A 127,209-nucleotide genomic window follows, 5' to 3' on the forward strand; every position below is an offset into this window, starting at 1 on the left:
GTTCGTCTCTGTGTGCCCTGCGATTGGCTGGCAACTGATTCAGGGTGTCCCCCGCCTACTGCCCGGAGATGGCTGGGATAGGCTCCAGCACCCCCCGCGACCCTAGTGAGGATCAAGCGGTTCGGAAAATGGATGGATGGATGGATATGCTTACTGATCTTAAAGTCTACGGTCGCTCATGTTTCTCGATGGTTTGTTTGACATTTGAAGCGTAGTCTTTGGGGTCCATGATCAATCAGTCATGGAAAGCGTGACTATCGCTGCATTGAGTGTACCCGCAGCCCCTGCTAATGTATAAAGTTTCCGTTAATTTGCCCTCGAGGGTATCTCACCGTCATGTCATTGTCGCGCATGCGCATGGATCATCTGCGCAGAGATTTTGAGACTGAATGTATCTGCCGGACTGAGGATGGCATTTGCTGCTCATTTCATTACACAATCCAGATGGACTGACGGCCATACTGCTGGGCAATAAGGGGGCCATGATGAAAAGATGACAAGGGGCTGATTTGGTACTGCGTGATTCAATCATGTGACGACGTTCCTCCTTCTGGCGTGTGTGTCTGTGTTTCGTCCTTTGTGTGTCTCTTCCCGGTAACTTTGTTCTCCAGCGGCGGTAATGCAATATAGTCTTTTATTATGTCCTGATGACAGAGATGGATAATTCTCTCATATCATAGCTTATTGACTCTCACAGTTTTCCCATCGACGCATCAATCAAGGAAGTGGTCCGGTGTTGTCTGGCCTCAGCTCATAATATTAGACCGCAACACCGTGAGCTGGGAGTGTAAAGATCACTGTTGTCCCATTTATTATCCCTTCACAAAGATGATACAGCATGTGTGTGTGTGTGTATGTGATTTTCACAAATTCATTGGCTGTTTCATTGTTCATTGTCAATTTACAACGTGGGTTGTCAATTTAGACACAAATAATCAAATATTGCTCCTTGCCTATCAAGGGCTTGTCCGAGTATGACGTGTCCTGGAGTCACAAATGTGCCAGTGTCCTAATAGAACGTGACTGCATAGTAGACATCCACGTCACTTGGGTGAGTGGATGAACAGCCCCGGAGCAAGACTGACGGTACCTGCTCAAGCCTCAGTTCACGTCACTGAGCACTGTCAAGACCGTTGGTACACTCGCTCCTCCACCCCCCCCAGGGGGATGTCAACCCTCTCAGACCAGCTACCCACCCACCGGGGGGCTGAGGGTCATGTGGCCCTTTGGCATTTTTGTACCTCAACGTACTTTTGAAGGGGATGGATGGATGAAGACGGACGGACGGATGAATGAATGAGTGACAGTGGCGAGAGACAGAGAGTGACAGGGACGGAAATCAAAAAGTAAGATGATGAAAAATCTGAAAACTGAAGGGGAGGTTATGGAGGGGGTAGATGAATCGGGAGTTGTTACTGTCCTCTCTAAGTTTGTGATGAAGGCAAGCCGTTTGCCCGCAATGCCAAAAAGTTGAAATCCCCTTAAATTGTCCATGCCAGGAATGCAGCAAGTGCACAGTTGCGTCTCTTTTGCCTCCATCATAAACTCTTCCTGAACCCTGCGTCTACATCTTCTGTCCTTTGATGTATTTCAACTCATTCACACTGTCCCAAAAGTGTGACTTCTTTTCTCGCATTCTTTCTAAGCTTGAACTGTTATTTGTAGCCCCTAATCATTCTCGGGAGAACGGGGGGGATACTCCCAGTTAAAATTAACTTTTACATGCATCCTACATTTATCTTCTTCCCGTAAAAACACTTCACACACATTTACAGGATATAATCAAATCTCAGCTCCTAACCATTTCCCAACTATGGAAAATGCAAGATTTTGGGCACAACATATCACCCACTAATTCCACAAAGTCTCTAGAAAGTTGTGTGTGTGTTAATCACCTGTGTATTTAGGTTCCCTGTAAATTTTCGCCATGAGATGTTTCTTGCTGTTTCTAAAAATGCTTTCTTTCCTTCCAAGTGAATACTGTACTGCCTGTATGCCCCACAGATGATGAGATCTCTGTTGCCCTCATTGACAGTTCCGTTCATCTCAATTACTGGGCTCCATCCGTTGTGACACTAGATAATATGATGTGAGATGGAAAGGTGAGAGAGGGCTGAAAAAAAAACAAGATCTTTTTTCAAACCTATCAGTGTGCATTAAAACCAACTTATGGTGCTTGTTCATAGTAAAACTGGCCTATTTGACTAATAGTGGCAGGATGGACGGAAGACACAATGTGATTTTTTTTTCCTGCACTAATTCACGGAAATAGTGTCATATCTATGAGTGTTTGTATGCAAGAAGATGGTGATGGTATCCCCAGGTGAAAACTTGAAAGTCTAACAAGACAAGGGGGAACGAATCAGGACGTTAATACACGATTAGTCGCGATAAGGCCACAACCGTAGAGCTGGCTGGCACAGATTATCTCACTTGTCTGCCGTCTACTTGTGTGTGTTTTGGGGTGCAGATATGTTGTTGGATGTGTGACAATAGTTTCAGGTCTGTGCATACTGATGTGTAAGATAATTTATGTAAATGCAGCCATAATGCACCTAAAGCTGTGGAGGGGGGGGGATAAAAATCAGTGAACAATTAAAGAACACCCTGTATAATTCAATAAATATTCCATTAATGGAAGATTTCAGGGTTGGTGTTCAAAATAGGGCTTCGAGTAATCGTTAGGTTTCAAAGTAGGGTTTTAAAATAGTGTTTCTAAAAAAGGATTTGTGTTCCAAATTAAGTCTTCATGGGTTTGTAGTTTGGGTTTCAAATAATGGTTTCAAGCCATGCAGGGTGCAGGTACAACGCGCGGCGCAATGTGCATTTAAACAAAGAAACAAAAAACAGTAGCGGGCGCATTTATGCGTGTCAGTGACTTCCGGGGAACAAAAATAGTGACGGACCAATATGGCGGCGGCCCTTAACAGAACTTTGTGTACAGTCTTCGATAAAACTACTTTCGTGTGATAATGTTTAATGTGGAGGGTCACCACAATTTCCCGTGTCAGTGATTGCACATCAACAAGCTTACATTAATTTTGGGCCGCTGCAACGTACGCTTGAGCAATGTGGGGTGAAATTACCGAACCTCGGGTCAAAATACAATACACGCCGTCCGATAAATGTATAAAGGAGGACCAATGCACAGTACCGCAGGACCTCGTGATACTGCCCCGTGTTCCCCATATAGATCATCCAGAACCACCGCAAGATTCCCAGGTGAGCCAAAAGCATTAGCTTTGTACAGAGATGGCAAACGTATTCACACTCGGTACTTTTAGTCGGAGTACAGGCAGGTCAAATAATTGAAGTACTAATTGTTGTCTTTTTTAGTACATGTGAACAAAAATATGGATAGACTAAAATGTACTGAAGTACAAGAACTCGGTTGTATACAATACCCATTTTGGTCACTTGGCACGGTGAAAATAGAATACCACTCAAAATTGTGGAATTGGTTTATTTCTGAGAACTACGTATAACACTGTCAAAAGCCTACATAGGCTAGAGTAGTAGATTAATCGACAAATAATTGATTAGCTAAGTAGTTATTTTTGAGAATCAATTAGTTATTGGATACCTTATTTTAATTTTTAATTGTCTAAATGTGCCAAATTACAAGTTACGGATTTTGTTGCCGCTCTATACTCAAGGAAATTATCTGAAAAATCCGCTATAGTATAGTTAAAAGAAATGGTACTTTGACTTCCACTACTACCTTTGTAAAATGAGCACTCTACCGCATTCAATTGACTTTAAATGTGACCTCAAGGTGTTCCAAGATGTCCCCGCTGAAGTCAACGCCTTGTTGGAGGCTGTAGTTGCAAGTGGAAGCCAAGTGAAGAGTCAGCAGATAGGAGATGCTGAGCTGACAACCGAGGAACGTACAAAGGAGCTACTGCATCAGTACAGGAGCAAACCACTGGTCTTCTTGGAGCGCTACCACGTATGTGCGCCATTCTCCATCTGTCCTTCTGTCGACATAATCAATCCATATCAGCGGAGGTGGCAAAAGTGCTCACGTCCTGTACTTATGTTGAAGTTGGCTACAGACGCCTGTGTCGTCAAAAAGACGCTGGTAAAAGTAGAAGTACTGTTTCAACTCTTACGCCTGACAGGAAAAAGAAATACAAAACATTAAAACTTTTTTTTTTGGAACTCTCGTGTTCACTTGTTATTTGCAACGCTTTGTTTCAACCTCACCTCATTCATTGCCCACGTTTCCAGAAATGCTTGAAGCCCGAGCATCTGTCGGCTTTTTCCCATGTCAGCGCTGACCCACGGGCCCGGTACTACAGCGAAGTGATCCAGAGGCAAGCAGCAGGAAGCACCCACAAGACGAGAGTTCGAAACCAGCGCTACGCTGCACTCAGGGCCCTTCAGAAAGGTAGCGCCTTTTTTTTTTTTCTTTTCTAAAACTGGATATAAAAAAAATGCTTGCACACTTTTTGTGAGATTGTTTTGCTGTTCACCCAGTTAACCAGATGATGTTGATTTCCTTTTTCACGCTTTCCTCAGAGGGCCTCTATTTCAGTGAAGGACAAATGCGAACGAGGGAGCCACTGCTGTATGAACAATATATAGGACAGTACCTAACTGATGATGAGGTAACAACATACTTGATTTAATCATTGTTTATTTTCATTGTTTTGATATCTTCTGTTCTAACTTAACCCCCCCCCCCAGGAATAAAATCAAACTGTACACTCTCACTGACATTGTTGTTGACAGTATGGTCTAATGACATATTTCCTGTTAGATAATTGAGCCCCTCACCAAAATGGCAATAGTTTCCTGACAATACGAATGAATTTGTAACTAACAATTTAGGTGATAGAGCGCTCCCAAGAGTCCATGCTGGGTGATGCACAGCAAGGAGGGGCGGCACCAGAGGGAGCTGCCGGAGGGCTGTCGCACCTCCTCCTCAACTCCTACCAGGAGCGGCTTATCCAGTGTCGTCTGCAGGAGGAACAGGATAGAGAGGAGGGTACACGGGAGGAGGAGGAGGAAGATGAAGGCAAGAGACGCTCGTTGAGCTTTTGTTAGAAGACGAGAAACGCATAGTGGAAACAATGCTTACAGTTTGATATTACTGAGGTGATTGTTTTTTTTTCCCTCATTACCAATGAAGAAGACGCAGTCCAGGAGAATACTTGGGAGCCAACCTCTGAGGAGAAAGCGCTTCTTCGGGAGGAGTTCATCAGTCAGATGCACCAACGCTTCCTTGATGGCAAAGACACGGACTTCAACTACAGGTCCGTGTGCATGTTATTTTCAAGCAGCAGACATCAAGCATTTTTTAAAATTCGTATTTATTTGCTTTTTTGTAGTATACTGCATCTTTGAATTTTCTTCGAGTAGAATTATTTCTCAGTTGAGAATACGCTTAGAATATTGCAAATTCTCCCTTTTCCCTTAAAGAAATGTATCAATGATGTGCTTTTGTGTCCCCGTTCTAGTGAGGTGGACGAGAACCCAGACTATGACAACCTTGACATCGTCAACAGAGATGCAGAGGAAAAGTACTTTGATGAAGACGATGAGGAAGAAGATGACGAAATTATGACAGAATAGTCACCACAGGGGACAATCAATCTTTAAAGTGACGTGGTGTAATTGTGATCTGTGGCGCACGATGCTGATACTTTGTAATAAATACCGTTTCTTGAATATATCTATTATTGTGCTGGCATGGGAAACATAAACCCTTTTTGATACTTGATTAGGTACATATCAACAATCTAATGAGCTTCAATCCAAGATCCTTTCACCCCTTTTTAAATGCCAGGTTTTTGTGACACTATTAAAAAAAAAAGACAAAAATTATTTTGAGAGGGGAAGTTAAAAAAAAAATTATAATTTAAAAATGTGGTTGCACAAGTGTGCACACCCCTCTTGTAACTGCAACATGTGTTCACAAACAGTGGGGAGTCAACACACACGTCCCAGCACTTAAAGTAGTGAATTCAATTTCAGTTCTTCCTGACTTTTATTTTGGCCTTCTAGCAGAAGCCTGAAGGTTTTGTGCAAACTGTTCAGCAACAGGCCCGAAGCAGAATGCTGCCGCCACCTTGTTTCATTGGAAGATGACAAAATCTCCCAAACAAACATTGGAAAATGTGTGTGCATAGTATATGTTCAGTACATATTAACGAAATGACACAATGCAACGTGGATTGACGTGTGGCGAACCCTTCCTGCCGCATCCGTTAACATGAGCTCTTTTTTTTCTTCACTTTCTATCAGCCAGCCTCTGTAGCAGGGCAATGACAGTGTCTTGTTTGGAGGAGAGCAGCTCCAGGGCCGTAGCAATCCTGCACAGGGACCTCCCCATTCGCATCTCCCTCCTCTCGCGCCGCCTTTCCCTGGCTTCCATCCGGACGCGAGCCACGCCATCCAGGTCAGTCTGCGCCTCCCTTTGCTTTAATATCTCCTGGTCGTAGAAGGGGCCGCTTTGCGCCTCATTTCCCTTGTGGCCTTCAGGTCCTGAAACGGCCGAGGTGGAAACGGAGGCTGAAAGTGAGGAGTAGGTGGAAGAGAAATTGGAAGCAAAGTTGTGGTTGTTGCCACGATGGAAGCATGCGACGTCTGCCGGGAAGGGCGCTGCTTTACGGGATGCGTTTGGGTCTGTGTTGACGCTGGACACGAGAGAAGGGGAGGCGGCTTGTGTGAAACAAGGTGAGGAGATAAAAGTTTGGGTTGGATCAGTGGAGGCCAGATGAAGGTTGGCTGTGACAATATCACTGTTAAGGACGATCAGCGGTTTGAGGTCCGGACTTTCTGTTTGGCGAAGAGCCGACTTTGATGCAATAGCAGCAGCGCTGCTACTGCAGGCATCGGCCAGACACTTGACCCCTGATTCCACTTGAACAGTTGTGGGGAAGTTCCCATTGGGGCGGACGATTGGCGGCGGGACGTGCGGTCGAGGTGCGACCTTGGCTGAGGCTTGTGTGACGATGGCTCCTCCTCCTCCTCCTCCTTTGCCGCGTTTGTTGCTACTGATGTAAGAACCCACAGTGTCACAGAGCGTCGCGTCCATCAGCTGCAACACAGGCACAAGCATTGGATTGCATATAACTTGCGTTTATTTATAAGATGCTCGAACTGCGTGAACATTCCCGGTTTTGAAAACCACTCATTCTCAGTTTTGATTAGACTTTTTTTTTTGGTGCGTGTGTGTACAAAAAACTGATTAATTTGGAATATGTTTCCTTAACATTTGCCAAAACTTAAAAAAAAAAAGTTTTTAGGACCACAATGCTCACGTCAAAGAACTCCCAGGATGTCTTGGCATGTCCTGTCTCTCGACTGCGATCTTTGACCCTTTTGTACGTGACGATCAGGTTGTTCCACTTGCGGCGGATCCTTTCAACAGGAAGGAAGTGCCCCTTGGCGGCCAACTCCTCCTGGACGCTCTGGAAGAGCTGCGAACGCTCCCGGGTCTCATACAGGCCCCAGCGGCGGCCGACCGCGTCAATCAGACACAAAACAGCCTTGGAGGAGAAATCGGAACTGGGGGGAGGAGCGGATGGCATGGCTGATGCTGGGGGAAAAAAATAGAAAGGAAACTTGCTAAGGATTTGAATTACATACCAAAGACACAAGTTATAGCGCCCAAAGAGAATTGCGCAAAGTACTAAAGTGCCCGACAACCTGTTTATATTCAGAGCCCAGTGAGCTCCCTGGCCAGTGCTCGTTAATGCACATATTGATTAGCAATCAAATGGAAGCAACTCACTGCATTAAGGCATGAACACACGCCTGTCAAGTTGATCTGCTGAAGTTCCAAGTGAGCAATCAGAATGGAGAAGAAATGGATTTCAGTGACATTGAGGATGGCGTACCTGGACTAGTACTCCAGAAACTGCTCCTCGACACTTAACCATTTCATTTTATTTTTTTTCACCAAATGTTTTCTCAACATACACTGAGCGATAGTATTCACAAGAGGGTGTTGCAATTGCATGGCTTATTTCAAACGTAATTTGTTGTTAAAATAATAACAATGAAATGCAGGGGTGAATGTGTGTATGTAATAATATGCTTCGGTTATTTAGTCAAATGATTTTCAGTCAAAACATCCCTCGGAGGGAAATCATAATTCGCCACCCCTTCTTTTGCAAGGGCCAAATACGCCCACGGGGCTTCTCTAAATGCAGAACAGGGGCGATGGAAATGACTGTAAAACAAACACATTAGGGCATGGCCAGTCTAAGTATGCAGCTCAATAAAATGTATTTTTCGAAAACGCTCACAACCAACTGACAGTACACGACAACACAGCACAGTACATGTGCTCTTCTTGGACGATATAAAGAGAAACAGCGCCATCTGGTGGCCCTCCTGTCTCCAATTCTCACTTGAATGCGCGATTAAAAATAGATACAGTAAAATCAATCAATCAAAGAATAACACAGTAAAACAAAAGGGCTTAGGTGAGCACTCACACAGATGAACATCAGAAGTAGTGGTGGCAGCTGCGCGGAGCGCCGACGATGCGGCGTCATCCAGCCCGCCTCTTCCTCCTCCGTATGCAGGATCGCTGCAAGGCGCAGGCGAGCCCTGGCTGCCCAAAACTAGCGCAGATTGCTTTTCATCTCCCTCCTCCCTTTTGACGTGCACCGTTGCTGCGTCGCAGCTGCTTCGTTGTGGACCGATGGGCTCCATTGCGGACACACGCGCACAAAGAATCGCACTAACCTAGAGAGAGGGGGTGGCTGCGCAGGCGTTCAATTCGGAGAAAGTTTAGAGATGACGGATTTCAGACGAATCCAGATGCGTTGCAGCAGCGCTTGTTCCTCCACGTTGCACGCGTGGTGATGGACAGGTACACACACTACCTCGATGTGTATGTGTAAAAGAGAGAGCGCGAGCGAGAGAGACACGCGCAGGGAGAAAGAGAGAGAATGTGTGTTAAGAGGGGCACAGAAATGGCTGCGCTCCGGCTGCCCGTAGCCTGACGAATGCGCAGAGCGGCTGCGCAGTCAGCCCGGCCGCGCTGCGAACTGTGACGTCACTAAAAGGCACTCCAGGGCTTTCGAGGCCTGCTCTGCTGGCCCAAACACCGTCAGCAGCACGTACCTACATTTACAGCTGAGATCAAATGGCTCCGATTTTTTTTCCCACCAACAGTCTATTGTGTTCATTCCACAGCAAGGATTTCGGGAGATTCCTGAACGGCCAGGCCATTCCCGGCCAAAAGTGCCATGCATCGGGGCTCGCCCAACCACACCCCGTCAACGAAAATGACCCCTGTCGGCCACAACACAAAGTAAAGGTAACTGTTTTCTTGCTCGAGTAATCATGGTTGTCATCCTCAAATACGAGAAACGCCTCCGTTAGCTCCATAATGCCACAGATACCTAAATACACTGTTGAGCGTTTTTGTATATTATTTATTGATGTGATGGTGTTATTAACAGGTGGATTAGGTCACTTAAATACCCAGTGAAGGCCCAAGTCCACAGATCGCTGCCTGTTACTAGTGTAATACACATTTCACGAGGCATATCATCAAATTAAACAGTGCAACATCAGAAGTTAAAATAATATACTTTATTATTTTTGCTGCAGGCTATGCAATTTCTCTTCCGAATTAGCAGGTTTGATATTTGTACCAACATCAGCCAACGCAGGTTTAAAATGAAATGTATACACACTGCGGTAAAATACAAGAAATGAATTTGCAATGAATAATAATAATAATAATACATTTCATTTATAAGCGCCTTTCAGAACCCCCGCTAGTTGCAGGGGATCACGACCAAGCCCCACCGTAAATGAGAAAATCTGCGAGTAATTAATGTAATAACAGTGGTTTATAATTTTCGACAAATGGCATAAGTTGATGTTCAAGCACTTTTTGACAAAACTGAATTCAAATCACCATAGTTCCTTGGCACAAAGATACCAGCAAAGTAATTATCTTTAAGACAGCGACTAGGTGTGTTTTTCAGTGATTCGTTATATGTTCTCTCTCTCTCTCTCTCTCTCTCTCTATATATATATATATATATATATATATACACACATACACACACACACACACACACACACACAAAAGAACAATCACGTTCTATCAGTCAATTATTTTCATCTCAATTCACTTTAAACTATAGCCACACAATTTAAAAAAAAAACAAAAAAAACGTCACATCTTTGGAAACATTTTACATTTTAGATTGCACAGGTACACTCAAGTTTGTGGCCAGTGTACGTAAACAGCCGACAGGGGGATACACGGAAAAATGTCCTTGAAAGTTTAGAAGGCATTCTTAAGTTCTTCATCAAATAACGTTTTCAGTCCGGATCCCATGCTGAGGAAATGAGGGTTAGTCTGCAAAAGATAACAACATGGTGCTTTACAAGTCAAAGCGAATCAACAGTTTTTGTCTCAGCGGTGTTTCTCACCTTGTAATACAAAGCGCAGTTCGAGAAAATGAGCTGGATGTCAGATACAAATTCAGCAACGTAGCGGTAGTGGTTCTTCTCGAGCTTTTCGGCAATTTTGTGTAGCCACATAGGGGTCTGGACCACAGCGGCGTAGTCTTTCAGCTGTGAGTGTCGAGCACAAACACGTGACCTGTTTTTTTTTTGGATAACTATTCTGACACCGCGTTTGCGCGTGACAAAAAACAGAAAGCAGGGTCTTACGGAGCCACGTGGATTTGTTGCAAAAAATTGTTCATCATCAGCACTAAGCAGAAAGAGGAGGAGGTACTGGCACTCCTAAAAGGGAAGACGGGGGAATGTTATCGATAAAACAGGAGCGAGTGAGCGACGCCGCGGCAGTTGTGCTCACCAGCAAGTGTTTGGATATTTGCTTGGACAGGAATGAATCGCTTTTCAACTCGTCAGTGTAGCGCCACTCTCGAGCCGCCGAGAAGACACAGAAGGTACACATCCACTTTCTGTTGTTGCTGTGTAAACACATCCACATCACCTTTTTATACCCCCCAAAAAATGTGAACATTACTTTTTCTAAGAGTTCTACATTCAGCCTTTTTGGATGATGAACCTATCAGGCTACCATGAGCCATGATGTGATGGCCTTGCCAGAAAAGGATCTGGCTCTGGATATTCATGGTATGATATAACACATTTGAATAATAAGTTCATGTTTAGTGGCTTTACAGTTTATTTTTTACAGCGGGCCACTTTTAAATTAGAGCCACGGTTTGACAGGGAGAAACTCTTCAGCCGACCCGTCCTATTTTGTGATTTCAAGACCACAATATGAAGGGATCATTAACTGCACGAGTAAAAAGAAATGAATAAATAATGCATTTGGTGACACGAAAAACAAATGTGAGTGAACTCAGCAGAATCTGGATCAGGTGTGCAAATACAATGAATTGCGATCACCTCAAAATGTTGCCGTCGATGTAAGGCAGGTGACACGCTGCATGGAAGGAACGCGGGCAGCGGTCGCAGACGACTAGGTTTCCCCCACTCTTACACACAAAACACTCGTCGTCGTTTTTCTGCTCCCCCTGTACAGTACAAGATACGATTACGGTATATCTTTGCCACAACACTGGGGGGGGGAAAAAAAAAGGAAATTGGGTTTTAATGAGAAGAGGCTTACCAGATCGCTATCACTCGGTTTGCACAGTTTGCACTGACACAGCAGTGGGTGGATCCTCAAGAGGTTTTCCTGAAATAGACCATAATAATTAGCATTGCTTTTTCCTTATGCATGTCGTTATCACCGCGGCAACAATAAAAACCGCAACCGTCGTCAATCACTGATATGCTCTCGTTGCCATAAAGGACAATTAGCGTCACGCCGGAAAGGAAACAATGATCAAATACAGCAAAAGCAATTTTGGGAGAAAAAGAAAGTCGGGAAGGAACAATTTAATTTCAAAATAACGTGAAATTTCAAATAAGTGTGGATTAAACGTGTTTGATTTCTGGGGGTGTGCTCTTTATTCTGTCAAATCTCGCATTCTGAGTCTGGACCAGTCCAAGCCTATTTCCTATTTGCACTGCCATTTTTTTCTGGACATTGTTTGTTTGTTTGTTTATTGAACATAAAACATATATACAGTAATAATTTGACAGAAAATAAGGTAGATAAAAAAAGTAAAAAGAAAGAAATCAATCTTCATTCAACACAGTTATTATGTTCAAGGGAGTAGGAAGAAGTAAAAAACTTATCTAGTCCTACCCCGTTATGTGATTGTATCTAATAAATCATTTTTATATCAATCAGAAAAGAAAAAAGTAAGAAGAAAGAAGTCTCCATTAAGGCTCATACTTTACCCTTAACCGTGATATTTTTACAACTTTTGGTTTGTATCGGGATTATATACTTCCACACCCTGACACTCTTGTGTCAATTTTCTCTTGTATTCATAATGGATATTTATATACCTTTCTCATTTGCATTGTATGCAAGAGAATAACTTGCAATAACATCGACTGTAATGTAATCTATCCTAATATTGTATTTTATGAGTAGACAAAGTCGATTTTTACCTGAGTAACAACACCGAGCGGCTGGCCTTCCCACAGGATGTCTTTCTTCCAGGAGGCATTCTGACTGCCCAGTGCCTCCTTCGCAAAGTCCGCCGGGGTCCTCCAGCAGGCGTCGGTGCGAATGCTCAGACCACACGTCCCTGACGATGAGACAAAGTGTCTGCAGGTAAATCTCCTCCGACCTTAAATGAGCTTGAAGGAAGCATACGCTCAGGTTCCCTGGATTGCTTACCTGACGCAAATCGTCGTCTGTATAATTTGCCTGCGACTGCTCCACACGTCACGTCGAACACCGACTCGTCCCGGTTTGTGGCCTGGCTGCTGCTGGGCATCTCCTTCGGATCCACTTCACTGTCTTCGTCTGCTTCATAATCGTGGTTCGAATCTAACGGATGTTAAGTACTCTGTGATCTATTTTCTTTCTTGTTAGTACTAATCGTCAAGGGTGCAATTTAAAAACATCTCAGATGTTTCACACTCAAATAACAAACCTGTATTACTGCTATCATCGCTTGTGAGGAGTAATTTCTTGGCCCAGGAAGATAAAGTAGACATGAATTTAAAAATAATCACAAATATCATCTTTTTTTTTTTTTATGTGAAGTGGGTTCTTACCTTTTGAGCCCTCCGTCTGAAGCTGTCACATTGCAAATGTCCTCTCTGGAATTGATTCCACAGACATCAACCAAAATGTCATTTTCGATGCAACTAAACAGGACATATGGACCCTGTGCAAGAGCTTCATTAAGAACTCTGCTTTCACAAAAACAATCATGCTCCATTTAGCGACGTAAGTGGAGAAAGGTAATGCCGTGAAGCATTAGCATTAGTACTCTCTAAAACGGTGCCACTCAGTAATTGTAGGTTTGATGCGTAGCTCAAGTAATTCAATAGACACCAACTCTTCAAACAAATTGTTCATTCTTGCGGCGTTGCAATATTGGCACTGTCGGACAGAAATGACCAAATTTTATATTTTTTCGCCAATTGATAGTATTGCTCAGTCCCCACATTGGATTTGTGACTTTTACTAATTAAACTTCAGGTGTTGAGCCTGGCTTGTAAGAATAATCGCTCAACAAAACACAATGTTTGGATGCTACGTCTGCATGGTGTCCACAGTTGCGCAGTTCAGTCAAGACAGCAAACTGTTATAAACGTCCCGTGTTCCTTTTTTTTTTTGTTGTTTGTTTGTTTTTGTATTCGATCTCGTAAGATTATGCACATGACAGTAAAAGTTGTCAATCAAATCCTCAAACCTTCAAAAGATTTTCAAGGGGCTTGTCCATACATCGGATGCTTCTCTTCCAATTCCTGTTACTGCTCTTCCCCCCGAGACGTTCAAATTCATGGGGAGTAAGCCACTCTGTGTTGACCCAAATACATGGCTGCCCTTAAATTGTAAAAGATTCAGAAAGACTATTCAGCGGGTGACTTTACAGGAGGATTCATGCAATCAAGTTTGCCTGTTAACCTTTTCTAAATCTCTTTCGGTTCAGTGTCCCCTTCGAGTTTCCGCAAGTCACAGGAAGGTCGGACTTATAGAAGGGCCATGTCCAGATCTCGTTCTTAGCCCCCTTAACAGGAGAGGCTGGAAAAAATATATATAATTAGCTAAAAAAAATAAAAAATCAACAGCAATGGCACTATGGATTGATAATAAAGATTCCATGTCCAAATATAAAGCATCATGTGGCAGTTTGTCAGCATTTACGGTACTCACAGAACGATATTTTCTTTTTCTTTGGCGCGGAAGTCGATTGCGAGGGCTCCTTCTCCCCGCTGCACTGATTGTTGATTTTCCGTTTCTTCTTTTGCTTTGGCACCGGCATCTCTTGCCTGCTGACTATGTTCTCATCTTCTGATGGCTCCTTCCTTTCCCCGACGTCGGTCTCCTCCTGTCTGTTGCCGTGAAATGGACTTTTCTTTGGTGATGGAGACGATTGTGAGGGCTCTTCCTCGTCACTGCACAAGCGGTTGTTTTTGTTTTTCTTCTTCTTTGACACTGGGATTTCTTGCCTCCTCTCTACATTCTCATTTTCAGGCGGCTCCTTCCTTTTACTGACAGGGCTCTCCTCCTGCGGCTTGCAGTTAAACAGGTGTGCATCCAACTGAAAGGAACCTGGTGGCGTCAACAGACAAGATTCAATATCCAATATCAATCAGGGACTATGAGTCCGACTCTAGTTGGACAAAAACTTTCTGGAGATTACACCAATGAGGGCGAAAAATGACCCCTCCACTCCACTTTTAGATCTGAACACGGAGTGGCACGACATTCCGTCTGCGGTCAGCCGAAGGAGTTTAGATTAACCCCTGTTTAATAGCAATCTATTTTCAACCATTTAACCTTTTCTGTGTCGCCTGAGCCTATCAAAGCGTACGTGACGCTCGAGGCCTCGCTACCAGTGAGGCAGATGTGCATAAGTACATGCAATACGGTACCCCCGGAACTACAACCTGAGACATTTTAGTCCGACAACAATGGAAATGAGTCATACCATCTTGGAGACTGTTGCGCAACGCTTGCAGGGTGGGGTATTGGTTGACGATGGTCTCCTTGAAGACACACCTCCAAAACATCTTGATGGACCGTGGTCGCTCTCGCTCCAACCAGTCCAGAATCTCATAGAGGCCTTTCTTCAAGGCCTCTTTGCTCTTTGTCCGGTTCACTTTCTGCACACACACAAATACAGAAATGTTCAAAACAAAGATTCATCGTCATGAGTATTGTAGTTTAGTCCCCGGTATGGGAAGGCAGTTCCTGAGTTTTAGTGGTATGCGCTCATTCACTCGATCACTCTCTCCTTGTCTATGCAAATATTTCAATGTGTCTTAATATCTTTATCTCATCTAATATGTACAGATCCCCTAAGTGGGACATGGAGGGGGCAGGGGACGGTGGACGTATCATGCCGATCGCATTTGTCGAGGAATGACTCCCTGGACACACTGAAGTTTTGTACAAACTTTTTGAGCGTGTACTCCGGCACAATTGTGTCCCACCAGAAGAGCGATCGGGGATTTGCTCAGATGACACGCGATCTCCGGCTCGCAGCCAGCCGCGTGGTCATCTACAATGATTAAGAACGATATAAGCGTATCACGATTGCATGTCCCTGATTTTTAGATACTGTACTGTACTTCATACAAGTATAATCCGTGATGTGCTAAATTGCCTAGCAGATGCTCACAGCGCATTATTATTATTGTAGTTTTAATAATACTAATAATAATTATTATTATTAATTAATAATAATAGTGCAGGCGCTCTTGGGTGAACGCCGACGTAGGCAGTGACGTTTTTTTTTTATCTTTATTGAACAATCAGGATGCAATTCTCAGTAAAGAGAAAACAAAACGAACATGTTATTCATACATACACATATTACAAACGTTTAAACAAAAAAGAAGCCAGGGGATTTTTAGACAAAAATTTCAAATAAGGAGCATATAGCCAGAGTCTTAACAGCTTTCTTGTTTTTGGAATCCACAATAGAACTCGGGTACTGATTTGTTTCTGCTTCAAAAATTAAGAAAAGAGGTTTTGAATTACTCCATCTGGATTTGTGGATATGGAACTTAACAAGAATGATTATTAAATTTATAATGAAGGTTTGTTTAGTGTTTTTTTCCTTACTTTTGTAGAACCCAAATAGTACATTTTTCCAGTATAGCATAAAGTCAGAGCCAATATCTTCAATAATAAATCTGGATACAACTTTCCAAAATGTCTTGGTATACGGGCTTTGCCAGAACAAGTGAACCATTGTTTCAGGGTACATTCCACAAAATGAGCAATCAACAGAGATGTCTTTCTTGAGTAGACAGTGACGTTCGAACGCTTTGCCGATACGTAATGACGTAACTTCTAATTGGCTCTTTTCCGGTCGAAAACAAAACACGTTCTTTGTAAGAACTTAAGCACCAACGAAGCACAGCACTGACCATGGCGCCGAACGAGCACAGTTCTTTTGGGATGGAAAGGATGAGGGCTAGCTAATAATCAAAGGGGGAATATGCAAAGAAAGAAAAAAAAAACAACAGCAAAAAAAAAAACATCAGTAGGGCGTCCTGAACTGGTTCCGGCGTCTTCCGCCTCACCTTGTAGCTTTGTTCCGGAATCAGATCGTAATCTCTGAGTTGGCGTACAAATGTGTGCGGGTTTTCCATGCACGACATTTCAGCCTTGGAGCAGTGGAAGAATCGCAGCAGTTCTTCATCTCCCGGAAAATCCATCAAACTGCAAAACGCCAACCAGCTTCTAATCGCCAAGATAGTTAATTATTCATGGCGGTCAAACACCGTTCTTGCTAGATGAGAGTAAATAAGAGAGGAAGTAGATCGATTTTTGAAAACATGTTGAAAGGCATGTCCTGGTGAGCTGAAGAAGCCACTGCCCACTGGACCACTGACGTTTCGAAAGTGAAAATGATTCCTCCCCTCGTAAAAAAAAAACAGTGATATAGTTACAATCTACAACTTTTGTGCTATTAAAAAAACGACCATCTCGCTCACGTGTTTGCGTGGCGTTTTGGTTAATCGATCTTTTCTTGACGCGAGGAATGCTAAACATTCACACTGGACATCAATTAATCACCGGTAGGGGGCAGCGTTGCACTTTTATCCAAAGCTAACGCGTCCAATACAACCAGTTGCTTCTGCATAATGTCGCCCAAAGTACTTTTGCACAAGCTGCATAAAATGAGGTTTTATTTTTCGATTCCTTTTGAATACATTGCGTGTCCTTGTCGCAATGCTTTTAGCTTGCACCTAATCCGAACCCCAGTCAGCAGTAGCAGTAAAAAAAAAAAAAAAATCAAAAACCAGCCAGGAAAGGTTTGCTAGAACAACTGAGCTTTATTTATGGTCCAACTGGGGCAATAGTGGCAGTTGTGTTCTGACTACCATGTAATAGTGCATTTAATATTGAAATGTGACTTCTGAACACAGTGTATCCAATTTATAGGATTATGGTTTATTTTTACTTCCCCTCTCAATATATATGCATGCTTCCACCTTCTTAAATGATCCTCATTTATTTTATTTAAATAAATTAGACCCGTTATTTTTGCCTTATTTTATTTGTTGCTCATATACTTTGTACTGTCCTAAGTCATTGAAAATGACATCAGTGTGCTGCTCTTCACAGGTCTCCACCACATGCAGGACAGTTGCTAGTCGTCGGTCCAAAGCAGCAAGGTGTGCCTCGGACAGGAGTGGAGCAACAGCTCCAAGAGAATCCTGGGCCAACGACTGTCGCATGACATCACTCAGACGGAAGTCTGGATCGGACAAGAGACGCAACCGAAGGAGGGTGGAGCGACGGATCCTGTACAGGTAGGAAGAAAGCAAATTGAAAATACTGTACAGTCAAAAGCCAGCATTTTGATAGCTCACATTGTCTTCACACTTTTTTCCTCATTGTAAAAAATATCATTAATAAAACAATAGATCAAATTAATTGATCAAACAACTCACTGGGGTGTGGTTACGAGTGTTGTTTTTATTTATTTTTTATAATTGTACACTTCCAACTTTGTGGTAAAATTGTATTTTCTGTTCCACCAAGTGAACAAGGCAAACTCCACTTTACCTGCAGCACTGTTGTAAGGGAGCTAAAATTGATCGCTCATCTTGAGAGTGTCGTCCAAACCTGCAAAATATTAGCAAAAATTATGGCATGGATACTTAGTTTTTTGCCAAGGATTGTTCAACCATACTGTTTTTGATGCAGGGACGTCTTTGCAAGATTCACTGACCGACCAATAATTGATGAAGCATTATTTGGATTGTCTTGGTTATGTGGTTAAATGTATCTCAAAGCAATGAGAGCAACTGTGGGTTCATTTCTTGCATGCTTAATTCGGTCAAAATGACAACAATGCAACATTAGCTCTGAAATTTGAGCGACTGGCGTGCACTTGGGGAATGCTTCGTCAGGTAGCATATTTTTGCACAATACAGCACTGAAAGAATTTAGACCATTTTCAGAAAATGACAATCCTCAACTAAATGTTGGGATCTGATTTTGAAAGTGGCGATTTTTGATCAGTGCTTATTGACTTTCGTCATTGTTAGCTGTTGGATATGATGGGACTGTACTCACGCTCGTCCATTATCCAGATGCAGCAGGAAAGTTTCATTGCCAAATTTCTCAAATGTCTCATAGTGATGTCTATCCATGTTGCCTGGAGAAAAAAAAAGCAATGCCCCTTTGACTTTGAAAGGTTTCATTCTATGTCAAATTTTGTCATTGTTCCAATTTTCAATGACACTTTTTTAATATTAGAAATGACAAAATGCTGTAATGTTTTCAGTGGGATTGGACTGAATTCGGAACGTCGAGACTGACTCATGAGGAAGTCCAAAATAGCCATGTCGATCACATCCACCAGTCTGGTGCCGTGGTTGTAGGGAGGCGTCTGTTTGACAGTGTCACAGTATGCAGGGTCTTTTTCCCATCTGGCACAACAGAATTTTCTATAAAATTGTTATAAATGCACCTCTGCTTACATTGTATCCTTGTCAACATGAAAGAAAAAAAAAGCAACATAAAAAGAAAGATACATCTGCTGGATATCTTTCACAATGTTCATACTCTGTGCACGTGCTGCCACCTACTGTAGTGGATGTGCAATTGCACTTAATTCCACTTAAAAAAATGTTCCCTGTTGTCGCACACATGTTCACAGTTGAATGAGTCTAAACAACGCAAGCGCGGCGACTGACATTTCTACCCATTTAACACAGGCGGAGAACTCACTGGGCCAGTTTGGTGCGGCTGTAGGATCGTCTCCATGGTGACCTCCAAGACCTGCGAGGAGCAAGGCTGAGGTCGGGGAGCATGGCTGCCAAGGATACTTCCAGTGAGTGCGGTTGCCCACACAGCGGGTGCTCTGTTGAGCAGTAGTATTCACACTGACCATAGAAACACACATTCCCCGCTAGGGAGAGTCAGAGAGACACGTTTTACTCATCGGACATTCAAGTGGCTTTGGTCTTGAGAATGTTACAGAATAACAAAATCCCACGGGGGGGGGGGGGGGGGCATACCGGGGGAAGTGAAGAAGGTGCGAAACAGTTTGCGGTCAGTGGTAATCTCTCTGATCTCACTGGTGACGTTGATGAGACGACCGACCACCGGGGGGATTCTGTTGAAGCCCAAGAGCCTGAGACGCAGAGCAATGCAGAGATCAGAAAGACAAATCAGACCTCTTTGGAGGAAATACACTTCTGTCCTGCAGGTGGCAGTTATGTCTGCTGTTTTTTTGTTTCGCGTCAACATTTGTGCCCATGGTCAAGCCGCGGCCTCTACTCAATGTTAGGAGGGGGGGGGGACTGGGGGATTCTTATGTGTGCAACAAAAAGCGTCTTGAATCGGAAACTCCCATTTTTATTTCAAAGATGTGAGTGCATCGTGACATCAACTAACGAATCAGACTCAATATAGCTTGAACCGGCCCAAAAAAAAAAAGATCATACTTTTGTTAATCCGTTTGATGATGCTGATGAATAGTTTGGAGAGCTTGGACAGGTTCCTGTCTGTTCATAAACACGACAAAAGCTACGAATGCACTTATTTGTCATGAGTAAATGACTCGAAGGAAATAGTGTTCCTTTGAGATTTTCTTTTCGCTTCACTCTACACAGAGAAATTCTTTCTTGGTACCTGTCAAGGTGAAAAGCTGAGATCTCCGCATTGTGTCTTTCAAAGTCAGAGAAGTAAAATAGGTTCACATCTGTCTCTGCGTCTCTGGATTGTCTAGATGAGAAAAACGCTCATGCTGAGTTGAAATTAGGGGATGACATGAACATGATGACACCGTGGTCTTACTTCTTCGGTTTGAGCAGAGCTTGTCCGTAGTTTGGGAAAGACATCAGCAGTTTGAGTTGAGTACCTCCTGACTTTTGAACTGAAAGATGAAGACAAATCAAGGTTGCTTTGGAAAATCTTTTGGACCTTTTTTCCTGGCTGATACCTTTGAACAGTCACATCCCTCTAATGCTCTGAACGCTCTTTGCGGACCATTGTGTGGTTAAATGTAACTGCAAAATGTCAGGAAAAGCCCACCAATACCCGAATTTCATTTGACGTCAGTCCGAGGCATTTCAAATGGTGGCAGATGAGTGTCGCCTGAGTTTGGATGTGATTGGTGAATTCCGCACCCACAGTTTAAATGGGGTGTGCATACATGTCTGACCACAAACCACTTTATCAGAGTTCCTCATTTATTTTACTGCTATTTATTGCCACCGTATTTGTGCAACCTAAAATAAAGAGATATTTAGCATGATTCTCTCTAGGTGTATCTCTTCGTGGATTTTGCATATAAAACAGAAAGGTACTGCAAAAATTCAGCCTGTATCTTCAATCTTCACTGCATAATGCACGTCCCAAATGTATAATTCAATGTACTCGGCACTGCGCTGAGATTGCGAGCGGGGTGTCTGATATCAACACAAAACAAACTTGGTTATGTATGAGTTCATGCAGAATGTACCGAATCACGGATATGTGCCTGAGACCCGTCTCTTTTTGCACATAGAGTAATGATATTCATAACGGTCTTTTTTTTCCCTCTGTATGGATTTGTGTAACGGACAAACGCCTCCACCTTATTCATGTCAATAATTCAACAGCATAAAGGGAGACATATTGTGCTTAGTGACATTGAACAAAGCAAATGTATTTTCAACTCGTGTGCGTTTGTCAAAAGGGTCAGCCTTGATTGTGCAACCGTGTGGGCGGGTGTGTGTGCGTATGTGTCTCTTTTCGAAAAAATCTCCAATGGGTTCCCTGCTCTGAATATAAACTTTGGCACAGTTTACTGTCTCCAATAAGTTGGATGAGAAAAAAAAAAAAAACGGAGTTGCCCGTCTTGCCTCGGGTTCTCTCGCAGCCTCCACTCTTTTCTATCAAGGCATATGAATGAGTAAAAATGAAACAAGAAGCATGCTGGGGACTTTGTTTTTCTGTTTAACTAAGGAGAAACCTGAATTATCATAATTAGATGAGAGCTAAGCACTACTGGGACCATCGTGGTTAACAGCTAGGTCAGCTTCTAAATTTATTCTTGCTTTGTTGAGCAATGCAGCTTGCTCAAGTCAAGTGGCGATTTATGTCTGTCTGAATTTCAACACAAAGTACAGTTTAGGGAATGACATCGCCGCACTTTCACCATGCCGCTTATTCTCGTTCTTTCCTCTCGCCGATTATCGCCGATCGTTTCTTTCCTCACCTGCTCCGAGGATACGTTGCGTTGCCAAGTAATGAGTTAGATTTGACACCGTGACATCCTTTCTGTTGTACAGCGCCCACCGAGTGATGCCCAAGTGGAATCGCAACCAGGGTGGGTGCGACTCGGCGTCGTTGGTCCATGAGACTTTGTCATAGCCATTCTCGTGACTTGCACTCTCCCTTTAAGGGAAACATTTTATATGAACATAAGTGCTGAAAACATGCGACTTAGAACAATGTCTTACTGATATGGTGTTAAACTGTGGGGGGGGTTATGTTAGTGTTTGATGTAAAAAAAAACAAAAAACATAGCGGCCATCAAATCCTCAGGCTGGTTACATAACAGCAAAGCTATCGTACTCTGTTTTACCCTCCGCCGATTTCTCATCCGATATCAGGCGGACATTTTCAAGATAGCACTCACCACTGGCTGTCACTATTGATGTCTTCCTCATCACCCGCGTCCTCGTTTTTCTTCACCCTCAGCAGCCAGTCATCCTCAAGCAGCCCCACTTCTGGCAGGTTGTACAGCGGGTGCTCGAAAAGCGCCCGCAGCTTCGAGGCCTCCTCGATGACTCGATTTACTTTTCCGGCGCCAATCGTTTTCTTCTCTGGCTCAATGGCAGCAGGCATTCCGGTCGCATTTGATTTGTAAGGCTTGTCATTCTGGGAACTGATTGATAGTTTATGTGTAGGGGAAGAGACTCGGTGATGCCTCTCGGTTTCTGTACTTGGATTGAAGGAGGAGGAAGACGGGTTGGGAAGGACGCAGGCTGTTTGGAGGACAGCGAGACAAAAGAATGCTAGAATGACGTGCAGAGCAACGGACAGACAGGCCAGGCAGAGATAGACGGAACGGGTGGATGGACCGAGGTTCCGTCTCACCATGCTGGAAAAGAGAGAAGGAAGAACAGAAGGAGGGACACTTAAAAACCAAATGGCCTGTTGAGTTGTGCCGAATTCAAGCCCATTCACCATGAAAGATTTTCTTTTTTTTTTCCTTAGTGTTTTTTTTCCCTCCAACTTTGTGTCTGATTGAACCGTTTTCTCTCGACGACTTTTTCATCTCTAAATTTGAAGCTCTGCGCAGAATTGATCTCTTCCGCAACCGCCGATTTCATTTCCACCCACAGGTCTTAAAGAAACATCACGCAATAGTATGACCTTAAACAGCTTCTACTTTTGAGAATGGTGTCTCTGTTGTTGCCATGGCAACCCACATCATGTATTTTGTGGTCGAGAGACTAATAATAGTGGACCAGCCCAGAAACCTACAATGTTGCTCAGACTTGTATGGGAAGATCTTATGTATAAATACGGAACGAAAGGGCGGGCGTTGGAGCAAAAAGCTTCCAAACTTAAATATAATAATCATGTATGGTCATTGTAAAATGCCTTTGTTTGTACTTCTGTCAATAGATTAAGATCACATCAATAATTACATAGTCGGAAGAATACGAATCACTTTGCATCCAGATATCAATTTTCATTTGCTACTTTGGACTGGCGCGATTAGAGTTGACGAGCAACTCAGGCATTAATTAAAAAAAAAAAAAAAAAAAAAAAAAAGCTAATCATTGACATCACGTACAGAAAAGCTCACTGAGGAAAAATCAATAAATTATCGAACTTGCTGCTCCCAAATTCCCCAGGGCGCAGCAGGCAGAAGGAATTACTTACATCCCGTTTCCTTCAAGAGCTTGATTTCTTCCCCCGCTTTCCGTTCCCCTACCTCCTTGGCTAATGAGACAGATATCTGATATTCCTGATCGGTCTACCAAAGAGCGCAGCCGTGTTTGTTTATTATGACACACGGGTTCAAACAGAAGAGAGGCATGTTGCTGTGACCGATGTCACTGTGACCTGTACGCAAATGACCTTTCGGCTTGTCCGTTAATGAGCGGGGGGGGGGGGGGGGGGGGGTGATCACTGAAAATGTAGCAGACTCCAAACATCTGCAAGAAGTTCAGTGCCGCGGCAGGTTGATATCTAGAAAGCGCTCGAATTGTAACGCGATATGCAACAGGTTCCCGGTTGTCTTTTCACTCTGATTTCCTATACAAAGTACGAGAAACCACCGCGCCTAGGAAAAAACAACCAATCAGAGACGGAATAGATCATTTGCTGTGCACTCGTGGGCACACTCATTGCAGGCACACCCGATGTAATGTAGATTTAAAAAATGGCTTCTGCTCCATTTTGTGACTTTCAGCACTTGCGGCTCCTACGGACTAAAAAGGGGTCAGTGTATTTAATGCCGCACCCGAACCACCTACGATGTGTTTCCGTTAATTAGCAAAGCGCTTTGGGTCTGAATGTATAATGAGTCTTGTCGCAGGTCTCAGATGAATAGACCGGTGCTCAAATCTGCAGCGAATTATCTGGTATTATACAGTTCATGTGTGCAGACATATGAATAAGTTATTTTTGTCAATATGTGCTGTGCAATGAGTGCACCGTTTCCCTCATTTATTTGTCACATTTGAGTGTTTACCTCTTTAAGATGATCAACTAACAACCGTCAATACCGGAAACCCAATATGGGGTTTTTTTTTCTCCATGAGGTGATGATATTAAACTATAATTCGTTAAGTCCTGTAGCTTTCATCAGCGCTGTACTATTAATAAATTCAACATCATTTTGAATTGGAGATATTAATTTCCATCTCAAACCTTCCACTTGAAATGTTGGCCTCGACAGAAAAGAGTCAAAGGTCCGGTGGCTTCCCCCTTCCACAGCTGTTGCAATTTCATGTTAGGTTGCTTGGAAACAACCCAGACTCTGACACCTAATTGGAGCGTGCACATGCGTTATCCACCAGGCAGGCAGGCAGACAACCAGAACAAAATGCAAGCCGAGGATAATAAGACAAGCTCGTTCCAGGATCACATCTGGCATGTCGGAGGGGAATGTGCGGCGGCAAAGGACCTTTTGAATCATCTCTCGGTTTAACTAGACGCCCAACGTGTGCTTTAATTGCATTCTGTCACTTGGCCCGTGTGTGCATGCTGCTAGGTACGGTATTTGATGGCAGCGTGTGTTCATACAAAGTCTTCATTTCGATACAGTCTGGCTTATGTGTGGAAAAATATCAACATAGACATTTGGATGTTGAGACAGATGGATGTTGAGCTTTGGGGTCAGGCGAGGCTCAGAATATTTCCCATTCTGAGCCAAGAACTTGTACTTAAACTCCTCGCAAAGGCGACCGACCGGTCTGCCTGTCTGTTCTGCGCCACGCATAATACATCATCTCCGCGTGTCACTTACAAGGGAAACCAGAACACTTTGGCCCATCAGGAATTCCCGGTCCTGGGAATTTTTGAAAATTAATTTGAGGTTTATTTTCAATGCTAATCAAACTGAAATGAAGATTTCACTGGAAATGGGGGTTACGTATGCATGTGAAGCGTTTGTCATTTAGCTCTTTTCTTTCATCACCTCCGCTCCTTCCCAGGGCCGAACATCCTCTCACCTTTCTCGCGTTTCCTCTCAAAGCTCAAATGCGCCGCACTGGCAGTATGGACGGCCATGAATATTTCATATGGATGGACGGAGTAAGGAGAGACGTGTGAGCTTCAGAGACAAAAGACAAAAAGACTGCAAAGTGGTCACGTAAAACAGGCTGGACCGAGAGGAGCAAGCGATGTAAAGTAAGCACAATGTGAATGGAGAAGAAGAGGAAGGGAAGAGTAGGGAAAAAGATGTCGGAGGTGTTAAGACAGAGAGTAACACAGAAACCGGCACGGAATACTAAGTAGCGTTCGGCCGCCATTGTCTTCGGCACGCCAGTTTATGCGTACCGCCTTTGTAAACATCCAACGCGTTGAACCAATTATAATCCAGCAGTCCCTTGTTTTCCCGCGTGAATTATTGTTGATTTTCGCATTACTTCCGCCCATCCCCTTTGCTCTTTATCATTCCGCAACTCATTATTTACAAGGCGACAGCCTGCAAAAACAATCTAATCTCGCCATCCGAGTGCCCCGTTGTGAGCTCAAAGTGAGTGTGGGTTTTTGTCGCAGTCATCTCATTTGTAGGGAGCAAAACATGAAAAGGCAGCGGGAATAAGAAGGTAGAGGATTTTTTTTTTTTAATCATCAAAGTCAGCAAAGGTAACAAAGTGAGGCTTTGCCAATGATCTTGTCTGGGATTTTTGTGCACAGCGGCCATCTTTGAAAGGCAAATGCGCATGATAGAATGGGATCCCATCCTTCCTGACGAATTCAATTGTTTCTTCGAACGAGGATCGTTTCGGACAATGTGGCAACTCAATATTTTCTTCCATGTCTTGTACGCTGTGTGTCATCATATTTTTGTCCGTGAAGCGTAAATGTGAAGTTTGGTCCCTCCGCATTTCTCACCCTCCTTCATTTTGCTGCGTGCAGACAGCCCACTCCTCCGCTCCCTCCCCCTTCCCATATTTGCACACTCATTTGTCTTCACACCTCATTGTTGTTTGATAATGTTCCCTTCGTTTGAAACGGCAAAAGAATTGAACGAAAATATCACGATTCCAAAGATGGCTGGAGAGTCTTGGTGGATTTTAAGCCATACAGATTCAAAAATGTTGTCAAAAGCCAAACCCTCGACACCTTCATGCCTGGAGGCTCCAGCAGCCTCCCGGTCACCCTGTTTGGGATAAGCGGTGTTGAAAACGAACACCAAGTATATCAAGAAAAGGCAGTTGATAATGTGTACTCATGTAGAGCTGAAATCAAGCCAGTGCTTCAAATTAAGACACGCAGTGTGAATTATTCATCATTGCTAAATGTCTTTCCTTTTAATGAAGGCATTAAAACAAAAATGTGTTGTCACCAGCATGTGAACAGGGACGTCACGCTGGCAGAGCTGCTTTAGAGCGCCTCGTTGTCACAGCGTGGGAGGGCGGGGGAGGGGGGGGATCCCAAAATGCCCCAGAAGGGATACAGTATATTCCAGCCACTGAAGGCTTTATGGAAATATACTTTATTTTTGTAGCTTAATCATGTCGTTATGCGTTAGATGAAAAACCTGCATCCATTTTTCTGGGTTGTAGCAGTGGTATTTGATTGACAAGTGAGCAGAGCAGAGAGAAAAGATTGATTTTCACAATTTTGAATCCTTTAATACTCAATTCACAATTTTCCCCTTTCTCATGGGCATTTACTTCATTCTAATTGATGAATCTATTACAAGGAATTTATCTGAACTCAAGAAAATATTTCTGCACGTCGTGAAATGCACTGCACCTCACAACACGGAATATAGTTCTCGCACATATTTTTTAGCCTGAATGTCAGACGTCCGTGGGCCTTTAATAATGGTGCACCGCCTTTGTTGTTACGTGATGGTCCACCGTGTTTGAATGAACGCTGAGTTAAAGCAGGGTGAGTGTGCGTGGGGAGGAGGATGAGAGCCAGCGTGGGTGACAAAGATGGGGGAAGATAAAGTGTTCCTGTCCAGATGGAGTCTCGGTGGGAATTTTGTACCGCGTGCGTGCGTGCGTGTGTGTGTTTGGTGGGCAGCCAGGTGGAAGCAGAGTACAGTCGGTGGATAAATTACAAAGAAAATGAGGTTTTAAATATAGGGATTTTGAAGGTATCATTATGATCATCACAGAGAAATTCCAAAACTCTTTCAGAATGTTTCAGGTCTCCTTTCTCTCCACCACAAGAAAATGTTCTTGTCAAGGATAAGGCCAGTCGATATTTACAAGGGCTTGAAATCTAAAATCCCCAGTTGAGTTTTACTTTAGTTTCTGACACTCCCCGGAGCTGCAGCATTTGACGGCCTCAAGGTTCAATTAGTACCTGTGAATTTAAAGCCCAGATGAGTCGTTAAGGGGAAAAAAATAGATCATGCGGAACAATCTTCTCATGCAAATATGAAAATCTGATTCGCCCCACGTACAAAGCGACAAAAGAACACTGAACGAAATGGATTTTTTTTTTAAATGCTGCATTAATCGTGTAGACCGAGGGACTATATTTGTCCTCGTTTTTATTTGATGCCAACCTGGGATGAACCAGTGTGGTTGTAGGAGTTCAATCATAACGTTGCAAACTGTTGGGCCATCCGTTGCCTGGATTATATGGGATTACGTACTGTCCATTCCTAGATGGAACATTATGGATTAGCTCTGGACTAGTAATCCGGCAGGGAATACCATCTTTTGGTTGTGGATATGTCCACCGTCAAGATGGTCAGCCTGTGAGTTTTTTTGTTTGTTTTTTTTTTTTTACTGGAAAAGTCACAGATTTAAATCGCTGAATTGGTTTGTATCCATCCAATTTTTCAATGCTCATACACGCAATGCCGCATTTCTGATGGCTTGGATTTTCGTAGTTCAGGCAGAGCCAGATCACAAAGTGTCACGCTTTGGGGAAAACGAGGGAAATAACGCAACACGCACTCAATTTGGTTCTTCCAACATTCATTCTGTTCGGTACCACTGAGGAATTAGAGAGAAGCGCCCGATGTAAAAATATCCACGGTGTGCCGAAAATTGCTTCTCCTTGCTGTTGAAGGCGCGATGTCAAGTGACGTGAATCGCGAGGGATACGTCCCTTCAAAACTGCGAATCACGCCTTTGCGTTTCTGCCGCGTGTGGACCGTGAAGCTTGTTAGGAGGTTCTCACACACAGCAGATTACACGTAAGGTTAATAGGGCTTTGAATCCGTTTCAATCTTATGTTGTGTGACTCTGGCCAGCTGACAGTAGGAGTCTGACACGAGCCCCTGACCTGCTGATGCACTTAAGTTCTCAGTACGTTCGTTAGAAAGAGGGATTGCATGAACTCATTGCAGCTACTCCAAGTGCTTTAACGCCCTCTCTTCCTTCCTACCAATGATGTCGCATCAGGGTTAAATCGATGTGGTAACTTGTCAGAGATTTAGGAGACACGCATTCTCCAGGTGAAAAGCGAGAATTTAATTGTAATAAATGACAATAAACGTCACAGTACAACAAGACAAATGCGAAGTACACTGCAAAGAAACGGCGGGTTGAATTGACTCCGTTTTATTTTGTCAAGTGGCTACGCACGGTAAAGTCATCTGGATTTACATCACATTTTTAAGAAGCTGTGTAATCTATTCAAAAAAAAAATGTATCTAAATCTAGGCGATCTTTTTTGTGTGTGCAACCACTTGACAAAATAAAGTTGAGTAAATTCAACCCACCCTTTTTTTCACCAGTGTATTTATGTTCATAACATATCAATGTATACCATTGTAAAAATCGAAAAAACAAAAACAACATCCCCAAAAAGACATAACAGTCTTATTTTTTTTCTTAGTATGTTCTTAGTATAATGACACGACACTTACATATTGTGCCAAAAAGCCGTGACGTACATTACACAAACTGAATAAACATCTTTTCAGCATCGCACAGACTGGAAAGCATACAAATAGACAACAAGAGGCACAACATGATTTGGCATGTTTGTTTCTATTTTCAAATTGTTGTTTCACATCAACATTCTGTGAGGTCAAAACACATCAACAAACTACATTGCAGTGTGGACTTGGCATCGGAATGATACAGAACGCGTTTTAACACCCGTGTAGCAAATGCGCAAAAAAATGTCTGCCACACCTTACGTGTGAGCGTGAGATTTCTGGTGATTTCTTGTGATTTTCAAGATATTGTGGATTCAACCAGGCCCAGAATAAACCGAGCCTGGAGCTCATGCATGGATTGGAGGAAGATGACAAGAACCGACGGATGGAAATATAAAAATGTCTGTTTGAATTGGCAACTACGAAAAATGTCCTCAGAATGCACCAAAAAGAACGAAGAAAATGAGTGTGCCTGACATAACCGTAAAGAGAGAGTAGAATGCTCATTTTTATCAAGTTCATCATCTCATTCATCAATCTAACCCACCAGAATCCACCCACAAGCTTGGATGATGCAATAGGCACTGTCCTTATTTGTGACGCTAAGGTGACCACGTTGCACCTGCGAGACATTTGAAGTATGAATATAACATGCAGGTCGAAAGGTTCCATATGACGCAGTAAGAGAGAGGGGAAAAAAACGATTTTGTACTTCTGGTTGCTTTTCTTTGTCTTTCATCACCTTGCTGCCCTCAGCCTCTTGATATTCCTCCCCATCCTTGTAACATTTTTGCAACATCTCACCGTGATTGACAATGTCTCTTGAGAACTTTTACCTCCTTTTGAACGGCTCAGTTGTGGGCTAACGTTAAAATATTACAAGTTGCATTCCGATTGCTGGTTTGCGTCAGGAAACCCTTTATGGAATAAAAAAAACGTCATTTCGCCAGCTATTACTGGAGTACAATGCACGGCGAAAAATATCCTTCTCGGGGGCTGTGATCTGTGACTCATTCCAGCTGGGGGGACAAACACCAGATGACACCTTGTGACTACAGTTCGAGAAAGCTTCACATACCTCTCATGGGACTTAACTGTTAATTAATGTCTTAATCAAGCAGAGGTTAGTCTGCGGTGGATATAAAAAGGCTACACGCCCCTGTTAAAAATGCAAAATTATTCAGAAACATCTTGTCCCTGTTCCAGCTGAAGAAATCAGGCCCCTCCCACGATGCTGCCAACACCGCACTTCGGTGTCAGCACGGTGTCAGCACGGTGTTCTTTTGGTGATGAGCAGAGTTGTGTTTGGGCCAAACATAGCTTTTGCAATTATCGCCTAAAAAGTTCAACTTTGATGTCATTGGACCGTCAAAATTTTTTGGGGGGAAAACATGATTGCAGTTGTTTATTTGTACGTCCCCTCTCGGAAGGACACAAATGAAAAAAAAAACAGCATTACAAGGGTCTTTTAATGGTCGAAGAAGTTTTGAAATGATTTATCTTGGTCTCGTTTCATATCATAAATGTCATTTGAACAGGGGTGTGTCGGCTTTTCTGATCCACTTTACTCCATTTAGTTTCCCCTTTACTGACACAAATTGGGGTACTTGGAAAAGCTTGAGGAAAGGGTCCTGTCATGGTCATTAAGGTTGAATTATGCGAATTGGGTTATAATTGCACCCCTAAAGACACATTCCAAAACCTTCCAAATCCCCCAGACTACACAAGTATTGTTGAAAGTGGAGAGCAACTTTGCAGGTTCTTTCATTTCCACTTCCTGTGAGCGGAATGGCTACAAAGATACTTGCTTTCCTAAACACTCATAATATCACTGCCACCGAGAGTTGTTTCAACAAGATTTTTAGTACCAATGCTAACGAGCGCAGATGGAATACTAACTTTTTTGTTTTTCAAAAGGCTGAAACTCCCCCACCCCCACTTTCCGCCCTCCTATTCCTCAAACGCTCCATCTGTCACTTGGAGCTCCGGCTATGTTTACTACAAGGCTCCCCAGGGTACTTGGTGGCTCCACCATAAACCTCCACTGCACGCTCAGTCCAAGGAGCCACGCCGCCCTGGGTCACCGTTCCACACCGAGCCAAGCTGGCCACCTGGTCGGCAGACAGGACTCGGTCCCAAAGACCCATCTGGGACAACTCTCCAACTAAAGCTTGAGTTGAATCAAAGCCTCCACCCAGGGAATCCTAAGGTGCAAAAAAAAGGAGTGCTTTTAGATGCACATTTCAGAGCCTTGCTGACCCCAAAAACACATTTACACTGACGAGCTCAGATCCCTCCTCTTGAATTCACCTTATTGAACACGCTTACAACCTATTCATTCGGTCCCAAGACAGTTACCTGTTCTTGACCAAGGACTAGCACTCCTCCAGGTCTAATTTCATGACCAGCCGCCAGGCCGTGGCCTCCTCCCCTCAACTTTCCGCCCTGGTAGGCCTGCCAGTCGCCTCCTTTCTGGTTCCAGCTCACACATATGTGTTGCCAGTTGCCTCGAGAAAGGTTCAGAGGTAGCCGGGCCACCTAGCAGGTAGCAAGCAGAAGCACATTTGAATTTAGATATATTTTCCATCCATCCATCCATCCATTTTCCGAACCGCTTGATCCTCACTAGGGTCGCGGGGGGTGCTGGAGCCTATCCCAGCCATCTCCGGGCAGTAGGCGGGGGACACCCTGAATCAGTTGCCAGCCAATCGCAGGGCACACAGAGACGAACAACCATCCACGCCCACACTCACACCTAGGGACAATTTAGAGCGTCCAATCAGCCTGACATGCATGTTTTTGGAATGTGGGAGGAAACCGGAGCACCCGGAGAAAACCCACCCAGGCCCGGGGAGAACATGCAAACTCCACACAGGGAGGCCGGAGCCGGAATCGAACCCGGTACCTCTGCACTGTGAAGCCGACGTGCTAACCACTGGACTACCGGGCCGCCCTAGATATATTTTCTTCCAATGGAATTGTATAGGTTACAGGTCGCATGAAAGAGGGCTCGAGTTTGAATAGATTTATTTCTGTCTCATTTTTACATCACAAAAATGTGGCATTTGAACAGGCGAGCCGTTTTTATTGAAAAACTAAACGATGCTTCTTGATTGATTCGGTACCTTGTCATTGATGAGCAGCTCAGTGGGCGTGCGCGGGCCTTGGAGCAGCACCAGTTCATTGGGTTGCTCGGAAACGGCGTAGGAGACGGGTGTTCCGATGCCTCCTTCCGTAGGCCGGAGCCAAAGGCAAAAGGTGAAGGCCCATAATTTTGGGATGGAGTGTTTCACCACCGCGTACATGTAGTTTGTACGCGATGGAAAAGACAGTCTGTAGCCCTCCGGAAAGTAATTAGCTAAAACAAACAAGAACAAAAAAAAAAAAAAAAAAAGTTAGAGATACAGTCATTATTGATAAGAATGAGAAATCTCAAAGACAGCATCTGCAAAAGTAGCAAAAAGAATCAAATTGTTCCTTTCTTTTTTCATACTAAACATCTAACCTGTTTTTCACTGAGATGACATTTGATAGTCTTCCTGATCTTTTTATGCGTGACATAATTTATTTCCAGCAAAGGATGTAAAAAGCTTGCTGAAAGTAACACGATAACTTCATCCGACATACGCATGCAAATGCGTTCTGTAAGAACTGCTTTCTATTGACCTCTCTGTTCATATTTACCTTCCTCCAGTCCTGAGAGTCGCTCATGTAGCTTGTTGATTCCCTGGTCCGTTTCCTGTCGGTGTCTTTCGGTTTCCAGCCTCAAGGCTTTTCTCTCTTTCTCCAACAGCTCCACCTTCCTTTCAAGCTCCCCTTCCAAGTCCTCCATCTTCCAGGGCCTTTCCGCACCCGCTTTGTGCCCAACCCAACTTTCTGGGCCAAAGGATTTCCCGCCGTCCTGCACAACTGCGGAGTTGTTGATGTCCGTCTGGCTGTGAGGAAACAGATTGATGTCGGCCTGCAGAGGAGGAAGACAAAGGTACGCTTTTGAATGAAAAAAAAAAATTTTTTTCATCCGGCTCGCATTGTCACATAAAGTGTGTCAGGTTAGCGTGAATAGCATGACACCATGTCGTGGAATACCAAAAAAAAATATGGCAGTACAGTTCATTTCGGTTTGCCACAACTTGGTTCAGTGAACCAAATTGCTCGCCTATTCATTTCCACATCGTTGTGTGTATGGCGCAACATGTAGAAAGGGATATCATGCGATTGGTACCCCAATGAAAGGGGGCTAAAAATGGTGACGTATTCCAACACTTTGCTAAACTAACAGTGCAAGATTTTGATTTTTGTTTTTTTGTGGCCTTTCACGCTCTAGCAATGCCCTTTTTAATGACACCCTAGGCATGGTGTTTGTAGTTTTCCTAGCCAGCGTACACTTTGCTTACTGTACATGCGTTGCATAAGATGATACGAATAAAGGTCGAGCTATAGAAACATTGATTCAGTTCCCAAAGGGACAAGCATTATGTAAGAAGCGGTGCCTCTGGAATTGATGCGAGTGAACACAGCATGCTCTGGTTTAAGAGGATGCACAATTCACACCAGTGGGTTTTTTTTTGTTCTGAGGATACTGACAAAATGTCACTGATTGATTTTGCAGCAAAAGCAGATACACAATTGTTATAAATCCCAATGTAATCTTTACTCATTATGCACCGCTGCGTGCCTCTCAATGAAGCCAGCAGTGTTTTCACCAGGAGAAAAAACACACACACACACACCCACACACATGAGTGTTTGAGTGACCAGGCCCGGGTGAAACCCACTTCTCGCCCAAAGTAAGCTAGGATAGGCTCCATGCAGCTCATCTGTCACCCTAATGAGGATAAGCAGTATAGAAAATAAACATGACTATTGCAGTGATGGACATTCTTATCACACGTCGTCTTATATGGGTCTTTGGATGCTTAAGAATCTGTTCTCCAATATTTCATTTCTATCACTTAGCCCGAGGTTGAGTTTGAGGCAGGTATTTGTTTACGCGTGGAGAGTTTTCTGGAGGGAAAAGAAATCATGATACTTACATCTTCACTTCTGAGACACAAATGCGTGAATGTGTTAAGCACTAAATGCTCTTCGGTGCGCGTATGGAGCGCAGATCATTACGGAGCCGCAGTTTCATAAATGCCCCCAACAAAATCTTGTGCATACTAAATCCAATTGTCCTGAAAAATAAGGACCGACTGCCTTAAAATATGTTTATGTGAAGTTTTGCTGGTTTTCGCATATCAGCGAAATAATCCATTCGGATCGTCCGTGTTACAAATTGACCGCGATCTACACGATCTGTCGTCGACGCCATTGCGCCGCTAGACCGAGCACCTACTGATGGAAACGTGACTAGGCTGTTGAGTGAAACATACAGGTGATGGCTCCGCAAGAAAACAATGCAGCATTATAACACATGACTCTGTAGCGTTTAAAAGAGGGAGAAAAAAAAATCACATGCAACCATTTTAGTTTAGCTCGACATAACATGGAACGATGGTTTGTAATCTGCTAAATAAAACGGAGCCTCTCGCGGGGACGGAATTGTATGAGGGGCTTGTACCCTACAACTAGGCAACTCATACGTTATGTATGATATTGCTTTGGCCAAAACAGAGGCTATACATCTTCAGAATCTGGTCAGATGAGAGGGACGTTTCATGTTACGCTGCTCATACCCCCCCCCCCCCGCCCCCCGCCTCCTCCTTTTCCTCTGGCTGATGGCGGTGTTCTCTTTTTTCCTCTTCTACCGCTTTATCAGCATCCCTCCTTCCATCCATCCACCTCACTCACCCACTTTTTTTTTCTCTCAGGCCTTCCTTTCATCCCTCTTATTTCAAAATTAAATTGCAATCTGCTTTCTTGGCATAGTAGCGTTACAGAAACACAGTTGCCAAACAGTCTGTTGCTGTCAAAAACATTAGGAAGGATTACTACAGTATGATTACACCTATCACTAAATATCTGTCAGCCTTTCTGTCCATTATGATTCCCATGAAATCTCCTAGTTGTGCTTGGAGATTTTTTATTTTATTTATTTTTTTACTTCTCTTTCAAATGAATGACTTGATTCTTGGGCTTCACAAAGAAAAAAAGAATGTTGCCAATATTCACCAAAGGCTCAATTGTCTCCAACTCACTCTGCATGCACCAGGAGAAAAATGCAGTCTTTGGAATGATCCCAGATGAGCATTTAAACGTTATCAAATATAAATTCTCAGGCAATTGTCTTTCTCAACAGTTTTGAGAGAGAAATCCCTCCCCTGTATTTAAAACCATGCCATGCAAGCGCTCCCGAATCAAAAGTGGGATTCATTACGCCTCTGCAGTGGAGTGTAGCTGTGTGGATAGGGAGTGATTTGTTTCCCCGCACATACCTCCAGTCTCTCTATGCGGTCTTTGAGCTGACTGATGGCCTGCTCCAGCTCATCCACTGCCCGTAGCGTGAGCACGTGGTCATGCGCAGACGCGGGGCTGTCCCGCACCATGACCCGCTCGGCTTGCGCCCCCTCTGCCGGGCTTTTGCCTCCCCATATGCCCACAGCACCTCCGCGTCTGTCGGCGACGCCACCCCGACCCTTGAGCGCCTTCTCGCACTCGGATAGTTTGCTTGTCAGCTCCCTGATGGTCCGCTGGTCCGTTTGTATTTGCTCCTTTTGCTGCAGGACGGTCTGCCGGAGCTCGTCCGCGGTGTTGCGGAGGTAGCCCCAGTCTTCTCCCGCGTATAGCGACGGGTCGTCCGCTTGTTGCTGAAAGTTTTTCGGGTTGCACTCCCCGGCGGGGATCGGCGTGCATATGAGGCGACTGACGGCTGGGTCGTGCCCGGTCAGTCCGGTGACCCCGTCCAGACCGTCGAGCCCGACGTGAAAGGTCGGTGCCTCGGATCCGGGCACTTCAGAACCGTGGAGAGCACCCAAGGTTCCAGCCCTGGCCGCCGAGCCTCTGGTAGCCGGGGGCTGCGTCGCGCCAGTCGCGTACAGCGAGCGGTTGTCGGCTGCCGGCTGCCGTCGAGCCGCCTTGGTGGTTCCGGTGTGGACGGCCGCGATGATGCAGATAACGGCGCCGATGAAGGCCACCATGCCGGCGGCCAAAATGATCACGATGAACTTCAGGGTGGCGGCGAAGACGATCGACAATTAAAAAAATCTAATCATAACATCCCCCCCCCCACCCACCCAGAAAAGAACGAGTACTTGAACGCAGCAGAAAGCATCGACTTGATGTGTTTTGATGTCGAGAACAAAGGAGCGAAAAAGAATTAGGGATACTTTTCTGGACCGGCGCAGATAACGAGGACTTGAGAGCGCCTCGATGGAGTTATCATGGAGTCCACAGAAAGCATCCGAGTATAGTGTGTTACTGTTACACCTCCTCCGTGCATGTGCGCAACGCGCATGTCCTCACCGTTCACACATCATCCAGCTTGGTGAGAACAATTAAGGCAAAGTGAGGGAAGCGTTTTAACTCTGTGCGACATTCTCACAGTATTCTTTAACTGATGTGCACTCGCAAAATTTGGTGTTTTATTTTTTAATTTTTATGATCACAATTAGAATAACGCAATTGTCCGATAGATGTTTTTTTTAATTATTCATAATCAAATCATAAAATTAGAAGAAAAAATAGAATTAGAAGAGAGATATTTGAAATCAACAAAGACGGAGTGTCCTCCTGCCTCGGCTCAGCCACTTGTTGCTAGGCAGAATTCACAGAACACATGTTACAGCTGCAGCTGTTGTCAAAGCGCTATAGAAATCAGGTTCTTTTCCCCTGCGCGATTTTCATGAGGAATTAGCATTGACGCTGCACTGTGTCCAACATAAAATGCATTTTCAAAGTTGAACACAGTGCCCTCTGATAAGGCAGCCCCAACCAGCCCTTCATTCAGCGTCTCCATCGATGAAACAGTCAGGAATTGAACTCGGCAGGGGCAGGCTAAGGAATTTTTCTTTTGCTTCACTGCAACGAATGGGTTTCCTGCATGCAGCCTTCCGAGTTATATCTGTAATATCCCACACTCACTGTGTCTCATCATTTGTAGCTCAGCTTCACATTCCAGGCATATACAGTATATACTGTGTGGGCAAATGTGCATGGCTATAAATCAAGCTCAAGGTTCCCAGTGGAGCAGCTTGAGAGCAATGGACATGGTAGAATGATGACCTCGGTGGTGCGTGGTGAGTGTCTTTGTGCGTGTTGCACCATTCAGACCTGGTGCTATTAGGGAAGTCATTAAATCTGACACACATACACACACAGCCAAGTACTAATACATGTTAATCTTCGTGTGAACATGTATACACACACATTCAAGCACACGATCATAGTCAAAATACATTTTCGTGCTATAATAAGAGACAGTATGAACAGAATAAACGTTCATAGAATAGATGCTCATTTTTAGAGAGGGAAGAAGCAAAGACATTTCCGAGTTGCGTGCACGGATGCGGTATGGGGGAGATGTCTGCAGCAGAAAATAGCTTGCTCGAACATTAGAACGGAAACAGGGATGACTAAGTACTCCGTTAGAGATGGATTACTACAGCTTGGCATTTCCACCAGCTATTCTTTTATGCATATTTCTGTGTGATATTGAAATGACATGAGTGACGATTGAACATCTCTGGTCTTAATGTAGAGGGCACTAAAGTTGGAATCTTTAAATAATTGCTTTTAATCAAATTCCAAATGTAATTGTTCTTTTCAACATTTAAATTTTTGGATTGTAAAGACTAGCCTGGGAGAAGCGCGTGAAATGTTTGCGCAAAGTTCGTAAACACAATACACTGTGCATGATTCTAGAAGTGATGGAAAAAGGCAGTAAGAGGGTCTATGGTTGGTAATTTACTGTACATCTCCGTTCATCCAGCTCAGCATTTACATTTGTAGCTTGGATTGTCGCATTTTTTTGTGTTCAATTTGTTTTGTTTATCTTCGTGGAAGTGCTCATAGGGTTTCTCTCATGCAAACATGTCCTGCTTAAATTTGCCCTCGATTTTTTGACGTGAAACTCTATTCTGTTTTTATGATTTCGCTCGCCGTGCCATAAAGCTCTATGATTTGTTAATGATCATTCTCTTTGAGCTCGTCAATTAAAGGCACTGACAAGTGAAAGGATGTTAGGCAGCCTTTTTATTAGAATGCTGCTTAAAATTCCTCTCATGTTTCCAGTTGGGTTTTAATGCCACCTAGTGTACGAGCAAACAGCGCCATCTGAGTCTGACATCCGCCACCTATAATTTATGAAACCATAAATAATGAATTCAGTAATCAACGCTTCCACATTTTCCTTCCTCGTTTCCTCTTTTGAGTTGAACGCGTCATTACTCATCAGCACAGTGTTGCTCTAATGACGATAGATTATATTGAGCCATTAGAGATGCGGGAATAAGCCGTGTCATAATATGGGAAAGGCTAACATTTTTAATGAGATCTTCAACGCACCTGAGTCACTTTTTCCAATTCGGACTTTTATATAAAAATCTGCTCTGTTTAGTGTTTGTTTTGAAGACCAACTCGGCACCAAAATACATAAGCTTCTGTGACAAATTGGGTCCGCTTAAGTCAGATGAATAAAAACAATAACTTGTCACTAGCTTGGATGGGGAAGTGGTTCGCATGTCTGCCTCGAAGGTTGTTTTTCCAGTTCGTTTTTTGTTGTTGTTGTTGTTGCAATATTTAACATAGGATATTCGCCATTATGCAGCCTTAACTGAAATGTTCTCTTTGTGACTTAAAAGCAAAGGTAGAGTTCATCTGGCAGCTCACAATGCAAATGCCTGTTTATTTGCACGTTTATTCGCTTTGAAAATGGTTTCAATGGTACCACACAGAGCACACCTTGCATATAGGAAATGGACGCACACACACGCATCTATCCCGGTGTTTAATTCCTCACACGTTACAGCAAACACTAAGTCACGCTTTACAGGATATGCCGTTGCGTTTTATGGCTGGGCCGTGTTTAATTATTTACCGCGCGGTACTCAAGTCGCAGCCGAGTCTATTAACAACAACCCGAGCAGCCTTCCTTGCGCTTTGCTCTGTCCGTTCCATTCAACTTTGCGGCCTGGATGAGTTAAGACTTGGATGCTTTCAAGCATTTCATCGGCAGTCGCACAAGGGGGGGATATTAAACATGTCTGCGGTGAACAGTGAGCAGCTACATCGATCAACCTTGGGGATTTACTCGGTAAGTAGCTTTTTGTCGTTGAAAAGTTCTTAGTTTCAAGTTAACTTGATTGCCAAATGTGCTCGATGTGCAACACACAGCACAGGTGAAATTTCTTTCCTCTCAACCACAGGAGAGAGAGAGGAGCCGCTGCGGGTGCCCGCGCCGCCATCAACAGAACCGTTAACATAAAATGACAAAAAATAATAATAATTTGAACTCATTTTAAAAATGTTCAGCTTCACCCCCTGAGAAGAAAAAAAAATCATGAAATCGTAGTCTCGATGTGACTCCATACAAAACTTTGTCACTCAGCAATCAAGATCTTCATGTTTCTTATTTGTCATATTTTTTGACAGAGCTTGATGGAAGAGTTCAACCCTGGCCTGCAAAAACTCGTGTCACTGGGCCACAGCTATGTGCGAGCTTTCCAAGGTAAGACGAACGGCAAAAGAGAACTCATATGAAAGGGGTCTTGGGCGGGGGTCAAGTTTGAATTTCTCACTCACTTCCTGTGTCCTCTTGTGTGTGCTGTTCACACCCCTTCGTTTATTAGTGCTGTAAACTAAACAAACTGTCACATCAGCCGGCTGTTTCAGGAAACCTCATTCCAAAGTCCATATTTGTTGGGGCTTTTGTAGCGCTGTTGTGTTTGCTCTTGCGGGCCTGTATCCAAGGCGTGTGGACTTGTTATTATTCTGTTAACAAGAATCAACAACGACGTTTCTTGCCCCTGACAGAGAAGAAAAAAAATTATATGACAAAAAGCTGTACCACTCAAGTGGGGGGAAAAAGAGAAATACATGATAAATATTACAGCAAGCCCAAGTGAGGCCCGATGCCTTATTTCTCCCACTTTCTTCTAAATATCGAAATATTTATTCACATGACCTCCTCTGCTTTCCAACTTCTGCCATTGCTGGGAAAGGTAATTTCACATGATTTGTGTGACGTTTTTTTCAGCTCTGGCTGTAAAAAGCGAGGCTTACTTCACTGCACTTTCACAGATGGGCGAGCAGGCCTTCCACACCATGTCCTCACGTTCCATAGGTAAGGGGAAGCATGCCAAACCAGGAGCTTCTTTTTTTTTTTTTTTGCGCACGATTAGTAACACGTGAATGTCACAATTTTGACATGATGTTTTGCACTTTTCTCGAAGGAGATGTTCTGATTCAGATTGCCGAGAGCCAAAAGAAACTCACCTTGGAGGTCGAAGGAGTAGTAAGTGACATGATTCATTCATCTCTCTTTCACAAAGTTTTGGAGACAATTGTAAAATGATGGTGAGGCTTTTGTTGCACGTCAACATTCACTGCGTACTGGGTGTGTGTGTGTGTGTGTGTGTCATCCCAGTTCCGCTGGTTCACGGAGGACATTCTTCACGAGATGGACAATAACGTTAGACTGGACCAGGATTACATATCCGTGAGTGAGACTCGTGTCGTGGCATCTTCGGAAATGAAAACGCATCGAGAAAGTCACCCGCCGTCTTTCCATTGTTGATATGGCGATGATCGTCAAGTGCCTGAACGGATCTCTGTGTCTGACAGGGCAGCAGAAAACAATATGAGATGAGTGTCTTTAGTCAGGCGGCGGTTATGGAGAGACAGCTAAGGCGTGGAGCTAACCAGGTTTGTCATTCGGTACTGTATTAAATACCGGTACTGTACTGACCCATTTATGGTGGGGGACACATTTTAGACCTGCCCGCTGGAGGCCATCCCGGTTTTTATTTAGGTCTGCGTTGTGTTTATAGTTTTTCTTGTCAACCATGTGTCTGGTCAGGAGGCCGCTGAGCATCTGCGGTTCCTTCGGGAAAGTCATAGCGAGGCTCTCAAAGAGGAAGAGAGAAGATATCGCTTCCTGGCTGAGAAACACTGCGGCCTGATCCGGTCCATCTCCGGCCTTATGAATAAGGTACGCGTCTCGCTTCAAAATAGTTTTTCATGAAGACATGATTTTATGGGTTAGTGACTACTGGTACAGAATGGCTTTGCCTCGGGATGATCATGTAACTCATTTCAGTGAGTGTCAGGAAGACTAACAAGGACGTGCTCAAAAGGGAATTCTCAATAAATGTCTCACGATTGTGTCAGCTACTATTCGTCTCTGTTGGGAAATTTGCCTCCTTGATAACGAGGGTCAACCGCAGAGCGGGAGATTAGAAGATGACGGGCGATTCAGCATCTTGAGCAGGCTGGAGGAAAGGTCGCCTGTTTTCGACTTCCTCCTTTTTCTTTTCATCTCTTCTCAGCCCGTCAAACTGACAAGTCGAATTGGCACCTCCTCTGGTCCAGTGTGAATACAGAACTAACGACATGTTTAAAAGTGCAGTGATCATAGTGGGGTTGTTTGAAAGATGGGCAAATTGGTAGAATATGTCTCAGGTAAAATGGCCGTTTACACTTACATTCCTGAACTAATGACAACTCTCAAGTAACAGAAACATCATTGCACCTTTGTTGCCATCTGAAATAATTGTATCTCCAAGTCAAATCATCCGTGGGGAAACTGCCCATGCTTCAAAGGGCAAAAGCAATAAGCGAGAACTAATTACCCTCATTTACGGGGTTGGTGAGGTCATGTTCCAAGCAGCAATGATACTTGTCAACTCTTTGGACGTCTCCGCTCTTCATGCAAATGTGTTCGCCCGCGCTGTTCTCATGCTGGCTTTTGTAAGCTAGAATGGAGGTGCCCTCCAGCAGAAAGCTGACTCCTGGAGAGAAGAGGTCAACGCTACCAGAGGACGGGATGCCATACGGCCGCCCGGCCCGGAGAGCACTGTGAGTTCGTGGCGGAGCTGCTATGAGTCCGATCCACTGAGATTATCAAGCAAGGTTGAGGATTCGTGACATGTTTGCAACATGATTGTGTTCCTAAGATGGAGCTGAGGAAAAAAAAAAAACCCCTCTCACATCAGTTTTGGTCTGTATCTCATTGAAGCGCTGACAGAGGGGATGGATTGGTTTATTTTTGCTGTTGTAATGCCCTCTAGTGGCATGACTAATCTCTCAGAATATATCTGGCACGGTGAAAACCTCAGATTGCAACGGCAATGTTTTGTCTTGTCTTGAAACATTGAAATGACGACTGATGATCAACATTTGCCGGGCCGCGCGTTGTCTTGAATAGTTTCTCTTCTTGCTCATGCAGGCACAGGTAAGACAGGAGAACTGGAAGAACAGAGACGAGCAGCCTCTTGGCAACGTCCCATCAAGAGGTGAGAACTCGCCCTGAGAGCAGGAATTTGGAGTTCTTTCCAGAAAACTAGATCTACTTTCAATATAAGTGCGTTAAAGTTAGTAAACATATGGTTCGATGGTTCAGGTGGACATCAGTAGCAGAGCCTGGATCGACATCAATTTTAGCTATTGTGCTTCAACAAATATCCTCAGCGGCGTGCTTGATTCTTGATCTTTCCAGCTCCGTCTCCCCAGGGAAGCACGTATCGCTCTACATCTGAATCGCCGGGCGGTGCGGGAAGATCCACGAGGGCCCGGGTGGCCCATCAGCCGGTTGGCTCCAATCCAACCCTGCTGCACTTTGCCAGGGGAGAGATGATTACCGTGCTGGTCCAGCAGCCGAAAAACGGCTGGTTGTACGGCCGTGCAGCTGGCAACAATTCACGGTGAGTGTGAAGTCCTTTCCTGGGTGCAATGCGTGTGGGTGTGCTCGCCAGCTGCTGCGTTAAGTGCAGCTATGCAATCGAATGAGATCCGGAATCATTTCAAATCCTACGCAAATCTGTTGTCATTGTCATTACAGTGGTTTAAAGTTGCACTGCATCTTATTGGGAAGCGTGACTCATCTTATGGTTACCTTTTTGAGCCTTATCACACCCAGCAGGATTCCCCTTATTTTTGAATTCACCTGTTCGTGGATTTGTGTTGTTTTTATATTGATATAAAACTTGATATTTGCTGTAAAACTCACAAATTGCGGTTTATGTGTTTAATATTAAAAGTGTTGCTTTAGCACCCTCTTTTGGTGTCTTGGTGCCGAGGAACTATGTTGGGGTGTGGTGCAATCTTTGTTTGGACGGGCCATTGCCCATTTGTATAAAAAGTAGTGTTTTACCGCCATCTTGTGGCACATGTAGGGAATTCAGAACCTCTTTTGGGTTGAATGACCAAAGATTTTTGGGAGGGCAGGGGTGAGGGGGCTGGGGATGGGGGGCCGGTGGGGGACGCTGTCAGGACCCAATACTATTTTTTTTACATATCTATTTTGTGGACAGACTGTGTGTCTCCAGTATTTTTTATCCATTTCATCAACAGCATCAGCCACAGCATCAGCACCAATATTCTTTCTTTTATTTTCAGTCAGGGGTGGTTCCCGGCCTCCTATGTGGAAGAAGTGGACGACCTTCGTTTGCCAGCTGACATCGGGTAAACACACACATGCTGAAAAAACAAAACAAAACTGAATGTGGAATTCTTTAGTTTTAATTTTTAAAAAAAACCCACCAACAACAACAGATTTCATCGATGGTTGCAAGATTTCCATTTAGAATTCATGTTGCAGCCTCCTCATCTGCGGGGAAATGCAGCCTCATTAGCCTCAGTCAAATGGGAATCTTTTTTTAATCACTTGGAGAGTGTCAGATGGACCAACTTTGATCTGTCCGTATCAATCCATTACAAGTTGAAACGTGACCGGATATAATAAAACTTTGAGGATAATCAAGGGCATCAGTGAGTGCTCAAAGTATTGTTCTTACAGAGAGAGAGCCCTGGAACTCTTTTTCGTCTATTACTTCTATAACTGATGTTGATGGATCTTTTTGTTATGAATTATGAACATATGTAGCCGCACCCCTGTTGACTGAAGAGTTTCTTCCATACAGACTAATTTTACTGCTTCCCTCCAGGCCATCCTCATTTTTTTTCTTTGGGACCAATAATCAGGGCTGGAGTAATAACATGAGCCATTTAAGATATTTGGGTGACCCAACGCCTTGAGGAACACCACTCCAAACGCTTAGCTAAAAACACTCACTATGGACGGCTAGCATGGGTTGGTATGGGAACTTCTTGCCCACTTTTCAACTTCTATTTTCAGCGCTGTTGAAATCAGGGAGTTTTGAGAGTGCCGTTCTATGTCTTGTAAATGAGCTTACCCTTTATATTTAACATGCATGTCTTTTCAGTAGTTCCGCTCCCCGGGCAAGAAACAACAGCAGTGTGAGCAGCCGCATGGACGTGCCAGGAAGAAACACGCCACCTCCGCCGCCTCCGCCTCTGCTATCGCAATCTTCAAAGAAATCCTCTCAAATTCAAACCGGCGCATCGGACAAGACAACGGAGTCGAATCCTGAAAAAAAGGTACGGGATCGAACAATAAATGATTGCATGTATTTGAAGTTGATGTCAGTGTAGGTCCTCTCTCGTGATTTGGTGTTGAGGCCAGTAGAAATGGCCAAACGGGTCAAATTTTGCTTTGTCAAGGCTTTTGTTGCAATGTGCTCCTTTGTCCAGCAGGGGCACTGTGGTAAAGTGCTTTTCTCCATGTCACCACATCCCTCTTTCTGGTGGATGCAGGGTGGAAGCTCCAGCTGCTGACAGTGTATGAGTGAGGACCTGTGTGTGTGTGTGTGTGTATACCATTAGATCAGAATGACATTTTTAGTACTTTCAAGACATGCAGTTGTGTGGGAATGTGCATGTTTGTGCGCGTGCGACATGACTCCCCTCGCTGCCCATCTTTAAAACTTGTCATGGAACTCAATTTTATTCTTTGGCTTTTGACTCGGCATGGACTTGATTTTTCGTTTTGCCGTGTACTGTCTTCGTTATTCATTTCTTGTTTTCTTCTTTTATTTATGGATTGTTTTTGCTTCACGTACAGCACTTTGTTGACAGCGGCGGTTGTTTTAAAGTGCTCTATAAATACAGTTGAGTTGAGACACAACCTTTGTACAAGCAATGTGCAAAAGGGTGAAGTGAACCGGCCAAGAAGTCAGTTGGCTGAAACTCCCCACTCCCTCCCTCCACCCAGTGAAAGTTTTTTCACTCACTCACCCTTTTCTTTTTTTTTTCTACAGCGCTCCCAGCCACACGGATCAAGACCGGAACTCTTTCCGAGGTAAGAAAAAAAAAAGTCTGCACAGGTTCCTCATCAGAGAGATTCACCATGCATAAATCTTGAAGGCGCTGCTCTTAATGTGTTTCTCTTAAAACAATTTCATTTCAAGCCACAAAACTACATTGGCTCATCTTAAGGGTTAAAAAAAAAGTTGTACATGTAGTAGGAGCCCCAGTGCTGCTGCTTTAACGCTTCTCCTTTCTTCTCTCTATCTTGAAGGGGCACAAACCCATTTGCAACAATTAAGTTGAAGCCCACATCCACCAATGACAGATCAGCGCCTCGTCTCTATCGCTAATGCCATTTAGTTTACAGAATAATGAACTACCGTTGACAATTGTCCGCTCTCGATGTCTTTTATTTGACACCTGTTCATACTTCATGTAAATATATTCTTCGATCTACACTCTGTTCAAGTGTTGATGTTTCGTTAAAATAAGATAAGATAAGATACCCTTTATTTGTCTCACAATGGAGAAATGTGCAATCTGCAGCAGCAAAATTTGGAGGGAAGAAAGCAGAAGAAAAAAAACATGAAGCATTTGCATGCACAAATATTGTCGAATGTATCATTATCCAGATTTATTCTATTCTGGGATTCTTCAATACTGTGAGAACTCTGTTTCCACTGTTGTACTTCCATTTCTTTTGATTACTGTGTACTAATGGGTAAATGTGAACCAAAGCCATTCGTCAAAACTGCATCATCTGTAATTGCCCACAGGGGGGCAGCACCACATTCCCGACAATAAATTTAGAGTAACGTCTGTACACTTCAAATGTGTTTCCCAATTTTGGGCTGGATTACAAATCTCAACAAAAAAATATTGGGTGTTATCTTGATGGTGTTAAAAATGGCGAGCCCTCAAATTCCAGTCAATAGTCTCTGCGCTTGTCGCCAAGTAGCTGTCAGCGTTCTCTTTAGTGTTTCATTACCGTTGCACCATGGCACCGCTTTGCGTTTCTTCACCAGCCTAATGTTCTCAACCGAGCAGAAATTGGAAAATCAAAGCCGTGCTCAAAGTTAATGACGCCTCGGAGACATCATTTACCATCTTAAATATCTCCAATAATTGCGTGATAATTGCACAATCGACTGTATGAACGACAATTAATTCGTCATGACAAAAATGAAATGTGACCATTTCCCAATAAACGGTGTTCATTGAAGGGCCATTTTAACATTTGTATCATTTTGTGTTGTCTTCCTCTGGTGACGCCGCCGTGTCAATCAAACCGTTTCCGTGCAGCTCGTCTCGATACGACTGGACTCTCCGTTTATTTGCTCAGGCAGTAAATTGGCCTACAAAAGAAGATCCCACGTTGCCTATTTGGCTGTTCCGTTGGGGATGCTTAACCCAAATTGAACCTCAGTGTGAATCCAATTGTGTTAATGGCTTCAAAGTACGGTTCTGTAACCTCTGGTACATTTGATAATATTATGGGTTGGTTTTTATTTGAAGTGCATCGCGTTATACTTTATGACGTTGCTTTCCACTTGGTCTCATTGAGGAAGAAATGAGGAAAAAAAACCCCGGGTAAAATCACATCCAATGATTAGGCAAACAGAAAAGTCACATTTGTCTTCATTTAATTCATATTTATTTTTCATTCACAGCTTTACCACTTTCTTCTTATGGCATGACGATAATACATCTCATTACTAGATGGATGGCTGAATCCAATGTTCATTTTTGGGGCTGGGCGCAAAAAAACGTCTGGGAAAATTAAAATGATAAGAAAGATAAATAAGAGGGATGAAGCACAGAGGGAAAATAGGTCTCGCTTGTTATCTCTTCACATATCTACTTTGCTTTATAATGCAAGGTCTAGTCCTGCGGGCGTGTTTTTTATTCTCTCTACATAAGCGCAAACAAGAATAGTTGGTGGAAAAAGGAGAAGATGGATTGAATGCACGTGGCTGTGCGGCATCACAGAAGTGTGTGTGCGTGTGAGTGTGTGTGTGTGCATGCATGTGTGGACGCGAGGCCGTTTGTGTTTGGGTGTTGGAGGTTTATTGTGCAGTCAAAAGGATGGAGGCCATAGGGTTAGGATGCGGCGATGGTCAGGAGGTCTTTTCGGGTCAATTCAATCTTCACAGGTGCCTATTCTTTCACAAGGGCGATAAACTCTGAAAGAGAAAGAGGGGGGTGGGGGTGGGAGGGGGGAGTGGGGTGGAGTATTCAGTGTCTTTTTTCGCAACGTGCCATTGCGACAGTCATATCTAAAAATGTATGATACTTTCTTACTTGTGACTGAGTAGAATCTTCATATGAAGAGTGTAAAACTTTATTTGGAAACATGTACGATCATTTTGATGATTTCTACTTCTATTATATCCAGCTAGAATATCCCCCACACCCCCCCCCCCACCCCCCTTCAAACTCCAAACAACAACTCGGTTGAGTCGTGTCTCTTTAAGACAGATGGTGTTGTGAAGCTCCACTGCGTTTGTGGCATCGTGTTTTTGTGTGCCCTAATGACACCCCCCTAATCCATCTAATTTGTCGTCGAACGTGATTTACCTTCGACTCCAATCTTGCCGTCTCCATCCTTGTCAGCTGCGCGTAAAAATATTTTGGTTTCCTTATCCGTCAGGTCCCTGCCATCTTTGGCAAAGGCCTTCAGGACGAATCTGACCAGATAAGAAGGCGCGTGTTTATATTGGCGGCGGAACGAAAAATCAGGCTTCATTTCTGGTACGCTTTGTTGGCATGTTCTGCGTCGTCTTACTTGAGCTCCTCCTCTTCAATATAGCCACTGTTGTCGGCGTCCAGCACCGTGAAGACCTTCTTCACATCGTCGGGAGACTTGTTCTTCAGGCCAATCATGTCAAAAAAACTCTTATGGTCAAAAGAGTCGGCCACTGAACACACAAGCACAGTCGACAAATCACGGCTTGCGAGTTGAAGAACTTGTAAGATGTGTGGACCACTGTTTGTTTAGTTTTGGGGTGGGGGGGGGGGGTTGTGATTTACCTGCAAATGCATCGAGTGCTTTCTTGATGTTGTCAGCGTTGAGGATGCTGTTCATTGCCATTGTGGCTATTTTGGCTGTTGGGAAAAGAGAAAGGGACACAGGAGGCGACGGAAGAGGGCACTGGGTTAAAATCGATGCCGCGAAGGAACAAGGGTGCGCATTGTTGTACGGAATTACGCCGTTGGAACGGAGCAGCAGGAAACCGGCGCGTGTGAGATGAGCGGCGACGAGTGAGGCCGTGAACTGAGTGGTGAATCGAGATGAATGCAACCAAGGCAGAGGGATGGTTTTGGAGTTGTAGTCTATCAGGTAAAAACAGGAAAATATCACGTTGAATGAAGCCGTCAAGGGAAGAAGGACAGATGGCGGCCAGCACCTTATATATGAGTATGGCATTTTGTTTGTGTGTTTTCATCGAGCTGCTGCAGATGAAAGCAGGGCAGGAGGGCCTCAGGCCAAGTCAGCGGGGATTAAACAGACCATCTGAGTCTTCAGCTGTCTCTGAAATACCAAATGAGACTTCACCATACCAGTTCTGATAACATGAAAGCTTCTTTCATTCAACGGCTACAAAAAGTCTGCACACCCCTGTTGTCAATCAAAAAATTATTTTAACGCAAGCAAAAAAATAAATAAAACAGACACACACACACACACGTGAGATAATGCAATTGCACATGTCGGCGTACCCTTTTATAACTGTTTGCACCAAAACACAGTTTGGTTTCATGGGACCATAACACACGTTCCGACATTTGGGAGATGTCAAGTGTGCCTTTTCTCTCACAGCTTCTTTTTAAGGGTCACTTTGTGATTGGAGATAAAATGGAATCACATTTTTACGCAATTAAAAGACACAGTCGAGATTAGATCTTTTTTTTTCCACGGCGAAGAGTAGCATTTGCCCAACGCGAGATCTTCTCAACGCTCGGATTATGAAGGTGACCCCCATTTGCCGTGCTTTGTTGGTCTTCTTCCATTTTTATCACTGCGGCTGATATTTGAGCTTGTTGATCCCTGCGCTGTTGTCCGCTTCGGTGACGCAGCCCTCCGCGCGTGGATCAATAGCGAACAGTACTTAACTTGTGCGGCCACACGTTCAATCTTTTATTATTACCAGCGCAGCCTCTGTTTGTGACCTATAGCGGAAAGCTGTCTAGGGAATGGTGAAACAAACAATTCACTCTGAAATGAAGAGGGTAAGATTGACTCGGTGAGAGAACGTCAGCCACTGAGCTGTCGGCGGAAGCGGGTAAAGTCAATTATTTATTTACAGTCAGCCCGACCGCATAAAGATGCATTATGGGCCAGCTGTTGAGCGTCTTTGCACGGCACCAAACGAGGTTTGCATTTATATGTACTGACATTTGAAATGATGTGTTAACCATGAGTCCCAAATACTTTTTCTATTGGGAGACGAGGAGGCCCCTGGATGCGTCTCTGTCGAATCTAAATGAATACAGCAGGCTATTATTTCCTTGTGCCTGCGAGATAATTTATCGAAGCCCCTCGGAATTGCACAACATCTGCATAATCGATCCTCAAATGACTCGATCAAATGCAATGAAAGCTAACAGTAATTGCTACGGATGCTGATAGCGCAGGTAGAGAGAGAGACTACAAGGAAAAACACCAACAATAGAAGTGAGTGGATTGCTTAAAAGCAGCGCAGTGGCCTGCGGGCTTGGTGGCTCTTATCACGGCTGTCCTCTGTCTAAACCTCTGGCACTTAACAGTGCAGGATAGCTTAGCCGCACACTCTCCTCTTGGCACCGACGCGTCTGTTCAGTATTTTTTTTTGCTCTCTGTAACTCCACATTTGCATTTTATTTTATCTCTGATGTGGTGTAACTTATGCATATTTTGACGCATGTGATTGCGTAGATATATTAACTCATTCAGTACCAGCCAATTCTAGACCAAGTCCGAAAAGACGTTTAAAAACGTCTTTGGGAGTGAATGAGTTCATCTGGACCGTATCGTCGGAGATAGATCACCGCCTAAAATCCAACGTTGCGTAATCAAATCACATTGCTGACATCTTTTTTTCAAGGAAATCAGCAAAAATGATTCCAGTCTCAAAACAGCGGATGAAACTCAATTTTCCAAAAGCGATCGAACAAACGGGTGCATGTGGCGGACCTCGCAATAAATAGCAGCACAGTATTAAAAAGGTTTATCCCGAGTGCTAACCGCGTAGTCCTCCCGTGTGACACACCTTCTGCTACTCGTATGGTTTGCAGTCTCGTAAAGTTGCACATTCATGAGATTCATTTGCAAAGCCCACATAATGAAAGCAAGGCGAGTGCCGAGACCACTTGACGTATTTGCACGTAATATTAGCAAACAAATTAAAGATGCAGATGATTTGAATCGCCGCTTGTAAGCCCCGTGAAAAGTCATAAATATTTCGTTATGAGTGTCCATCTCATTAACTTCATAATTAGTGATGTATTCTTCCGCTCGTGAATATTCATGGCGGAATGCATGCGCGAGCGTTTTCATTTCCCGTCTACTTTTTATTGATGAAACCTGCCTTCGTTCATAAATTCAGAGATGGATTCTGACGGGCGAATCAACAAGTTTGAGTCCTCCAGCATTTTTGGTGAGCAAGTTTGCTTAGCGCACTCAATCTCATTAGGTGTAATTAAAATGTGACCTTGAAAAAAATCACAAGTAAGCCCCGGGACACCACTGCTTCTCATTTTGCAAACAAACGGTTGCTATCGGAAAGTAATTACCTGGTCGAGATGCTGTCTCTGTATCTAAATTTGATCTCATTCTATGGAGGAGCCAGTTCAGGAAGCTAAACACCGGCCTTGCTCCTTTATTTTGATGACCCGATTTACTTTCACGAAAGGTCAGCAACCAGATTTCAAATGTGGTTCACTTACAAGTTGATCCCCCCAAAATGGTCTTGATTTGATACGGCATTAAAATATAACACAGCGCGATGAGCAGACGAAAGCAAAGCATTTGGGGATTTCAGGAATTTGCTCGTGGTCACTGAGGGTGTGGTCACCGATGTTGCTCAGCTTCATTGTGTGGTTTTTGTGTCTCCAACCAGACTAATTAGACATCGCAATTAATGATCATCAAACGTTGGCACTGTTCTCATCAGCCAGTCTTGTTTTGTGATGCCCATCCTTGTTTTGCCCTTCCTCCCCCTTCCTCCTTGCAGCTATTCGATTTCTTCACCTCATTTTCTCCCCCCCCCCCCCCACCCACCCAAGGGACCTCTCTGTCCTCTAATATCCCCCCTCTGAGATGATTAACCCCCCTCACCCCACACCACCACCGCTCTCCCTTTCAAAGACCTTTGTCTGTCTCATTTCTTTACACTTTTAATTGAAGCTTTCTCTTTTCATTTCACCGCTGCTTCAAAGCGTTTCGCATCTCCGGTGACATATTAAATCCCGTCGGCGTTTTTTTTTTCCTCTGTTGCGCCCATCCGTCAGAAATAGCACTTATCACACCGCTTTTGCAATTTATTGCCACTAATTAACTTAATATGTATTGTTTGGATAGTGAAAGCTGCTCAGCCTTAGCAACAAACGCAGCTTTAGCGTTTCTTTTCACTTCCCCGCCTCCGGTTTCACTTTAGAGTCGGCCCATGTCCAAAATTCGACCGGGAAAGTTGCCTTCTCCTCTCACGTTGTCTTCAGCTTTCGAAGTGTGGAAGGAAAAAACCCGATTCGAATGAAGGTGGGATGTTGCATAAAACAAATATTCTGTAAAAACACAATACAATGATTTACTAATCTTCTCAACAGTTTCGAACCTCCATTGTCGTATTTCACACTTCATAATGCGTCGTCCATTTTCAGTCGGAGATAGGTCTGGACTGCTGGCAGGCCGGTCTAGTACTTGCACTCTTTGTACTATGAAGCGCTGTTGTAAGGCACGCAGAACGTGGCGTTGTTTTTGCTTTTTGGGTCGACATTGTATGTGGTACGCTGATTTGTTAGGAGAAAAAAAAGTGGCGGTCATTCCGTTGAAAAGTTAGTGTCATTAATTCAGTCTGGTGGAAACAGTTTTGATTTGTGGACGAGTACAACGAAAGGGCAATCTGTACTTTGAAGGCCACTTTACTCCAAAGATGTAAGGACTTTTTTAGTACAAACATCAGACTTTTCGACTGACCTTTTGCTCAAAAGACCAATAAAAAGGCTTAAAGGTGACTGTGTGCGCAGATGCAGAAAGGTTGTAAACACATTTGAGTGACAGGAAGGCATCTGGATGCACTCGAATCTCGACATTGCCCAAGAACATTCAGGACTCGAAAGTGAAAGAGCTTTCGGGTGTTCGTTTTGAATTTTGGAGCACAGGACAGCCATTGTGATGGGTCTGCAAATTCAAACAGTCTGCAAATTTCGGCAATGCAGAATGGTCCTGACTTGTGCGGCGTGTTTAAAAACATTGGCCCCTCCTGTGCATTGTCCATCTGGATCAATTGACTGTGAAATATTTGAAGCCATATCATCCTGTTATCGCTGCGCCCGTCCCTCTGCCATCTGGTACCTCCAGTTAAGATGTTCTTTCCAATGTCCGACCATTTTATTGGCACATTTGTCCAAATGAAACGCCGGCGCCATCTCATCAGAGCGGCAAAAAGGCCACCAGAGGCGCGCCTCTCGCAAGCCTCCTGACAAGGCGACGGCCCAGATGAAGCGCTGACAGGTAATCCTGGGATGACCATAATGAAAGACGGAATATTAAAAAAGAAATGACAGGGAAGAGATTAAAAGCGGAGGGAGTTGACGTTGAGGGGGAGAAGTTAGAAAGGGAGCGATGAGGCCGCCGACGTGGTTCGAGGCACCGAGGTCAACGTCGGATTCCGCCGCGGAATGCTAGATGAGGCGCGGGGAGAGAAGGGACGACGAGGAGAAATTGAGGGAAAATAAGGCCGCTATGCTGGCAAATCTACATAAGCAATGAGGTGTGGTCCTCGCTCAAAGCTTGGGAGACTCTCGTCGTACAAAGGGGAAACTATCGGGGGGGGGGGGGCTCTAAAGACAAGAGGACGCCTTTCATGGCCTCTTTCTATTTCCACATCAATGACAACATCACATACTTAATCAGCGCAATCGCTTTGTCGCTAAACAACATCCTAATTTGAGCCCCCAGTCGTCCCTCCCGCTTCACGTTGTCTGATTATGTCGGCGTCTCCATCATTGTAAAGGTTATGCGTGATGTGATTACTTGTGGGACTCCCGCGCAGGTTGTTTCAAATGAATATGGCTCTTCGTTCCGGGGGCTGATTGGCATACTGATGTGAGATCCGCAAACAGTCGGAGAAAATGTGTGCACGTCTGTCTGCTGGGGCCTGCGTTGCGGTCAAACAATTCATCGCCGGGCGGCTATTTTTAGTCACAGCAACGAGTAGGGATGAAACAGTAAGACCTGTCGACTGATTTCCACCTATTGACTAGTTCGGGTCTGTATTTGCAAACGTCGGAGTATACTGATCTAGGTGGAGGCTTTCCACGTTAACTTTCCAAGTTATGATCTCCAACCAGACGCAATGCATTAGCGCAATAACAAAGTCAAATCAGAGCGCGCCTTGTTGCACTCCGGTCCTGCAAATGTTGCCCTTTGTGCACAGTTTATTTTTCCGATTATTGATTGCTTCATTAACACATATTAACTCACGCGCCATGCGCCCGCTGGATTCCAACTCGATGTAATTTCCACTTTATTCCGGGACTCAGCCGGAGGGGGCGGGGAAGGATTCTCGTTTGTGTGCAAAGCCGAAAGGAACGGCGGATATCATCAATTATATGAAATTAAAATGAAATAAGGCTTGCGGATGTGTGCTCTGCTTTAACAATTTAATAGACGGATACAACGAGCAGCCGCCCCGCAGATATGATGATCATATTTGCTTTTATTTAATCACTTTCAGAGGTGTCAGGTTTTTTTTTTAATGTGTTCGGTGAGCACTCAGACAATATTTTTCTTAGGCACCTCTGTGTGCTAATCTCATTTTGACTCGGGGCTCTAACAGTGAACTGTAGGACGCAAATCAATCGCTCCCCGCCCTCCAAAAAAAAAAAAAAAAAAAAAAGCTGCTGCGAATTGGAATCATCAGCAAGCCAATCACCAGCATTCTCGGGGAGTAGATGAAAATCCTCAATCAAATCCGTATCTGACTTTGGGACGCCCAATTGCTTTGTGGTCCTGTGAATTCGGGCATATTGAGCCAAAATCAGCACTTCTGACTGTTCGATGGTTTTTTTTTGTTTTTTTTTTCATTAGCTTGCAAGGTTGCAGCTGTAATTGAAAACTTGCTTTGGAAGGCAAAGTTTTGCCCAGCGCAAAGGTAACTGTTGGTTTTTCTGTTTCCTCATTGTTAACATTTTTTTTTAGGTTCTCAGTTTAAAAAACATTGTGGTCTGAACCACTTGACTGAAGTCTGACGCACCCTGTCACCCCCCCCCCCCCACCCCCAAACGCCAAAACTTCATATTTGGATCAATCTTTCGTGATAAAATGAGTTTATGGCAATATATGACATGATTCTATCATCCAAGTGTTAGACGGATGCACTTGTACGATGTAATGTGCAATATAAAACCTGTCCTGCTAAATTGGGAGAAATCTATATTGATGAGACTGCGACGTTTTTTTTTTTTTTTTTTGCAATGTGCCAACGTGTGTCACATCGGGCGGCTATCATCAAGTCGGGTTCATGCGCTTGAATTTGGCGCGCATCGTTCCCGTTGCCGCTAATGTCCCGCGCTGACATGACTTCTTAGCTCTTATTAGGTGCGCACTTGCGACTGCGGCAGGCCGTGATTACGTTAGCGAGGGCTCAAGGGGACCAGTGCTTCCTTGCGGACTGCTAAGATGAACTCAAAGCAGCCGCCTTGTAATCCGACTGCGTTCGCTCGCGAGTGGCGCCAGAGCGGTGGATGGCGACGCTAGAATAGTTTTTAGGGACAAGACTAGAGAAAAAATAAAGTGTAGCGTCATTCATTTGGCAGAACAGCTTTCTGTTCTAGTGCAAAGGCCTCTGATTCCAAAACGGCACATGATTTCAAAGTTGCAGTGCAGAAAATGCACAGTGGTAAATTGATTACGATTTAATGATTGGGTCGGTCAGTTACACCCGTCAGAAAATTACTTGGCGATTAATCAATAATCCTTGAACTTCTAGTTATCGTAATGGCAACACCCCTTGGGTGGAAACATACTGACTCCATTATTTAAATATGTAAAAAAAACTGTACTGGGTGCAAAAAAAAACAACCCCCCAAAAAAAACATGTAAAAACTAGCATTGCAGCTAGTTTTCTACTATGTTGTCATGAAGAGGCTGAGAATGTAGTCAGGGCTCCTTTGAGGCAAGCATCTAAGCACCGCTGGCTTTTAATTTCACTTCATTGCTTTCTGTTTCATGCTCTCACGCTTGGCTTAGTTTGGATAGAAGTGTGGCGCATTAATGCGGTTCTATCGGCTCCGGGCTGGGGCTTTAACCCGGTCATCCCTCCGCGCACTTACGCATCGGCAGTACACGCTACCCGCTCTAATTCACTGGTACCGTAATTGCGCAACACTCTGTTCTCGAACACCATGGCAAAAATTCACAGTCGGACTTTGACATCCGAACGGAGCAAAATGTTTCCTTGTTCAGTTAGATTGGTATTGAAACGGTCCATGTTATCATGCCGGTCACATTTTTGACATCACGTCCCATTGCGAGGCTTCAAACGGAAATGTGGCCACTGAGTTTAGAATGTCACAGGGTGTCATCACCGGGTCGCCACAGAGCTACAGAGAGACTGGAAAAGGCACAGAAGCGGTCGACCGTGGAAATGTATTAGTTGTTTCCTGGATGAAACGCATGTTGTGAATTTTGCACTTGTGTGTGTGGGGGGGGGGGCTGAAGGGGGAGCGACTGAAGCGCACACACAAGGTTTGTCGGCGTTTTTGGCGCGAGCGTAGCCATGAAAGGTCCTGATGTGGAATCGGAGGTGACGGTTGAAGCAGGTGATTTGATGGACACAGAGAAGGAAGAGGCGGGGATGGGCGAGAGAGAGACATGGATGGAAATTGGAAAAGGCAAGTGATGGCGGAAAGGACGAAGTGAGCGGGGAAGAATAGTGACGAGAGAGATAAATTGATACTGATGACAATGGGATGATATCTAATTTAAAAATAAATCCATTTTTAAAAAAATGGATTTGGAAGCTGCTATCAACAACTACATCATCAGCCAGCACATCGTGTAGAGTATCTGACAAACAACCAATCCGGTTGATGAGCAATCCAGAGTCGAAAATGAGCCCGTTGGTGGAGAACCAGAGTGGCTCGGCAGAACATGCCAAGTCCACGCCGAGTCTATATGGTGATCCGTATGCCATTTGCATTCAATTCAGGCTTCCGGTACAATTTTCGTCATCGCAGCTCCGGTGGCTCATTTTAGATAGAAGTAATGCTCAATTCCCAAAAGGGCACTTTTCATGCGACAGGAGAGACAACATGTTTGTGGTCAAACAACAAACAAGCCAGAGGGGCTGCCTTCCTATATGAGCAGCAATTTTCAATTTGCTTTCTGACAGATGGAAACGCGCACTCTTCATTTTCTCGTTTCGTCCTCCTTCATTCCTTTCTTCCACATCTCATCTTCTCTTTTTTTATGCCCCCCCCACCTCCCTTGCATCGCTTCTTCCTGTGTCAAGGTGATAACTATGTTTCCTCTTTTCTTTGCCAAGAAAAAAAAAGGCACATCTTGATTTCTCTTCGCTGGCTGGCGCCCATCTCTTTCATCAAGGTCTTTTGCTTCTTCATTTTGACAACTTGCCACTCTTCATTCAGGTGAGATGAGACAAAATCGGACCCCAGTCTGTACGGCCGAGGTTGTCTTTGCATCTCAAGACGCCCTCCGCGTTAAATTGACACAGCTTCATCTACATTTGGTTCAAAAAAATGGAATCATAACCCAGTTTACGCTGATAAGCGGTGTCTCATCACACTGACTGATGTCCAGTATGTGAGGATGTTTGGAATTGTGAGGGCCTCGTTTTGTTCCTCTTTTAATCACAGTTCGTCATCATCCTCTCGCCCCCGTCTCCGTTGTTTGTAATTGTTTCTCTTTGTAATTCCTTTTCACCCAATTTGGCTGGCGGAGCTCACCTCCGTCCCGCTGAAGCTCCCCCTCGCCACCCAAATTAACACCCTCATCTATCTCGCTGCCTCCGCATCCATCTACCCCTTTGCCCCCCCCCCCCCACCCCCCAAAAAAAATTACCTCGCTCTTTGTCTGGCAGTCTTCCCCATCCGCGGCTCTCCGTCCATGCATTTCCCACACACTCATTTATTGTCCGCGAATCACATTTGTGTGATCTCATCAATGCCCTCACCCTGGCACATTTTGGATCCCCCCCCCCCCATCCTCTCGCCGCTAAATCCTTGATTCAGTGTTTTTTTTAATTCTCTTTTTTTTTCTACCCTCTCTTATCTTCCTCTGTTCATTGCGGCCCCCCCCCCCCCCTCCTAAAGGGATCATTTGGCACAAGCAGACAGCCTCTTCTAGCCCAGGAGCAGTGCACTGAATGATGACCGCAGGAGGACACAGAGACATATAGTTAAGCCTCCAACCAACCCCTTTTTTTTGTTAGTTTTTTTCCCCCTTCTGTTCTCTCTCTTACCAGGGAAACAATCGGTCATGTTTGGTCGGCCAAGGCTGATCTGTGGTCACTTTGTCAGACAGTAGGGTGATCCATCTGCAATGAATAAGAGGTCTCGCGCAGTAGACGATCCACATAAAGTCCACTTGGCTACCGGCATTGAAATTTGCGGTGGGCGCACTCGCAGATATTTAAATTCGCACTTCAAGCCATCACTTTTTTCCGCTGGCTGCACTTCCCCTCACTCTTCTTCCGTCTCCCTCCAAATGATTACATTCACACGAAGCACTCCTCAGACATCCGCATGAATTGTTTTCAAGGTGTTAGGCCATCCTAATTCCGCCCCGAGACTTGATGAGGCTTACAATGTTTATAATAAAAGAATGGCATTCGCTTCACCAATTGTCTTGTCCAACGGACATACAGGAAACAGGAAAGCCAGACAAATGGTTTGAATCCTCTCCACCGTGCTGCCAAAAGCTTAAAAACTTGAAAGCGCCCTGTGTGATTAGTTTAGCGCACCCTTGTAAACTACATTTGAATGCATTGACTGTATAACCAATGACCTTCTGGATGACCTCTGAAATCACTTTGGGCACATTACGCAGCACGCAAGGTGCCGACTGGCGAGCAAAAACGACACCAAGTTTAGAATGTGCTGTGTGCGGGGAATGCTGTATCAATGTGCAAGGCTAGCTTCCACCTAGCACCCCTGAGCAAGTGCAGTGGAATGTGATCCGAGCCAAGCCCAGCAAGTGATGACTGCAAAAGGGTGTCCCCCGCTCGTCTGCAGTGTTCTTTGCACTTTGCTGCATCAACAGAATTGCTGTCATCTAAGTGATGCGCTTGACTTTGACCTCTTCCCTGCGATCAGCGGGCGGGCTGCTTCTTGTGTTTTAGTTCTTCTCTTGGCAAGACGAAGGCGGCCCCGAGGCCCGTTCTCTGCCAAAATACTCCCAAACAATATGGCTAAAAAAAACATATCGTGTGGATGCACCCTTACGGTGCACATAATGCAGCTCGCAGCGCAAACAATTCACTCGGCATGTGAGGATGGACTGCTTGGGATGGTTTTAAGCAATCCGATCTTAATGCAATAATTCTCAACCTCGTAAAGAAAATAAGCAAACTGAGCCAACTTTGAAGTTGACATGTCGGTGTGTTCAAATCACAACTCTTAAAAACTGAAGAAAGTGAGCATTATGCCAACAGTCTCAAACTTGGGTCGTAAATTGGATAGCGATTGTAAATTGGACCGGCAAATTGGTGCCGTTGTGAAATCCAGCTTCTTTCATCTTTCAAGTAAAGCCTCTCCTTCCTCAAGAGCACTTTGAAACAGTAATTCATGCCTTCGTCACATCTCAGCTGGATTATTGGCTTGCACTTACTTTACTTTGGAGTTAGCCAATCCTCCATGAAGCATCTCCAGTTGGTCCAGAATGCTGCACATGACTCCTGCCTACTCCGGCACTTAATTTTGCTGAACACTGGCACTCTGTAATAGTTCGGTATGTAAAAATATTGTCAACACAAACTTTTAGGAGGCGCCCGGTCGCGTTGCGCTCGCCCACTGTTCATGTCGCCGTAGCGGGGCAAACAATAATTCTGTACGCCCAGAAAAGCAGCTCTGCGTCGCGGTGCAAGTGGCGGTTTCAAGAGCAAGAATTTTGGATATGCGGCTATGGCACCTGCCCCGGAGGTAAGCCTGGCAAAATGACACAGTTGGACTTTGAAAAATCCGACAGAAAACGAATGGATGGACAGACTTTGAAAAACACTGTGCGGTTGACTTCCAGAGATGATTGCCGACCCTCCAGACGAGCGTGTCACCTCATTTCTGGATAAGCGGTGGAGGGCGTACCCCCTGTGGTGCGCTTGGGAAAAAAAGTAAGTCAAGCTAACCCATATAAATTTAAATTTAATATATATTGTGAACAGTTCAGCTTACGAAAGGCCTCTCAGAACTCATTGTGTTCATATCTTGGAGACTGATCACGCGAAAGCAAATGCCACATCAATTTTGGTGCCGATTGATCGCCGTTTCTCAATCTTACTAAGCAATAAACCCGCAACGATTTTGAATGGACAAATATTGTCCGCTTCCTCCCGTGACTCTCACCAAGACATGAGAATAAGAAGAGGTGGTGGCTGTTTTGCTATTTTGCTGACAAGAAAGGGGAGCTTTGAGGTTCGTGTACTGATTTCTCTAAAACAAATTGAAAAAGCAAGATAATCAAATTTTCCTGATTAAAAACATCCATAACTTGAGCTTGTTAGAGAAAAATGGACCATCCCAAGCCCGGATGATCCCTTTAAACTGCAGTGCAGAATGTGTGTTTAAGTGTGTGTGCACGCGCCCTCATTTGAAAATGCTGCAGTCTTCGTCATGCCTCTCTGCCTCCCAGTGTGATGCAAGGGCCTTGTTTGATCCCCCCCCCCCCCCTCAGTGATGGAGTCCAGTTAGGCTTGCGGGGTAACATATTTGCTGCTGGAGAAAAAAAAAAAAAGAAAAAGCTAACTCAAAAAAGTCCATTTTAATGGTGTCATGCGTGAGAAGTCGACATTCAGATAATTAGACAAATGGTCTTAAATGTCCCCCAAAGTCTGTATCGAGTGCCGTATTTGTTTAACCGTTTACGTTAAGCCAACCTAGACGTTGAGAATTCTCTTTCTTAATGTATTATGTCATTGTTTTATTTAATTTGTTCTATTTTTGGGTCCAAATCAGCTACTTTCCACCTCGGTTGTTTATAGCAAAAAAGGCGTCACGTGTTCTAATTAAATCCCCCCCCCCCCCCCCGTGAGTCTTTTCAAAAGAAGATGAAGCAAAATGACATTATTTATTCATTTCATGATTTATCTGTCGCTCCCCCCCCCCCCCCCCCCCCCATTTGTCTTATCCTCTCCACAATTGTCTCATTCACCATGCCATGCGCTCTCCATTTCTCGACATATTTCGATTTCGGCTTCTTTGTCCTCTTGTCTTTTGGTGAATGGAGCGGCTTCATCACCTTATTACGGCGTCCCTTTCTACTTGCCGGACAACATTCGCCCATCAGGCCTCCCGCATTAGCGCCTATCCAAATAAAGAAAGAAAGAAAAACACTTTGTATTCTGTACCACGTCTGGGACGAGGTATTGAATAGGAGAGGAAAGGCAGGGGGATGGGGGGTTGGGGGGGGGGCCGTGTTAAAGTCACAGTTTAGAAGGTTTAGGACTCTTGACATTAAGAGGCTTTTGAAAACGGAGTCGTTTGAGGTCAATTGTGTAAACAACAGACATAGCGAACAGCAAAATATCGGCTACTCGTGGCATGGAACGTGCCCCGTTGTTTAATCAGCTCACGAGAGCCTTTCAGTAATGATTACAAAAATGTCTCTTTTTTTTCCCCACTAATATGTGCGTCTTTTCATCCAAATAGGCTGGCATCATTGGAGGAAGAAATCCCAAAAACCTTGCAGGCAGGAAGTTGCATTCAAACAAACTAACCCCTGCTGGCCTGCTACCGACAGAACCACCTTGGCAGAGGTAAGTCTGACTTTACTCCCCAGGAGGGGTTTTTAGTATTGAAGCCCATCCTCAATTCAGAGCTTAATGTATACTCACAGATGGATCGCACAGCATGCATTCAATAAGAGACACAGTGGGGGCACTGTGTAAATATTGTCATCGTCATTCATTTGATACGTACAGGAAATAAGCGCAGCGCTATGTCTTTTTATGGAGGTGTGAAACGTGTGCGGATGGAAATTCTTCTGTAATCTCGACAAAATGTTGGAGTATTTCCTTATTGATTTGGGGCATTTGAGTTGGAATAGAACAACAGCCCCCCCCCCCAACCCGGAATAGAAACGAATTTGCTCACTTTCAGAAAGGAAGATCAACCGGCATGAAACACAAAACAACTTTTTCACTTTGTTCTAGGATTTTTAAAAAAATATTTTTTTTAAACGGAACGGTCAGTCCTACATGTGGCCTGCTAACATCCAAGATGGAACCCCGCAGCGCCGTTTAACTTTTAACAAGTGTTCCACCAGGGCGGACCTCAGCTCTCTATTGAGTGCCATTCTCACCCCGACAATTTCGTGCACCATTGCACATGTGTTGATGAATGATTGTTTGCGACTGCCTGCACGGACGCAGACAAGCAGTCGGATCGCAAGTGTCTACTTACCGTGACTCCAATGTACACTTTAGTCCATTAACATTTATAGTGCTATGCTGTTTGCTCATGTGCGTCTGTAGCCGCATGATTGAGCAGAGCCCCCCCCCCCCCTCGTAGTGCCTCGTATCTCTGACCCCCACCAGTGCTGCCTGGTCAGCAGCAGCAGTTGACACCCTCTCCGCACCCGTCTCCCGCAGCGCTGCCAGCGTCCGTGAATGTATGAGCGCGCGCGCGCGCCCCTGGTCTGCCAGCACCGACCTTGCAGCACAAAGCAGTTAGAGCCGTGGCGGCGCACTCTTCAAAGCTCTCACGCAAAGACTCGCACTCCGACTGGGGCGGGCGGACACGACGCACTCCTAATGTTCAGTGTGAGCCTCGCCGGCGCTCAGGACTGGCCCGGGGCCTGCTGGCGGCGAGCCGGCCTTCTTACAAAGCGAGGGAAAGAGGATGGAAAGTGGGCGGCGGCAAGGGGGTCAGGAACACCATAGTCACATTCACTTAGATATGTGCCCATTCATCGAGCTACAAAAGACGCAGACACCGGAAGTGAGTTAGCGCTCGGGGGGGTAAGCAGTGAATAGAGGCGTGCGTCTACACACGCGCAAAGTCACTTCAGAGAGTAGCTGTATAATGGTATCGGTGTCGGCCGGGGATTTGGTATGTGGACCTTGAGTGGGGCCTTCCCCAACTGAATCCACTTCCATAACACAACTCGCACGTTGCTATTATTGTGACCATCAATACTTAACAAAAATGCAACCGTGGCCTATGTACACGTTCTGGAGCACGTGATGTGTATGGAGAACAATTGCAAAATGCGATACTTTGATCATGTTGTGTTCCCGACCAGGGAGGGATGTGACAGGTGAAAACTTCGGTTTAACTTTCATCTTTGACGAGCGGACTTTCTGCCAGGCTTTGATCAGCAGCGGCGAGTCGATGAGCTGGCAATTCTGAGAGGCGCCGCTTGATCCGATATGGATTATGGATTAAATAAAACGAAGTGTTCAGGAATGAAGGTCAGATGAAAGCGGAGAAAGGACGACGCCGTGCGGGCACGACGGGGCCCGATGTGGTCGAAATTACGAAGCCGGCGGGAGGACGGACGGGAATTGCTCGGTCCACGTTTACGCTCTTGCGATTTGCTGTCATTCACGCTGTCGGTTGATGATGATTATGCAGTTGCGATTGACAGTTGACCGTTTTCAGTGCGAGGGCGCACGCTTTCCTTTTGCCAATTGCCCTGACTTTGACGTACTTACTCTTTCCAGATTGTAAAGGGAAATGCATTGCTGCCTAATATGATGCTATTCCCCCGTTGCCATATGCATTTATTGCACTACCCGAAGTACCGGTTTATTTTTAATGACCCCTTGAATTGAAGTTGAATACTATTTATAATCGTCTGCCAATTATGCTTTTATATCACCTGCGGTGAAAGAATATGCCGAGTCAGACCTGCCAATGCCGATTTGTATTTAGTGGCCAACTAACCGCTTAACCTCTGATTGATGCTTTTTAGCATGAAAACATAATGTAACTCTAAAAATAAAATGACTCTTTCCCCAAGCGATGAAGGATTCAAGTGGCCTTAACAAAATAGGGCACGTCGTCATCTTTAATTTTTCTTTCCTTAAAAAAAAAAAAAAGAGAGCAGGCTCTAAATTAAGAAAAGTCTCAATCCATTTTCACTCGCACACCGTTCCCACCTGACCATGGCTTTGCTAATGATCTCATTTAAGAGGTCGTGGCTTTTCTAATTAGAAACCAGTTGAGTCTCTTTGTGCTTGGCTAACCTTTAGGTGTCACTCTAAAGTTAGCAACAACTTTTGGACCCCTTGTCACTGCCGTTTTTTGGAAGCCGCTTCCAGAATCGCCGAAGCGCAAGTACTGCCTCAAGGACAGAAAGTGGTTTGTTTGGATACCGTCGGAAGTTTCTTTATGTTTTTGTTGACATGTGACACTGCAAAAAAAGATGGACTCGCAAGAATACAATTGTGATAGATTGGTTAGCAAGCATAGAGTAGCGAACAGACGTAATATTGACCTCATAGATTTCCTTTTCATGTCACACGACACGGTGCGAGGGGAGTTGCTGCTTGTCACGACTCAGTATGAACCCATGGACCATTTTTGCGACATTTTTATTGAGCCATGGCACTTTTCTTTTTTTAAATGGGGAAAAGTCTCTCCACTAATCAAAAAATGTCACCAAAAAATTGATCCTTAGGTTCATTATGTGCCATCAAATGAAAGGCCATTTAATCGTTCTGCTTGTCACTATACGTCACTGGCATTGATCATTGAGCAAAGATAACAGTCAAATATTTGTAGTAAATAATTGTCAGGCCAATTGGAATTGGATAATTTGCCTCGGCAAGCCTGATGAGCTCTCGTGTCAGTGGTTGGCAGTTACTGCTGTCGAGCAAAGAACAAAACTGTCACGTGTCGTTTTAATTGGCAAACCAGGCACCGACTCCACTCCCTCTTCAATATGAAATGCACATTTTAGAATTAAAAAAATAGCGTCATCTGCTGGATATGTCTTGTACCTGTAAGGCAAAGAAATGAAACAATGCAGGTGGTGCAATTTGGTAAGACCACCTGAGACCTCACATTCCAATCCATATTACTTGACAAGTCCAGCTGAAAACGTTCGGCCTCCCCCATCACATGACTTTTCCAAAACATTGGCCAAACAGCAGCGGCAGATATTTCTAGATATGTCATTGCATCCCGCTCATAATTCCTCATTTGCGGCTGACAATGACTTGTTGTTCCAGCACACACACACACACACACTTACAAGGCCTAAACAGGTCATGTCAGTCACTTTTTTTTTTTTCACTGATGAAGCTGCATATCAGCGAGCCTGTCGAAGCTTTTCCACGTGCCGTCTGCCTTAGACAAAAGCCGTCTTCGACCTTGGCAAAGACCACCCATAGCAAAATGTCAATGCTGAGGCCGGTTTGAGTGTGAAATGATCCTGTGTCTGCCAGTTGTGTCACAGTTGGAGATGGGTAGTTTATCGTGACTGTCCATTTCTGTTTGTGACCAGCTGTTCACCCCAAAAAGCGAGAGCAAAGCCTCCGAATGCAATTATAAGACTGCGCCATCTGCCAAATTCGGTTTCTGTCGCCTCAGCAAAAAAAAAAAAAAAAAAAACATTGTCTCCCACTTTTATTCTCTTATCATCTCGTTTTAATTAACGTCCTTTAACGAGTGCCCCCAACTCGAGGTTAATTGCACTTTTCATGCCAAAATCGGCGCAAATGCAAATTCTCACGGGGCGACCTCCGTTCCGTGGTTGCGAACGCTGTTTTAATTATTCGGCCAAAATGGCTCACAAATATGCTCACAAGTCAAAGCGAATGCAATGAGGAAAGATCGGGTTGTTATACGAGAGAAAAATGTCATGTCACATTTCTGCTCAGGGAGCGCTCGCCTCATTAATTCACTTCCATGACTGCTGACTTTCGTGGCAAATCTACTCGGTACTGAGGAATGTTTCATTAACTGCAAAAAAAAAATACTAATAATAATAATAATTTCAAAAGGGAAGTACTCCGATGAAGATTTGTACTCACTTTTAATTGATACTGCGAAATATGAATGAATGAAACAATGTTTATGACGGAGGTTGCTGCAGCGGAGTCGATTACACTGAGGGATCCCACCGAGCGCGGTGCTGATCATCATGTTGCTTGTCTTTTTAAGGTTGTTGAAATTGTGCTGGAACTTCTTTGCATCACACGATGACACGCTGACATCTTTGCTAGCAGGAAGCTAGCAAAGACATTTTTGCTAGCAGGAAGCTAGCAAAGATGCACCCTTGTATTGGCTTATTTTAATGATGGATCCTGGTGATGTGAACATATTAATGTGTAGCTAGCGTCGCGCATAAAGTTGAATGAATTAGCACAAGAGCATCGCGGGCGTCAAGATCAAGTCCTCATTTCAGCGCATTCTTCCCAATTTGCATTGTCATTGCATTTGCCCTCGGCCCAGCGTCCTTTCACAACATGGTCCTGCAATGTAATCATGTATGAAATAGAAAAGTTATGTCAGGGGCAAACATGTGACAGGTCCAATGTCAAATCACAATCCGGCAACACGCCCCCCTGTCAGCTCTCTGCTGTCAGTCAGAGCCTTTAATTGGATCAGGCCCGGCACATATAGTCAAAATAACTTCGGTGGAAACCTAAACACCTGGACCACTGACACAGGTCAAATTTCAAGTCGAATTTGGTCTCAACACCCCAGAGACAGCGAGAACAGCAGCGGTCGCACCTGCACGGCACTGTTCCATACTCTGTCCCTCTTCATGTCTTCCTGTCACCAAGTGAGCGCGCCCCCCTTCCCCCGAACCTCCAGGAGCTTTATATCACACGTGACATTTCACACTCCACAGAGCTTGTTAAATTATAGAATTCCCCAGGAAATCAAGTGTGGATATGTTCGCATCTATTCCACCTGATTGCTATCTAATGGGGAAATGGTGATAAGCTTTAGTTTCACAGACGTTGATCAGGCAAGGAAGGATGGGGGTGAGGGCGGGGGAGGCAAAAACAGTGTGGGGGGATGGTTATGGGTGAGGCAGTGATGTGTTGGGATCTCTTCAGACATGAGCAACAGCTGCTTTGATGTGGTCTACGATTATCAGAACTATCCAAATATTCTTATGAAAAGTCGCAAATTTACTAACTGCATATTAAATGTTCCATAAAACCAGGATGCACCGATTTGTTTGAAATTCCAAACTCTTTTTCCCATATTAAATATAGTCATTTAAATAATCAGTTGCATGATATAACTTCTTGGATCATACTAAAGCAGGTCTAAGTTGTGGCCTAGGTGGTAAAATGCTATTTTAGAGGAATTGATGGAAGCAAAGGGGTGAAATCAATTCATGTTTGTTTGTTTTTTAAATCTCAATTTTTTTCACCACAAAACATTAGAAATAACTTCACTGTAAATCCACACATTTTTTTTCTTTGCTTAAATCTATTGCGACTCTAAACCAAAGCCTGTGCATCACTCTCATCCTCTCTCTGTTTAGTCATTATAATCCACCTGAGAAAATATCTTAAGTCTCTTTGCCCTTCAGGACACAGCTGTTCAGCCTGAAGGGCACTTTTGGTGAGAGGACTGGCTGATGAATACGACAATGTAGCGCCGCATTGACAGATGCAACTCGTGAGAAAGATTTGAGGAGGCAAAAAGCGGATAGCTGATGCCAAATCATCACATACATGGATGTGATATTGACCAAAATGTGCCACTAGCTCATTATTTATCATCATCATCATCATCAAGCCAATGTGCACCGCAGGCCATGTAATGCATGAGTAGTGTACAAAAAAAAAATCGTTCATTCAAGAGTGCGCTCTGAAGACTCACCGGCACTCGTTAAGGAATGTAATCGATTTCCCCTCCCTGACACACACGCGCACACACACACACACACACACACACACACACACAGAGTGACTCACAGCTTTCAGAGCACCAATCACCATCGCCAGTTTTCAGCTCCGGTTTGTGAATGGGATTTTGGGCTCAGTTTAGAACAATGCCAATTGGAAACATGATCTTGTAATTCTATGTTGTAGTGTATATTTTTGGCTACGGGCCGTCTATTTGATTTTGGTGTCCTAATTATTTCATTATGTGACTTGTTGAATTGCTTTTGACTCCCATTAGTGGTGACATACTTTTTGATTAACTCATCACCTCATCGCCATTCCTATCGTGTCCACTGCTCGTCTTTGAAATCTTTTTCAACACTCTTCTCTACTTTGCCAGAGCCACGCCAATCTCATTCACCGTTCCTGGACTTTCTTTCTTTCTCTCTTTTGTTCAGCCCGCCTGCCCCACAAAAACCACTCCACGATCATCAGTCACACTTACTGTACCTGCAACGACAGAGACTTGGTCCCGAGCGCCTCCGAGTCCTCGGCAGTTGGAAGGGAGAGCAGCGAGCCTGCGAAGCTGCCGATGGGAGCGAGCCAAGTGGAGGACGGAGAGCGGGAGAAAGAGACCGTGAGACCGCTGAAGAGAGGTAGAACGAGAAAGTGGATGCTACGCGCTCTCGGAGGAGGAAGTGGAGGAGGAGGCTGGCTGGAGGTGAGATGAAGGGGGGAAAAAAAAGAGGAGAGGGAGGGAGAGATAATGGGGGATGGAAGGAGTGGAGGGAGGGAGCGCTGGGTTGGGATAGGAGGGCATTGTGTGATGTTGAACAGGAGGAGGAGAGAGGTGGATGAAGGAAGAGAGGAGAAGAAATGGTGGAAGGCAGGAAAGGGATGAGCGCTAAAGACGGGAGAGAGGAAGAGAAAGAAAAGGTTAAAAAAAAAAAACTCATAAAAATGGTTTGTTAAAAACGTTTAACAAGTGGAACCCTCTTGGCCAAAAATACAAATGAAGCTCATCAGAGGTATCCCGTCCCTGGAGACAAAGCTGTCCATTCAATCACACTGTAATCCAATAATGTGTTTCAGTGTATCCACATTGGAGCAATAACTCAAAGCGCCGAGGGAGCAAAAAAAAAAAAAAAAAAAAAAAAAAAGGGCAGGAAAAGGCGAGGAAGGCTAAAGATAGTCCGCATCCAAATCCATTGATCTGTGTGGTGTAAAAAGACTGAAATGATGGAGAGCAAAGGAAAAGAGGTCGAAATGAATCACGATATTAGGAAAATCCACTGAGCCATCTTTTTCCCCTTTCGGTCTTTAAGTTGATGTGCATGTGACCCAAGAGTGTTTTTTTTTTTTTTTGTTTTTGTTTTTTAATTCTTTCCTTGCTCCACTCTCCTTGGCCACGTTTGACATTTCCAATGACTTTCTAAGGCCGAATGCGCAGAAAATGTGCAGCCATGAAAAACGGCTTCAGGTTACAAACGTGAACGATCTCAAATTACAGGTCAGGTCGCCTTCGCGCTAAGACACCAGAGGGGGCGGGGGGGTGGTGCGTGGAGGGGGTGTCTTATCTTACACACGTGGTGCATTTGCACATTTCAAAGTAGGAAAGCTTTCAAAAGTCTGAGTTGGCTCCAAAACTGCTGGCGTAGATTTATTTACGCTGAGGTGTGGATTTGATTCCTGTAGGTGGAGGTTTATTGTTTTTCCACAAGGTCACATTGGTTGAGTGAAAAAAAACAAAAGATAGAATCTCGGTGCCTCTTGTCTCCCAGACACATCACACCTGCTGCGTCTTTTATTTGTGTTCACGACCAGCATTCTGTTTTCTTATGTCCTAATTTTTTTTTTTTTTTGGTGTGCACTGCATGAGTTTATTTCCACGTTCCGAAAATCTGCATAGCTTCATTCAAGACTCTCCTTTGGTGTGAATGGTTGCTCTCTTATCTGCACTGTAAACGGCTGACGACCAGTTCAGGGTATGTAGCTCGCATAAAAAAATTTTTTTAAAAAGAAATATTTTATGATGTATGATAACATTAGTGTGTCTTTAATGGTCATGATATCTAATAAAAACCCATCCATCCATTTTCTCTTTCTGCTCGTCCTCTTCTAGGCCCATGGGAGAGCATTAAAGATATTCTTCTTCTTTTTTTTTTTTTTAAATTAACGAAGCATCACATCATCTATCTGTCAAAGTGACTTATGCGTATTGAGTAGTGGTGGGGATTCAAAAGTTGGTGATGATGGTAAGCTCACACGTCTGTGGGTTTTCTTTTAATAGTCTTTTATTGATTGATTTTGCACGTAATGAACCAGATTTGGTCAGACGTGAGTGTCCAAAACGGACCCGGCGACTCATCAGCAAAGACAACTAATCGCAGCCATATCAAATAATAGAATTCACATCATATAACTAGCTTCAATGGCACTGTCATGGTTTGGAACTAGAGTTTATTGTTTTGTTTTGTTTTTTTAATTCTTGTATTGAAGAAGCCACAAGCGCATGGTGCACATGGTCAGAACTAAAGCCAGAAACGAGAAGTTTGAAGGATTGTTTCCGTGCAAGAGAATATCAGGTGACTGTAAGCAAGAGTCCGTTTTGCTCGCTTTGTTGAGTTGAGTTGTACTTTAAAGGATAAGAATTTGCAGAAGAAAGCTATTTTTGAATGACAAATTTACTTTCCGGTTGAAGTTTGTGTCAGCTTTCAAAGCTCTCAGATCAACCGGTGCATGCCCAAGTGTCTCCATCTATCCCAAACCCCCCCCCCAAAAAACTGATTACATTCTCTCGCGCAAAACGGCGGAATTTATTTTAAAAATCGTTCTTGAGACATCCCGACTTGTCTTAATGCTTTGTAGGGGAGCTCCAGAGAACAATGACAGACTATCATCTGTACGTTCTGTTCTAATCCAGCGCGCATGTCATTTAAATGGCCTCGTGCCCCGCAGCGGACACGAGGCGATTTTTCCCTTCCGTGTATTCTTCTCGAGTGAAATTGGGCTGTAATAGAATGCAATTGTGCTGCGACTGCAATATTGTCCAAGCGCGTGGATGCGCAGGCGATAGGAAGAAACTCGGAATGAATGAGACGGGATAAAGAGAACGAGAGGGGTCCTCCTCCGGCTGTTTATCAGCTTGCGGCATTCTCCGCACATCCCTTCTCTCCGCCATAATAAGTATGTCTTCCTTAATAATGTGTCCGATAATTGACTCGCTTCCTGTAGAAGCCCCCAGGCTTCTTCTCTCTGACTCGCTCTCTCGCTTCTTTCTCTCGGTTACACGCGGAGAATTGATTGCGTTCATTTAGACGACGCTCTCAAAAGAATATTGCCGTGCGTCGCAAATCGCGACGCTATCAGTCGACAACAGGAGATTGACGCCGTCATTGAAATGTTGTTCATCTCTTCCGGCCTGCTGACTTTATTAACGGCTCGGCGGCGTTTGATAAATATGACTGACACTCGGGTTATTATAACCGCATTTCGGGATAATCCGTCACCTGTTTGTAGAAATGACACCAGCGCTACGAATGGAGTTTCGTTCCAAAGTCGGATCGGACATGTTGGCATTGCATACCAGGAAATAATGACATCAAATTCTTCCCGCCGTGCACTCTTGAAACCACAACTGTACTGAAATATCCACTTTGCATTGAATGTCTGTAACCGGACACATCCTCACAATTATTCTTATTGTCCTTTTCCGGAGTTACTATGTTGACTATTATAATTAGTATTTATTTTTTTTTAAAGACTCACACCACTTTCCTGTGTAGCTTCTTGCTAAAAGATAAGCATTCAACAAACAAAAATTCGCACAAAGTCCAGCTTTTGTCACGGAGGTATGGATCATTTGGGGGCTTAATGTGGATTCATATTTTTGGGAATCGACTCAAAGCGCGGTCGGCCGCTTAATTCAAAAGCAACAACACCAAAATATCACAATCCGAATCAACAATGACTCAAGTTTGTCAAGTGGCAAAATTTCAGGAACCCGCACTCATTCAATGCATCACCAACCAGTTACGAGCAGTGAGGATCAAGAAAGACTTAACTAGGAAGTTGATGCAACGTTGGACATGGGAAGGGCAAAACTATAAAAATTTGCAGGGAGAGCACGCAATGACGTCAGTCTATCATCACTCAAATATAAATGAAGACTATTCATTCATTCATTTTCCGAACCGCTTGATCCTCATTAGGGTCGCGGGGGGTGCTGGAGCCTATCCCAGCCGTCCTCGGGCAGTAGGCGGGGGACACCCTGAATCAGTTGCCAGCCAATCGCAGGGCACACAGAGACGAACAACCATCCACGCCCACACTCACACCTAGGGACAATTTAGAGCATCCAATCAGCCTGCCATGCATGTTTTTTTGGAACGTGGGAGGAAACCGGAGCACCCGGAGAAAACCCACGCAGAAAACCCGGGGAGAACATGCAAACTCCACACAGGGAGGCCGGAGCTGGAATTGAACCCGGTACCTCTGCACTGTGAAGTCGGCGTGCTAACCACTGGACTACCGGGCCGCCTAAATGAAGACTAAAAGTTTGAAATAATGCAAGAAGTGCAGACGTGGAAACAATCGCAGCAGAAACGCAGGTGAAAGGCCCGAAACCCTCAAAGCAGTCCCGTGCGAGGTTTGGACAATTCTTTTCTTTACTGAGAGTTCCCCATTGTTTCAGAGAACCATACAGAGGAAGGAACTTATTTGTTCTCAAGTTCTCTCGAGAAACACGGTCTTCTAGTTTTCCCAGCCTGTCCGGGCCACTGCCAAACTTGCCGTCATGCAGTTGCGGCGACAGCACGCGACCAATAATTGTTGCGAGGACTCGCCCCGCAGGAAACACGATTTTATACAGTTAGTGTCGATGTGCTTTTGAATGTTTCGTTGGAGGAACACGCTGACGCAGATTTTCTCCAGGCTTCCTCCTACATTCCCTCTCCCAAAGGGAATCGGGATGGGCCCCAGCTCACTTGCGACCCTTCAAGAGATTTGGTTGCCTTTTTCAAATTGTCAAACATGTTCGATTGCCTTTTGGGGAGTCAGGTTGAAGTCGAGCCAAGGGACAGACATATGACAAAGTGAAAATGAGGAAACGGACCATTGTCGAAATGACTCCGATATGTGAAGTGTCATGAAGTTCGGCAGTTGGAGGAATAGAAGAAGAAAGCATGAAAAACTCAACTGAGCCGTGCAATCGAGCTCACAAGCAGATTGTGACTCATACAAAATGCACCGTAGCGAATGGCCGGTCTGATATTTTTATTTTATTTCGATTATTATTGTATCGGGAATAAACTATGTGGGTATTGTTAGTCAAGTGACGGGACTGTCGTCATCTCAAAGCAGCCATCGTGGTGAGAGCAGTTTGAAGGAAATGTGTCTCACAACTTAGTGAGAAACATAAAATAAGTCGCAATCGTTGCATCCCTTGCGAAACAGCCGATGAAGCACCGATTAAACCTTGACATCAGGGCGCAAAAGGGGAACTTGTGGAGCGCAAGAGGAAACACCCCCCCCCCCCCCCCCCCCCGAGCTCTCTCATGAAAGAAGATCATGCGAAATGGTGAGAGTCGAGACGCTTCCATCAAGTGAGGTAAGTTTCTCGGATAACTTTGTCACGTTTGTCGACCTACATGTGGTCCTTATGATCTTCCAAAAACCTTTTTTTTTTTTTTAAATTAGTGTCCTAAAAAACAGCAGCAAACAACTCTGGTCTGATAATATTTCAGATTTCTTCAGAAATAATATCCTGTAAATTCAACTGGAGGAATTATTGGATACTTTTGTTGTGAGGATTACGATTGATGTTCCTCATTGAGATTCGTTGCATGGCGGTTTAAAATTGACGACAGCGGAACCCCGGTGGAAGGGTGATTAGCTGTCTCTGAAAAAAAAGATTCCCGTTTTTTTTTTTTTCCCAGCTTTGACCACTCTGAACACTCGACTTTGAAGTTTTCTCTGGATGGTCTTGTTTACCCAGCTACCAAAAATATGGAAGGTCAATTTCTAGGCAGTTCCTCAATCAACATACTGACGCAAGATCTGGACTAAGACTCATAACAGTCGATGAAAAATTGACTATAACTCTTACCTAAGACTTATAGTCAAGCACAATCTGCTCACTGATGCCGGATGATTTCTTTTAAGTTGCTGTACTCCCGAAACCAATTTTCACATCGGAAATCAAGTGAAATCGTTTGTTCGGGGAGACTGGCCATTCAAGTTTGCCATTTAAGTGGAAAGATCTCCGACCTCATCGAAAGTTTACTTTTACATTTTGAGATCGGCGGGGGGTCAAAATAACGTAAACTGTGAGACGGAAAGGCTTGCTAGCGTTGCCACCCCAATCATACTGGCCGGACGCACGCTAACACACTTGGCACTGTGAATTAATCATCTTGAAGGGCCGCGGGAGGGGGCGCTCAACAGCAAAGGGGGACCGAGAATGCAATTCAAATGAAGAAAACAATGCGGCCAATCCATTGAATGAATCAATATGTACATAATTACCAATCCAACACCGAAACAGATGGAAAAAAAAAAAAGGTCGAGGTAAGAAAATCACAAGACGCTGCGCTCATGGAACGAGTCGTTGTGACTGACTTCCGCCGAGAACCTCTCAGTTGAATGTCATCAAAGCCGATACTGGCCCAGTTGGTCAGTGTGCTGTACATCGATGTCATTTTCAAGACGTGGCTGTTTTCCAACACGAGGGGAGTGTGCGGCCACTGATTTTTTTTTTTTTTTACACTCTATTGTACATTCCGCCACCCTCTCTAGTCTTTGTCGGTCTTTTTATGTTGCCGTAATCCCAAAGGAATCGTTTTGTTTATCAGGACTTAACACATGTGGAGGGGAACAGGCGAGCGGATGTGGTGAGAGAAAAAAAAAAACGTAACAAACTACCCAAAGGAGAAGTGAGCGACTCTTTTCTTCTTGGTTTCGCCTAATTTGACTCTGTGTTCCTTTCTTTTTATCTTCCATCTAATCAGCAGACTTCTGCCTGATGTCAGAACACACATTTGACTGCGAGGAGCCGAAAAGGCCGTGAGGGCCAGCCTCTTTTACCCACGTGCGATGGCTCTTTTCTGGGTGCTGCTTTGGTCGCTGCTCCCCCCTCTGGTTCTCTTCTCTCCGCCAGACGGATGTGTCCTTCAGGACGTTTACAGTTCACATGACGGTAAGTGATGCCTTCTTCCAAGAGTTTGCAAATTGAAGTGCTCATTTGGGTTCACATTGGTTTTTGGTTTGCACAAACATGTGCTGTTCAAATCAATGGTAAAATCGAACTTATTTAAGTCATCTAAGCCTGTTGGTTTCCTAACCTAAGTTGACCAACAAAATATGATGTTGAAGTGATCCGGAATTTTGGAGTTTTTTTTTTTAATAGATTAAAATATAAAACATATCCAATAAATATGATAGATTTCTTTCTCAACAGAAAATGGTTTGAGTAAACAAAAAATTGCACAAATAACATGAAGGTAGACTCGCGTGGATTTAGACACCGTCTCCCAACTTTTATTAAGCCATGGTACTTTTTTTTTTTTAACATTAAGAAACTTTTTTAACATTAAGAAAATATCACAGCATACAGCACCAAATAAAAATTGAAATCATAATGATCCCGTCTCAAAGTGTTCAAAAATGGTGTGTGAAATCTGGACCTGTTTAGTTGAACGCAAAGCTGACAGGCTTGAAAATTTACACACACACACACACACACACACACACACACACACACTTTTGGACCAATGAAGCGAAAGTGGATAATTTTCCACCGCCGCCCTTCTGATCTCTTGTAGCACAGTAGTTGGGAATAACTGAATTGATAAACCACGTTTGTGTCTCCCGCAGCGGTAATGGAGTCATTGCGGTGTCACAACGACTACGAAGCATACGTCTACTGCAAGTGGAGGGAGGGGCCGCACGTACGCGCACCGCTGCAGCTCTGGTTCCACACAGAACGCGGCAGGTACGGACAACCGAAAGATCCGATTGAGACGGCGGAAGAAGAATGTCACTGTGGAGGGTCCCGCCTGTGCTCGCAGGGAGCAATGTGAGCCCTTTGGCGCCAAAATCGGAGATGCAGATGGGCACAGGACCGTCCGGTGTCGATATGAAACGCGTTCTTTTTCCATCGGCATTCAACACACGGTCTTCTTCGTCAAGGACGATGAGGCGCTCTGCTCGCCCGCCCCACGCGAGCCCTTGAGGCTTTCTCATCTTGGTGACTTGGCATCACGTATTATGAACAATACATGAGTGCTCGCGGGGGGGGAAAAACGATAAGATGGCTGCGATTGTGTTTGTGTTGCGCAGTGAGAGCACGCACACCGGTGGATTTGTCCAAATATGACACTGCAGATGGACAGCTGGAGATCAAATGGACCAGTCCTTATCCCGCATCCTCTTCCCTGAACAAAAACGTGATGTACCAACTCGGCTACAAGGCAGAAAGACAAGACGCATGGACTGTAAGCACGAGACAAATTTCAGGCGTGCCATTTTAAAATCTTAGCAGGTCCTAATGAAATGGCCAGCGGTTGAGGGTGTCGCTGTTATGTTCGTTTCTATGCACGTGCCTGCAGATTAAGAATGTGACCGGCACAGAGGTCAAACTGGAGACACGACTGCTGCTTCCGGGTCACGGGTACCAGGCCAGGGTGAGGGCCCGGGCCAGCGTGGGCCACTGGAGTCAATGGAGTCCCGTGCTGACGTGGAATACGAAAGAAGGTGAGCGACACCGCTTAAAACTGTGGAGAAAAAAAAATTGCAGTTTCGCATTTACATTCTCATCAATGCTATGGTATTTACCATCTCTGAGACTAGTAGTTGGGCTTTTTTTTTTCCCAGCCAGTCAAACAAACAGAGAAAGAAATGAACAATAAAGAAGATGTGACAAATTCATGTTAAAAAAAAAAGCATGGTGGATTAATTGACTGATGGGAAATACATTTTAAGCTAATTACACTGTTGCTATGGGAAAAAAAAGCAGAAAAAAAACATTCACTGTTGTCATTTTAAGTTCATTTTGTAGGGTCCTTCGTGCATGTATTCTGGGTTTAAAAAAAAAAAAACAAGTCTCTCACTCTGTTTTCTGGGCAAAGACAGTGGACAGTTTCCCAACTTGTATTGTGTGCTGGATGGCGAGAAGAAGGTGATGTGTAACTGGGAGGTGAGCCGAGAGCTGGATCACATCATCACCTACCAGCTGGCCTGTCAGCACAACCACACTACACCGTGAGTCAAGTGCGTGCGCGTGCGTGTGCGTGGGTGGGTGTGTGCACAAGCGTGTATGTGTCAAAGGCGATCTGGTGGAAACTGCATTCCATATGTTGACGCGCTGCCTTTTTGTGATTCCTGCTTGTAGGTTTAAGATCTGCTGCATCCACCCGACCGTGACCTTCGACCGCAGTCGGGCGCTGGTGCGATACAGCTGCCCGCTGTTTGTCGCAAAGCCCGCACATCTGCTTCTGGAACTTCGACCAACTCGCACTGCAAAGACGTTCAGGGCCAATGAGCACAGTGAGTGATTGACATGCGATGCCAAAGGGAGAAAAAAACAAACAAATATATTTGGCTCATGCTCAGACCAATCACCGTGGTGAAATGATTGAGCTGCTCCACCTAGTGTTGACTGGCACAACTGCAGTCTTATGCCGAAATGAAACAGAAAATCATTGAGAGATGATGTTTTGAATTCATTTCTCAACCCTTGCCTGCGTTTTGACCTGTTTTGATATTTGACATAAATAGAAATGCCCTAAATGTCATTCTTTCACCCTGCCCTAAAATTTCCATCCATCCATCCATCCATTTTCTGATCCTCACGAGTGTTCATGATCCCGTAGAGCACAGGTGTGTGTCAAAGTCAAGGCCCGGGGGCCAGATCTGGCCCGCCACATCATTTTATGTGGCCCGCGAAAGCAAATCACGCATGTCAAGTTCCATGATGCTTGCTAAAGTCTGAACCAAAATTTCAAATTGTCATATGTAATACGCAATAACAGTCATTATTCTTGACTTCTGATTCTAAAACCAGTTATTCATCAATTGGTTGTGCGCCGTGTATGTAATATGTGGAGGTGATGCAACATTTATTTAAACCGTTACTACAATGTGGCCCGCGACAAAAAGGAGTTTGACACCCCTGCCGTCGTGACACAAACCTGCCGCTCTTTCAATGGTTTCGATGAAATTACGAAACGGCGATTCAATGTGTGGTCATGTGCAGTTTGTCCCAGGCCACCGCAGCAGGTGAGAGTGAGCGAGAAAGGCAACAACTGGGTCGTGGAATGGGCTGAACCGAGCACAGCCTCCAAAGTCAGACTGCGTTATCAAGTGCGCTATTACAGGACGCAGGATAAGGTAATAAAGCAGACACCTTGAAATGAGTCCTTTTATGTTGGAACCACTGGGAAAGCTTCAACTCATAAATGTGTTTTATGCTCTCCATCTGTTTATCTTCTTATTATGAACTTCTCCGGCGCTCGCTTGTATTGCTGCGTGCGTCTTCCTTTTTTTTTTTTCTTACATGAAGCGTTTTGCCTCAGGTGACTTCCAACTGCAAGTTTGCTTTGTGATGTCCCGCCTTCGGTCGTTTCACAAAGAGTTGGACAAAAAGTTCCGATCCATTTTGACGTGCGACCCTTTTGTAGGGGGCCTCTGTCCTGCTGAACATTTCACAAGGCTCCACATCAGTCAGCATCCCGGGTGCATCGTTGAGCCCGTCCCAGCACCACCGGGTCCAAGTCCGATCTGTCGTCATCCCCGGACAGGGTTCGCTCTATGAAGGGAGTCCCTCCCAATGGACCGAGCCAGAAGACTGGACAACGCATGCGGGTACTGAGTAATGTTAGTCTCTGTTTGTTCCGTAACCGATCATAATATCAGAATCTTGCTTTGCCCCCCCCCCCCCCCCCCACCTGGTAGCTACGTGGCCCATCACCGTCATCGTCTATTTCGGCGTCGGTGTGACTGTGGTCATCGTCTTCATCTTTCTCTCCTGGACCGTTTTAACTTGCAAAAGGTACTTGTACGCTCTCCCTTTATGAAAACATATTGCGTCATATTGGGGTTTTTTTGCTTTTTTTTAATTGATATCTCACATGTTGATAATTGTGCTGTGATTGCGGAACAAATTGTTGCGTGGAATCTCTGCTCCCACGTTGCTAAAAGGCGCACGTTCGATTCATTGGAGGCGCTGAATTGTCTTTAAATCTGAATGAGTGTGGGAAACAGGTGGAGATATATAATTGTAGCCTTTCATATTTTACATATCTCAAGCACAGCCAAATTGCTTTGTTTTGAATATTCTCTGTTTCGGAAATATCTTCAATCGATCTTCAAATAGGAAAATGATTCTTTGGGTGGACACAGTTCCTTCTCCCGGCAAAAGCAAAACCCTGTCAGAGATCAAGGTAGGAAGGTTTTGGGGAGGGGGGGGGGGGGTTCTTTTGTTTAGTTTTTTTTTTTTTATCTTGATTTAACATTTTTACTTTGTGATGACAGAAAAATATTTCTTTGATGCAGTCTGCCACCAGCCAGGCCCTGATAGAGAATGAAAACACTTACGTCTGCCAAGTGCATCAATTGTACAGCTTATCGAGACGGTAATGCCTCTCACTTTTTGACCACTATGACAATTGAAAGCTTTGCTCCTGTGTCGTCAAACACACGTCGGAATTCATCCGCGAGGTTCCTGAAAATACTCTTCCACCCCCAGCATCTCCCTAAGCTCCTCACTGCGGCCAACTGAGGGTGCAGAAAATAAAGATTTGGAGCAGGACCGACAGGACTTGAAGTGTAATAGCGTGGCCCTTCCTGCTGAGAAGGTTAATGGCTGTAACCTCCCAGTGCACTTCAGCGGCCCATATATCTTCTGTCAGGTCAGCTGTTCATCTGCATTCGACATTTCACCCAAAATGTTTCAGGAACATTTTACAATCATTTACTGTGATGATATCAAGTGCAATGCACATATTAAAAAAAAACAAAAAAAAACATTCTAGTATGACATGTTATACTGACTTTTATATGTCTCCTTGTCAGTCATTCGACTCCAAGCGCATGTGTGAAGAGACAAAGGAGAACGAAGTAATTTCACCAGATGATCCTGCGTCGGTGGTCTTCTCCGTGAACAGAGAAGGTTACGTGTTCCTCCCCCGTGGCAGCATCTCCACTTCCACATCGGATCTAGTTTCTCACTGGGACAACGACGCAAACACGCAAAGGCTTGAGCAGAACCGCCGGTGCGCAGGTAACACAGCGTGGTCCGATAAGATGGTCGACATCAGGCCCGACAGCGGTGACCCGCCTCCGGCGTACAGCTCAGAGATCTCCTGCCCCACAGTAAATGCCTCAGGGTACTGTCTTCTGCCCCCTCCCTCTTGAGAGAAGTGGAGATTGCTTTTCGTAAGACATTTAAGTATTTATTCATTATCCTTGACATCCAACTTAAGGTCCATGTACTAGTTGCCGACACTCTTGAGAAGTAAGACAATTAATTCAGTGGCAAGTAGAACAATTAGCGCCCACTAGAGGTAAGACCAACTACTGATGTACTAGGTCCAACTAGTAGGCATATGTCATGTACCCTGATAGTAGCGCCAAAATGAGACCACTAGTAAAGCATCTTGACCTCACCAGTATGACTAGGAAGTACCAAAATGCCCTCTCATGGCTCCAATAAGGTCTAAGGTCCAATGTCGCATCAGTAGTTGCCACAAAAAGCCCCTCGCATGAATTGTCTGGTGTAGTTTTTACACCGGATGCCGTCTTCGCAAAAAGCAACGGCATGGACCGCGACACCACCACAAGTACAGTACCACCAAAAGGGTGCCTTTCACCCTTAGTTAAGGCCCAAATTGTTTACGAGTACCATGAGTAAGAGGCAGATCAACTGCCTGTAGCACGAATTGGGATTTTTAGGGCCATACAAATACTACCAGAAGGGGGAAATTGCTCAATTGTTGAAAAGATATTGAATAAAAGCTCAAACTACTGTACAGTACTGCCATACCAAATGCCTTAAAAAAAAAAAAAAGAAAGAAAAAAAATCCAATTGGTGTGTCACATCTGACCAGTGGGGGGCAGTAGTTAGCTGGAAGCCAAAACTAATCTTGTGTCAAGGAGTTGCAGCATCTTTTTACTGAAACAATCACTGTTAGTCCAATCCAATAGCGCAAATAGTCATGTTCTTTTCCCTGTCGGAGAGATCTTCAATTAACAGTATGTTTATAATTGTGGCTGCAGCTTTCTGTCAACCTCATTGTATCGCGCGGGGTAGCCTTTCAAGCGTTTTAGTGAGCTCCATCAACAGGGGGAAAGCATTCGAAACAATTCACATCTTCGACAGGACAGAGAATTTTTCATCGTTCCAAGCACTTAAGATGCTGTTTTTAAATAAAGCACTCGAAACTCACTCGATGGTGCGACTCTACCTAATGTCATTGCACATGCATACTTGTTTACACATAGGAAGCGCACATGCCGATCACATCGACATCGAAATAAAATCTCCTATGCTAATAATCTTTTGTTGCCTCTACTGAAAAGCCAAAAAGTGAAGTGCTGAAGTTCATGAATTCATAGATGCCGTGATGTTTGCTATGTGGTCATGTATGCATGTTTGCATAGAGGTGTGCGTTTTTGCAACTTGTTGTCAATGTTGAAACTTGCCAAACGCCGTACAGTATATTATAAAATATGTCCTTGACATTGCGATGTGTGTGAAAACATTGAACAGGTTAAGTTACATTGAACAATTGGGTGTCTGTAATTGGTGCCCGTACAAAAAGCTGAAGCCAATTTGTTGGGTTCCAATTGCGCCAAAAGTGGCCCAATTTGAGCTCTCCCAAACTCTGCTGGAGAAAACTATGCCTGAAATGTCCAATAAAACAGCTTTATTAGGCTTTTTGTATAGGTCACACCGTCCACTATAATGAATTTACACGCTTATATACCAGAGGTGTCAAACGCTCGAGTTGTTCATTGTTAAACTCCTCCAACCAGAAAAAACGGTAGAAATAGATCAATATTCCGAGGGTGTCAGATGTTATAATTGGGTGTCCGTATAATTTAGTGGCGTGGCTGATTTGTGTTGCACCTGCCTTCGCACTCTTAAACAACACTGGAAACATAAACACCTCCTGTCAGACACCACTTCAGAACGTTTGAAAGAGGTTGGTCCAAAAAACTGCTTTTTAAAAAAAAAAAAAAAATTATTTAATGGTGCAGAAGTGCGGCCCGGTAGTCCAGTGGTTAGCACGTCGACTTCACAGTGCAGGGGTACCGGGTTCAATTCCAGCTCCGGCCTCACTGTGTGGAGTTTGCATGTTCTCCCCGGGCCTGCGTGGGTTTTCTCCGGGTACTCCGGTTTCCTCCCACATTCCAAAAACATGCGTGGCAGGCTGATTGAACGCTCTAAATTGTCCCTAGGTGTGATTGTGAGCGTGGATGGTTGTTTGTCTCTGTGTGCCCTGCGATTGGCTGGCAACCGATTTAGGGTGTCCCCCGCCTACTGCCCGAAGACGGCTGGGATAGGCTCCAGCACCCCCCGCGACCCTAGTGAGGATCAAGCGGTTCGGAAAATGGATGGATGGATGGATGGATGGTGCAGAAGTCCAGTTCAGACATTACACAGAAATCCTGCAGTGTCTCTTTTTCTTATACAAACGTTAAAGAGATGAAGCAAAACATAAATAAAACATTTCATGTAAGTGTGATTTGCGGTTTAAGGTTCACGCGCAAGCGGCACATTGGATGAGTGATTATACATCCGCCTCACTGTTCTGTGGTTTGAATCCGCCTTGCGGACTTCGTTTGAGGACTTGCGTGTTCCTCCTGTGCTTTGGTTGGGGTTCTCCAGGTCTAGTTTGACTGTGTATCTGCTTTTTTTTTTGTAACATGTTTTGGATGACAGCACGGCTAAATACTGAACAAACACCTGCTGTCACCTAGGAATTGAAAAAAGAAAAATATGGAGCTGGTCCGTCGTTTTCAGTATGCGGAATGTGCTATGGAAATGTTTTTCGTATTTCTCCAGATCACTGGGGCACAGTCATGCTGGAACAGAAACGGGTCTTTCCCAAACACTTCCCACCAAGTACTTCACAGAGGAACCAAATGTGAACACAATCTGTTTGTGACGCTGTTTGACGTCCAAGTTGTTCTCATTTCAAAACATTTCCCCTAGGAAACAATGTCAAGTGAATTCATTTGTTCCAGGATGATGCTGTCATCATAATGTACAGTAACATATCGTAATATACAGTATATTTATAATATATGGTATGTAGATGTAGTTGACGTTTTATCAGAATAATGACAAGCAACCTGCTGGAAAATGCATTAAAACTAAATTAAAGTAAAACCGCTCACCTGACAGACATGTAATGGACAGGGAACAGGAGGCTGCATAAGAGCATGAAGAATGTTTGGGCTTTCGGGTTGTTTCATTTACAGCTTCAGTTTAAGTAGTCTAATTATTATTTTCAATGCGGTAGAAATATGCCGGCAAGTTTCTCTGTTTATTTTCCTGCTAGTCATGAGCTATTGTGTGCTTCGGCTATGATTATTGTTTGCATAATTCATTTGTCATTGTATTATTATAGTATATGTGTATAATATATGTATATTGTATCCTCTGTCTCAGTAAGTTTTATTTCTTGTTTTGTGGTGGACGTAACAACTTTCCTCACTGGTACTCTTCTGGGAAGACATCACAAAAAATAATAACTAGCCCAGGTGTCTTCGGGCAGTAGGCGGGAGGACACCCTGAACCTGTTGCCAACCAATCACAGATTTAAAGACTTACTATTCAAAAATCGATATCGTGTCGGTCGTTGTGAACAAACAATGCATGCCGTGAAAGGCGATGCATTGACAGTGAAATCAAATTGCTGAGTAATTCCGGGAACTTCCAGACGCATGTCAAGATGCAAACACGGGCGTGTGTTTGACCTTGGCAATTATAATGGAAGGGAAGGAACCTTTTATTTGATTAGTTTTTGTTTTGGGGGGGGGTTCAGTCTCTTAAGAAACCGTGACATTCCTGGGTCTCCTAGTCAGCGTCAGGCTATTGTTCCCTGCAAGAGGAGGGCGCTTGAATGGACCCACTGATTTGAGAGTGCGGCCGGATCGCGCTTGGTCATCTGTGTGCATCATGTCCCCTTTCTGTTGGCGTACATCAAAACAGGAAAATAAAGGCATTGGAAGGTGCGGGGAGTGTGTGGTGTCACTTGGACGCTTGCGTAACCTCCTGTTGCAACGCCTTTTGTTTCCTACTGTTAAGTTTGGGGAATGTGGGCCAGGGCTCGCCAAAGTGGCCGTGAGAGCCAAGGTCTGGTTTGGACATTAGTTCCTTTGTGGTATTGTGGTTACAAACACTGATTTGTGAATCTTAATACAATTATAAAACACTCTCCCCCGAAAATCTCAATTCCAATTCCAACCTCACATCTTGGCTGATGGATTTCTGATGGGCACAGGTCAAAAAGGGTGTTTGCGCCATTCTGGGGGTGAACAGCCGACTTACTTTCTGGACAATGAAAGTAGCTCCGCTCACTCCATTTCAGCGCATGCGAGGCGCACACACGGTCTTTGACATCGCAGAATGATTACGGTGTATAAGCATTGACTTGAATTTCGTTTTAATTCCTATGCGTTCCCTGAAGGCACTGTCGCTGAAGGGGGATGTTCCAAGCCTTTTGTCCGTCTGCCACTCATGATTCCACGCCCTTCTCAGTTGATACCACGCCTCCCACGCCACATCAGGGTCAAAAGTCAGAAACTCCGAAAAAAAAAAAAAACAATTGAAACTGAAATAACAAGATTTGAATGTGAAAATCTGATTTTAAACTGAAAAAAAACACGAATCTGAAAAGATAAAACCTACGACCTCCCCAAAAAAATGAGACCTCAAATGTCCAAATATGTATGGAATAGGAAACTGAAAATAAATAATTTTTTCAAAAATGCCTGCTGTGCAGTCCTCCTCTATGAGTAAACGTCTAAACCTGTGTGTGTGTGTGTGTATGTATGCATGTATGTATATATATATATATATATTTTTTTTTTTAAAAATTCCATACTGTGCCTATTTTCTAGCCGGCTAATAGTGTTGTTGCGACCCAACTAACCATATCATCCTATAAGGTCAGTTAGTCCTCTTTGAACCGTCCTCGGTCCTGAGGGACACGCCCACATTGTCACAGTGCTTGACCCGTGTGTGTCCGAAATGAGCATGAACATGCTTCTCACAGTCAGCCAGGCTGGGCGCCTTTCTCCCTCTTCATCCTCCTCTTCCTCGCTCCTGTTTGAAGTTTGCGGGGGTGCCGAACGAGCGGAGCGCCGGCTTCCCCACCTCCATGTCGAATTTGGAGACGGTCTGCTGTTTAAAAGTGCTATGTGTGTGTGAGATCAACATCGGGGGCGGCGGCGGGGGGGGCACACTGCACATTGAGTTTAAGGAGTGACATGTGTATGGCAGGTCTGCAGCTCAGGAAAAATGTCAACTAAAACATCATTTGTTTTGGACAAAGTAGGAGCGGGCGATGGCCGTTTTAACGACATGATCGTTCTTGTGGCTACCGGGTGGGTGAAATGCAAACCGCACGGAGAGTGTGAGACTTCACCTCCACGTCAACCTGGCATTTCTAAATCCATGGTGCAATCCCATATATTTGATTCATGTTCCGTACAGCATTTACAGTCGAGAAGCCCAATTGGTGAGGAAACGCCGCGTTTTTAATTTCAAGTGGAAAGAGGATTGTCAATTGGTGGAATGCAATAAAAAAGGCAAAAACGACACGATTTTCAGCACGTGAGCTTTTTTTACCTGAAGAAAATATCGTTCGTTTTCCTCAAAAGTCTCGGCAAAAGAGACTAAATCAGTCACAACGGTCAGTGGACAAGTAGCACAGAGCACGCTCTTCAATAACTTAGTTTCTGATTTCAGATTTTGAAACACTGAATAATAACAACAGTTTGCTTCTTCCTGCCGTATATATATATATATATATATATATATATATATATATATATATATATATACTGTATATATAATATCATGTGTGTAAAACCCAAAAAAGTCACCAGTCGAGGAGGGACGTTTCTTTGAAATAAGAGGAAGGGCGCTGAGTGCTGACATAGTAGAACATACAAAGCAAACACGCACTTGACACACAAACTCAACAAGACATCACACTGAAGGTTCGACCTTTCGTAAAAAAAAAAAAAAATTAAAAAATCATCACACTAATGACACAAATTAAAAAAAAAAAAAGTAACAGACACTGTTCAATTAGAACCCTGACTTGCATGACAACACTGTTACAGACTGTATTGTTTTCAATACTGACGATGAAGGTTATCCCTTAGTAGTAGTTGTGATAAATAAATAAATGGAAGGAAGCAGAAAGGCCACAGGTGCGCACTTTTGTTTTGAGTTGTCACGCTAATCACATCTCCGCTTAATTCCAGTGTTTGCAATGTGTTAGATGGAATTAAATATGGTCGGCAAGTCCTCGCTGTTTTCCTGGCAATTCAACGTTACCTTCGTCGACTTTCCTTCGTCGTGCAGCCCCTCGACAATGCTCATCTCATCGGTACGGAAGACCACACGGGTGCGTTTGGAAGTCCGCCTTTGGTTCAACGGTCTTTCGGAAACAGACATTAAATGCCATCATTGAATGTCGACATACGTATAAGTGCAATTTCTCGTTGCACTGATTTCCACAGTTCTGCCCCGATGAAATTTGGCACACGTTTTCGGCAAGTCTTTGGATGCCGACTTGCACTTTTTGCTGAAACGTCTCGGCTTTTTTTTTTTCTTCTGTTTCCTTCTTCCCTTTCACTCCCATCCAGGTGTAGTTATGGCTTCTTCAAACGGTCGCTGAGGAGTAGGTTGAACACTGGATAATCCATACGCCGAGTTCACCTTGTGTCCCTGGAATTGTCAGAAAAAACAGGATGAAAAAACTCAAGTCAATAAAGTCTGTCGGATTCGGTCAACTCACCTGGAATTGTCGTAAAGCTTTACATTAGCATTGCTCTCATAGCTGCCTTGCTGATCCGTTTTCGATTCTTCCTCATCCTTCTTCTAGGATGTACTGGAGGTCTGGGCCGCGCCGGAGCTGACGATTGCTGTTTGGTGGCCGCGGTTGTCGTCTCTGCGGGACAAGAAGTGAGTCACAATTTAAAATCTTCGGGTTGGGAGGTTGAAGTTGATCCACAAATTTGCCGGTTTCTGACGCCGAGGGCCACGATCTACACTCCTTCTGCAAATAAAGCAGTTGTTGCGCTGCGCCTATTGCTCCAGCTCATCCGCAACTGAAGTGTTACCGAAAGATGGGTAAACTGTTGATGTGCATGTCGCCACCTACTGGCCTGGCATGCTTACTGCAGTGTTTTCAGTCAGGGATCGTTTTGACTTTGCTATCCTCTCTATATGAAACGAAATCACAAAAACCTCAAGATGTGTAGTCTACTTAAAAATGTGAAGTATGTTGTACCTGGACAAGTCGTCGTCGTCGTCGTCGTTGTTTGCAGATAACGATGTCTACTGCGCAGGTGGTGTTGCTCCTCCTCTCGTTTCTTTTGCTGTTGTTTGAGTATCTCCTTCTCTTGGTCCAACCTCTTGTGCAGCAGGAGCAGTTCTTTCCTCTCCTCCTCTAACCTTTTCTCCGCAATCTGGAGAATGTTCTCCTCCTCTGGAGTCTTGTTGCCTCTCCACCTGGTCTCTTCCCGAGGGGGGTCCGGGTCGGGTTCTTTGGTGGGTCTGAACTTGCTCCCAAACCTGCCGACGGTTTCCTCGATTGGATTCCACTTGGCTTGAGGTTTTTGAGTGACGGGCTTTGGAATCGTAGTTTTTTCTTCCTGCCAAGCTGAACGGTGTATTTGTGTACCTTCATCCCCGCCTTTTGGTCCCTCGATCATGATTCCCCCGAGACTGATGAGCCCTTTACCATCTTGTAATGTTTTATTGATGCCGACAGGATCCACCGAAGCCAGAGTCGCGTTTCCTTTTGGCATCCTTTCTTTGGTCTCTTTATTCTCCTTTTGGGTTTTAGTCTCACGGAAGCCAGTGGAGTTACGTGTCCAGTGCGAGCCAAGGAGAACGTCCTCTTCAGTTAGCGACGTTGCAGCTCCAGCCACGCTGTAGCCTTCACCGGGCTGATTGAACGTGTCTCCTCTGGGACTCCAGTGCTGCTCCAGGAGGTCCACCAGGAGGGAACCCTGATTCTGCTTCAGCTCATCCCACTGATGGAGCTCATCCTTGGTATGGACTTTCACCTTGATCGTAAAATTCAGCAATTACGTTCCGAGTACTGAGCGAGGCGGGTGGCTTGCGTCAACGATTTCCAACGTACCTGTCCACGTCCTTGACTGAGTGTCCGGTTGCGATGCTGGTCCTTGTGGCCGTGATGCCGGCGAGAGGATTTTCTCTTCGGCGCCGGCTGCTGTGGAGCGGGCTGACATCGGCATTCCACGTGGTCCATCACGGACACCACCGCTTTGGCATACGTGGGTCTTTTATTGACGTATTCAATCTTCATGACCTACAGAAGTAGAGACGATTTAGCCCGAATAGCCTTTCACCTTGCGTGACGTTTGCGATCCAAGTATGCAGCGTATGCTCGCCTGCAGGTATCTGGTGTGCGTGACGACGGGAACGCACTGCAGGCTTTTGGTGTTACAGCAACCAGAACAGCGCTGCACCTCGACACATGGCGGCCAGAGCAGGAAGTTAGCATTGCTTCGGTCTAACATCGCTCTGGTGACCTCCACCACCTCCGTGCGAACTTTACACACGGCCTGCTGGGCTGGCTGAGCTACTGAGGAAGGAGACAAAAGACAAATTCTGAGTGTGGCGACTGACAGGAGAATTGACATGTCGATAAATTGGATGAATGCCAGTAGGTTGTTCATTTGGACTTGGAAGGTATTCTCGACATGCATGAAACGTTCCCCCTTTTTAGCTGCTGAGAGCTCGCATCATAAATTAATTTCTGGAATGGAACAATAAATGTATGGTTTACGGCAATGTGTGCTGCACACAATTAAAATCGGACAAACCTTTGACAGGCATTTGAACGAGATTGTATTTCTTCAGTGTATTCAATATTATCCCAGGAAGTCGAGAATGCCGGACATTTTGTTTAAATATTTTTATGACGTCATCCTCATTTCGTATAGACAGGAAATTGCACGCGGAAGCAAACCCGTAACAATGAAAACAACCAAGCAACAAAGAACGAGTGATACTAATCTCCCATTCTACTTTCCATTGAGCTTTTTTTTTTTTTTTCGCTGAATCAAACAATGCCTATTCCTTTGGAAATGAATGAATAAGGCTTAAAATAAAAACAACGAAACTTCCATTCCTGCTGCTTTTGGTTTGCTGTGACCTTATTCCAGAAAAAAAATAATTTTATATATATACTGTATATATATACATATATATATATATATATATATATATATGTATGTATTCGTCTGTCACAAATATTATTATTGTTATTATGATTAGTTGCATTTGAGCAAAACTACAACATTTAAAAAATAGGAAAAATAAAACAAATTCATAAACATGAACGTATGGTTTCACGGAAAGTCTGCACATGCTGGAGGGGAAACCGTCACGGTGCCCCAATTGTTGTACGTTGGATGCTGACCACTTGAGGCATCTGCTCTGTCATCGTTGATTGCCCAAAAAAAGGCTAATGGGAATGATTTTGTCTCCAAGATCGCACTGGTGACATCAATCAAGGCCTGCAGAGGCAGCCTAATGAAGATGGAGTACGTCTTCATTCACGAGGAAAATCAGGAATCCTCCGTGCCAACACTCCAAGCTTCTGGTAACATTTTTGGAGTGCATTTATCACGACATGTGCATACAGACTTTATTGGATATGTCTTTTTTTTGACAGGTTTGGATACAAGAGAAGTCACGCTATGTGATATATTCCTTTGGCGGGGGTAACAGCAGGCCAATCTTTCACAAGTGACATATGCTTCGGAAAAAAAAAAGGTGGTGAGGCGGGATGCTTACCCAGACTCCTTGGTAGCCTGTGACCTCCATTTCGCTCTTCCTCATCTGAGACAAAGCAGCAAACACATACGACCTGTGATTAATGCGAACATTCTGAATGATTGACCGGCTGCTCTGCGTACTTAACGCATTTTGTGGCGTCACACTAACGTATTTCTGATTACAATTGCGATAAAATGGCAAAATGCCCGCAGGACGAGTTGAATTGAAACGAGCAGCTCTTTACCTACGGAATCAGTGAGCAGAAGCAGCTGCAGGTCCTCGATGGAGGAGATGGGACTGTTCCTAACCAGCTCCACCAGGGCTGCAGGAAGTGGATCCCCCTGTGAACAACACACAAAAGCGCATCCCGAATGAATAGACGGGGCGGCCATTTTTCATCGCGGTTTAGCAGGATTGGGCTAAATCGTGCATGTGGATGCACAGAATGATGAGTAGTTAACATTGTGGAAATAGATTTTAGGCGCGGTTCAGTGTGGATCTCCTTAGCCCATATTTTTTTTCAGGTGAAGCGATTTGGTTTAGTCTGATGCACTTGCATCTTTGAAATGAAAAAAAAAATTCCCAATTCAAATTGTTTTTTTTTTTTTTGTCAACCCCGTAATATGTAGATAACTTTTTACTGGAATATTTTAAAAGAGTTACGCAATTAATTAAGAGATGGTGCATAAATTGTGAAGAAAAATGAATGGGTGCATATGAAAGGGTAGAAGGGGGGGGGGGGGGGGGGTTCCGCAAGTTAAGCATAAAATAACACTCCTTGTATTGAACTAAATGTGAGCAACACGCCACACTGTGATCAGGATCCGAGTGTGGCTTTAACCCCCCAAGTCATTAGAGGGCGAGGGGGTGGTGGGTGCAGTGGTGGAGATGGGAAGGGGCGGGGCGAGGGGGGGGGTTGAGTATTAACCAAAGTGGACACACAATGGTCACTAAGAGCGGGGTGAATGACTATTGGCGTTGTGTCTTCTCATCTGCTAACATTTAGGGGTCAAAGGAGCCAGGAAGGAGCCAGGAAGTGGGGGAAGGAGTGATACAGAGAAGAGAAGAGAAGGGAGGCGCATGTCAAGGAGGAGGATATCGGACATGAGGTCGGGACACTTGCGCTCGCACTGGTTCAAATGCGAGGATGCGCTTCGTTCGCGTTGCCGTCACACAATGTTTCATAAGCCCCGTCATTTTTCCTCAAAGGTCACTTCCCTTCACTTCAATATGTTTGTAGAAATTGTGACATTTCATCGGTACATGGGGGGGGGTCTAGCTAGCAGCACAAATGTAATGCTTATAAATGTACTTTTTTTTTTTGTTTTGGCTAATACTTTCAGCAAAATGTCCAAATTGTATCAGCATGGGAGTCCAGCCCGAAATCTGCAGACTTGAACGAAGCCCTTTGCGAAGCAAGTTTGAACCAAAGGAAGCAGCCATCCGCTCCATGAGCAGGTATTTCGAGCGCAGCCATACTTTGAAACGCCATTTCCTGCATTGTCGGTTGCCCTTTCGGAGTCTCAAACGGTCAAGCCGGGAAAATGACCGCTGTAATTCCGCTCACATCTCTGTTGTGGAGCTGCAGATGCCCCAGAGGGAGCCATCATTAGTTCCTTTCCTGGCCGACAGAGCGAACCTGCTTTGCTTGGATAATTGTGTCCGATGTTAATTATAGGACACGGGCCTTTTTCACAGCCCTGCCTTCTGTCATAAAATGTATTTTGAAGCAGCGCTCGCAAATGGGTTTCGAGACGCTTGGCTCGTCAGCTTTTGTTTGGGAAAAGGTGCAGAAGTGATTTATGTGACTATTAAAATATGGACAGGGAAAAAAAAAAAGAGCCTTCATTTGGTAGAAATGTTGCGTTACCGATTCGACATTCGACGACGTGGACACCATCGAGTGAATCTGCGTCACAGAACGCTTGGCGGCGGATGAAGGACGGAAACACATTAGACAGAGGCTAATCATCTCAAATGACACATTTCAATCTTGTATAATCGCTAGAGCGGAACCTCTCAACGACAATTTCCCAGAATTGTGCGATTTGAAATTGAAATTTAGAAATAAGCATGCCCCAAGTTGTCACCAAAAAAAAAAAAAAACGTCAGAGGTCAGCATTTGTCATGCAACACTTGTGAGCATCAAAAAAACCTTTTTCCTCTGGATTTTTGTGGGGTTTTCTTTGGTTCACGCCACACAAACGCCGCCCCAAATGGTTCTTAACTTGAATTCAAAAGTCTGTTAACAAACACAGCGCAGCTCAGCTTCTGGTTAAAGACCAAACGTGATTGATTTGAAATGGCCTCGTGCGAATGGGAACGTGCGTGTGGCACCACAAAAAATAAACACAAACAAACTGCAGAGCTCTTTCAGACAGCTAAATTGAGCCCCTTAATGTGGTGAGACTCCGGCGGCTCGCCTCTCCGAGCGTCCGCTGCACATATTGAGGAATGCCAGGTACGTCCGCAGGGGAGGAGCGGGAACATCTAATCGTGTCTAATTGCAGAGGGGGGGAGGCCGGTAGTTGCGGTCAACTGCACGAGCAGGCGTGCGGCGCCGCACGTGTGATTTTTCACAGACGGTCACGTGACTTGGATTTGTTTATTTAGTTTGAAAGGAATAACGATTGATATCCGTCAATCCGTTTCCTCTAGGGCTTATGCTCATTGCACTTGTGAGGAAAATGGAGGCCATTCGAGATGAATTTGGACAAGAAGTCGGGGACACTCTGGACTGGTCGCCAGCCCATCGCGGAGCGCAGGTAGTCAACGAGCAACCTTACACACTCACATCTGGGTCAGATCATTCGCATCTCTGAACAATTTAGAGTCTTGGATGAGCTTATACAAGAATGCTTTTGGAATGTGGGCACAGGGAGAATATATGCAAACTCCAAAAAGGAGACCTAAGTATTTGAACCCAAACAGTGAGGCAGACCTTCGAATCATGAGACACCGCTTCCAAAATATTCCAATGTTCCAGAATATCTGATCCCTGGCCAAAAGTGACAACATAGACAGCAAAAAAATAAAATAAAATAAAATAGACGTAACAATGATGTCCAAGGATTGACTCAATTTACTAAACAGCCAATCAGACGGCTCTAATATCATCACTTTGCCACTCATAGCCCCCGAGGGGGCCATTTTTGCAGTGTCTTCACTTTGGGGATTATACGCAGTGATGCATCAACTGCTGTTTGGGTTTCGAATGCATGGATTTTGTTTGACATTATCATTGATGAAGCAGTGCAGCTGTACACCACTGTAGACATGCGAAAATAGACTTGCGAAATGAGTATATATATATATATATATATATATATATATTTATTTATTTATTTATTTTTACAAGTGTACCCCATACAGGTTTCATTGAATGTTGTGCCGTGCGTGCGAATAGCTGCGTGTTCCCCCCCCGGTGATCGCTTGGTGAAACTTGGTGGAATTTTCAAGTTCGCCATTCAAAGATTCGCTGGCAACACGGCGCTCTGTGTTGCTCGAAGCCATTTGGATGAGGATGTGAATGTTTGAAGTTTGAATGTGCCAACTTTCAAAGTGCAACTCTGGGATTTCCCGCTTTGTATACATCAAAGTCCTTTTTACTTTAAGCACGAGCCTGCCTGTCAAAATGGAGATTTCCTTTCAATGTACTGCCTACAGAAGCCATAAAAAGGTGCGATTGATGTCAGGGGTTGCAAGTCATCCGTCATATACTGAATGATGTGTTTCACCTTTGCGTCAGGCACCTCTGGAAGGAAACGAAGTATTGAGCTATTTGTTCTCGTGCGCTATCGCACAGATTTATCTTTTTAAGCCCAGAAGGCTTTTCTAATGCAATCTCATCTTTTATTGTTTTTAATATATAGACAACTGATGCTCGCGCCAGAAAAAAATAAAAAAGACTCTCACCCTCCTGACTGGGTGAGGCTAACATACATGCTGCCTCACATGGAGACGCTGCAGGTTCGATTCCCAATCGGTGACAAATTACTGTCAGTCCGAAACCTGGATTCTTTTTTTTTCTTTTAAAAAGCTGTGTCAGCAAGCACATCCGGCGTAAAAACGATGTCAACCAAATGAAGCGGGCGCCTCACTGTGGTGACCCCTATTGGGCCCACCCGAAAGTCGCAACAACAGCAACTACTGTACGCCGTCCTATTCATCTCAAACATGTTTTTGCCTTCCTGTGCATGTGAGACGAATGCATCCTGTCTTATTTTTACAGCTCTAAGCGTGATTCAACATCCTCAGCGTGGTATACGTATTGTGGCGTCACATGACGCACGCAGAGCCGAGTTGGAAAATAACAGTTAACTTTGAATAGCTGTCCATCTTCGGATATTATGGTACTGTCTGTATACCGAAGGCTAAGTGGGGTTGTCTGGTTTTGCTAAAAGTAGCATCGTTCACGACATTTGGACTCCTCTCCTGGCTGCAATCCAAACATGTGCTCGCTTTATAATGAAGTTACAACCTGCGCGACGCAGCGTACTGATTTATGGTAGTTTCACATCTGGAGCAGCGGCATCTTTATGCGCATTCAAGAAGCCAATCAGGGCACCCTAACAGCTTCTGACTCCTCACCCACAAAGGATGAAGTGGGTGCACGTGCCTGGCCTTGGGCGATCCTTCTTATGACACCTAATGGCGGGAATAACAGTTCAGCTCGGCGGCACCCCTCTTTCAAGGCAGACTTTTATGATCAAGCAGGTGCTTTGGGGTAATTCAAAGGAGGGGGGGGGGGGGGGATTTGTATACTGTTGAAGGAACTTTGTAGCAAAGTTTTATCACCTCAATATTTGACAGCCATACTAAATGTAGACATATTGGCCACAATTTGGCAACACCTGAACTCGTATTTGACCTTTTCAAAGAGCCAAATAAGAAAATGGACCTCAATATTCGAAACACCTCTGAACTGCATTAAACTACAGCACGGCATACTTGGTCATTTCGTCTTTCTAAACGTATATATTCTATTTTATAGCGTTTGGCGTTTACGTCTGTTTCACTTCGTCTGTATGTCCCGTTCACAATGACAAATCCTTGAATTGGACTCTTTTCTTTCACGCGCAATACAAAGTGACGTGAAGGGAAACATCTCTCAAATTCGAGATTAGGCGAGACTGTTCCGCGGCTCGCATAGCCTCCCCGGGTGCGAGGGTACCCTAATGACGTGTCCGGCGTGCAAGTTTCTCCGCACTCACCTCGGCCGCGCCAAGTCGCACGCACGTCGTCAGTAACGCGAGCAGCAGCTGCACGGTGGAGCTCATCTCGCCGGCCAGCCTGGAGCCTCTGCGACGGGACGAGCATTTATGGAGGCTCCGGAGGCCCGCAGTCCTCGGCCGGCAGGGGTGCGCGGGGACGGCGGCGGCTCGCTGTTTCCCCGGCGGTGTCCTCAGCGCGCGCCGAGCTGCGTCTCTCACTCGCGCGGTGAAGTCACTTATCCGAAGCCCCAAGATGAGCCGCTCGGACGCAGTCAGCGTTGACTTTTTTTTTTTTTTGCGTGTGTGTGTGTTGTCCAAAAAGCTCTTATTTAATCCGCATGGAAGAGCGCTTTTAATATTTTTCTATGCGCCGGTTTGATGCGCGCCAGCCTTCGTCCAAAAAAGTTCCAACCGCCGCGACAATCCAACGTGATTAAAGCATTCTCATTCTAATACACGTTAAAGGTGACCCCCCGCCCCCATCCCCTTTAAAAATCTCTTTGAAGCAAGAGGTCCGGTGCTGGCAGGTTGCGGTCCTGTAGGGTCCTGGCTTTGCTTTCCAAGGAGGTTTCTAAATCTAAATCAGCGGGTTGCGCGGAGAAGCCTGAGGCAGCAGTAAAGGTGGCGGTGTGACGGCTGCAGCGCAATTCCAAGACTGCTCAACGTTCTCCCGCCCCCCCCCCCCCCCTTGCATGAAGAATGGCTCATCATCTACGTAATAACGCAAAGAAACGCACCGAGCACTTGCCGCCGTAGCTCCCAAATCATACTCAAGCTGCCAAGTCCTTCAACTTTGATTCTCCTTCTGCAGAAAGAAATCAAACAATGAGCACAATTAGGTCACATTCGATTTTTTTGCCTCCGTTAGGAGAAATTTGTCTCAGTTTGATAATGACTTTTTTAGTTTTACTTACTAGATTAGAAAACACATTTCTGGACCTTTATGTCTTATTTGTCCAAACAGGTCATCACTTTTTTTTTTGTTCCAAAATCCATAGATGACGACATAAAGTGAAAGAGATATAAAGTCAACCGCCGCTGAGATCTTGAATGATTGACATGTTTCGGTCTGATTAGGTCGGAAAGGTTGAAAAGTGAAAACCCGCACAAAGGCGTGGTGAGGGCGTGCAAACTCCGAAAGGTTGTCTATCTCTACGCGCCCTGTGATTGAGCCGCGACCAGTCTCCTCGACTCAACTCGATTTACATAGCGCTTTCGCAACAGCTGTGGCTGTATTCGAACATTTGACGTAAAATAGAAAGCGCCTGCTGCCACACATACCCGGGAAAGAAACGCCATGCAAGTTTATTCATGCATATTCACGATGAAAATAGATCAGGGCTCTTTAATGAATGCGAAATGCATATTAGCGAGAAAGACAAACCATATAAGTTGCCGCCAAGCGAGAGGAAATACGAGCTCGGAACCTAAAAAGAGACTTCCCATTTAAATGTCATTCAGAAGGCACAGCCGTGTTCAAGCGTCCCCGGAGGTTGAGGAAAGTGACCGAACTTGGCTATAAAATTCCGGTTCAGAGTTTTAAAATTGGAGTTGGGGAACTCCTGGTTGTGTGCCTCAAGAGGCTTCTTAACTTTCCCCCCCGGCGACACTTTGGGCCTATCAAATTTGAGAGGAACTTCAAATGCACTTAAAATGTTACGTTCCATGCATGACAGACAGCCCTTTGAAGTCATAATTCACTGAAAGGCAGTCAAAAGAAGAGTAAATTACGTCACGCGAGCTTGGCAAGTTGCCATTGTAAAAACTGTTCGGTTGCTGTAGAACGGCTGCGAAAATGCACGGCAAGCTCTTTTGGGGTTGCCATTGTTAACGGGCCGCTCGTTGCTGCGGCCGCGATTTCCTCGTTGGATGCTGATTAGCATCTCCATGCTTGGCAAGATTTTTCAAGAATCCGCCCAACCGTTTTCTCGCGCTTTATCCTGTTCAGGGTCACGGGTGAACTGGAGCCGACCATCACGGGGATCGAAACGCGGCACTTTGGACTGTGCTAAACTTCTGTCAAATCCAGCTCTTGGTGTGTTGCGTAATAAGCCGCCACACGTTTTCTATTGCTGGATGCAGACTCCTCTTATTGCTACGGAACAAGCAGCCAAGCTATCAGGAACAGACGGGTGTCTGTAAATATCACAGGAGTTATTCTAAGAGTCACGACCTTTTTGATGGTCACTCGTGTGTTTAGGGAACATTTTTCAAACAATGACGGTGACTCCGTGAGTTCAAATCGGGCCCGCCAGCCAGGTCCCTAAATAGAATGTCAGTCAGTCTCACGGAGGTCAAGTCGAAAAAAAAAAATGCTGTTTTAAAAAAAATAAATAAAATACTTCATTCGAATTTTTAAAAAGGTGAGCGCAAACGAACACACCAACTTTTCCTCCGGTCAAATCGTGCTCAGCTGAATAATAGGATGCCATTCTTTGTCCAACAATGGTCATGAGCTGTAGGACTAAATTGACACGCAGCTATACAGTGGCTATGCAAGCTTGGGCCAAAGCCAGCAGCAAAGTGAGACCAACGACATTCAACAGAAAACATGCACAAACTGAGAGTCAATGCAATGACTGAAGTTGACTGTAAAGCCATGATTTCGCCACACATTTTGATGGGCTGTAGGAGCAACTCGAATGTCAGCCGAGAGTCCTTTCGCTGTGAGGCTACCGTGCAAAATACCAAAGGTGGGAGTCAGGCACATATGTGCAACTCATAAGAAAGTCCCAAGCCGTGACCTTAAAAATTTCAAGCAAGTCCAAAGAAGCACATCATGTCGAGTCTCCAATCAATTTCAAGTACGTCGAGCGATTTAAAGCAAGTCGTGGCTCAGTCACAACATAGTTGGTTCTCTCCAGGTCGCCGTTTTTTTTCCTCTCGCGTTCCAAAAACATACAATACAATACAATACAATACATGCTGATTTATACAGCGCTTTCACAACAGCGGCAGCTGTAACAAAGCGCTTAACAAAACACTTAACATAAAGTAAAACAATAAACACAACACACAACATAAAACACGGACAGTCGTGCGGTCCTAACCACTTTTCCGTCACACGCTTTGTTGTTTGAAGCAGTTTGAGATGAAAGAGGAGAGAATCAAAGTGTCCTTTAACCAGTGGATCAGAGACGTCATGCTCAAAATGTGCACACGTCGGCTACAAGCTAAACATATGCATGATAGCTTAATTCAAGACTCTACATTGCCTATAAGTGTGCATGTGAAAGTTTGTTTGTCTGTGATTGGCTGGCAAGCATGTCAAGGGACGACCCATCTCATGCCCAAAGGCAGCTGGGATAGAGGCAACCTCACCTTTTATCCCTCCTACGAAGAAACATTTGTTACACAACTGTCCTTTTTTTTTTTTTTTTTTTTTGCTCCAAAAAGGTATTAGTCCTTGATTATTAGCTCGGCGGTATACACTGCCCTGATGTATGTTTAGGACAGAATTTGGGTTCCATAGTGTTTGCATTTCTAACAGTGTCGTCGTTCACGCACAATTGCATCTTCGCTATGGATTGTACATGCGTGTGTTCGGACAAAGAACCAATGGAAAGTGCCCACGAAGATCACTTGCCCCCTCAAGCCGCTTTTTGCAGATTGGCCAACACGCACGCTGTACCAAGCTGACAATCATTTTGGCCATGAGCGTCGGACAGAGGACCCTCTATGCTTAGCGAGGGAGTGAGAAATGACAGCACTCGCCCAAATATTTAAGAGCTTTTCAGAAGATCCGGGGAAGGTCACAGCACCGTGAACCAATCTTCCATTGAACAACGATGGCATTTGATTTCATGCGGGGGGGCTTTCCGTTGAGGGCAGAAAGACTTCAGTGCTTAATTGGACATAGTGGCGTTCCCTCCCCACGGTCAGATGTTAGAAATGAAAAACAGGAATCGACTGTATTTGTACTGTACAAAGGGTTGCCAGTGTGTGTGTGTGTGTGTGCGCGTGTGTGCGCGCGTGTGTGTGTGTGTGTGTGTGTGTGTGTGTGTGTGTGTGTGTGTGTGTGTGTGTGTTGCTCCCTGCACGCTAATAGGTGCACATGCATGTGGGCTGAATGGCAGTCAAGAGGGAGAGACTTTCAATTAGCAGCGTCGTTCGACTCTCATCTGCGCGTGTCTCGGTAGCTAAGAGAGGATGATGTCGACCGAGAGTTGCTTTTGTGATTTATTTTTATGATGCGAAGGCGTTATGGAGAGGTGGGATGAGGTCATTTAGGGTTAGAGGTTTTTTTGGGGGATTTTTGACTTGAACATCCAAAACTGAAACATTCATGACAGCGGGTTGCCGTGAGGCGTGACCGTGAAAGACGAGCGAAAGTTGGCTAAATCTTTTCATCTTTTGACTCGGAACTTCCACCACTTCCACGAGTTAATGATGATGACGATGATGGTATCATTACCAATGGTCAATTAAAAAAAAATAATTACATCCATTTTCTGATCCGCTTTATCCCCACAGCTGTCTTCGGGCAGCAGGTGGGGGACACCCTGAACCGTTCGCCAGCCAATTGCAAGGCACACATAGCCAAACAACCACCCGTGCTCACAGTCACACCTCGGGACAATTTCAAGTGTTCCATTCACCTACCGTGCATGTTTTTGGAATGTGGGAGGAAACCGCCGTACCCGGGGAAAAGCCACGCAGGCGTGGGCGAACATGCAAACTCCACACGGGGAGGCCGGATTCGAACCCTGCACCTCTGCACTGTGAGGCACTAACCAGTCCACCGCTGGGGCGCCCCTTCTCTCTGTTCAGAGGGTTCCTTTTCATGCTTTTTTTACCCCGCGCACGTGAAACAAAATGCAAACAGTCCGCTATTCTAACTCGGATGTGCGTGCAGCTGTCTTTGGCGTTTTGTCGAAATCCAGTGAGGAGGAACCGCACCACAGCGCGGCGTACAAACACCTCAGTGAGGAATGGCCGCATGAGTAGTTCTCTGTCACTTTGGCCCTCGCCGCTCGGCCTCACAGTGACCATTCATGCTCTCCACAAGACTGGATTTACACTTCTGAGCCACGCTCGCCCGAGTCACTTGCTACGTGTTTCGTGGATATCACTTTATAACCGCAGCCCGAATGGGGCTAATAAATTAAGGCGCCGAACGGAGGAGGAATTCAGAAAGTCGTTCAAGTGTGCACATGCCTCACTGTTTGTTCTCGGCTATGCGTCCCGACTTGTCAAGTGGGGTCAAAGAAGGAGAAATGCGTTCACTGCCGTGCAGCTTGAGCTACTTCTTTGAAATGTATTGCTATTAAGTCTATTTAGGGCGGCAGGGGGGGGACATCATATGATTGGTCGACGGTCCGTGTCATTGAAGCAAAATGGACAGCATTCTGGGAAAGTCCAAGAAAGACGAGTAGAAGGAAAACGGTGCAAGGCGTCTGCAGGTGTATTTATAAACGGCGAGCTAAAAATGCCGGCGCGTTTCTGTCCTGGCCGAACCTCCTCCCTCTGATTCCTGTTTACGAGCTTGCTTCCTGATGACGTTGTCCTTAGCGTGACCGGCATCATCCCCATCATCTGGTATTCCTCTCAAAATTGCGGACGCGTGCGCAGTAGCGTGTCACCGCGTTGATCAACTCCTCCCGTCGATAGCGCTGTTTTATTTTTATTCGGTTTCTTTATCGGCCTGTTGTTGGCGATGCGTGGGGGGGGGGGGGGGGGGTGTAGCATCTAATTATAATCGAACTTAAGACTCTGGCTTGCCTTTAGTTGTGAATGCTTGTTTGGACTTTATGTGCCCTGTGATCGCCTAGCAACCAGTCTCGGGTATAGCCTACCTTTCGCCAATGCGGGCAACAGGAGCCCGTCCCACAACACTTAAAACTCATTCAGTACCAGCCAATTCTGGATCAAGTCTGAAAAGACGTTTAAAAACGTCTTTGGGAGTGAATGAATTAAGGAGGACAAGAGCCATAGGAGAAAAAAAAATTATGTTTTGACTGCTCGCGTCTCTTAAAAATGCTCCATAATAAAATTCCCTGTTAACGCAAAGTTTACAATGAATTTTATTTGCCAGCAGATATTGAGAAAATAAAACAGAACGCCTGCAGTTGGTCGATCAGACGAGACGGGTTGGCACGTAAGTGCGTTTTCATACAACGTCTGATCTCCGTTTAGTATGGGAGGAGCGTCTGGCGCAAGTCGTCGGACCAGCGGAAAGGTGGTTGCGCGCCATCGAAACAGAAACAAACCCACTGGCCTAAATTTAGGATTGGGCTTTGATTGCTTGGCGGTGCCGCCGTGGCCAAGCTGGTTATTTTTGATCAGCAAATACATCAGAGGTACGGCTCGCATGCATGTTGAAGTCTTCTTTTCTACGGCCACGCTATTTATGCTCAGACTTTATTTGTATTTGCTGCCGGGAGATAAATGGGATAGTATATCTTACTTTCCGATGTCCAGTGTCGAGCCACGGTTGTATTTCGGGTATGTCGGTTCCCTCTTTTTCCTCTCCGTGCGGTATATCACACCTTTGTGGCATCACCGTGATACATCGATCAGGAGTTAATTCAACTCATCGTGATGATGTAATTCTGCACTTAAATGTTCCCCGGTCAAGGGACAATTATTTGTACCCATCACCTTTTCTCACTTTTGCGTTCCCCAAAAACGTTTTCGGGTCCATTTCGATGAGAATGAAGATGATGAGGATGACAAAATGCTGCTTCAAGATTAACTCATGTGACCGCCTTGAGCTTTTTCACTTTGGCGCTCGTCCGCGCAGCTGTGAGCCGAAAGCCCAAACACCACCTCTCGTCATAAATTACAAGATGTCAAGTCCTCCCTGCAGATTCTTGGAAGGCTTTTCGAAGCGCGGGGAATGCGCACACCTGTATTTCTCCGTGCTCTGCGCAAACACGCTAGTGCATAAATACACCCGGAAATGCAAAAGCTTCATGCGCCCTGAAATAAACGATCCATTTTCACATTTTCATTTGCGTTATTCCAAGTTTTGATACGTGAGCACATCGACTGAGTTTCAAGGACGTCAAAGTGATCAGACTTGTCCAGACAGCGCCGGTGAGGCACGGAAAAAAAAAAAAAACGAACTGTATCCCGAAATAACTTGCACTGATCAGATACAAGTGAGAGAAGTCATTGTAGCTTAGAACGTGCAATCGAAGAGTGAGAACAATGCACCAAACGCATTCGGTTTCGGTACAATAACCGTAGCATCGGTGTAGCGAGATTGAGGTACCGGCGGCCAACAGGTCTCGGCCCAGAAAAAAAAAGGTGCGGAGAAAGCTTGTTGAATCAAAGGACCTTAATGGTTTAGTTGGGGGGGAGGAGAGGAAATGAGAGGCGCGCCGCTAATGAGAGGGTGAGAGAAAGGTGTGAGTTGTTAAAGAGATAGGGAGAGTGGAAACGGGGAAATCCAAGTTTTACCTCCCAGAAGGCATAATCGAGGCGAGGATGGGTGTGAGTGAGGAGGAGGAGGAGGAGGAGGAGGAAGGGGGAGGTGTGGGGGTGCAGGCAATAAAGATGCCACTGGTTGACTGCGGATGAAGGTCGCCGAGTGCGAGCCTGCTTGGCGTCTGCTGTGGCAGCGATTTCCCCCTCCTACGGCGCGTACAATGAAAATTGTGTCTGAAAACAATGCCATGCGCAGAGACGGAGTGGGAAGGCTGCGTGGCAGCCGAGTGGGGAACCGTGTCGAGGATATGATGTCTGGACCACGACAACAGGGCAGACATTTCCATGTGCGCGGCTTTGGGAGGGGTCGGTCTGCGTTTCTCACTGCGATAGTTGTCGGGATTGTCTGGCAAAAAAAAAAAATTGTTTTGGGGAGGAGCGTTACTTCTCAGCAACAAAAGCATTTTTGTACGGCTTAGCCAACATCAAGACAGCACTGGTCAAATGTGACAAATGACAGAATGAGCCCTGCTAGGTTTGAGATCACAGAGTAAAATCCTCACACGCTGACATGTTAATAGGCAGCGTTGATGTTGAACTCAAATTCTAGCTATCGGTCATTAAAAAGCTGCGAGCTGCGCTCGCTAGCCGACGTGGCTCACATGCACATGAGATGTGTACTGTTAGACCGTTGGTAACAAAGAAAGTTGTGTTGAAAACCTGCAAAAGCCTCTTGAGTGTCTTTACAGGATTGGGGGAATCGCTTTCAAGTGTTCATAGTGAGTATTGCCCTGAAGCCTGATCTGAGAAAAAAAAGTGAATCGAATCGAAATTCAATCTTTTCCTAAAACTGTTCAGCCCGATTGTGAGTATTACGTCATCTGTCGACATGTGCTGCTCCACCATTTGCATTTAAATATCCTTTGCTTCAAGGGTTTAAGGCTGAAAAAAAGTTGTTGTAAAAAGCCGTAAGCAATAAATTGCAGCAGAGCAGCGAAACAGTAGCAACGCGTGTCCGTGATCAGCACGCGCGATGGCTCGCAAACCAAAACTGCAAAGCGAGAAGGCCGCTCCCTTTGTACAGATGTGATTCAAATCCACTCGGCTCGCTCACAAACTAGCACAACGATGCTTCGCTGACGTACAAACCGGAACTTTCTCTTCCTCAGCCTTCTTCCTGGACTCTGGCGAAGGCTTCAACAGCAGCTGCTCTCACCTCGCTTCTCTCCCCCCTTCGGTCCCCTCCCCATCCTGCCTCTCCTCTCCCTCTTCTTCCTCTTCCCTCTTCTGGGTTTGTTTGTTCTCCCTCACAGCTCCCAGGTGTTTTCCTGCACGGCAAGCTTCTCTTCCGCTCTGACTCAGGTACAGAAATCCAAGGCTTCCTGTCACAATCGACTCGATACAAGCGTCACGCATTATGCATATTTCAGAAATAAACAGACACAGCCCCCTCGCCCCCACCCCCACCCCCACACACACAATCACCCCCAAAAGATACACACGCGCACACGTACACACACACTCTTCACGCCAACTCATTCTCCCTCATCCAACAATAACACAACAAACCTTTCTTCCTGTGCAATGGGGGGAACAATAGTAGGATAGCTTTGATGGCCAAAGGTACCAAAGGTGTTTTGCCGTGGGCGTCCCCTTATCGGCTCAGACAACACCAGGTCAGCAGCGCATCCAAGCCGTCGTACGGAAAAGGTTTTATCCTCGCTCAGGATGTCAGCGCGGAAGCGTAAAGTATCCGCCGAAGCCGAACGACTTGAAAAATAAAATCCACAATGAGGCCGTGGTATCTTTATCACGTACATCGGTCGTTCGTGACCAACTGTGCAATGGCACCTCAGCGTGATTATCGGCATCGTTACTGCGGTACACGTTTTGTGTTAATATCTTGTCCGTCAGCCGATATGAGCTCTCATTTTCCATAAACGGATTGTTCAAATACTAATACCACACATACATACATTAAATTGCCTTCACCATCTCTTACTTTAGGCTCATTGTTGTGTACGTGCAAACCATCATGACTTAAGGAGATCTTCAAAGATACACACACACACACACACACAGACACACACGCGTATGCTATAGCAAGTTTGATATTTCACATAAGCCTCAAAAATGTGGACAGACTAAAAATGAAACATCTGCACGTAGCGCCAAAAACAAACAAAAAAAATGAAGTGTGCACACTCAGGGACAAAAGCACACACTCCCAGATACGCACATCCACACACAGTTGTTCTCTGCCCTTCTCCCATTCCCCTCTGTTGTCTCACTCTCTCCGTGAGCATCAATACGGCCCATTGATTCAATAAGGAGCACGCTTTGCCGTGCCAGAGTCAGAGGAGCTGTGTTGGAATATCGGTTGCCCGGGACAACAGTCCACCCCCACATCCTACATGGAGCCCATGTCACCATTGTTCCGATATTTCACTGTAAACCAAGTGAGGTCATGTACAGTATGTATCTCTGTCGCTATACTGCTTGGGTGGACAGGAATACTGTTTAAACGTGTATGTGTGTGTGTGTGTGTGTGTGTTTGTGCATGTGAGTGATGCGTGGGAGAAAGGAGGCGATGAGTCATGGCACACATACCACTAGGACACAAGAGCTCCCCCTGTTGCCGGGGCAGGGGAAGCCCAGCGGTGTGGGTGTATTGTCTGGAAGAACAAAGCTGACGGTGACATCACAGGACGCGTTTCTCCTACACCAGTCAAAGATCGGAGTGAACTGACAAAGGTTAACTGCGGTGAGTTAAATGTTTCAAGCTATTTTTTAAAATATATTTTATTGATTTTTTTTTTTCGTACCCTGCCTAACAGCCAAAATGTGCCATTATTTTATTATGGGAGACAACTGAAATATGAATATCATTCTAGATCCGTAAGCTAAGATTTTGGACACAAATAGTCATGGGAAAAGCCTTGGCATGCCTGTCCTCGCCTATTTCAGGTCGATCCCCATCTTCATTTTCAACGTCGAGCACAAGGACGGGACACTTGAACATGCATCAAAAAAAATTTTTTTTTTTTAATCCGACGCTCATCCTCACACATGCCCATGTGCGCTCACACAGCAGGGAGAGGAAACTGCAACACAATGATAAGGTCTGAGAACACAATGGGCTCAGCAGTGTACAGACAGAAGCCAGGACCAGTTTAGCTCGGAAAGGTCAACAAGCCTCTCCAGGCTTTCATTCAGTTCCCCTCCGTTATTATTGTTCCACATTATAACGATTACTCCAATGGCCTTTATTTTGCATCTGCGCGAGACATGCGGAAATACCAACGAAATATGAAATTGCGGGCCAGCTTGGAGAGGACGGGCGGGACACGTTCGTTGTTTCGGAGGGAACTTTTTGGACGTCAAGTGGCCCGCCGGTAGCAGGTTCATCTGCGATACCCCCCCCCCCCCCCCCCCCCGGTAGCGCTAATGTGGTTGTGATGAATCGTTTTAAATGTTTTATTGTTTTAACTTTGACATCACTGCACAAGTAATGCAATAGTGGTATCTCGTTGATCAAATTTATAAGTATCCCTTACGTTATGTTTTTTTTTTTTTTTGTTATACTGGCAGTTGAAGTGCTGAAGTTTTCCTCCCCAGGTTGTAGCAGGAAGTGAAGTGGGAATTAATTTGCTGATCACTGGCGAGATCAGAAGTGCATCTTATACCTGGCACAAATAGTCCTGAACTTCAGATGTGTTTTTCGGTTGTAAGAATACAAAACGGCAAATCAGAGTTCTGTCATAACAAAAAGGAATGATGGGAGAATCCATTTTTGGCCTTGTTTGCTATCTGGACATTTGTGGGGAAAGATGATATAACGTAGTATTCCAATCGCATTGGCACCAATTTAAAATGATGGCCTGGCTTCAAAAGGCAGTTTATTTTCAATTACTGTTCCATGCTAGTAAAACCCAGCCAAGCCAACTATTTTCTCTTTCTGAAAATGCTCCAAGCAATCCAAACCTCTTGGGAGGGGGGGGCGGCAGCTAAACTTAAGAGCATGTCGCCAGGCTCTAAAAACAGCACAATTCTAAACGGGAATCACTGGTAATGGCACCCCCCCCGCCCCCCACGTTTCTATTTGGACAGACATTTCTCACCACCTCAAAACCATCGAAATGTCCAAACATAATTCTGCAGTCGGAGATTTCATGCTAATCTGTAACTAGATGCATGGGTTTGGTTTTTTTACCCCCATTTCTATTAGAGAGCTTGCCTGCAGGCTGTTATGGTGCAGCTCCACACCACCACAAACTAAAACAGGAATAAACCAAAAAATTAGCTCGAGAGATAATGATTGTGAGGATACTTGCACGTCGACTTGGTTAGTGTGATGGGAAAAGGCTACTTTATCGTGTTTTTTTATTTTTATTATTATTATTTTTGGAGCAGCTTGTTAAAAGTTCATTTCACCCCTACCATCTGCTCCAGACTCTCACCACCTCAACCCCTCTCGTCTTCCCCTGGCTCTCCTTCTTACGTGATCAACAATAGTCTATTCTGCGATGGACACACACCCAAAGCCAGGCCGCGATGCAAAGCGGAGAATGTTGGGTGGTGGCCAACCAGGAGGGACACTGTTGTAGCTCTCCATTCTCGTCTGGGAACCTAAATCCTGCCTCCACAATCAGGCTAGGGGTGGATATAATCTGTTTTACCATCCTACCGATGCCCACGAGATGGGGGTTGGGCACCCGAATTGAAAACAAAAAAAATGTTTCATTTGGGCACAACGCTCTGTGATGACATCACACGCGCAATTAAAACGAGAGATGGAGGCAGAATGATTTCAAAGTGACAAGAGCGAGATGTTTTTTGGCTATTGTGAAAAAAGCAGCATGGAGGAATCCAAACTATAATGCGGTGTCACCGTGTTGCGGGCTCAAGGGACAGCGCGATGCAATACCATGACACGCTTTGAAAAATGTCGGTGTTTTAGAGACTAGTCGATTTTACTACTCAATCATGACATTCGGAGCGTGATGTCAATTCACCGCTAATCATACGGGGGGTTGTTTTGTTTGGGGTTTTTTTTTTTTTGGACAACTTCATGAGTGACTAGTTGAAGCAATTATTGTCGCTAGAGTCGCTAGGTGTGGAGGAGCCAAGCCGTATCCCACGAGGACATTAGCAAACAATACATAAATAAATACATGTATACACAAAAATGTATACACAAAAAAAATCTGGAGGCATTGCAATTAAGTTTGACGCTGACTGAGATGACATCAACTGTAAGAGGAGCCTATGAGCCATAAACCGCCTGGTTATTGGAGCACTTTCTCACGCGTCCTAACACACACACACGTGCATTTACACGACTACAATACAGGCCCTTATCACCAAAGGCTAAAGGTCGATCCATAGCTGTTAGTCACTATCCTGACAATCTGTTCGCCGTAAGTGCCTCACAGGGAGCCCCCCCCCCCACCTCCCACACACACACACACACTCGTACACATTTGCACACCCTGAAAAGGCCAGACTTGCTTCAATGCCTGATTAGATAACAGACTGTAATATCTGACGGTCCCTATCAGCAGCAGTCAGCCTAATTATATAATTATCCCTTGTCAGATTGGCCTGAGCAGCCCGGACGAGGGCGGGCCTTTGTGTGGCGAGATGGAATGCGGTGCGCTTGGCATTTTTCAGCAAAAGGGCATCTGTATCGAAGCCGCCGCCAAGAGGACCGTCGGGTGAGATCAGGACTGCCGGTGCCCACTTTCCTCTCCTCGAAGCTCCTCTTGCTCAGTCCATCGTCACCCCGGGAACTTGCTTCATATGTCAGCTGCTTCTAAAGGCCCCTCTATCCGTCTCTCCATCGAATGCTTTCACTTCTGGACAATTCTATCTCTATTCTGCAAGTCCACTCCCCCACAACTCTAACCTCCTAATCACGCTCCCAAACTCTGACCCCCCCCCCCCCTCCTCTTCGTACCCCCTCCTCATCCTCTCTAAGCCTTGGAAATTTGGCAGAGGCGGTTTTCTTGTAGATCGTCTTTCCAGGGTGGAATGTGCAGGATTTGGCTCTGTGACGATAAGACATGACAGGTAGAAACGGATCGGTTAAGGGGGTCCGCAACTGCAAGTCCTCCATCGCTGGATAGGACCGTTGCTTTGGTTTCTGGTCATGGGAGTTGGGCCCAAGCAGGTGTTAGGAGAGATTAGAGTCGAGATGCAGAACAAGGCAGGTCCTCGACTCGCTCCTTTCTGAATCCAAAAGTAACAAGGCGGGCGTCACGTAAAAGAATGTTCTGCGCCATTACAATAAAAGGACCAAGACCTTTTGCTGACATTTACATCAAGGGCCTCCAAGACTTTGCACACCGCTACTGGTGATTTTTATGAGTTTTCTTTACTCTATCGGAGGCCTTTTATTCTCACTAATGAAAACAGCAGGCTTGCGGGGTGTTCTGGCACCAGCGGACTCCCTCTGAATTCCTTACTGCATAATTTAAGAACGTTTTGTCATTTTAACAGCCCCTCAGCAAGATAGAAAACTCTTTCATTCCTTTTTCTTTCTTTTTTTTTTTTTTTACTGTCGTCAACATTTAAGGTGAACTCCCGGCTGCTAAAGTTAGGTTTTAAATGATATATCGACGATATCAGCCATTGTAAAAAGAGGCGTTTCAGAGTCTGTTTCTATGTAAAGATTGAAAATCAAACAAATCAATTGGGATCTGATGCCATGAGCAAGAGATTGTTAAGTGAAAGGAGAACATCGGCAGCCAGCCGCACTGCTGCAGAACGTTGCCAAATGATGGCTCTTGAGAAATTCCCATAGAATTCCAGGCTGTGCCCACTCGTCAAAGCCCCCCCCCCCCCCACTCGAGTCATCACGCAGCACGGAGTATGTGAAAGAATGCTGTCAGGAAAGAGTGGTACACTGGGGGCCAAGAGGTCTCTTTTTAAGCTGGGCCTCGGCGTAAGTCCCGAGTGAATTGAAAAATGCAACAATAAAAATCTGTCTAAATACAAATTACAAATCTCATTTGGGTACAGCGTCAAAATAAACAGAGAGCTGGATTAAGGTATTTTTGTTGGAACCCCCGCCCCCCAGACACTCTCCAAAGTACCCCTGCTGGTCACTACTGAAAATGTCCACCCGGCATTGTTCAAGCTACTATTATTGTTGTATTATTTTAAGAAATCCTCTGGGAAAATCAATTACCAATTGCCATTATGTAGATTGTGGAGCTAGTTGTTCTCATTACGTTCGACGGAAACATTTTTTCCCCCTGCCGTTCCCCTTCATCTATTGTCCAGCCAGCTGACAGATGGAAGGGAGGAAGACCAAGGGCAGACATTTCCTGGTATTCTTTGACCATGCACTAACCATGACATGATTTCATATAATCATAAGGGAAGGAATCAAACGGCTTTGTCGGGAGTATAGGAGAGCTCAATTATTAGTTTGCCAACTCGTTGGTAGACTGGATTACAGATGTACTATAATGTACATAATCAAATTGAAAAGGATTATCTTGAAAGGGCGACCTAACGGGGGCGGGGGCGGGGGGGGGACTTGCCAAGTGACGAATGGTCCAATGGCGCCACCGTGTGTAAATAAGCATTATTGCACCATCCCGTTCTTTCAGGAACACATCGCATACTCTTCCGTACACGGGCGCCACCAAACGTTTTGAAATGAAGAGCTACTTCTTGAATAGAATAAATGTTAAAAATCGCCGAGATTACCTTTCAGAATATTTTTGTTATTGTTACAGGTTGTGATTAATAATTAATGACATTGATTTATATGAAGACACTGATCAGGTTACCCATTTATGTAAATAATTACATCCTTTTCAGATGATCACTTTGGCAGCATTCCTAGAAAATTACAACATCCCATCACTGCTCGTTGGTCAATAATTGACGATATTAACCTTCATGTTTTTTGTTTTTTGGATGAATTCAGAATACTCAAGGGCGAAAGAATTTCGACACCGGAGCAACGTGTCAACGTGGAGTTTTGCAGACAGACAAGAAAGTGACAGACAAAGCCGATGGCAGTTGGAGCGGCGAGGTCAACATTGATCATCCCATAATGACATTTGGAGGTGAGTTGAACAGCTGAGGCACACGTTAGAAGCCGACGGTATCCCATGGCAACACAATCCCTTCAACCCTTGTTACCAGAGGAAACAAGAGGAGCATTTCAAGTGTGTCAAAACAAATTTTGAAAGAAGACAACACAAAGTTATTGCTAATTTTTCCTCTGCAAGAACTTGAACCTTAAATTAAATCTATATGACTAAAAAAATAAATAAAATACCATAATGCATACAGAAGGGATTGTAACATGCATCATGAGCTCTTGAGATATTTTGTGACACATTCAATCTTTCAGCAATAAGTGCTTTTTTTTTTCTTTTTGGGGGGGCTGCTATAATCAGCATCATGGTAGTTTCTCTTCACGTTTGAGAAGTGTTTGTGATCAGCGATACTCTCCAATCTACAGTTTAATTTGCCACCTGTTCATCTTCAAAAGAAGAGCCTATCCCAGAAATTCAGAGTTCACCGCAGCACAAATTAAAATGAATAATGACTCCGCATCTTGCAAAAGCGCCAATGAACGAAAGAACTTTGGCTCTGTTTCACAAATATGACATAGAACAAGGATGCATATTGGTCATTTGTTTATTTTAATGGCATGTTAACGCTAAGAGGTCGTCAGAAATAGCCCCTGATTTATGATGTTAAAACAGCAGGTTGAAATTAAAACTATCGCACCGAAATGATTCCTGATGACGCTGGCTTCGCAACCGCTTCTTAAAAGGGTAAAATGTGCTTTTGGGCGATAATGTCGTCCTCACTATGACGTCACTTTGGCAATGTGTTGACGCCTTAGAGCTCAAGTTCTATCTTGACATCCATTTTGGAGTTGTAGGGCTCCAGTAGAGGGCGCACTTCTTCTGACAGGAATCTGGCCACCTGCAGGTGGCAACGGTAAAGAAAACGGGTCATTCACGTAACGTGACAGAGAGACCTGACAACACCAGGGAGAATCCCGGATCACGTCATGAGAGTTGTAGTTTACCTGCTGGGGAGCACGACCGATAAAGGTCTTGGGGTCTAATATGGCATCCAGTTGTCCCAAAATGGGAGCAAAGTAAGGGTCAGCCTGCACTCTAGACAGCAGGTCATTATCGCCGCCCTCCTGTTTGACCACAGCTGCTGCCTCCTGAGACAGGACGCGGATCTTCTCATGGCAGTCCTGAGAAGGCAGTAAACGTAGCTTTTACTGACAACTGATGCACGACGAGCAATGTTTCCATACACACTGATGAGCATCGTAGCAGGGTGCCGCGGTGTACCTGTCTGTTGCCTCCGGCCTTCACCATGGCCATGATGATGTTCTCAGTGGCCATGAAGGGCAGCTCATGGCGGATGTGCCTTTCAATGACTTTGGGGTAGACCACCAGGCCCTCTGTGATGTTCTGCAGGGTGCTGAGGATAATGTCAGCGGTGAGGAAAGACTCCGGCAGGGAGATCCTCCTATTTGAGAAACAAGCAAGTGAAGGTTCATGAGAAGGAACCGGGGATGTTTTTGGGGTTTTTTTGCATCATCGGTCAGGGGCAGTAAGGGGAAGTAACAAACTACAAATACTTTGCTACACTACTTCAGTAGATTTTTTTTTTTTTTTTGAGGTAGCTGTAGTTTACTTGAGTACTTGTTTTTCTGATGACTTTTCCTGGTTACTCCCAACATTTGAAACCAGATATCTGTCATTTTTACTCCTTACTTTGTCAAAATAGGCTTGTTGGAATCCATCCCAACAGATGACAACACAGCACAAGAATGAAGTAAACAGAGAGAGTTAACGTCAACAGCGGTTGAGATCTTGATTGATGGAGACCTTGGAGTCTTACAATGGAAAAAAACAGTTCTAGACACACAGATGCTCAATGGGAACGGGGCGGTCATACGCTTCCCCGCAGGCCATACTTTGCGCATCTTTGATCTAAGTAGCGTTCAGACGAGATGATCTCATGTGACCCTGACCTGTTGGCACTATCATCCAACGTGCGCTCCAGCCACTGCACTGAGGCCGTCTGCAAGGGATCAGCCATCAGCGCCACCAAATGCCGGGCCAGGCTACAGCAACGCTCAGCACGCATGGGGTTCCTCTTGTATGGCATGGCACTAGAACCTGCGTGGGAAAGAGAAATCTTCAATGTCATCATACTTGAAGGTGCGAGTATCACAACCTCTGTTTCAGGCTATGGTATAACTCTCCTTTACTTTTTGTCCAAATGTATGCATTCAATTGTGAGTGGCTGTACCAATCTGTTCTTTCTCAAAAGGTTCCTCGATCTCTTTCAGGTTGGCTAGTAGGCGGATGTCGGTACAAATCTGTGGAAGAGTAGACCACAGCTCACATCGGCCAAGCCACATTTACAGTGGGTTAAAACAAGCAAACATAAAAGGCACCACTAGAGGGAGCCCTTTCTCCAAGAGTGGACATGACCTTGTGAACGGTCGCTCCTAAACTGGCAAGGCTGGAGAGAGAATCGATGTCCACTTTGCGGCTATACGTCTGTCCAGTCACCAGGTAGGCTCTGTGGAGTCCAGGGAACACGTGATACTGCATTTTAAATTTTTTCCCCCCAAAAATACTGACCCCAAATAAGGACATTCGAGCATGTGCATCTTTTACTGTGTGTAATTCGATGCTGATCCAAATGATTTGATTTTGGCTATCCGTCAGTCAATTGTCAAAACGTACATATCCACAATTTACCTTTGAAAGCCAGCCATCTCGGTCACCAACCTGTCCAGCTCTTCCACCTACCGGGAGATAAATAAAGCTATGCATGAAGAGAATGTCTTCAATATGATGGCGCGGGGAATTTCAATGGAAATGTTTGACCTTGTCGTGATCTCCCTGAAAGAGCTGCAGGAAACTGGCCTGAGTGCCAGTGGTCCCCTTGACCCCACGGAAACGCAGGTCGTCGCGGGCTCGCTGCAGGTTCCGCATGTCCATGGCCAAGTCCTGCAGCCACAGGCACGCTCGCTTACCCACCGTGGTCAACTGGGCCGGCCTGCGGGTGGGAAAGGCTGCGGTGAGGTGGGGGAAAAAGACCGCGTATGTACGCGGTGAAGAAAAAGAAAGAACGGACTCACTGGTAGTGCGTGAAGCCAAGCGTGGGGAGGTCAGAATACTTCTCGGCAAAATTCGACAGTCTGTCAATGACTCTTGCCAACTGTCAAAACAAGAAGAACAATCCTGCGTGTTAATTGAATGTAAATATAGGAAAAAGAAACAAAAGTATCCATGACGTTCCCGCCTCAAAACATCTGAGACCCACAATTTCCAAATGACAAATTGTGCTGATTTGATTGGATGGATGGGTGAACATTTGCGGCAATGCAGCTGAGCCTCACCTTGGGTAAGAGAATGTCGAATCCATCACGCAGCATAATCAGATCCTGGCGAGGAAGAGCAAAATATCTTAAGAGGCATGTCACGGAACCCATGCTAGGGGTTACTTTTATGAACGCGTGGTCCTCCTCTGAAATCACGTTATTTAGAAAGTGGATAGGCTTTTGATTCGAGATCCCCAAAATACACAACTGCTTTTCAAAAGCGGATTACCAACATCCGTGCATCTATTTTCTGCAGCTCTCATCCTTATTAGGGAAACTGTCACAGCTGGCTTTAGGCATGGGGCAGAGTATACCTTGTACTGGCTGCCAATCAATCACACTCGCATTCACATCAGTGGACAATTTAGAGTTGGGGTGTCAAGCTGCTAGAACCGGAGGAAACCCTCGCAATTGTGAGGCGGTCGGGCAAAGCATGATACCGCAGTGCCAATTCTAGAACGTGCATCCCCCCCAAAAAAAAATTATCCTGTTCTATCATTTTAAATATATGTGTGCAATTTCTGAGGAAGTTGAGCTTGGCGGTGATTACGGTGTTGTCTCCCACGTAGCAGGAGGTGGCTCCCAGGTGGATGATGGGCGCCGCCGCGGGGCAACAGTGAGCGAAGGTGTGCACGTGAGCCATCACATCGTGCCTGAGTTTACGCTCTTCCTCCGCCGCCATGCCGAAATCGATGTCCTCCGCGTGGCTCTCCATCTCCGCGATCTGCTCGTCCGAGATGGGCAGTCCCAAAGCCTGAGGAGGAGAGCAGCAGAGGCGAGAGAAATGAAGATTGGATTGAACAGGTCTGGCATTTTGAATTCATTCGGCAGTTTGTAATGGTTTTGTCAGTTGAGGTATCAGAACAGTCTTAGATTACCATCAATATGTCGTCGCCACTGTTACCTTAATGGTATGGGACCATCTTGGAAAAAAAAAAAAGTATTGTAAAATAGGGTGCAGTGCTTCTTGATAGACAGTAACTACAATGCAGAAGTGGTACAAAATGAATGTGGTTCGTTGTAATGATATTAATAATTGCTCATTTAATTTCCAGATCCCTGATCAAAGAAATGCCTTTGAATGTCAAGCCCTATTTTATGTCCGTGCCGAATGGCAGCGAGCAACGTGGTTCCAATTACAAAAGTTGTTTGAGCATTTGTTAATGCTCTGCTATTGATTGGATTTTCTATTCTGTCTTTCCGCAGCGTGGAGAGCCATGTGACGTCTTTGTGACATGAATTAATATCCTGAGTAGACTGGTGCTTTGTTTTCTTGAATTACAACAGCCCTTTGATGGATGGACGTATACAACAGATGAACTGAGGAACTAAGTGCCACCCCTAAAATCATTTGCTACTTCAAGCCCTGGTTTGTTAAAGGTTAGTATGTTCCCGGGTCCTCGCGGAATTACATGAATCTCAATTAGGTCAACAAAGCTTGAGCCCGGCTGAAGCGCCACTCGGGAGCAATCGCAGGCTTCTGTCTCCTGTTACCAACACATTCTCTGCACACCACTTTTACACACAAACCACAAAGTAGTCAGCCCCAAGCGGTGTTAATTCAAGAAGAACGTCTGAACATGCAAATGTGGGCTGTAACTTGCTCTGATTAGTGTACGTAATAGATCATGTGAGGGGATGCATGTGAGCTTTGGTCTGCCACTAGTTAACATCATGTGTTCAATATAATCAATCCAGTCAGGTTGTGTTTTAGGCTTGAAAACTGCATTACTGTTGTCGTTTTTTTTTGCAGCAAACATGTATGCAAGAATGAAAAAAAATAGTTCTAAACATATTTGCGGTATTTACTAACTTGCTGACGAATAAATATCTTTTTTTTAATGAGTACAAAAAAAATAGTAATAAAATATCAGTCAACTGTTGAGGATCAACACTTTTCAGTGATCGTTGACCCCGCAATGTTACAAGACGGGACTCATCCAGACAATAATTTCAATTGCAAATGTGAACTGAGTTGGGTACAGTATTTGCACAGCTCAGTTCAAGTATTTGACAATATCATGAGAGAATGACTTCTACTGCAGCGTCAATTATATGCTACCAAACTGAAATTATAAAAATGTAGTTTGCGGGATTATCGACAGACCATCATAAATATCTAATTCCTGAGATATTTATATCATAAATGTATATCAAATATCTCATTCCTGATATATTTATGCTTCTAAAGAATATCAGATAATATTTGTGCATTTAGATTGGCGCATCAGGCAAGCTTTAATTGAACAGTATGTAATTAAACCGTATTTACGTTTGATGACATTGATTACATTCCACTTCTGCTGCAATATGAAAACGACATACATTCTGAGTGAACCAATACGTTGTACATAAAGCGAGTGTGTAGTAGTGTGTGGCTGTCAGCAGAAGCTGATGGCGTGAGGCTATTTTTGGAAGGAACTCGTTCTGCCTTCGTGAAGGTCGATACATTAGTACTAAAATAGTAGTATATGTGTGTATATTCAGTAGAGCGTTAGCTTGCCAGTGCCCACTGCCCAACGACAAAATGCCAAACCTTTTCAGCCTTAGCAAGGAAGATCCACAGCTTTCTCCAGGTTGTGAACTTCTTCCTATCACTGAAGTTGTACGCCATTTCCTTGCTGGCATATCTTGACACCAGTGGGGAACGATACTTCATGAATTCCTCAGGTGCGTCCATGATTCTCAAGTGGGATGATTATTCTCACTCGAGATGATTTGACAAGAGTCCTTTTCACACGGACGCACGCTCAGCAAGTCCGCCGGAGCCTCTTTCACAAATTTCATGCGGGTTTACGACATTGTAAGACGCCTTACGGCACGTGTTTTGTGACAGTTGTAGAGACATACGGCAGAGGGCTGTGGAGGACTTCAATAAACTTACTCGGACTATATCAATAAACAAAAGATACCAACGTGCAAAAAAATCGGTTTTTCTTTATGTATATTTATAATCTCAGTCATGAAGGTGATCCGCAAACCTTGAATCGTAGCCATATGGACTCTTCTTGTTTGTTTTGTGTGTGCGTGCGTGCGTGCGTGTGTTTTATTTCACGTTTTCCGAGAGCGTTCAAAAATGAATTAAGCAATTGTGCTTTTAGGCTAACGATAGGATAAAGGGTGGCAGGAGAAACAATACCCTGCCGTACGTGAACGTTATCTTACGTCACAGCCCCCCTTTATAACCTGTAAATCGATTATTTAAGCATTTTATCTTCTTTTCATTGAATACGTTATAATCCTGATCCACCCATCAGACATAATGCACGCTACGAGACACCCCTTCCATGTATATTAATTATGCGCGCGTGTGCGTGCGCATGTGAGTGCGTGTGTGTGTGCGTGTGTTATGTAACGTGATGTGCATGCAATTTACATGACCGTTAGAATGTATTCATGCGGTGAACGGCTCCTGCGGGCGTCATAGAAACAGTTAGGCAGTTGTGTGTTGTGCTTGATGCAGCAGCTGCAGGGTACATTCAGCTGTAAATAAGGTTTTCGAGCTTTTTGCGACTCTTGCACCGCCCCCCCCCCCCCCTTCCCCTCCCGCCGCCTCCATCATCTCCGTCGATCCGTCTTTCTATCTGTCCTCCTAACTGCAGTCTGCATCCGCTGCCCACAGATGCTGCTGCTCCTGCTGCTGAGCAACAGCGTTCTCTTTTGCCTGAGATGTGATGAGAGACATCCTGTAATTGCTGCTGCAAAAATGGACTACACGGCTACACCGAGGTTGCTCAGTCTACTCAAATAGATAAAAGAGACAAAGGGGAGCTGACAGAGCAGAGAAGCGGGGCTAGAAACAGAAGTAACGACGGAAAACATTTGGGCGAAGGGTTAAAAGATTACAAAAAAAGTGTGTGTGTGGGGGGGGGTGAATTTCAGAGGAGAGGCAGGGGTAGACAGAGGAGGGAGACCACAGAGAGCTACGCTGCAGTAGAATGAGGGTCAAAGAGGAAGAGCACTTGAGCTGCCAGTTTTCCCCACCCTGCTTCGGATGCATCGCCGCTGAGACCTCCCTCTGAAGAGGCTACAAGAGGAATCCACGGTGGAGGCAAGAAGGAGACGGAGGAGGGGGGCTGAGGAGGAGGAAGCCAGAGGTTCTACACACAAGATGGCTGCTGTGTCCTCTGACACTGGTAAGTGTGTTTTCATCCTTTGTCGCACTCCCCCGGCTCAAACCGTCTAATTCAGTCAATGGATTTAGGTTGGAAATTCTCGACACTGTCATTCTCGATCCTGAGAAACTGTTGCTTTAGTTCTCATGTCTTCAGCAGCACACAAGGAGCGTGTCAGCATCACTTAGGAGCCGGCTCGCTCACTCAGCCTCGCTCTTCTCCCCCGTATCACCCTCCCCCCTTTTTATCACCCCTGCCGAGCCGTTTGACTTTGGAATGTGTACCATTTTTAGAGTTGGCAGCTTCTCACAAAGTGTATCTTTCTCTTGTAACTTTTTAGTTGAAAAGGCGTGTTTGTGCGTGTGATGTGCTTCCTGGAATGTGTCCAAGGTTCCTCCTATCTGGACATAAAGGAACAAAAAGGTGGCATGCTGAGAAGAACGATAGGGAGGCAAGGGCAAGAACGGAAATTCGAGTCAGTAAAGTCAAAGAGTTCTGGAGTTCTGAAGCAGCGAAGGAGCTCAGATAAGGGCGATACATGGAGCAGAAAAAGGTTTTTGCCGAAGATACTACTTGGGAGCAATGCTTGTAAAAGGAACATAAAAAGGATCGAATCCCTCTCGGGCAGTGGCTTTCAAACCGCAAAACCAGTGCCACCTAAAAATAATTGGCTCGCCATTATGACCAGCATTAAAATACAGTAGTGTAGTAGGCCTAAGTTATCATCAGAAATGAGGCTGAGATTTTGTTCCTAGAAGTATATTTAGTATTATTGTAAGCCACTTTAACGTTGTACTTAAATAGCAATTCCATTCAAATCTATAAAACATAAACAGTGAATAAAAATGTAAAATTTTCCTAAATAAATGTTCAAAAACAATCACTTCTTAAAGATTTTCAATGTATTGAATTAAAAGGGAAATACAACTGAACTGTACTAGGTGTGGTTCTTTTACATGCCACTAGAGGGAGAATTCCCTTTTCTGGGAATCTCTGCTCCGGGGACTAATTTCAACGACTTCTTATTGATGTCCCATAGTTTCAGCGGGGGAAGCCAGGGGCCGTCTCCCCCCTGAACGCCGGCTGCTGATCCTCGGGGGTCCGAAATCTGGTAAGACCTCCTCAGCCAACACCATCCTGGGAGAAGAGGTTTTTGACGCTGGGACGGAGACTACTCACAGCAACGTGGGTCAGAAGGAGATCTTCGGCCGTCGAGTCACGGTGGTAGATACGCCCCCGTGGCTCATCCCCGGCGATGCAGAGGACGACGCCGAAGCGGACGATAATGGAAACACTGGCGCCGAGTCCGAGAGCCTGCCAAGACCCCCGCCAAGCCTGGATAGTGAGGGACCCTGCATGGGGGCCATCCTCTGCCCTCCCGGACCTCACGCGATCCTGCTGGCGGTGTCTGTTTCGCAGCCTTTCACTGACACTGAGAGGAGAGCCGCGGAGGAGCAGCTGGGGGCCTTGGGGGGTGGAACGTGGAGATACTCCATGGTGCTCTTCACTGCAGTGGACAAGCTACAGAAAGGCGTCTTCATTGAAGAGCACATCGCAAATACAGGAGAGGCCCTGCAGTGGCTGGTGGAAAGATGTGGAAGCAGGTACTCTGCTGTATCCTTGGCTTTACTTGGGGTTGAGCTTGACCCCGTGGGGCCACCTGAATATATTTTTACTGAAACATTTTACACTAGGCTATTCGATGGTTCTAATTTTGTCTTTTTTTTTTTTCTTGCCACAATCAGCTGAGGCTTTCGTAACTTGTGAATTAAAGGCGCTGAAAATAATGAAAGTCTTGCCGTGGGGTCACGGTTGATTTCCATGGGGGCTGAAAAAGATGATGATCACTTACTCCTCATCTTTTGATTGAGCTCCACCATCCTCGTTTTTCCCGCAGGTATCACGCTTTTGATAACAGCTGGAAAGACACGGAGGACAATACGCAGGTACCTGAGCTGATGGAAAAGGTGGAGGAAATGATCACCGACAACCAAGGTTTGTTGACTTCTCGAGCAATATGTGACATTTTTACATGGCAGTATCTGATTGTTGGATGTATGCTGGCTGCTTTTGGGCAGGCTGGTATTTTGAAGTGAACGAGCTGATTTTGCTGGAGGAGGAGCAGGCGAGGAGAGCTCTAGAGGAGGAGAGGATGAGGATGGAGGAGCACGCTAGACAGAGAGAGCAAATGATTGGAGGTCCTCCCAGAGGTATGTGAGTGGGGGGGGGGGGGGGGGGGTTGTGTGTATTTAATGTGTGTAAAGGAGAAAGATGACTGCATGTGCATCCAAATGTTGCCCCCGGAGAGAAAAAATGTTCCCGCTCAATCGTGACATTGGTTAGCGTTGCTGTCAAACGGTTTTGCAAAGACTTGGCTCACGTGCTCCCACTGCTCTGCAGGAATGGGTTAGTTGCAGATATGAAATGTTGCTGTTATGACAGGGAAAAATTCAACGCCTGTTGCTCAAAGACTTTTTATTATTTTCCCTAATCATGCTTTTCTTGCTTTTGTCAGAACTGAGGTTGCTGCTGTTAGGCTGGAAGGGCGTTGGAAAGAGCTCCGTGGGGAACGCCATCCTGGGCCGTCGCTTCTTTGAGTCCGGCCAGGAGACGGACCTGTGTCTCCGGAGGCAGGCGCTCGTGTCCGGGCGCCGGGTGACCATAGTCGACACCCCGGGCTGGGACTGGTTCTCCGTGCGGCGTACACCGAAGCGCATCCGCCAGGAGTCGCAGCGTGGCGCCGCCCTTCTGCGACCTGGACCTCATACGCTGCTGCTGGTTCTCCCTGTGGTCTCCTCCCTCACCGCCAGGAAGAGAAGAACCCTTCTGGCCCACATTGAGACTCTTTTTGGCGACACCGCCTGCCTCCACACTATGGTACTGTTCAGCTGCGGGGACTGGCTGGGCCGAACGCCCATTGAGGAGCACATACTCAGAGGGGGCCGGGAGCTCCAAAGACTTCTTGAGTACTGTGGAAACTATTACCATGTCTTGGACAGTAAGACCCCTGGCAAGGACAGGAGCATCTCAAACCTCCTGGATAGGATTGAGGAGATGATCAGGGAAAACGGGGACAAGGCCTTCCTCCCTGTGCAGACCGAATGGTGTAAGTCCTGCAATTTTAACTTCGCTTTGACACATACTTTTTTTTGGGGTTGTCAGCCACATCTATCCAGAAGATGCCATTGGGCTACATCGTGGTCATTGTGGACCGGCTCCTGAGATCACTTGCTGGGCCACGCCCCTTAACTCATTCACTCCCAAAGACGTTTTTAAACGTCTTTTCAGACTTGGTCCAGAATTGGTTGGTACTGAATGAGTTAAAGGCACACATCCAGACACATGACTTTTGCTTCAATTAGACTTTTATAAAATCAATTTATGTCTCATATTCCGTTTTATTATGTTTATTAGGTTTCTATATTCAAAGGGTTTTTTTGTGGTCCTGCAACGGATTAATGGCATTTCTATTCATTTCAATGGGGAGGTTTGACTTGATATGCTCAAAAAGGAATTGACTCAAGGGACCACTGTTCCAAAATGTACCAATACGATACACGAGTAAGTCAAAAGGATTCCAAACATTTTAGCGTGATGCAGTGCAGTTGTACTCCACTACAAATGACAACTAATAACATAAAGTTAACCAACTGTCATTTGTAACGACACAATGTCTGATGCAGCTCTGATTCGAGGTGACGGTCCATGGAAAGCTCGCTGACACTTTAGTGTATTAGACTGCGTGGCGCTGTTGCCTTGTCATCAACATTGTCTAATTGAATTGTCTTGCATTTGACAGTGAGTGAGGAGAGCTCTTACTCATCCGACAACACCGAGCCGGAGGACGACTGTCGAGGGTGCCAGCTGCAGTGATGAAAGTGAAAGCCAAGAGCTCCTATGTGCGTGTACTGTTCTTTTGGGTGTCCACTAGGACCAAACCGAACCTCATGAACCTTCAGCCTCATCTAGATAGCCATTCTGGATCTTTTAGGAAAACGAATGCGATCACTTTTGAGCACTCTTGCGGAGGAAATGTTTCATGAATATATTTACCGAACGAGGTGCCGCGGCAAAGGTCCTCGCTGTAACCCTGCAGTATGTTCCACTGTCATGATTTCAAGTTGAAGAGTTGAATTGAGCGATGCGGCCACCGAGCACATCACAAGTCTAATCCACTTCACTCACGAAGGAATTTGTCCAAGCTGACATTATCTGGAGAAGGCAGCTTGTTTTCTTTCATGTCTGCTAAATGATTAACAGGAAGGAATGCTTCCTTCTGTTACCGCACCTTTCATTTTGAAAAGAGCGTCGACGCTTTTATCTCCTGCTCTTTGATTCCACTGAATCAAAGGCCCCGTAAGGGAAATGCTTCTGTAAGAAAAGAACCCATTGAACACCGGATCAAAATGCAGTTTACTGTGCCGGATGATGATAGATGAGAAAACTGCGAGTGCACTCGCCAATGTTTGCTCACTCACTCCAGCACGCCTTTGCACATGGAAGCAGATGAGAACTGTGAGTCCCCAGTGATACTAAAATTGTCAAAATGCTTCCTTCATTAATTTTTGATTCGTTTCTGCTCAGCGAGTCAGGGTTGAAGTAGTCTCTCTCTTTCTCTCTCTCGTAAAATCTGGCACATTCATAGCAAAGCTGATTGAAATGCTGCAGGCAGTAGTCACATCAAATCAGTAAGCTCTGCTTTGCGGCATCTACGGGAGAGTCTGTGTGCTTTGGGCTCAGTTATTTACTTTCATTCTTTTGTGCCCGCAGATCATCAGAATGCATTCAATCAATGGAGTCATAAAATAGTCTCGTCGACGGCGGTTCCCATGCTCAAGAGGGACACAAACGCGACAGGAGCAGCCGGCTGTGCAGGAGGTAACGTTGGGAGCAGCCCAGGCTTGGCTGGCTCTGCTTCATCGTTTGCGTGTGTGCTAATGCGTCCAGTGCGTTTGTTGACGAGTTAAAAGTGCACTCCGTGTGCCTCAGCATCAAAGCGCGATAGTGGGAGTACAGCCTTGCTGCAGGGCTGTTTCCTAGAATATGTCAAGCTTTTGCATGCTACAGAAACCACATAACCTCGTGAATCACTGGAGCTCAACAATAGGGCTAACCAAGTAACTTTTTCTACGTCAAGAATAAATCTGCTATATAAACACGCCAGATATATATCCATATAAGGCATGTTAGTGCACTGCATGCAGATAAATGAGTTTCTTGAGATTTTATGGCAAACCTCACTTCCTTCCTTCCACCTTTGAAACCTGCTCGATAACACCCATGGGAATATCTGGTCTGATTTGGCGCCCCCTTGTACTTTTTACAGCTGCAAGCAAAAATAAGAAACACAAGAATTTTTGCTTTGGTGACCGTGCTTCTTCTAAATCATGTAGCCAACCAACTGCAGCACTTAAAAGCATGACATAACAGTTTGCTATGTGGATGTTTCAATCATTCGTTTGAATCAGAACTCTCCCGCCGTGGCTTTGTTGTATACGAAGTGTAATATTTACAGTGTAAAGTATGTCCTAATGTCGCTTTTAAGTGAGGCATTTTACACTATGTAAGCTGTGCCACTTCACTGTAGCTCAAAGTGATGTGACTTGCTGTGTCATTCTTTGTAACGGCGGTGATCACACCATCAGCACTTTGTTCATTGTCATACAATAAAAGAGACGGATATATTGTAGTGTGTGTCTGGCTTTCGTTTTATTGTGTGGATTTGTTTTTAATGTGGATAAGGAGGAATGCTATCAAACGGCCATGGGACTCTACAGGGATGTAAACACAAACGAAGCCTAAACTTCGCCAGACGCTATGGTGACATCTTGTGTTTAAAATAAAATTTAAAAATTGTAGATGTTTGAAGTAACCACGGATGCGATATCATGGTGACCTTCGCCATTTACTCGAGCAAGGAGGAAGTGCTCTTGCATGTGTTGCTCATTGCGGGAGGAGATTGCACATATCCCGATGAAATCGTCCTGGAGCGACTTTTCACTATGTTGCAACATTTCCATAGTTTGTTCCCTTTCATTTTTATAAATGTAACGAGAGTCGTGTGATTTTTTTTTTCAAAACAGTAAAAGAAAATTACTTATTATTGGATTATGCTATTTTGCTTTTGCTAATGGTCCTGGTCAATGAACAATTTTCCAATTACATATCGTTTGATTGCTTTTTTTCCAAAGAGTTCTGTGGGTATGATCTGTTTCATGACTTCCTATTCATCCCACCGGATTGCATTTTCACCCACCCACCCTTCACCCAACAATCAAGGTAGTTTGGAGTTAAAAGGATGATAGCCATTTGTCGTTCACGTAGTTCTGCACCATCTTGGTTGGCATTACACCAGTGTTTCTCAAATAGTGGGGTGCGTTTGACCTCGGCTTTATTTCTTTATTTGTTTTTGCTGTCTGAGAATAAAGCGCAATTGCACCTTAACTACATTAGGGGGGAAGTGACGCTCTCATTGGCAGTGTGCGCAGGGAGCATTCGCTCTGTGTTTTGTTTGCACTGAGCTTGCGTGTTTTGCACACGGCACAGAGTATGAGTAGACATGAAGTCGACAGGCGGAGAGAGACTGAGGTAAGAGACAAACGCAAGTACTGTATCCCTAAATCTAGGACGAAGTGTATGTAGCGCTTGGCTTCACTGTGACTACGGTGGAAGAAGAACGACCCGTGTCTAATTACTATGTCTAAAGATTTTGGCAGCGGACAGCATGAAGCCAAATAAATTAAGGCGTTACTTAAAGACATTAAACAAGACAAAAAAAGGTCAGAGGATTTTTTTTTACCGAAAAAAATGACCATGAATAGTAAGGTGTTTTTTGTCGAAAAAAACAACCATGTGCAGGAAGGCGTTTTTAGCTGAAAAAAAAACGACCGTATATAGAAAGACGTTTTTTAGCCAAAAAAAAAAACCCCAACCATGTACAGTAAAGCGTTTTTTTTTGCCCCAAAAAAGGACCAAGAAGAGTCGGGCGTTTTTAGCCCCCAAAGAAACGACCATGTATTGCAAGGCGTTTTTTGCCCCCAAAAACGACCATGTGTAGTAAGGCGTTTTTTGCCGAAAAAAACAACCATGTATAGTAAGGCGTTTTTTGCTGAAAAAAACCCCACTATGTATAGTAAGGCGTTTTTAGCCAAAAAAAACGACCAGGTATAGTAAGGCGTTTTTTGCTGAAAAAAAACTACCATGTACAGTAAGCCGTTTTTTAGCCGAAAAAAACGACCATGTATAGTAAGGCGTTTTTTGCCGAAAAGAAACAACCATGTATAGTAAGGCGTTTTCAGCCGAAAAAAAAACGACCATGTATAGTAAGGCGTTTTTTAGCCGAAAAGAAACAACCATGTATAGTAAGGCGTTTTTTGCCCAAAAAAAACGACCATGTGTAGTAAGGCGTTTTTAGCCGAAAAAAACGACCATGTATAGTAAGGCGTTTTTAGCCGAAAAAAACGACCATGTATAGTAAGGATTTTTTTGCCGAAAAAAAACGACCCATGTATAGTAAGGCGTTTTTAGCCGAAAAAAACCACCATGTATAGTAAGGGGTTTTTTTGCCGAAAAAAACGACCATGTATAGTAAGGCGTTTTTTGCCGAAAAAAACGACCATGTATAGTAAGGCGTTTTTAGCCCCCAAAAAACGACCATGTATAGCAAGGGTTTTTTTTGCCGAAAAAAACGACCATGTATAGTAAGGCGTTTTTAGCCGAAAAAAACGACCATGTATAGTAAGGCGTTTTTAGCCGAAAAAAACGACCATGTATAGTAAGGCGTTTTTAGCCGAAAAAAAACCACCATGTATAGTAAGGCGTTTTTTGCTGAAAAAAAACGACCATGTATAGTAAGGCGTTTTTTAGCCGAAAAAAACTACAATGTATAGTAAGGCGTTTTTTAGCCGAAAAAAATGACAGAAAAAAAACGACCATGTATAGTAAGGCGTTTTTAGCCCAAAAAAACCACCATGTATCGTAAGGCGTTTTTAGCCGAAAAAAACGACCATGTATACTAAGGCGTTTTTAGCCGAAAAAAACGACCATGTATAGTAAGGCGTTTTTTAGCCCAAAAAAACTACAATGTATAGTAAGGCGTTTTTTAGCCGAAAAAAACTACAATGTATAGTAAGGCGTTTTTTAGCCGAAAAAAAATGACAGAAAAAAAACGACCATGTATAGTAAGGCGTTTTTAGCCCAAAAAAAACACCATGTATCGTAAGGCGTTTTTAGCCGAAAAAAACGACCATGTATAGTAAGGCGTTTTTAGCCGGAAAAAAAACGACGATGTAGAGTAAGGCGTTTTTTGCTGGAAAAAACGACCATGTTTCGTAAAGCGTTTTTAGCCGAAAAAAACAACCATGTATAGTAAGGCGTTTTTTGCCGAAAAAAACTACAATGTATAGTAAGGCGTTTTTTAGCTGAAAAAAAACGACCATGTTTCGTTTCTATACATGGTCGTGTTTTTTTTGGCTAGAAACACCTTAGTATACATGGTCGTTTTTTTCGGCTAAAAACGCCTTACTATACATGGTCGTTTTTTTCATCTAAAAACGCCTTACTATACATGGTCGTTTTTTTCGGCAAAAAAACCCTTACTATACATGGTCGTTTTTTGGGGGCTAAAAACGCCTTACTATACATGGTCGTTTTTTGGGGGCTAAAAACGCCTTACTGTACATTGTCGGGTTTTTTTCGGCAAAAAACGCCTTACTATACATGGTCATTTTTTTCGGCAAAAAACGCCTTACTATACATGGTCGTTCTTTTCGGCCAAAAAAAAGCCTTACTATACATGGTGGTTTTTTTCGGCCAAAAAACGCCTTCCTATACATGGTCGTTTTTTTCGGCTAAAAAATGCCTTACTATACATGGTCGTTTTTTTGGCAAAAAACGCCTTCCTACACATGGTCGTTTTTTTCGGCTAAAAAATGCCTTACTATACATGGTCGGGTTTTTTTCGGCAAAAAACGCCTTACTATACATGGTCGTTTTTATCGGCTAAAAACGCCTTACTATACATGGTCGTTTTTTCGGCAAAAAACGCCTTACTATTCATGGTCGTTTTTTTCGGCAAAAAACGCCTTACTATACATGGTCGTTTTTTTCGGCTAAAAACGCCTTACTATACATGGTCGTTTTTTTCGGCTAAAAACGCCTTACTATACATGGTCGTTTTTTTCGGCTAAAAACGCCTTGCTATACATGGTCGTTTTTTTCGGCTAAAAACGCCTTACTATATATGGTGGTTTTTTTCGGCTAAAAACGCCTTACTATACATGGGTCGTTTTTTTTCGGCTAAAAACGCCTTAGTATACATGGTCGTTTTTTTCGGCTAAAAACGCCTTACTATACATGGTCGTTTTTTTGGGCAAAAAAAGCCTTACTATACTTGGTCGTTTTTTTCGGCTAAAAACGCCTTGCTATACATGGTCGTTTTTTTCGGCAAAAAACGCCTTACTATACATGGTCGTTTTTTTCGGCAAAAAACGCCTTACTAGACATGGTGGGTTTTTTCGGCTAAAAACACCTTACTATACATGGGTCGTTTTTTTTCGGCAAAAAAAAGCCTTACT

General features: G+C 44.7%; 11 protein-coding genes and 1 long non-coding RNA gene across 19 annotated transcripts; 5 read left to right on the forward strand and 7 right to left on the reverse strand.

Annotated features, from left to right (window-relative positions):
* The first annotated feature begins 2,905 nt into the window (after window positions 1–2,905).
* ccdc97 (coiled-coil domain containing 97) lies at window positions 2,906–5,677 on the forward strand. The gene is made up of 7 exons (XM_086132273.1): window positions 2,906–3,222; window positions 3,776–3,949; window positions 4,231–4,390; window positions 4,522–4,610; window positions 4,834–5,020; window positions 5,135–5,258; window positions 5,463–5,677. The coding sequence occupies exons 1-7, from the start codon at window positions 3,070–3,072 to the stop codon at window positions 5,575–5,577; spliced, it is 1,002 nt and encodes a 333-aa protein (XP_085988399.1). The 5' UTR covers window positions 2,906–3,069; the 3' UTR covers window positions 5,578–5,677.
* Window positions 5,678–6,235: 558 nt separating this feature from the next.
* On the reverse strand, window positions 6,236–8,670 carry LOC147192538 (uncharacterized). The gene is made up of 3 exons (XM_086132272.1): window positions 8,451–8,670; window positions 7,269–7,546; window positions 6,236–7,045 (listed from the first exon to the last, which is right to left on the reverse strand). Exons 1-3 carry the CDS (start codon window positions 8,668–8,670, stop codon window positions 6,236–6,238), a joined length of 1,308 nt encoding a protein of 435 aa, XP_085988398.1.
* An 869-nt stretch (window positions 8,671–9,539) lies between these two features.
* sp100.1 (SP110 nuclear body protein, tandem duplicate 1) lies at window positions 9,540–16,907 on the reverse strand. 2 transcript variants are annotated; one of them, XM_086132263.1, is made up of 15 exons: window positions 16,591–16,907; window positions 14,988–15,162; window positions 14,210–14,608; window positions 13,961–14,077; window positions 13,746–13,879; window positions 13,102–13,146; window positions 12,978–13,014; window positions 12,719–12,871; window positions 12,487–12,626; window positions 11,591–11,659; window positions 11,368–11,495; window positions 10,805–10,922; window positions 10,657–10,731; window positions 10,414–10,557; window positions 9,540–10,339 (listed from the first exon to the last, which is right to left on the reverse strand). In XM_086132263.1, the coding sequence occupies exons 1-15, from the start codon at window positions 16,723–16,725 to the stop codon at window positions 10,265–10,267; spliced, it is 1,944 nt and encodes a 647-aa protein (XP_085988389.1). In that variant the 5' UTR covers window positions 16,726–16,907; the 3' UTR covers window positions 9,540–10,264. The 2 variants fall into 2 exon arrangements, with proteins under 2 accessions (XP_085988389.1, XP_085988390.1); XM_086132264.1 differs by lacking the exon at window positions 16,591–16,907 and adding an exon at window positions 16,435–16,573.
* Window positions 16,908–17,332: 425 nt separating this feature from the next.
* Window positions 17,333–23,509, reverse strand: LOC147192540 (extracellular serine/threonine protein kinase FAM20C-like). 2 transcript variants are annotated; one of them, XM_086132266.1, is made up of 11 exons: window positions 23,408–23,509; window positions 22,152–22,616; window positions 21,729–21,907; window positions 20,324–20,402; window positions 20,159–20,251; window positions 19,543–19,658; window positions 19,253–19,433; window positions 18,842–18,969; window positions 18,596–18,677; window positions 18,083–18,142; window positions 17,333–17,818 (listed from the first exon to the last, which is right to left on the reverse strand). In XM_086132266.1, the coding sequence occupies exons 2-11, from the start codon at window positions 22,613–22,615 to the stop codon at window positions 17,563–17,565; spliced, it is 1,638 nt and encodes a 545-aa protein (XP_085988392.1). In that variant the 5' UTR covers window position 22,616; window positions 23,408–23,509; the 3' UTR covers window positions 17,333–17,562. The 2 variants fall into 2 exon arrangements, with proteins under 2 accessions (XP_085988392.1, XP_085988391.1); XM_086132265.1 differs by lacking the exon at window positions 23,408–23,509 and having other exon boundaries at window positions 18,842–18,951; window positions 22,152–22,720.
* Window positions 19,254–46,488, forward strand: baiap2l2a (BAR/IMD domain containing adaptor protein 2 like 2a). Of its 3 annotated transcripts, XM_086132271.1 has the most exons (15): window positions 19,254–19,355; window positions 32,848–33,036; window positions 39,582–39,657; window positions 40,186–40,272; window positions 40,382–40,443; window positions 40,576–40,647; window positions 40,773–40,853; window positions 41,008–41,139; window positions 41,907–42,005; window positions 42,376–42,442; window positions 42,646–42,850; window positions 43,545–43,610; window positions 44,372–44,546; window positions 45,266–45,306; window positions 45,526–46,488. In XM_086132271.1, the coding sequence occupies exons 3-15, from the start codon at window positions 39,588–39,590 to the stop codon at window positions 45,602–45,604; spliced, it is 1,236 nt and encodes a 411-aa protein (XP_085988397.1). In that variant the 5' UTR covers window positions 19,254–19,355; window positions 32,848–33,036; window positions 39,582–39,587; the 3' UTR covers window positions 45,605–46,488. The 3 variants fall into 3 exon arrangements, with proteins under 3 accessions (XP_085988397.1, XP_085988395.1, XP_085988394.1); XM_086132269.1 differs by lacking the exons at window positions 19,254–19,355; window positions 32,848–33,036 and adding an exon at window positions 38,975–39,243 and having other exon boundaries at window positions 44,375–44,546; XM_086132268.1 differs by lacking the exons at window positions 19,254–19,355; window positions 32,848–33,036 and adding an exon at window positions 38,979–39,243.
* nptxra (neuronal pentraxin receptor a) lies at window positions 28,618–36,187 on the reverse strand. The gene is made up of 5 exons (XM_086132267.1): window positions 35,429–36,187; window positions 32,739–33,015; window positions 32,180–32,412; window positions 31,413–31,592; window positions 28,618–31,258 (listed from the first exon to the last, which is right to left on the reverse strand). Exons 1-5 carry the CDS (start codon window positions 36,128–36,130, stop codon window positions 31,028–31,030), a joined length of 1,623 nt encoding a protein of 540 aa, XP_085988393.1. The 5' UTR covers window positions 36,131–36,187; the 3' UTR covers window positions 28,618–31,027.
* Window positions 46,489–46,880: 392 nt separating the features above from the next.
* pvalb6 (parvalbumin 6) lies at window positions 46,881–68,246 on the reverse strand. The gene is made up of 5 exons (XM_086132755.1): window positions 67,997–68,246; window positions 48,285–48,359; window positions 48,040–48,172; window positions 47,832–47,941; window positions 46,881–47,437 (listed from the first exon to the last, which is right to left on the reverse strand). The coding sequence occupies exons 2-5, from the start codon at window positions 48,343–48,345 to the stop codon at window positions 47,412–47,414; spliced, it is 330 nt and encodes a 109-aa protein (XP_085988881.1). The 5' UTR covers window positions 48,346–48,359; window positions 67,997–68,246; the 3' UTR covers window positions 46,881–47,411.
* On the forward strand, window positions 57,932–68,079 carry LOC147192544 (uncharacterized). The gene is made up of 4 exons (XR_015103183.1): window positions 57,932–59,615; window positions 59,713–59,803; window positions 61,338–61,444; window positions 67,945–68,079. It is a non-coding gene; the product is annotated as an uncharacterized LOC147192544 (long non-coding RNA).
* A 4,780-nt stretch (window positions 68,247–73,026) lies between the features above and the next one.
* On the forward strand, window positions 73,027–83,151 carry csf2rb (colony stimulating factor 2 receptor subunit beta). 4 transcript variants are annotated; one of them, XM_086133183.1, is made up of 15 exons: window positions 73,027–73,094; window positions 74,494–74,681; window positions 75,359–75,476; window positions 75,553–75,731; window positions 75,824–75,978; window positions 76,093–76,237; window positions 76,612–76,744; window positions 76,875–77,029; window positions 77,739–77,872; window positions 78,163–78,346; window positions 78,437–78,533; window positions 78,858–78,924; window positions 79,016–79,116; window positions 79,230–79,392; window positions 79,556–83,151. In XM_086133183.1, exons 2-15 carry the CDS (start codon window positions 74,579–74,581, stop codon window positions 79,895–79,897), a joined length of 2,076 nt encoding a protein of 691 aa, XP_085989309.1. In that variant the 5' UTR covers window positions 73,027–73,094; window positions 74,494–74,578; the 3' UTR covers window positions 79,898–83,151. The 4 variants fall into 4 exon arrangements, with proteins under 4 accessions (XP_085989309.1, XP_085989311.1, XP_085989312.1 ...); XM_086133185.1 differs by having other exon boundaries at window positions 79,037–79,116; XM_086133186.1 differs by having other exon boundaries at window positions 75,869–75,978.
* Window positions 83,152–85,318: 2,167 nt separating this feature from the next.
* On the reverse strand, window positions 85,319–95,392 carry pdgfbb (platelet derived growth factor subunit Bb). Its single transcript, XM_086132047.1, has 8 exons — window positions 94,754–95,392; window positions 89,785–89,881; window positions 89,559–89,603; window positions 88,148–88,341; window positions 87,877–88,065; window positions 87,019–87,799; window positions 86,524–86,676; window positions 85,319–86,453 (listed from the first exon to the last, which is right to left on the reverse strand). The coding sequence occupies exons 1-7, from the start codon at window positions 94,817–94,819 to the stop codon at window positions 86,543–86,545; spliced, it is 1,506 nt and encodes a 501-aa protein (XP_085988173.1). The 5' UTR covers window positions 94,820–95,392; the 3' UTR covers window positions 85,319–86,453; window positions 86,524–86,542.
* Window positions 95,393–110,765: 15,373 nt separating this feature from the next.
* adsl (adenylosuccinate lyase) lies at window positions 110,766–116,311 on the reverse strand. Its single transcript, XM_086132568.1, has 12 exons — window positions 116,056–116,311; window positions 114,070–114,273; window positions 113,538–113,582; window positions 113,277–113,356; window positions 113,023–113,194; window positions 112,894–112,940; window positions 112,621–112,711; window positions 112,436–112,505; window positions 112,155–112,302; window positions 111,466–111,646; window positions 111,189–111,365; window positions 110,766–111,082 (listed from the first exon to the last, which is right to left on the reverse strand). Exons 1-12 carry the CDS (start codon window positions 116,197–116,199, stop codon window positions 110,996–110,998), a joined length of 1,446 nt encoding a protein of 481 aa, XP_085988694.1. The 5' UTR covers window positions 116,200–116,311; the 3' UTR covers window positions 110,766–110,995.
* Window positions 114,267–123,323, forward strand: LOC147192548 (GTPase IMAP family member 8). The gene is made up of 9 exons (XM_086132564.1): window positions 114,267–114,323; window positions 114,726–114,899; window positions 117,142–117,655; window positions 118,674–119,238; window positions 119,532–119,629; window positions 119,713–119,844; window positions 120,150–120,740; window positions 121,434–121,533; window positions 122,405–123,323. The coding sequence occupies exons 3-8, from the start codon at window positions 117,631–117,633 to the stop codon at window positions 121,505–121,507; spliced, it is 1,485 nt and encodes a 494-aa protein (XP_085988690.1). The 5' UTR covers window positions 114,267–114,323; window positions 114,726–114,899; window positions 117,142–117,630; the 3' UTR covers window positions 121,508–121,533; window positions 122,405–123,323.
* The last annotated feature ends 3,886 nt before the right edge of the window (window positions 123,324–127,209 follow it).

The sequence above is a fragment of the Hippocampus guttulatus genome, chromosome 16, assembly GCF_054856545.1.
Source record: "Hippocampus guttulatus isolate MCC_2025c chromosome 16, RoL_Hgut_1.0, whole genome shotgun sequence".
Classification (NCBI taxonomy): domain Eukaryota; kingdom Metazoa; phylum Chordata; class Actinopteri; order Syngnathiformes; family Syngnathidae; genus Hippocampus; species Hippocampus guttulatus.

Bases quoted from the DNA above. Each gene is read 5' to 3' on its own strand.
- ccdc97 (XM_086132273.1), top strand. From the start codon at position 3,070: ATGTGGGGTGAAATTACCGAACCTCGGGTCAAAATACAATACACGCCG. The intron at 5,021-5,134 runs GCAAGAGACGCT...TTACCAATGAAG, and splicing joins GGAGGAGGAGGAAGATGAAG to AAGACGCAGTCCAGGAGAAT. The intron at 5,259-5,462 runs GTCCGTGTGCAT...TCCCCGTTCTAG, and splicing joins GACACGGACTTCAACTACAG to TGAGGTGGACGAGAACCCAG.
- LOC147192538 (XM_086132272.1), bottom strand. From the start codon at position 8,670: ATGGAGCCCATCGGTCCACAACGAAGCAGCTGCGACGCAGCAACGGTG. The intron at 7,547-8,450 runs GTGAGTGCTCAC...TTTTTCCCCCAG, and splicing joins TACTTCTGATGTTCATCTGT to CATCAGCCATGCCATCCGCT. The intron at 7,046-7,268 runs GTGAGCATTGTG...CCTGTGTTGCAG, and splicing joins CATCCTGGGAGTTCTTTGAC to CTGATGGACGCGACGCTCTG.
- sp100.1 (XM_086132263.1), bottom strand. From the start codon at position 16,725: ATGGATTTTCCGGGAGATGAAGAACTGCTGCGATTCTTCCACTGCTCC. The intron at 15,163-16,590 runs GTGAGGCGGAAG...GTGTGTGTGCAG, and splicing joins TTCCGGAACAAAGCTACAAG to AAAGTGAACCGGACAAAGAG. The intron at 14,609-14,987 runs GTATGACTCATT...TGACGCCACCAG, and splicing joins GCGCAACAGTCTCCAAGATG to GTTCCTTTCAGTTGGATGCA.
- LOC147192540 (XM_086132265.1), bottom strand. From the start codon at position 22,705: ATGGTGAATGGGCTTGAATTCGGCACAACTCAACAGGCCATTTGGTTT. The intron at 21,908-22,151 runs GTGAGTGCTATC...TTTCCCTTAAAG, and splicing joins ATCAATAGTGACAGCCAGTG to GGAGAGTGCAAGTCACGAGA. The intron at 18,143-18,595 runs GTGAGTACAGTC...AATATTTTGCAG, and splicing joins CATCTGGATAATGGACGAGC to GTTTGGACGACACTCTCAAG.
- nptxra (XM_086132267.1), bottom strand. From the start codon at position 36,130: ATGGTGGCCTTCATCGGCGCCGTTATCTGCATCATCGCGGCCGTCCAC. The intron at 31,593-32,179 runs GTACCGAATCAA...GCTACCTGCTAG, and splicing joins AGCTGCTCATCAATGACAAG to GTGGCCCGGCTACCTCTGAA. The intron at 31,259-31,412 runs GTAACTGTCTTG...TTTGCACCTTAG, and splicing joins TAGTCCTTGGTCAAGAACAG to GATTCCCTGGGTGGAGGCTT.
- baiap2l2a (XM_086132268.1), top strand. From the start codon at position 38,986: ATGCCGTTGCGTTTTATGGCTGGGCCGTGTTTAATTATTTACCGCGCG. The intron at 39,244-39,581 runs GTAAGTAGCTTT...ATTTTTTGACAG, and splicing joins CAACCTTGGGGATTTACTCG to AGCTTGATGGAAGAGTTCAA. The intron at 45,307-45,525 runs GTAAGAAAAAAA...TCTATCTTGAAG, and splicing joins AGACCGGAACTCTTTCCGAG to GGGCACAAACCCATTTGCAA.
- pvalb6 (XM_086132755.1), bottom strand. From the start codon at position 48,345: ATGGCAATGAACAGCATCCTCAACGCTGACAACATCAAGAAAGCACTC. The intron at 48,173-48,284 runs GTAAATCACAAC...TTGTGTGTTCAG, and splicing joins AGCACTCGATGCATTTGCAG to TGGCCGACTCTTTTGACCAT. The intron at 47,438-47,831 runs GTAAATCACGTT...TTTCTCTTTCAG, and splicing joins CGGCAAGATTGGAGTCGAAG to AGTTTATCGCCCTTGTGAAA.
- csf2rb (XM_086133183.1), top strand. From the start codon at position 74,579: ATGGCTCTTTTCTGGGTGCTGCTTTGGTCGCTGCTCCCCCCTCTGGTT. The intron at 75,477-75,552 runs GTACGGACAACC...CTGTGCTCGCAG, and splicing joins TTCCACACAGAACGCGGCAG to GGAGCAATGTGAGCCCTTTG. The intron at 78,534-78,857 runs GTACTTGTACGC...ATCTTCAAATAG, and splicing joins ACCGTTTTAACTTGCAAAAG to GAAAATGATTCTTTGGGTGG.
- pdgfbb (XM_086132047.1), bottom strand. From the start codon at position 94,819: ATGAGCTCCACCGTGCAGCTGCTGCTCGCGTTACTGACGACGTGCGTG. The intron at 87,800-87,876 runs GTACGTTGGAAA...TTTACGATCAAG, and splicing joins TCAGTCAAGGACGTGGACAG to GTGAAAGTCCATACCAAGGA. The intron at 86,677-87,018 runs GTACAACATACT...CTTGTCCCGCAG, and splicing joins GACGACGACGACTTGTCCAG to AGACGACAACCGCGGCCACC.
- adsl (XM_086132568.1), bottom strand. From the start codon at position 116,199: ATGGACGCACCTGAGGAATTCATGAAGTATCGTTCCCCACTGGTGTCA. The intron at 112,941-113,022 runs GTCAAACATTTC...ATCTCCCGGTAG, and splicing joins TTCAGGGAGATCACGACAAG to GTGGAAGAGCTGGACAGGTT. The intron at 112,506-112,620 runs GTCATGTCCACT...ACTCTTCCACAG, and splicing joins TAGGAGCGACCGTTCACAAG to ATTTGTACCGACATCCGCCT.
- LOC147192548 (XM_086132564.1), top strand. From the start codon at position 117,631: ATGGCTGCTGTGTCCTCTGACACTG. The intron at 119,239-119,531 runs GTACTCTGCTGT...TTTTTCCCGCAG, and splicing joins GTGGAAAGATGTGGAAGCAG to GTATCACGCTTTTGATAACA. The intron at 119,845-120,149 runs GTATGTGAGTGG...TGCTTTTGTCAG, and splicing joins GATTGGAGGTCCTCCCAGAG to AACTGAGGTTGCTGCTGTTA.